The sequence below is a fragment of the Scyliorhinus canicula genome, chromosome 9 (assembly GCF_902713615.1).
Source record: "Scyliorhinus canicula chromosome 9, sScyCan1.1, whole genome shotgun sequence".
Lineage (NCBI taxonomy): Eukaryota > Metazoa > Chordata > Chondrichthyes > Carcharhiniformes > Scyliorhinidae > Scyliorhinus > Scyliorhinus canicula.
The window spans coordinates 123,847,348-123,991,526 of NC_052154.1; the positions used below are offsets into that span (position 1 = coordinate 123,847,348).

Here is a 144,179-nt window from a genome sequence, read left to right on the forward strand (position 1 = left end):
CGTGAACTATTTCTGATGCAGAAGTTATGCCAAACAGCATTCTCAGAAAGCAATACCGTCCAAATGGCATATTAGAAGTGCAGACCAGACCCTGCCATGAGGCAGAAGGTACAGAAGTCTGAAGACCCACAAATCCAGACATAGGAACAGCTTCTTCTCCACAGCTACAAGATTCCTCACCGACTCCCCCTCAGACTGATCTGTTCCCTGTAAGAACACTGTTCTCGATGCCCTATGCTGCTTTTGCTCATGTATTTGCTTTGTTTGGCCCCTTGTTCTGCACTGTAACCAATCACTGTTTGTTGATGTTCCATTTGTCAATGTTCTCTGTTGATTATTCTCTTTGTCTCCTATGTACGTACTGTGTATGGTCCCTTGGCAGCAGGAAAATACTTTTCGGTACATGTGACAATAAAGCAAATCAAGAATCAGCACTTTGTACTTTGTTCCTCTTCAGCTTTAGCTGCCAGAAACCTTGAGATGCATCAAGTTTTGTAACGAATTGTGCACCAGCCATCTCAGGTGAGATTTCTTCCCGCTTTGGTATTTGGTAATGCACTCTTTTGATATTCTCATCAAAATCTTTGCGATCCATACAGATGCGAGTATTGCCATTCTTTTTCTTTACACATAACATGGAATGTACCCAATCGGTAGGTTCTTCTATCTTTCTTTTAATTGTTTCGTTCTGGCTTGCTACTTTTTCAGGCGATCCTGACGAAGTGCAGGTACTCTTCTTGGTACATGTACCACAGGTTTTGCATCCTCTTTGAGTTGTATCTAGTAGGTGAACAGACACTACTATGTGGAAGGGGAGATAGGGGGGATATGGGGGAAGGGAGGATATGGGGGATATGGGGGAAGTGGGATATGGGGAAGGGAATATGGGGAAGGGAATATGGGGGAAGGGGGGCATGGGGGATATGGGGGAAGGGGGGATATGGGGATATGGGGAAGGGGATATGGGGAAGGGAATATGGGGGAAGGGGATATGGGGAAGTGGGGTATGGGGATATGGGGGAAGGGGGGATATGAGGGATATGCGGGAAGGAGGATATGGGGAAGGGAATATGGCGGAAGGGGGGATATGGGGGAGGGGAATATGGGGGAAGGAGGTCTATGGGGATATGGGGGAAGGGGGATATTAGGGAAGGGAATATGGGTGAAGGGTATATGGGGGAAGGGGGTATGGGGATATGGGGGAAGGGGGATATGGGGAAGGAGGTCTATGGGGGATATGGGGAAGGGGGATGTGGGGAAGGGGATATGGAGGAAGGGGGAATATGGGGGATATGGGGGAAGGGGATATGGAGAAGGGAATATGGGGAAGGCGATATGGGGGAAGGGGGATATGGGGGATATGGGGGAAGGGGGGATATGGGGGCTATGGGGAAGGAGATATGGGGAAGGGAATATGGGGGATGGGAGATATGGGGGAAGGAGGTCTATGGGGGATATGGGGAAGGGGATATGGGGAAGGGGGATATGGAGAAGGGGGATAAAGGGGAAGGGGATATGGAGGAAAGGGGATATGGGGAAGGGGATATGAGGAGAGGGGGGATTTGGGAGAGGGGAGATATGGGGGAAGGAGGGACAGACCCGGCCCATCAGGCATACGATGCCCCCAAGGCGGCCACGAGCCAGGGACAGACCCGGAGCACCAGGCGGACGCCGGCCACATCGAGTGTGAGCGCGGCGACGCCAGCGGGCCAAACCCAGCGACGCAGAGGGCAGCCACAGCAACAGGCCCTGATGCAGCTGACCCAGGACACTGACGCACAGGACACTGACGCACAGGACCCTAACACACAGGACACCGACGCCCAGGACGCTAACACGCAGGACCCTAACTCACAGGACCCTAACAGACAGGACACCGGTGCCCAGGACACTGACGCACAGGATACTGACACACAGGGGACGGATGGACAGGAATCACCACTCCAGGGGACCCCGGACTTCAGGTCGGATGTCATTATGCCACTGCTTTCTCCTACACCCTCCACCATCGCAGAGACACTCACCTCGGTTGGGCACTTTAGCGATGAGGCATCCGGGACACTAACTGGTGCGCACAACACAGCCGTCCCGGTACAGCAGGTGGAGGCACGAGCAGCCGAGGGGCCGGGCGGTCAGAGGGCAGCCCGGCGCAAGCAACCATCTGCCGCCCAGACGGGTCCCGGGTTCCTGGAGTTACCACACCCACCCATAGACCCGATGCAGGCACGGATCACGGGATGACCGAAGGGGGTGACGGCCGGCTTGCGGCAGCTGCAGGCGAAGGTGGAGGAGTCCACCCGTGTGCAGAAGCAGGGAGTAGTGCCAGTCACCCAGGCTGACACCGCACGGGTGGCGTCCGCGGTGGATGCAATGGGTGCGACGGTGTCAGACATGGGTCGCAGTATGCAAGGTGTTGCGCTTTCCGTGCAGGCGGCGTCCGTGGCCCAGGGCATGGCTGCTCTCTCACAGGCAGCCATGAGCCAGAGCCAGCAGTAGATCGCAGAGGCGCTCAACACCGTGGCCCAGGCTCAGCAGGCAATGGCCCTGTCCCTGCAGGCCATCGCTGAGGGCATCGTTGCCTTTGCCCAGGTGTTAGCCACCATCGCCCAGACACAGACAGGGGTGGTCAACTACCTGAGCTCCATGGCTGCAAACTTTCATACCCTTGTTGATACCAGGGCGGGACTCCAGGACTGGCAGTGCCAGGTGCTGGGGGGGGCATCCGGTGCTCTGTCCGTTTGCATCCCCGACCCATGTAGAGGCCCGGGGCCATCGGGCACCATGAGGGAGGCGGAGGTTCTGGGGCCCGTTCCCTGTAGGGGAGGTCCCAGAACACCGCGGCGCCTCGGACACCCCCCCCCCCACTTCCGTCCCAGGTGCATCTGGTGGGCAATGGGCAGGACAGGCTGGCAGCGCGCCATCCCAGTCGCCCGAGCCGCAGCCAGTCCCATCTAGGCCAGGCCTCCCCAGGAAACGCCCGCCAAAGGGGTCCCTTGTCACAGGGCAGGAATCACAGGAGTCGACCTCCAGTTCTGCTGCACCATCTGGGGAACCACCTGAACGTAGTCATAAGGCCCGTAAGGCCACAAAATTAGACACTGAGTAAGTTGGCACAGATTAGTTCTGGGGCTAGAGCATGAGTATGAACTGTTTGTTATTAAAATCACTTTCACACCCACAGAAGCTGCCTTTGTGCTCTGTCCGTTGCGTGCGGGGGTGTGGTGTGAGGTGAGCGCCAGTGGGTGTGTGAGGGGTGATAGTAGAACGTCTGCCTCAGGTGAGTATGCCCCTCCTCCCCCCGAGTCGCCCTCGCCAACCCCCTGGGCAGACGACGGGACCATGTAGTGTCACGGCCCCATGCAGGGACGGTCCAGGTGGAGGGTGGTACTGTGGCCATGGGTCAGATGTTGCCCAATGATGTAGAGCCCAGAGCTCATCGCAGGGCGGGTTGTTATCATCGTCCATGGCCTGCAATAGACACGCTTCCACCAGCGACCCTGTGAGCCCGGCCCGTTGTGCCGCAGGTGGATGTGCAATGGAGGGATGGTGTGCATGCGGGTGGGGTGCGAGTGGTTGGTGTTGGGTGGGCGGGGTGAGGGTGGTTGGTGTTGGATGGGTGGTGTAAGGGTAGTTGGTGTTGGGTCGGTGGGGTGAGGGCGGTTAGTGTTGGGTGGGTGGGGTGAGGGTGGTAGGCTGGTGCCATGGTGTGCAGTCTGTACCCATACTCAGCGATTCCCATACCCCCCTAGTCCGTGAACCAGGTGGCTATCAGTCTGTCCCTTGCCCGCTGGCCCAGGGGGTAATGGTAGGCAGCCTCCCGTCCATGTCCACCTCGTCTGTTCTGACCATTGTCCCCATCCTCCTCATCTGGGGCGGTCTGCGCCTCGTCTTGCTATTCCTCCCCTTCCCCCTCCACTGCCTGCAGCACATCGCCTCTCTGCTGGTCTATGTTGTGCAGGATGCAGCAGACCACAACAATGCAGCCGACCCTATCTGGTGGGTGCTGGAGGGCCCCTCCAGGGCGGTCCAGGCACCTGAAGCGCATCTTCAGCAGCCCAAAGCAGCTTTCTATCACACCCCTGGTCACACAATGGGCATCGTTGTAGTAGTTCTCCGCGTCAGTCTGTGGCCTCCATATAGGCGTCATCAGTCATAACCGCAACGGGTATCCCCTGTCGTCCAACAACCAGCATCTCAGCCGGGGGCGGGTGAGGGGCGGTGGGGTGTCCCTCGAACATGGTGGGGATGAAAGATTGTGCCAATACAAATGAGTCATGTATACTGCCCGGATACCAGGCGCAGACTTGAAGGATCCTCATGTGGTGGTCACAGACCACCTGCACGTTCATGGAATAGGTCCTCTTCCTATTCATGAACACAGCCCTGTTATCCGCATGTGGCCACACGGCGATGTGCATCCCATCGATCGTCCCCTGGACCATGGGCATCCTGGCCATGGCAGCGAAACCCGCTGCCCGGGCATCCTGGCTGGCCCAGTGTACAGGGAACTGGATGTAGCGGTCCGCAATGGCATATAGGGCGTCTGTCACTGCACGGATGCACCGGTGAAAATGAAATGAAAATGAAAATCGCTTATTGCCACAGGTAGGCTACAAATGAAGTTACTGTGAAAAGCTCCCAGTCGCCACATTCCGGTGCCTTTTCGGTGAGGCTGGTACGGGAGGCTGGTGCACCGATGCCTGCGAGATGCCAGACAGGTCCCCACTCGGCGCCTGGAATGGCCCCATGGCATAGAAGTTCAGAGCCACCATAACTTGGCGGCCATGGGGAGAGGGGGCGAAATTCTCCCAACGGGAGACAAAGTGCCGATGCCGGAGTGAAAACCGTAGTGTTTCACTCCGGCGTCGGAGGCCGCTCCTCGCCCCCTATTCTCCCACCCCCAGGGGGCTCGGTGCGGCGCCGCGTCAATTTTGCGCGCCGGGCCTTGGCGCCGCGTCGAAGCGGCACCATGTAAATGACGCGGCCGGCGGCGCTTAAATTACGTCACCCGCGCATGTGCGGTTTCCATCCTCCCCGCGGGCACCCCGCAAGACATGTCGGAGTGATCTTGCGGGACGGCGGAGGAAAAAGAGTGCGTCTTTTAGAGACGCCGGCCCGCCGATCAATGGGCACCGATCGCGGACCAGACCCCTACTGAGCACCCCCAGGTGCCCGATCCTCCCCCCCCCCCCCACAGGCCGCACACGCAGCGTTCGCGCGCTGTTTACGCCGGCAGCGACCAGGTGTGGTTGGCGCCGGCGTGAACCGGTCAGATTGGGCAGGCCGCTCGGCCCATCCGGGCTGGAGAATCGCCACTCGACTGTTAGAAATGGCGAGCGGTGATTCTCCGAGCGGCCTGCCGTAAAACCCGGCAGGCCGTTTTGGGGGGGTGGGAGAATCGCGTGCGGGTGCCAGAACGGCGTGGCGGGAATCGCCCGGCACTCCCGCAATTCTCTCACCCGGCGTGGGGGTTGGAGAATCGCGCCCAGGGTGTCCTCCCCCAGTGCCACGTGGTGCCAGGTGTGCCATCAGGTGGCAGATGTGTGCCACGGTTTCCTGGCTCATCGGGAGTCTCCTCCTGCATGCCTGGTCCGTGAGGTCCTGGTACGATGAGCGGGGCCGGTACACACGGGGCTTTATCGGGCGTCTCTGTCGCCGTGGCGCCACCACCACCTCCTCCTCCTCGTCCTGTCAACTGGGCGGCCCCCCAGCCTGGGCGGCTGCCACCTGCCTCCCTGCAGCACGCTCCTATGCGGCAGCCTCAGCCGCCTCCTTGGCACGCTCCTGCTCCAGCTCCCCCAGGGCAACATGTAGAAGTGCGGCTCCACCACGGGGCCCAACATCGCTGGGTGATGGCCAAACATTTTATTATTTAAAAAAAAAACTAGAGTACCCAATTATTTTTTCCAATTAAGGGGCAATTTAGCGTGGCCAATCCACCTATCCTGCAAATCTTTTGGGTTGTGGGGGTGAAACCCACACAGACACGGGGAGAATGTGCAAACTCCTCACGGACAGTGACCCAGAGCCGGGATTCGAACCCGGGTCCTCAGCGCCGTAGGCAGCAATGCTAACCACTGTGCCACCGTGCTGCCCTGTGATGGCCAAACATAACGGCCTGCAGGGCATGGGGGGTGGGGGTGGGGGATAGATGACATGTCACCATTGAACATAACCCCCCCCACCCCGCCCCACAGCCAGGTGCCATGGGCTGCATAGTCGCGACTGTTGCCAGCTGGCACATGGCCAGGCGGACAACTCCCCCCTCCCCATCACGCATCGTCCCCAAACCACCCCCCCCTGTCCACCCCGGCTTGCACCCTCCCCAACCCCCCCCCCTCTCCTCCCTGGCATGCACCTTATAAACCCCTCCTCTCCTCCCCTGTACGCACCCTCCCCAATGCCCCCCCTCCTCCCTGGCACGCACCCTCTCCATCACTCGCCATCCCCAACCCCCCTCCCCTGCCCGGCCGCACCCTTCCCAACGCCCGCCCCCCTCTCCTCCCCGGTACGCACCCTCCCCAACCCCCCCCCCCTCTCCTTCCCGGCACGCACCCTCCCCAAAGCCCCCCCTCCTCCCCGGCACACACCCTCTCCATCACTCGCCATCCCCAACCCCCCCTCCCCTGCCTGGCCGCACCCTTCCCAACCCCCCCCCTCTCCTCCCCAGTACGTACCCTCCCCAACCCCCCCCCCCCCCCCCCCCCTCCTTCCCGGCACGCACCCTCCCCAAAGCCCCCCCTCCTCCCCGGCACACACCCTCTCCATCACTCACCATCCCCAACCCCCCCTCCCCTGCCTGGCTGCACCCTTCCCGACCCCCCCCCCCCCCTCTCCTCCCCAGTACGCACCCTCCCCAACCCCCCCCCATCTCCTCCCCGGCATGCACCCCCCCCCCCCCCCCAATCACTCGCCCTCCCCCTTCTCCCCGGCATGCACCCTCTCCATCACTCGCCATCTCTGGCAATCCCCTCCTGCTCGACATGCATCCTCTCCATCACGCCCATGCGTCGCGCCGGTCCTCGACATTCTCCGAGGCACGTGGCACGAATCACATCAACGGGACTTCAGGGGGGGCTGGAGAAAATCGCGGGATGGCCGGGCAGGATTTACGTCGCCTCCCCCTGGCGATTCTCCAACCCGCCGGGAGTGTCAGAGAATCCTGCCCGTCATTTCGGAAACTGTACACAATTATTTCAGACTTTGCATGGGCGGGGAAGGTGCCAAGGGTTAGAAAACCCTGTTACAGAGACAGAGGCAGCAGGGTGGGTTGGCATTGCCGATCCTGCTTCATTACTGTTGGGCGACGAACGTGGATAAGATGAGGCGATGGTGGGAAGGAGAGGGGTAGAAAGGGTTAGGATGAAGGAGGAATCCTGTAAGGGGACCAGCTTAAGGGTTATGGGGATGGCTGCGTTGTCAACAGCACTGAGCAGGTACTCAGGGAGCCCGGTAGTGCAGTCCACGGTGAAGATCTGAAAACAGTTGAGGAGGCATTTTAGGATGGAGGGGTCGATGTTAACGCCGCTATGTGTGAATCATGGGTTTGAACCGGGGGGGGGGATGGATGGCACATATAGGAGGTGGAGAGAAGTTGGGCTGGTCAAGGTGAGGGATTTGTATCTGGAAGAAAGGTTTGCCTGTATGAATGAATTGAGGGAGAGGGTAGAGCTCCCGAGAGAGAGTGAGTTTAGATACCTGCAGGACTTTGCTCAGTTGCCGAGATACACCCAACTGGAGTAACTGTTGCTTCCGGATGTAGAAGGGGAGGGTAAAATTGGAGACAAATGCGATCTCCTCATGCGCAAGGATGAGTCTGATACAGTTCAAGGTCATACACAGGGTAAATATGATTTAGGAAAGAATGAGTGGGTTCTTCTAGCGGGTGGCAGATGAGTTTGAGGGGTGTGGGCAGGGACCAGCGAATCATGTGCACAATTTCTGGGTCTGCGAAACATTGGAGAGATTCTGGGTGGGAATGTTTGTGACCTTAGCAAGAATAGTGGGGGAGGAGGCAGAGCCGGATCCTTTGGTGGCGATATTTGGGGTTTCAGAGAAGCCAGAGCTGATGGAGGTGCGGAAGGCCAGTGTTGTGATCTTTGCATCTCTGATTGCCCGGCGACATATTTTATTGGAGTGGTGCTCAGCAACGCCACCGGGGGTAGCGGCCTGGCTGGGCGACCTGTATGACTTCCTTCAGCTGGAAAAGGTCATATATGAGTTAAGAGGTTCAGTGGAGGATATGAGGCAAGGTGGCGGATGTTCATGACCGTGTTTGAGGAGTTGCTTGTCGCAGGGTGTGGGGGGGGAGGGTGATAAAGGGGAAAAATTTGGACAAACTGTATAGTTGTTTGTTGGGAAGTCTGTTTCCCGAATTGTTTATGTGTTGTAACTTTTTATATATGTTTGTAATAAAATAGATTTAAAAAAACAATGAAAAAAACAACTGGGGGGATTCTCTGGTAGCAGACGCCGAAAACGTGTTCGGCGATCGGCCGGAGAATCAAAGCTTGCGACCAAATCGAGGGGGGGGGTACTGCTTTCGTGAAGCTCCACACCCTCCAAAGAGGCATATCAACGGCCTCAGGACATTGCCTGAGGCCCGCCCACCAATGCTCTGCCCTCAACCGGCTGAATTCCCGATGCTGTGGGTTTCTCATGGTCTCATACGTCGGGAACTTGGCGTGGCGGCTGCAGACTCAGTCCAGCACCACCACAGTCGGGGGTGGGCCGATCAGGGGCAGGGGGGACCTTGCCAGAGGCTGGGGTACTATGGGGGGGGGGGGGGGGGTGGTCCAGGGTGCACGAGCCAGCCAAAGGGGGGGAAACTATTTTGCAGGCCTGGTCCGCGAGCGGCCGCGCCATGTTGCACGGCGAGGTCGCTGCAGCCTGCCGCCGCCATGCACATGCGCGGCCACAGACCCGGCAATTCTCCGGGCCGTATTGGCAGCTCGAGCCAGGTGATCTACGCTGCCTTGATGCTAGTCCCCAGCCAACCAGAGGATCAGTGGCCGTTGTACACCATTTTTTCTGTCGTAAAATGGCACCGTTCTCACACCAACGTGAGGACATAGCCTCAAAATCGGAGAATCCAGCTCACTGTCTCGCTCCCAGCTTTCTAGTCAGTCTGAGGCCACCTGATTCCAACATTCACTTATATACTCTTGAGACACCTGGTGATCAGTCAGTGAATTACAAAACAACCAAGAAAGCACTGCATCCACCATGCATGCCAAGCATCTTTATCATCTCTCAAACTCTCAAAAACTAGCTCAAAAACTGTTGGGGCAGGTTGGCACAGCCAGCTCCAGTGATGCCAAGCTGAAGACCCTCACTCTGTTTCAGGAAAGAGCCATTGAGCTGGCCGGCGAGGATCAGGACCTCACTTGTACTGAAGACAAGCTGGAGGCAAGAAACAAAAGCGAGAGCCCTCAACACATCCAGCCATGGCACCAGCCATGAGTTCTGCAGCTGCTATCCTTATGATCCTGTCATGCACTAATACCATCTTGTTTTCCTTGCAGGCCAATGAGTTGACCAACCCAGCACGCAGAGGGATGCTGGACCTCAGGATTCTGCTTCTGATGACGTATTCTTGAGTTTGGTCAGCCCTTAGCAGCTGGAACTGCAAAGGCAGAGTCAAGAATATCAAGATGGGTGTCAGCATCCCTTCTCACACTGAAAGTCTGACTGGAGGAGTCCCAACTCATTCTGTCCGAGGAGATGGTGCTGCCATGGAGATCTTGGTGCAGGTCATGCACTCCATGGCTCAGTCTAACATTGGTGGTTCAGAAACTTTCAGGGACAAAAATACAAGACAAAGATAATTTGCGTTTGGAAAAGTTTGAGCAAATAAATGAAAGTCAAGACACATTTATTACTGGTAAACTGTGTTTGGCTGAATTGAGTTCTTTGATGAAGTAAAGAAGGACGATGTAGCTGGTGTTGCATACATGGACTTTCAAAAGGTGGTTAACAAAGTATCATATAATAGTATTGTTAGCAAAATTAATGACAATGGAATTAAAAGAACAGCAGCAGCTTGGCTACAACAGTGACACTGGGACAGAAAGCAGAGAGTAGTAGTGGATAGAAAGAGTGTACAGTGGTAATCTATGTATTAATGACCTAGACCTTTCTACAGCATCATAGGATGGAATTTCCTGTTCTGGGGGTTATGTCTTGTGATGAGTGGGAACGTTGGCATGATCCCAGTTGGATGGTGGGATGGGTGAACACATACGGCCTTCTGTTTTTCAGCTCATTAACTAGGCATCAGCAATGAACTCGGCAACTTTCAGAATGGGGCAGGCAAGAAGTTTCCCCCCACCCCCCACTGTTACCTCATGGGGTCCAAAGGTCCTGGTGTTATATTTGGCACCCAAACAAATATTCACTCACTGCAGGCCAGGAGCTCTGCATTATTCCTCCAGAGTACTTGTGACCACAGCTCATAATGTGAGAAATCTCGGCACATATGAGGGCTCCTCTGGCATTGATTTTTGCTTATCTTTAGATAAGTGCACTACCAGCGATACACCTAGGGACAGGCTATTGCAGTGGTCCATGTTTGCCAACCTCTTGACCCTATAGAAGACCCCAATGCCTTTTTGTGCTCAAGCCTTTACTCTTCCTGAGCCTGTGACAACCTGTGCTGCACCCTCCTTCTCCTCACCTGAATGAAAGCCTTTCACAAGGTAGGGTTACCTGCAGCCTGCATCATCGATGTTTCAGCAGATCTGCGAACTAACTGATGTGATAAATGTAGTGTGCATGCGCTTTACAGATTCCCTCCATCTATAAGTCAATAGGCTAGTGCTAAGCCCATGGCCTGGCCCCTGTCTAGACATGGGACCCCCACCCCACCCTTCCAGGTAATGGGCATTCTGCAGGATTCATTCTTACATGAATGCTTATGGAGACATTGCTCTTTGACCAGCGTGATGAATGGTATGTGCAAGAAGACACACGCAGGCAGTTTTCCATTTGTCTCCATTACCCTTAAGCCTCTATAGAGAGATCATTGCCTTAGCAGCATAGAAAGACTAATCGCTTAGTCCATTGTCAGTCATGACCATGCAATCGGGATGATGCAGATTTGGAGTCGTGAGTTGGCTCCCTCCACCAGCTGTACCCCTTGGAGACATCCACCTCCTTCCCTTCACCCTGCCTCTGACTGCAGCTGATAATCAATAGCATAGAATGAACAGCAGCCCCACACCTTGCTGGGATCTTGATGTTATGAGACCATGGGGCAGCATGTTGGCGCAGTGGTTAGCACTGCTGTCTCACCACACCAGGGACCAGGGTTCGATTCCGACTCAGGTGATTCTCTGTGTGGGGTTTGCATGTATTCCCTGTATCTGGGTGGGTTTCCTCCAGGTAGTCCGGTTTCTTCCCACAGTCCAAAAAATGTGCAGGATAGGTGGATTGGTCATGCTAAATTGCCCCTAAATGTCCAAAGGTTAGGTGGGGTTATGGGGATAGGGTGGGGGATTGGACTTAGATGAGGTGCTCTTTCGGAGGGTTGTGCAAACTCGATCGGCTGAATGGCCTCCTTCTACACTGTAAGGATTGTATTGTATTGTATTGTATAATGTGGGCTTCACCATAGAAAGGAGAACATATGTGAGCATCTTTGGCATTCAGTTACCACAGAATTATTCGGAACAACAGCCTTGAGAAAACGGTGTGGGCAACGTTTCAGACACGCTTCACCACCTTCTGCCCTCCCCCTGTTACCCACCAACTTCACACCATCACTTTAGATCCACTGAATATCATCATTCCTTTCCCTATTGTTGGTGAATATCCCCTTCCATTACTCAGTACCATATAACAATCCACTTCCACATGCCATTCTACCCTTAGAGAACCAACACCTGTTACCATCCCTAAACCCACCCTGACCTTCCACAGACATGCTTCCCTTGAATGACTAAAGATATAGAGAGGAAAATGAAGCAGAAAAAGGAGGCTTTTGACAATTGTAAGGTAAGGAATACAGTAACAAGCCAAGCCAAATGACATAGCAAGTAGAGAGATCTTAAAAATCAAAAAGGTGGGGCAAACAGAGAGTAAATCATGGAATCCCTACAGTGCAGAAAGAAGTCATTTGGCCCATCAGGTCTGCACTGACCCTCCGTAAGAGTACCCTAACCTAGGCCCACTCCCCTCATTCTATCCCCGTAACCCCACTTAACCTTTAGGAGGCGGAAGGCCAATTTAGCTTGGCCAATCCACCTAACCTGCACATCTTCGGACAGTGAGAGGAAACTAGAGCACCCGGAGGAAAGCCTCGCTGACACGTGGAGAACATGAAGACTCCCCACAGTCGCCCAAGACTGGAATTGAACCTGGGTTCCTGGCGCTGTGACGTAGCAGTGCTAACCACTATGCCACCGTGCCGCCCGGTTATGAGAGCAGATTCATTGCTGGAATAAATAGTAAAATGGTATGTAAGGGAAATGTGAAGGCAATTAGAAACTAAAAAAGATCTACTTGTTGAGGTAAAGGTACAAAATGAAAAGATGTATCAGTAAAGGAGGAGACAGTAACGATATTGAATATGATAAAAATTAGTGTATTGAAGAGGGTGGGGGATTGGTTTGCTCAGTTGGCTGATGTGTGGTACAGAATGATGTCAACAACGTGAGTTTAATCCCCATACCAGCTGTGGTAGTTCATGGAGACCTGCGGCTTTATCTAGGCAGTCGTTATTGACCGGATCGGCTTGTCTTCTTTAAAAAGCCCCAGCAATGGCTTGTGGTCCATCACAATGGTGAATTGACTGAATTGACGCCCATACACTTATTGATGAAATTTCTTCACTGCAAAACGACGGCCAGACCTTCTTTTTTGATTTGGGAATAATTGCTTTCCGCAGCAGCTAAAGTTAGCGATGTGTATGCTATTGGTCTCTCCCATCCATCATTCATGAGGTGTGAGAACACTTTCCAAAAGTCAAGGCATCGCATCTCACCTAAAGGGACTTGGAAGAGTTGTAATGGTCAACAACCCCAATGACTTTAGCTGCTGCTTTACCCTGGCAAAGGCTTCCTCCTCAGGTGATCTCAATGCCCATTATTGGTGCTTCTTCAGCAATGCGCGTACCGGTGCAAAGATGGTTGCTAGGCTAGGAATAAATTTCCTGTAGCCGTTTACGAGACCTAAGAATGACCACTCTGTCGTTTTCCAGAGTGCAGACTTGTTTTATCGTTCGCACCTTCTCCTCAGCCTAGGATGTCTCGATCAACTCGATTCCCCAAGTATGTGACTTCCTCGGCTTGGAAAACACACTCAATTTATAATCCCACATAGGCATACGGTTTTGTCAGGTTTTAGTACCAGGACTACTGCCGCTGCCCAATTTAGCAAATCAGATGATACCGAGGCCTTCCAATCGGATAAACCTGTCCATGATTTTCACCAGCAACGCACAGGGGACCAGGCAGGTGCTGAAGTATTTTGGTTGGGCCTGAGGGTCTCCATGTATCTTGGCCACAGCTCCCTAAATTTTGTACAGGCCCTGCTGGAAGACTTCCGGGTACTTTCCCTCGACTTCATAAAGTCCTCCAGTGCCCATCCAGAAGATCCGTTGCCAGTCCAGCTGTAGGTGTTGTAGCCAATCTTGGTCCAGCAGACTCAGTATGGGGCCCCAAATTATTATGAATGCCAGCCTAACGGACTGCTGTCCATAGGGAACTGGGGTCATCGCCATGCCTGCTATGCTTAAGGTTTCCCCCGTTTAGGTTGCTAGTCTTGCCTCGGTTTTGAGCAAACCCAGCTGTTGAATTCCAGTCCTAATTTTCTCGAATGCCTGTCTCCTTATTACTGAAACTGCACCTTCCTATGTCCAGCTCCATATCGGGTGGCCGTTTACCTGGACAGTAATTTGGATGGGGGCAACCTGTGGTGCGGCAATGCAATTTCATTTAATTGCATGTACTCATCTTCATCAGGCTGTTCTACATGGAGGGTCCTGGCTCGGGGCTGGTGTCTCCCTCAGGTAGGGTGATGGGTTTTCTGGGCCTTTTTCTTTACGGAATGTGGGCTTTGCTGGCTAGCCCATCATTTGCTGCCCATCCCTAATTGCCCATGAGAACAAAGAACAATACAGCACAGGAACAGGCCCTTTGGCATTCAAAGCCTGTACCAGTCCTGATGCCACCCTTGGCCAAAACCCTCAGCCCTTCATCGTGCCGTATCCCTCTATACCCATCCTATCCATGTATTTGTCGAGATACCTTTTGAATGCGGTTAATATATCTGCTGCCACAACCTCCCCTGGCAATGTGTTCTAGGCACTCGCCACCCTCTGTGTAAAAACCTGCCTCACACATCTCCTCTAAACCTTGCCGCACCGACCTTAAACCAATACCCCCTGGCCATGGGTATTCTGCGACACTGGCTCCTACCTGGACCGGGTTTTATCATGTGGAATTAATGAGGATTATGAAGGGCCTCCCTTTCTCAAGGGGAAGCTCATACTTCACAAGGCTCACGGACAGATTAATCAGGCCATCCCCGTGGGTCTCGTGGGGGTTAATAACAAAGGGCCAACATTCCATTCATCTTGCTGATGTGTGCACTCACTTTCTTTGCTTCTTGAACAAGTATCCCCAAGTCTTTTTGTGTTGCAGCTTTATTTAAGTAATACTCTGCTCTTTTATTCTCCCTTCCAACATGAACAACTTCCCATTTTCCCACATTATACTCTGTCGCTTTTTTTAACCTATTAATATTTGATTCCAATTGTCCACCTTGGCCAGATTACTTTTCAACTCACTCAGCTAACAGACTTCAAGGGGGATTTTTGATGATGCATTCAGATGCACAGCATTTCATGTTCATTTATTGCTAGAGCCTTGAGGACTTGGAAAACAATGGGGGATTTTCTGAGACACTTTATCAATAATTGGAGCACAGTGGTTACCACTCTTGCTTCACAGGTTTGATTCCCGGCTTAAGTCACTCTCCGTGCAGAGGCTGCATGTTCTCCCCGTGTCTGCGTGGGTTTCCTCCAGGTGCCCCGGTTTCCTCCCACAAGCCCCGAAAGACGTGCTGTTAGGTAATTTGGACATACTGAATTCTTCCTCAGTGTACCCGAACAGGCGCCAGAATGTGGCAATTCGGGCTTTTCACAGTAACTTCAGTGCAGTGTTAATGTCAGCCTAGTTGTGACAATAAAGATCATTATTATTATTACTTCACTGACACTTAAGCAACATTTATTCAGAAGATTCTTCAAAGACATCACCTAAAAAAGGGGTGATTGTTACTCCACCTGACAGGACTCACCTGCAGGAAAGGGGAGCTTGGTTTTGAGCACTATTCTAATACTCTCTTGGTCATGATGAGGAATGGGAGGAGGACATGTGTCCAGGCATGTTTCTGGTTTAACACTTCCAAACAAGTTTACTTTATGGTAATCAGCAATTAGGAACAAAATTGTGTGCTAAACCTTTCAAACAGGTGTGTCTTGTTAGCACAGTATCCATTTACGGCCTTTTTCATTCTTACGGTAAATTATCCCTCAATGTTTTCATTCTGTGTAGGAACACAGCCTTATTAGTTATGAGGTGTATTTTGGCCACTTGGTGATGACAGTGAGCAAGCTTCTGATTTGTGGCAATGTTAGTTGAGGAGCATTTAATAGACTCATACCTTACTGATCGATTCTCTATTTTAGCTGAAATGTTAGTTCATTTAAAATATACAGGTTGAGGGTAATGTTAAAATAGCAGTAAATGTTAAAGCAGAGGAATCTCATACAAATGCATTGACTTATTTGGATATGAATTGGCTGAACAAAATACTTGCTGTCAGCTCCCTCTACTGGCAAAAAGGTGAAAATGCGAAATCCTGAAGGAAAATTGGAAAATTCTGGAATTCTGCAATAGCTTCTTTAGCAACTGAAAGAGAAAAGCTAATTGTGGTGGAGACGTTTTGTCAAAACACACGAAAACTTTACTGTTTTTTGCAAACTATTTCATAATTCGTGGTGCATTGAACTTTATCCACCTGCGATGAGATCAGTCTGCTGCCTCTTGCAGCTGATAAGAGATTGTTGTGTGAATCAAGGAGAATGATTCCATTCTCCAAACTAACTGGCCATCATTCAAGGTACGCACTTCTAGAAAGAAGATAGTTTGGGCCATGTCTCCACTGGTTGCAACATGGCACTCCTAATATTGTAATCCTAATGTAAGCACATCTTTCTTTCAGTTTACAATATCAGCTAATCACTGAACACATCACACCTCCCCCTCCCCCCCCCTTCTCTGCTTATTCACTCCTCTGATTTTCAGCTGTTCTTCCCTGTGGACTTCCCTGTTCAGCCTCGGCAATGCAACAACAGTTAATTTATCTTTGCCCATACCTTTGTCCAGGGCACAAAATAATCCTTCCATGTGAGCTCACATTTAACATCTCTTTCTTCTACCATCAGTCTTGGCTCAGTGATACTGCTCTCACTCTGAGCTAACATGTCAAGATGCTTTACGTTTTGGATACTTGAGGCTGACACTTCAGTGTGGTACCGAGGGCATGCTACACGATCAGAGGTGTGTTGTTGAGAAGGGACATTAACCTAAAGCTCCATATCTCCCTGCTGAGGTGGGATGTAAAAGATCCCAAGCACAGGAAGAGTAGGGAGTTATGCTGATATCAAAGAACAAAGAACAATACAGCACAGGAACAGGCCTTCAGCCCTCCGAGCCTGTACCAGTCATGATACCACCCTTGGCCAAAACCCTCAGCACTTCCTAGTGCCATATTGCTCCATTTCCCATCCTATCCATGTATTTGTCAAGATGCCTTTTGAAAGCTGTTAATGCATCTGCAATCAATCTCTCAAATAACACCATCCAAAGCAGGTTATCTGGTTATTTATCTCATTGCTATGTGTGTGGGACTCAGCTGTATGAAAATCACAGCAATTGCTTGATTCTGGTCCTGATTCTGTGTGAACAACGGTCCCAGCTTCCTCAGCACTGCCCTGTATTTGAGCACCCGTCCTGCTTCCTGGGTTGCTTGCATCCTGGATGTTGTTCGTCCCATTAAATCTTCCTTAGATACCCTGTGATTATAAAACTGATTTAAAGTTGGTTATCAGTTACAAACAATTCACGATTGAAAGTACTGCTTTGGAATGTTCAAGAAAAATGAGGAGATGGCATGAGAGGAGGTAGCAGTCGAATTGACAAAAAACGGTCAACTCTGGCCGGCTGATTTCCTGGGCACAATGATCAGGGAACTTTGGATCACCTAGAATGTGCCCACACTTTGCATTTGTTATTAGATTTCCCTCATAAAACCTGTGTCCCTTCTATTTGAACCTCTGTGCTAAAGCTTAACAGCATTTTTCAGAAAAGAAAACAAGAATATTTAAAGCATTTTCATTTTGTGTAAAGATAAACTGTGAACACTGTCAGGTCTTCCTTTTCTTTTCAAAGGTACTCCTACTTATTCCTTTGAAAACTTCTTTTTAAATTTGAACAATTTTATGTACGTAGTGATGTTTATGGCTGTTTACAGATGTTTATTCAACAACAAAAAAAGTCTTGTGCCCACTTTGATTCATTTTTATGTATGTTGATATTTGCTATAGTTCTTAATATAGGATGATGTCAAATCACCTCCATGTTACTTCCAATTCAGCACATTCAGCATAAGGAATAGCTGCTGATGATTTCTAGCTTGGTTACATATTTTAAATAGGAATAATAGAGTAGGAAACAGAAAATGCTGAAAATGCAGAGCAGATCAGGCAGAATCTGCAGAGAGTTATTTAAAAATATTTTTCATTCTCCTCCTTTCTCACATTTTCTTCAAAATTCACACCCACCAACAAACAATCAACGGAAACAAATACAATGTCAATCCCCTTACCAACAACAACAATCCACCCACCAACCCCAAACAACAACCCACATGTCAATACAAACATCAAATAAAAAAGGAATCAGTAATCACCTATAGTCACCATCAACATAAACAGTACCCCCCAACCACCCAATCCCACACCTAATGTTCGATGTTCTCCAATTCTCGAAAATACATCATGAATAACGCCCATGAATTGTAGAACCCCTCCATCCTTCCCTTCAGTTCAAACTTCACCTTCTCAAGAGTCAGGAATTCCACCACGCCAGGACACAGGGTGGAGAGGTTGCTCTCCATCCCACCAGGATCCGCCTTTGGGCGATCAACGAAGCGAAGGTTACAATATCTGCCTCCATACCCGCTTCCAACCCCGGCTGGTTCGATACCCCGAATATGGCCTCCCGAGGGCCCGGGTCCAGTTTCATGTGCACCACTTTAGAGATTACCCTAAAAACCACCCTCCAGTAATCCTCCAGCTTTGGACAGGATGAAAACATATGAACATTGTTTGTGCCCCCCCCCCCCCCACCCCCCACCCCCCCCCCCCCCCCCCCACCCCCCCCCACCCCCCTGGCAACGTTCACACACATCCTCTACCCCCTCAAAGAGCGGGCTCATCCTCACCCTTGTGAGGTGTGCTCTAATACCACCTTCAGCTGTATTAGCCCCAATCTCGTGCATGAGGTGGAGGAATGCACTCTCCGGTGCACCTCACACCAGAGTCCCTCCTCCATACCCTCTGTAGCCATCTAAAGTGGCCACCTGCATAGGACCATGGGAATTGTGGTCAATTGGACACAGACAAGTACACAGGCTCTGTGTATTGTGCAAAGAAACCAAACCTGACCAAAACTTGCAACCATTAAAAGTCAATCACCATTTCCCCCCCCCACAATAGAGTTTGAATAAAGGAGTTACAGCAGTAGCAGACTAAGTGGCGCCACTTCCCCTTCTTTGGAAAAGCCTACATGCTGAGGACAATGATAGCTGGGAGCTGCCCAGCCACCGAGGTTTCCGCCCCCTAATTGGCCAGGATCAATGAAGGTGACGGAAACCTTATCTATCCATTGGAGCTAGAGATACGACTGCCCATAAGGGTGTGAAAGAGAAGAAGGATAAGAAGCCCTGTGCACTTGGGATTGGCCTCTTTTGGTCCAGCCTGTGTGCGACCAATTGCAGCATATCAACTAGCCATGTTCAAAGACCCGCGATCACTACCTGAAGGACGACCCCAGCCGAGACGAACCTGAAGAATTCCAACTGACCCACATGGACACAGATGAAGGCCTTAAACGGGATTCTCCCGAATCCCTGCGATCGCCCAATGCCAGCTTAAAAAGCGGCGCGAACCACTCAGGCATCTGGCCGACCGGACGTTGCGGAATCCTCTGCACTTCCGGGGGCCAGGCTGGCAGTGGAGGGGTTGGCGCCGCGCCAACTGGCACTAAAGGGCCGTCGCGAGTTAGCGCAGAAACGCCGGCGTGGTTCTGCGCATGCGCAGACTGGCCGGCGTATTGAAGTGCATGCACAGGGGGTGTCTCTGCACCGGCCCCTGTAGGGCTCCACAATGGCCGGCGCGGAGACACCCCCCTGCGCATGCGCTGGAATACGCCGGCCGGTTTGTGCATGCGCGGACTCACGCCAACGTTTCTGCGCATGCGCTAACTCGTGCCGGCCCTTTCGTGCCAGTTGGCACGGCGCCAGCCCTTCCACCGCCAACCCCTCCTTCCTTCCGCGCCGGCCCCTGTCGGGCTCCGCCATGGCTGGCGCGGAAGGAAGGAGTGCCCCCACGGCACAAGTCCACCGACAGATCGGGGCTGTATTCACGCCGTCCCCCCCCGGGGATTCTCCATCCTGGCGGGGGGTCGGAGAATCCCGCCCATTATCTCCCGCACAGAGCGGTCACCCCGAAGTTAAATGAAGGTCATCTTAGTTAATAGGTTTAGTTTAGTGCATAGCCGCATGAATCATTCCATATAAAACAAGTGTGTTTGTTAATAAACTGTCTTTAGAACTAATTTACTGGTTGTGTGGTCATTCGGTCAATGCAAGAAGCATATTCGCTGCTTGTGGATTTTAATAAAGTGGCAACATTCTTGGCAACTCTGACGGGATTCGTTTAGAAGGAAAGATAGGACAGACTTGGTGGAAGAATTTATGTGAAGTCTACAAGAAAAACACAGTAAAGTTCAGAAAGCCAACGGCAATAGTGTGCTGCTTGGCACAGTTACGAGGCACCGAGGAGGTCGCCGAGACGCTCCGCAGTCAGTCAGTAGAGAAGGAAGAGGAGAATGAGGGAAACAGTAAGGAAAGCAAGAACTTTATTGAGGAACTCCGGGAGTAGTTAGCCGCTAAAGACAGGGAAGTCGCCGATGTTAAATGCGTCCACCAGTCTTGCATAGTACACCTTAGCAGCTTCCAAACCCAGTACAACAAAGCCTATCAAGGCACACAGCGCGCAGTCTTGGTAAGAGAGGCGACTGAACACTAGGTGACTCAGTTAACAAGAAAATGCGCCGATTTACAGGCAGCTTTCCGAGCGCTCCACCAGTCCACTAAAGATCAAAGGCAGAGCACTGTTGACCACGCTAAATGCCAGCGAAAGATAAATAAGCTCCAGTTGTTACTTTCCGTTCAGAATGGTTTTATGTGTACCTATGGGACAGACGAGACAGATGAAGAAGAGATGGCAGATTGGGAAGAGTTAAAAGAAAGCGCAAACACGTATGCTGAGAGAATGGAGAGTCAAAAGCAACCGCCACGCATCCCAAAAAGAAAGGCAACAGCAGCACCGGCTGCACAGCTAGCACCAACCCCACAACTGCCCCGCAACCCATGAATCCGGTCACTACAGAAAGAAGGATAAGGGATCAGGCAGGTCCAGATGTCACCTACATCACCCCACTTTCGGTAACCCAGTTAAGGGACACTTGCAGTAAAATTACTCCATTTCACCACCGCAGACCCGCATGGCTTCTTTGAGGAGGTGTGTGGTGAATGTGATTCACACTATATATAGTTGCCAATATCACTCCATGTATATATGTTTGTTATCTACCCATTGTAAGATCAATACTGTATATAGTTGCCAATATAACTCCGTGTATATATGTTCACTATCCACCATTGTAAGTGCAGTTGCACTATCCGACCACCAGGGGGAGTCACTCTGGGAGTACGCGAGAGTTTGTACTGGGCTCCTCCCTTGGCTCCGCCCAGGACTCCTCCCCCTGGGACCGATGTATAAAGATCAGTGCCTTAGAGCCAGCCTGCAGTCATCTGGAGTTCAACGACGAATAGGCTGGCTCTGTTGTAAGTGTATTAAATCCTCTGTTCAGATCCAACGACACGTGTTTGCTGAATTAATGGTTCCATCAAGGTGCACCAACAAAAAGTTATGTACGGAAGATGAGAGAGAGGAAGTAAAATTGATAGTAATGAGCCTCAGCCAGCCGATACAATCAGCTTTGTCAGACCCCCAAAACATAGGAGGAGGAACCCTAGACAAAATGAAGGACGCCATACTAGCTGTTATCAGATACAATAAAGGGGATTCAGTGGAGGGCTTGAACAAATGTAGATAGAGGAAAGGGGAACATCCGACTGCCTTTGCCGGTCGTCTCTGGATATATTTTAAGGCAATATTTGGGGATTTAAACCATGCTAACCTAGATTGGATTGGATTGGATTGGATTTGTTTATTGTCACGTGTACCGAGGTACAGTGAAAAGTATTTTTCTGCAAGCAGCTCAACAGATCATTCAGTACATGGGAAGAAAAGGGAATAAAAGAAAATACATAATAGGGCAACACAAAATATACAATGTAACTACATAAGCACTGGCATCGGATGAAGCATACAGGGTGTAGTGTTAATGAGGTCAGTCCATAAGAGGGTCATTTAAGAGTTTGGTGACAGTGGGGAAGAAGCTGTTTTTGAGTCTGTTCGTGCGTGTTCTCAGACTTCTGTATCTCCTGCCTGATGGGAGAAGTTGGAAGAGTGAGTAAGCCGGGTGGGAGGGATCTGAAGACACGTCCAAATGGACTCGCACTTTAGTCTCCCACAAATCATGGTCCAATTCCAAACTGCTCCAAAACTACCATCAGGTACCCCCATTCTACCTGGTCAAATGCTTCCTTGGCGTCCAATGCCACAACCACCTCTGTTTCCCTCCCCTCCGCCGGTGCCACGACCACGTTCAATACCCCGAAATATTCGCAAAGTGCTGCCACCCTCTCACAAACCCTGTCTGATCCTCGCCTATCACCTTCGAGAGGCACTCCTGCAGACGACCTGCCAGTACCTTTGCCAACACCCTTGCCTCCACATTTAAAAGTGATATGATCCTATATGTCCCACACTTCGTCAGATCCTACCCTTCTTAAGCCACAAGGAAATCAATGCCTGCCACAAAGTTTGTGATAACATCCCCTCCTTATCGCCTCTTCAAACATCCCACCATCAACTGTGCCAGCTTATCCTTCAATTTTTTATACTATTCCATTGGAAACCCATCTGGCCCTGCCACCTTCCCTGACTGCATCCTCCCAATCGCATCTTTTATCTCCTGCTCCACTATCGCTCCTTCTAATGTAGCCCTGTAGCTCTCATCTAACCTCGGGTATTCCAGCCCATCTAGAAATTTCTGCATGTCCCGGTCTTCCCCAGGTGGTTCCAACCTGTACAACATCTCATAAAATTCCTCGAACACGTTATTAATCTGACCCGGAGCCACCACCAGTTTCCCTGCCCTGTCCCGCACAGAACAATTTCCTTTGCCGCCGCCTCCCTTCGGAGCTGACCTGCTAATATACGGCCCGCCTTCTCTCCATGCTCATAAACTGCACCCCTTGCTCGCCTCAGTTGGGGCACCGCCTTCCTGGTAGATAGCCTGTCAAATCTCGACTGTAGTTCCTTCCTCATTTCCAACTTTGCAGGATCCCCATCTTCTGCATAACTCCTATCTACCTCCAACATCACATCTATTATCGTCTGCTGCTCCAAACTCTCCTCTTTGTCCACCCTAGCCTGAAACAAGATCACCTCACCCCTCATCACCACCTTTCGAGCCTCCCAGACAACCACCTTCAATACCTCCCCCGTGCAGTTAAAACCTACATATTCCTCAATTACTTTCTCAATTTTATCACAATCGCAATCCCGAGCAACCTGCACCCCCAGATACCTAAAGTGAGTCCCTGCCTGACGGAAAGGCAGCCCTCCGGCCCCTGCCCCCACCGCCGGCCGAGACACCACAAAATACTCACACTTGTCTCGATTTAATTTGTACCCCGAGAAAGACCCAAACACCCGAAGCAGCTCCAATATTCCCCCTATTTATTTATTTATTTAAAAAAAATTTTTTTTAATAAATTTAGATTACCCAATTATTTTTTCCATTAAGGGGCAATTTAGCATGGCCAATCCACCTACTCTGCACATTTTTGGGTTGTGGGGGCGAAACCCACGCAGACACGGGGAGAATGTGCAAACTCCACACGGACAGTGACCCAGAGCCGGGATCGAACCTGGGACCTCAGCGCCGTGAGGCGGTTGTGCTAACCACTAGGCCACCGTGCTGCCCTAATATTCCCCCTATTGACACACTCGGTTCCGACACGTATAACAGAAATCATCCGCATATAAGGACACCCTGTACTCTATACCCCCCACTATCCCTTTCCATATCCCCAAATTTCTTAACGCCAATGGCTCAGTCGGTCCCCCAACAGTCCCACGTCTAATTTCCACCCCGGTCTCTGCGCTACCCCCTTCTCCAACACCATATTCACTCAATGCGGAGCATGATCTGATATTGCCATTGCCGAGTACTCCATCCCCTTAATCCCAGCCAGCAGCGCCTTCCCCACCATGAAAAAGTTGAACCGTGAGTACACCTTAATGACCAGAGAACAACAAGTACTCCCGTTCGCTCGGGTACAGAAACCTCCAAGGGTCCTTTCCCATTTCCACCATTAGCTCAGCCAACGCCTTCGCCCCTTGACAGGACCAGCGAGCGCGGCCGTGACCTGTCCAACCTTGGCTCCTGCACCAAGTTCCAGTCACCCCCCCCCCACTATTAGTTTGTGTGGATCCAAGTCAGGGATGACCCCACACACCTTCTTCATGAATCCTCCATTATCCCGATTGGGACCGTATACATTTGCCAGCGCCACTAACCTCCCCTCCAGCGCCCCTGTCACAATCACATACCTAACCCCCTGATCTGCAACCACTTTCTCCATCTGGAACCGTACCATTTTGCTAACCATCCAGAATGACTCAACTGGCTAACCTAGCCCTTTTTACGTCTCACCTTGTCCTTCACCCTCAAGTGAGTCTCCTGCAGCATTGTTACATCGGCCTTCAAGCTTTTAAGATACACAATCACCCTTGACCTCTTGACTGGACCTCCCAACCTCCTCACATTCCAAGTGACTATCCTAGCTGGGGATCTCTCACCCCTCCCTCCTTTCTCATACCACCGGACACTGCCCCAAGGGCCTGACCCATCCCTATCCATTGTTAACATCGAACCCCCTCCCCCAGTCCCAGAATGCCCCCTGTACTTCCTCTCGAAAAAACTCATCCAATACTGATCCCTCCCCTCCCATTTCACACCTTTTTAAAAATAAATTTAGTGTACCCAATTCATTTTTTTTCAATGAAGGGGCAATTTGGCGTGTTCAATCCACCTACTCTGCACATCTTTGGGTTGGAGGCACGAAACCCACGCAAACACACGGGCAATATGTGCAAACTCCACACAGACAGTGACCCAGAGCCGGGATTGAACCTGGGACCTCGGCGCCGTGAGGCAGCAGGGCTAACCCACTGCGCCACCGTGCTGGCCAACCATTACACTCCTCTTAGGCACATCGAAACCTGTTGACCAGACTCCAATGTCCACAGCCCCTCCCCCACCTCACCTCCGTTCACTAGCTGACTTCAGTTAGCTAGTGTGGGGACCACCCCCCCCCTCCCCCCTCGCCCCAAAGGCATTCCATCCCCTCCCCTCCCACCCAGTCCAAGAAAAAAACAATCCAACCCATACAATTCAATAAAATAACATATAACCGCCGAAACAAAGAATGCCAATCAAACAAACAAAAACTTAAGCTCGATAATAATGTGAAGTCAAGTAAGTTACAATACCGGTCAACAAACAGAAAGTTCTAACATTTATACATTCTCTGGCTCCCCAATCACAGTCCATGACCCTTTTCCAGTTCCACTCCTCACTTCTGTCCCAAGCCTTCTGCTTCACGAATGCCTCAGCCGCCTCCACCATCTCAATATAAAAATCTTTGGTGTTGCATGACACCCTCAGCTTTGCCAGATACACCATAACAAATCGCACCCCACTGTTGTGCAGTGCTGCCTTTACTCGCCACTCGTCCCTTTGCCATCTCCACCATGAAGTCCTGGTATATCTGAACTCCAGCAGCAGTCCACTGCACCTCCCGCTTCTGCTTTGCCCAGTTTAACACCCTCTCCTTCGTGTGGTAATTATGGAAGCAGATAATTACTGCTCTTGGTGGCTCATTTAATTTTGGCTTTGGCCTTAATGACCAATGAGCTCAGTCCAGTTCATACCGGGAGGGCTCCCCACCCTCCCCATCAACTCTGCCAACATCTTGGCGAAGTACCCGTTGGCCTTGGGCCCTCTACTCCTTTGGGCAAGTCCACAATCCTCAAGTTGTGCCACCTCGAGCAGTTCTCCAAATCTTCGAGCTTTTCTCGAAACCCTTTGTTCACCTCCACCACCCTCCGCGGGTGGTCGCAGTGCTGCAACATGACCTCCTCCATGTCCTTCATCTTCTCGCCCTGCTCTCTTACCTTGGCCGATGTCTTTGCCACAGCTACCCTCACCGGGCAATTGCCTCCTCCACTAATGATTTCAGTCCAACCGCATCTCCTTCCCCAACGCCTCCATGTGCCTCGCAAACTGCTTTTCCAGCTCCACAGCCATCACCTCAGTCATCGCTTCCACCGTAAGCAGTGGGGCCCCACCATGCGGTCCGGCACCCGCCATCTTGCCAGCACCTTTGCTGATCCTCTCACTCGACAAAGAACCCTCGTTTCCTCCCTTCTTCACAACCTTACAGTCCTTTTGGTATCTTTCAGCGACTTTTTATCTCCCTTTTTTCAATCCTCCAATAACTAACCTGGGACTGGACTTTAAACCTCCTAAAAATGTACTTCAAGCAAGAGCCACCCAACATACGGCTTCCCCTCTACATGCCGCCACTGGAAGTCCTGTAGAAAGAGAGTTAATGGACAGGATTCTCCGTTTCTGAGACTAAGTGTGAACACTGACACAGAATTTGTGCAGTTCCATGACAGCAAAACTGGTACCACATCTGGACCGATTCTGCTACTGTGGAACACAATCGATTCCAATGAGAAATGGTGTCAGATTTGCCGGTTTTGCGATTGATACTCAGGAGGCTGATAAGCTGCAGCCGCATATACACACTTCACTCCCACACTCACCACCCCAGCCAACAAGATAGCAGTGAGGAGAATGGGCCCAAGATTCACGGATGCCGAGTTGGAGACCCTCCTGGACACGGTGGAAGAGAGGAGATGACCCTGCACCCCAACCCAGGAAGGAGGCTGCCAGCCACCACCGTTCGCCGTGCCTGGGCCCAGTTGGCAGAGGCGGTCAGCGCCGTGGTCATGTTGTCCGGACCGGCCAGTAAAAAAGTACATAAGCTCAGGGCGGCCAGTGTGAGTAGGTAGCACTGTGCCCCTGGAAACAGCCCCCCTCTTTTACACCCGTGACACTACCCCCTCTCCACCCGGACGGCGGGCAAATTCTCATCTTGTACCACATGCCTGCACCTTTCTGGCCATCATGGATAGGTGCCCTGGCCACTGAGGCCACTAGCCACCCATCCCCTGGGCTTGTCGGACTGTCTAACACTGTCATTTTCTGTCCCCTCTCCTGCCCCCCTGGAGAAGGCTGCGCACAGCCGCTGGGTGTGGGAGAAGACAAAAATTGGTACCGCTGGACCTGCGGCTCCTCACTGTGGCAGGGCAAAGGGCTCTGGACGTGATCAGTGGCCCAGAGGAACGTGAGGCCATAGAGGCTGGAGTTCGGCCGTGGGCGAGGAAGTGGGTTAGTTGTGGTTCCTTGTGACACATGTGTCAACCCACACCAAAACCATCCACACCCCCCACACCACCCTATCCCCCACACCACCCCCACACAGTCTCACCCCCACACCACCCTCACTCCCACACCCATGCCCATCACCCACCCACCATCCCTACCCACACGCTCACCCCCACCATCCCCTTTCCCATCGTCCAGTCATGCATCTAGTCTTGTGTCTTGCAGGAGCTGCTGGAGATGGGGTGGGTCTATCTGGCACCCCCCGCCCCCAGTCAGTGCCACAACCAACCACCAACCCCCCCCCCCCCCCAGTGAGCCAGGCAGCGAAGAGAGCAGCTCCGACGGCAACCCTCTACCCGAGACTCAGAAGATCCCATCACAGCTGTCTCCAACACCCTCCATCGTCCCAGAGACGCTTACCTCGATTGAGGATCATGGGACACTCTCTGGTGCGCACCACATAGCTCATCCGGTACAGCAGATGGAGGCAGGAACACCCACGGGGGCGGATGGTCAGAGGGTAGACCGAGACGAGGAATTTGCTGCCGTCCAGATGGGTTTCGGGCTTCTGGAATGGATTGTTCCATCTATAGTGGAGAAGCAGTCGCAGAGCCAGGGACTACATGAGGGGTTGTCGGTGAGCATCCAGCATCTGCAGGTGCAATTGGACGAGTCCAACCATGTGCAGCAGCAGGAGGTGTTACTAACAATGCGTGCCAACCAGGCCAACACTGCATGGTCTGCGGTGGAGGCATTTGGGATGATGGTTTTGACTATAGATCAGCATATGAGAGATTCTGCGCAGGCACTGGCCGAGGCCCAGGTCACAGTTGCCGTCTCACAGGCAACCTTGTGCCAGATTCCCCTGGACATCACAGTGGCTCCACTGAGCATGGCCCAGTCACTGCAGGCCATAGCTGGGGACATCGGCGGCATTGCCAAGGTACTGGCCAGTGTGGCACAAACACAGAGGGAGGTGGCACAGTCCCTGAGGGAGATGGCGTAGTCACTGGCTGATGTGACACAAATCCAGAAGATAGTGGCACAGTCAATGAATGATATGGTGCAGTGTCAGATGATGATGGTCCACAACCTGTGCTCCATGGCCGCGAGCGTGCAGACCCTGGTCGAGACCAGAGCAGGCCTCAAGGAATTGCAGCACCAGGTAGTGGGGGTTCCTCAGAGCATAGCTCCACTCACACCCCCATCCCTTGGTGTAGCCCTGGGGCCATCGGGCACCCTAAGGGAGTAGGAGGTGATGGGGCCTGTTCCGGTGACTCCCACAGGGGAGATGGCGGAACACCGCAGCACTGCGGACTCCGCCCCCCCCCCCCCCCCCCAACTCTTTCAATGGGCAGCACCATACCACCTGAGACACCCGAGCAGCAGCCGGGCCCATTCAGCCCCGGTCACTCCAGAAGACGGCTGCTAATGGGGATCAGGTCACAGGGCGGGAATCACAGAAGGTTAACTCCGCTCCTACTGTACGCCTGGGAACCACCTAGACATAGTGTTAGGCCCGTACAGCCAGAAAGTTAGACACCAGTTAAGTAGGCAGGGCACAGTTTCGTGATTTTTGTCCATATGAAACACCTGTTACCAGCGTTACCTGTTTCGCTGCTCTGTTTTTTGTGTGTGAGGGATGGGTTTGTCTGGCTGGCCAGAGGAGGGGGGGAGGGAATGGGCGGACATTGTGGGTGTATCGGGCTCCCCAGCCCCCGCACCCCCTGACTGTCCTCACCACTGTCACCCAGCGATTTGGTATGTGACGGAGTGGCCAGCTCACATGCAGGATTCACCCAGGTGGACGGTGGAAAATGCAACCGTGGGCAAGAGTCAGACATTGGCATACGATGCGGAGCACCAGAGCTCATCACAGAGAAGGTTGTCATCATCCTCCATCCCATGGACCAGACCGCTGTTACTGCCAACACAGAGCCCACATCCCATAGTGCAGCTGGTATGTATCACGTAGGGGGTTACAGGCGGGGAGATGGCTTGAGGGGGGCAGTGAGGTGATGTGGGATGCGGTGTCCGTGCTACTGGCCAGTACCGGCCCTCTCCCCAGTTGGTGAACCTGGAGGTGATCAGAGTGTTCCGTGTCCATTGGCATTGTGTGGCCTCCCGTGCTTGCCTGGGCCCCATGCCCTGGCCATCCTTGCCCTCCCCCGCCTCCTCCTCATCGGACGAAGACTGGCATTCTTTCTTATCCTCCAGCACACCGCCCCTCGGCTGCACGGTGTTGTGGAGGACGCAGCAGGCTGCCACGATCTAGCGACCATCTCAGAATTATACTGGGGGTCTGCTCCAGAGCAGTCCAGGCACCTGAAATGCATCTTCAGGAGGCCGAAGCACTGGTTGATCACGCTTCCGGTGGCTGTATGGGCATCGTTGTAATAATAAATAATCTTTATCAGTGTCACAAGTAGACTTACATTAACACTGCAATGAAGTTACTGTGAAAATCCCCTCGTTGCCACATTCTGGAGCCTGTTCGGGTACACAGAGAGAGAATTCAGAATATCCAATTCACCTAACAGCATTTCTTTCAGGACTTGTGGGAGGAAACCGGAGCACCTGGAGGAAACCCAAGCATACATGGTGCGAACGAGCAGACTCCGCACAGACAGTTACTCAAGCCGGGATTTGAACCTCGGACCCCGGCGCTGTGCCGCTCAAGATTGTCTGCGCATCGGTCTGTGGCCTCTGGGTCGGTCTCATCAGCCACGATTGCAGCGGATAACCCCTGTCAGCAAGGAGCCAACCCTTCAGCCGGATAGGCATCCAGAACATTTCATGAATCGTTGTGTGTGCCATGATGAAGGCGTCGGGCACACTGTCTGGGTATCCAGCACAGAAGTGAATGATGCGCAGCTGATAGTCACATATCAGCTGCACATTGATCGAGTGGAAGCATTTTTGGTTTGTGTGGAGACACCTGTCATCTTCAGGTGCTCGTAGGGGGACATGAATCCAGTCAACCACTTCCTGGACCAGGGTCATACGGGTGATGGCAGCAACCCTGGTGGGCATGGTTCACATTGAAGGGGATGTATTGAGCCCCCTGGGCGTATTGGTCCTCTATAATATAATAATCTGCCCCGGAAGAGATCTCAGTGGTCCAGAAATCTGAAGCCCTCCCTCCTGCACACCAATTTAGCCACGTATTTGGCTGCACTATCCTCCTATTTACTCGCCTCACTGTCACATGGCACAGGGAGTAATCCTGAGATTACAACCCACAAGATCATGCCTTTTTAACTTATTGCCTAACTCCCTGAACTCCTTCTGCAGGACCTCATCACTCTTCCTGCCTATGTTGTTAGTACCTATGTGTACTACCATCTCTGGCTGTTCACCCTCCCCCTTCAGGATGTCCTATGTTCATTCAGAGATATCCTTGGCCCTGGCACCAGGGAGGCAACATACCATCCGGGAGTCTCTTTCCTGTCGACAGTAGCGCCTATCTGTGTCGAAGGTGGTGGGTGGTATGCCAATCAAGCAGGCTGTTTTGTCCTGGGTGGTGTCTTGCTTCTTGAGTGTTGTTGAAGCTGTACTAGGCAGTTGGAGATTATTCCATCATAGACCTGACTTGTTCCTTTCAGATGGTGAGCATGCTTTGGGGAGTCAGGACTTGAGTTATTCACTGCAAGACCCTTAGCCTCTGACCCATTCTTGTAGTTACATTATTTATGTGGCTGGTCCAGTTAAGTTTCTGATCAATGGTAGCCCCCAGGATGTTGATAGTGGGGGATTCAGTGATGATGATACCATTGAATGTCAAGGGGTGATGGTTACATTTTTTATGTTGGAGATGGTCATTGCCTGGCACTTGTGTGGCATGAACATTAGTTACCACTTGTCAGCCTAAGCCTAGATATTATCTTGGTATTGCTGTATTTGGGCATGGACTGCTTTGGTATTGGAGGGGTCGTGAATAGTGTTGAACATTATGTAATCATCAGCAAACATCTCCACTTCTGACCTTACGAGGAGTAAAGGCCATTGATAAAACAGCTGGTGATGGTTGGGCCTAGAACACTACCCTGAGTAACCCCTGCAGTGATGTCCTGGATCTGAGATGATTGATGGCCAACATCCACAACAATTTTCATTTGTGCTGGGCATGACTCCAATCAGTGGAGAGTTTTCCCTCTGATTCCCATTGCCTCCAGTTTAGCTCGGGCTCTTTGATGCCATACTCAGTCAAATGCTGCCCTGGTGTCAAGAGCAGTCACTTTCACCTCACCTGTCAAATTCATCTCTTTTGTCCATCATTGAACCAAGGCTGTAAAGTGGTCAGGAGCTGAGTGACCTTGACGGAACACAAATTGGGTGTCAGTGAGCAGGTTATTGCTTAGCAAATGTTGCTTGACAGTCCCCTTCCATCGCTTTGCTGATGATCAAGAGTAGACTGATGGGATGTTAATTAGCCAGGTTGGATTTGTCCTGCTTTCTGTGCCAGGACATAGCTGCACAACTTTCCACAAGGCCGTGTAGATGCCAGTGTTGGAGTTATACTGGAACAGCTTGGCTCAGGGCGTGGCAAGTTGTGGAGCACAAGTGTTCAGTACTAGTGCCGGAATATTGCCAGGGCCCACAGCCGTTGCAGCCTTCAGCCATTTCTTGATATCACGTGGAGTGAATCGTATTGGCTGAAGCCTGACATGTGTGATGGTGGGGACATTTGGAGACTCTCATGAAAAAGGAGAAAAATCTGTACAAACTGTATAGTTGATTGTTGGGAAGAATGTTTCCCGGGGTGTTTATTTGCAGTAACCTACTTTGATACAAGTTTGAATGAAATGCGTTTTTAAAAAAAATCCCCATCACCCATCCCCCACCCCACTGCGACAAACAGCTCCTCAAACACGGTCACAAGGAGACTGAGATGGATCATCCACTCGGCACCTCTGGCTGAATTTCATTGTGAATGCTTCAGCTTTATCTTTTCATAGAATCAACAGTGCAGAAGGAGGCCATTCGCACCATTAGATCTGCACCGGCCCTTGGAAAGAGCACCCTACTTAAGCCCATACCTCCACCCTACCCCTGTATCCCCATCGAACCTTTGTTTTGGATACTAAGGGACAATTTAGCATGGCCAATCCACCTGACCTGCACATCTCTGGACTGTGGGAGGAAACCAGAGCAGCCGGATGAAAGCCTAGCGGACGCAAGGAGAAAGTACAAACTCCAGACAGACGGTCACCCAAGGCCAGAATTGAAGCAGCAGTGCTAACCACTGTGCTACTGTGCCACCCTCTTTTGTACTAATGTGCTGGCCTCCATCATTATTGAGGATGGGGATATTTGTGGAGCCTCCGCCACCAGCAAATTGTCTAATTGTCCACCAGCATTCATAACTGGATGTGGCAAGATTGTAGAAAATAGATCTGATTGTTGGTTGTGGAATTGCTTAGCTCTGTCTATTATGCTGTTTGGCACACAAGTAGTCCTGTGTTGTAGCTTCACCAGGTTGACACTTCATTTTTAGGTATGCCTGGTATTGCTCCTGGCATGCCCTCTTTCACTTTCCATTGAACCAGGGTTGATCCCCTGGTTTGATGGTAATGGTAGAGTGGGGGGTATGCCGGGCCATGAGGTTACAGATTGTGGGCATCTTTTTCCCAGGCTGGATTTGCGATGCCAGGAAGTGTTACATCTCTGCCTCCAAACTTGGGAACAAAAATCCAGGCCTAAGTTTCCATTTCTAGCTTAACACCTCTTGTGACTCTATTTCCTCACCTGTCTAGTTTTTGGTGATCCAAACTTGGTGACCATACTCAGGGGAAAGAGTGCATCCCTTTGAGACGCCGGCCCGACGATCGGTGGGCACCGATCGCGGGCCAGTCCCCTCCCGAGCACGGCCGTGGTGCTCACTCCCCTCTCCGCCCCCCACAAGCTTCAAACCAGCTTTTGGCGCCATGTTCACGACGGCAGCGACCAGGTGTGGCTGCCGACGTCGTGAACCGGTCGCGAACGGCAGGCCGCTCGGCCCATCCGGGTCAGAGAATCGCTGATCGCTGTGAAAAACGGCGAGCGGCGATTCTTCCGAGCGGGGGGTGGGAGAATCGCAGGGGGCGTCAGGGGGGCATGTCGTGAGTTGCCCAGCCCTCCCGCGATTCACCCACCCGGCGTGGGGAGCGGAGAATTGCGGCCCACAGCTTTTAATTTTTTTTAAACGCATTTCATTCAAACTTGTATCAAAGTAGGTTACTGCAAATAAATACCCCGGGAAATATTCTTCCCAACTATCAACTAGACAGTTTGTACAGATTTTTCTCCTTTTCACCCCCCCCCCACCTCCCCATCACCCATCCCCCCACCCTCCAGCGACGAACAGTTCCTCAAACACGGTCACAAACATCCCCCACCTTTTCTCAAACTCCCCTGTTGAGCCCCTTAACTTATACTTTATCTTCTCTAACTGCAGGAAGTCATACAGGTCACCCAACCATGCTGCTACCCCCGGTGGCGATGCCGACCGCCACTCCAGCAAAATTTGTCGCTGTGCAATCAGAGAGGCGAAGGCCAAGACATCAGGCTTCCTCCTCTCCATGAGCTCCAGCTTCTCTGAAACCCCAAATATTGCCACCAAAAGGTCCCTCCTCCACCTTCCTGGCCAAGACTCCCGTCCAGAATCTTGTAAATTTTTCACAACCCCAAAACATGTGCGCATGATTTGCTGGCCCCCGCCCACCCCTCTCACACTCATCTGCTACCCGCTGAAAGAACCCACTCATTCTCGCCCGAGTCATATGCACCCTGTGTGTTGTGTTATGCTTCTTCGTGTAGCATCAGCTGCTTCCTTGATGTATGCTTTGACAAAGGAAGGTCCAGACTCTGTAATGAGTTCGACTTGTTTATTGAACTATTAACACAGTTCTTAAATGAGTTCGACTCTCCTGCTAATCTAACTGTAGTAACTCAGCCTAACTAAACCAGTCTGCTCTAAGCCACGTGCTGGGTGTGATGCTGCTGGTCAACCCTGATGTACTCTCTAGATGTCTGTCTGGAAAGAGGCGGAGTGTGAGTGCCTCGTGCCTTTTATAGTGAGATACCACCCCTGAGTGTCCTGCCTGCTCATTGGTCATGTCCTGTTCTCTGTGTTCATTAGCTACCTGTCTGTGCCTGTCTGTATATCATTACCTGCATGTCTGCATATCATAACACTATGCATCACCTTAAACTGTATCAGGCTCATCCTTGCACAAGAGGTCCCATTTACCCTTTGCAGTGCCTCACTCCCCAATTGATCTCCATTCCCAACTCCGCTTCCCATTTCTCCTTGATCTTCACCACCCACTCGCCTCCCTGCTCCCCCAGCCACTTATATATATCCCCAATTCTTCCCTCCCCTTCCACATCCGGAAGCAGCAGTCGCTCCAGCAGGGTGTATCCCGGCAATCTAGGGAACCCCTTCCAGACCTTTTGTGCAAAGTTCCTAACCTTTACCTGAACTCACTACCCCTTGGCAGCTCTATGACCACAGCTTTTCATACGTTCTGTGTGCATGGGAGTTAATGGAAGAGTTGACAGCAGAACATGAGGCTATCATGTCAGAAGTCCCAAATGTGCAAACCACTGATGTGACATGTAATGGCCTAAACCACAAACTATGGATGCTCCCCCAAAATCTCGAAGTTTCCTGCCGGCTCTGCCACTATTCAATGGTTACTTGTTTGGGCCCTGGGGAGTTTCTCACCAGTTTAGCCCACACTTAAGGCCGGATACTTCCACCCCACCTGCCGCAAGTTCACACTGGGGAGTAGAACGCAATATTCGGGCCGTCATTTTGAAAGGTTGTCCCGATCTCGAATTAAGTTTGGGGGCCCCCCACACATGGGCAATGGGACATCCCACACATGGACACTACCCCACACACCCCCAAGTGAGGATACCCCGCTACGGGGTCCCCCTCTTCAGGACCCCCATGTCCACTCACAAGCCACTCCCCTTCCAGCACCCCCACCCGTCACCCCAACCTCCCAGAGGCCTTTCCATACCTGCCCTGCACACGCCCACTCTTCAAAACCCTCCTCCACTCTCCTTTCATGGGCATTGCCCATGTCGCTCCTGGCCCTTGGCAGTGCACTCTGGCACCCTTGCACTGCCATCCGGGCAGTGCTCCTGCCAGCTTGGTAATGCCATCCAGGCTCCTTGGCAGTGCCTAAGTTGCCCGTGTGCTAGGGGGAGGGCTAAAGGACCACCTTGCACTGACCCTGGACACCCAGGGGTCTCCAATAGCACCCCAGGGTGCTGTTCCAGTGCTGCATTGCACCCAGCTGGGCTGTACTTTATCGGCTGGGAAGCCGATGGATCCCACAAGGCCGATTGTCTGTTGACTTGCTCACAATAAATCTTGGGAGATTAACTTTGCAATTCCCAGTGGATCCAGGAATATTAGCTAATTATTAACTATCTAGCTGCTAATGACTTGCTGCTTTTTATCCTCTCTCTGTTCTCCATTCCCTTTCATTTTTTTAAACTTGCAGACATTTGTGCTGTAAAAAGGAGCTTCAGTACGCTGACTGCCAGCTATGATGTAGAAAGAGTCAACCCATCTTCCTCTTTTGGATTCTAACTTGCTTGTGTAGCCTTTCAATCATTTTCTGTTTATTCTAATGACAAACCTCCGTTGTTTTGGATGTTGGTTTGCAAATGTTTTCTCACATGTTCACTTCAAGTCTTTGGAGAGGCAGTTCAATATAAAATTACAGAGGTTTTGCTTCCCAACCATTACACTGTTTATTCCATGAAGAGAGCAGAGACAACATTTTATTCCAAATGCTGAAGAACTTGACCTTGCCACATATTATGCGGAGGGAACAACAAAAATCAACACAACACCATCAGCTTCATGGTGAGAATGCACACACTAAATGAGGGTGGGCTGGGGAACAATTGGCTAACACAAGCAGTTCGATTTCCCCAGGCATCAAGCTTGTCCATTACGAAGAGCGTTTCAAGCAAAAAGTTGCGACATCATCAACAGAGACACCAAAGTCGTTTACAGGGCAAAATTAATTCTCATATAGAGAAGTATATGTTAATAAGGGACAGGCAGTACAGATTTGTTAAACGTAAATCATATCTAAGTAACCTAATTGAATTCTTTAAAGTATCAGACAGTTGGTGAATGCGGTGCAGTAGGTTTTGTACATATGAACTATCAAAAGGCATTTGTCCAAGTACCAGATAACAGACACCTTCACAAAATAGAAACACATGGCACTAAAGGGACAGAGGCAATGGGTACAACATTAGCTTCCAATCTCATGTCTGTTAAGTGATGGTGAAAGGACAATTTTCTGACTGGAGATAAATGTGCAGTCAGGCTCCCAGGGATCAATATTAGGATCATTGCTTTTCCTGTTACACCTAAATATCACATGGACTTAAACAAAAGGGGATATAATTCTGAAGTCTTTGGTTAATAGGAACTTGGCAAAATAGAAAATAATGTGTAGATAGCATAAAACGTCGGAAGGATGTGGACAGAAATAGGCAGACACAATTTAATGTGGATAATTTAAAAGTAATCATTTTGGGAGAAAATATATCCGCGATCCCCAGCCACATTGCGCAGCATGGCCAGTGAAAATCGGGAGACCCCGCTCCCAGGATCTACCTGGCTCGCAACGCCCCGCTCGATTCAATGCAATCTCGCGAGATGTTGCAAGGGGAATCCCGCCCACAATGGGCGGGATCACTTTTTAGCAAATCTGTATTTTAGTAAGCCTTACTCTAATGTGCAGGTTCCCGAGGTACCTGAGGCTTTGGGATTCAATCCCTGCTCCTCGGGGACATCGGGTGAGCATCGTTTGGTACTGGTCTCACAGAGACCAGATGGAACCGCATTTGCGGGGGTCCCTAAGGGAGGCCCTCAGCTGCATACCCTTTGGGCAGGGTGGTGCCCTGGCACTGCTGGTATCAGACTGGCAGCCTGGCAGTGCTACCTGGGTGCCACCTGGGCACTACCAAGGTCCCAAGCTGCCATTTTTTGTGCCCATCGTTTGGGTTGGGGTTGCCCGGTGTGGGGGTTGGGGGGTACTGGGGGAATCTTCACATGTTGCTTTCGGACTGTGGGGGGGATGTGGGAGATTCTTTTTGGGACCTTGCCACATCTGCGAGTGCAGGGAAACAAACGACTAAACACGCTCACGCGGAGACTTTGTTTCATTTTGGGACGGTCGCGCTCTTTTGAGGGGTGGGGTGTATGAGCAGGGGAACCCTTTCAAAACTACACAAGACCATTGTGGGTAAGGGGATTGGTGAGACAGCACAGCGGGTAGATCCCATTCATTCAAACAGGCCTGTTTACTTATATAATTTGGAACCTGTTGCAAAACAGGCTAATAGGAAATTGATTGACAATTTAACACCGCTCCCCATTTTCTTGGCTCATGTTAAACAGGCTGCCAACACTCTATGAGCTCACTTTGTGTTGTGGCAAAGACCATTTTCTCATATTCCACTATTCAGGAGGCAAACGAAAGGAAATCTGATTAGCAGAAGCAATGAAGCAGACCCTCTAATTGCTTGAACTTTACAATAGTGCCTGCAGACACAATGCTACATCAAAATGAAAGCAAGTCTGACTAATGAATGATGAAGCTATCAATGCAGCAGTAATATAGACAGAATACATCTGTATTATGTGACATGCGCAGAGCCAGAGGTTAGGAGAACACATCCAGTGCATCAGTCAGCATCTTCAACTCATCCTTCAGATTGTCCAGCAGCTTTTTGATTTTCTGAGGATTATCCAGTACTTCAATGGTCTTGGAAAATGGATCATATTTCACTGAAAATGGCCTCTTAATACTTGCTGCATACTTTCTACAAGTAAAAAAGCCAAACGTTCTGTCAGAAATGATCATCATCAAACAACTATTTGATTCAAATGATGAAATGCTGGATTCAGTGTATTGAGAATCTTTTAATAACACAACCTTTTGCTTTCCAAAATGATCTATCAATGAGCATAAAATTCACAAAGTTTGAACTCTGAAAATTTTAAGCTAAAATTAAGGAGCAAGTTGCTTTTGACAAATATAAGATTATTGATGAAGTAACAAATTTAACAGAAAGTGTCGTTCTCCTTTGTTTAGTCACCTTCCCATTGCAGAAAATTACTATCTTCTATAATAGTATATTACTGAAGTGAGTACTTTGAGAGTACTTTATTGGTATTTGATAATGTCCTGAGACTGTTATACAAGTGCTATTTTATATAAAAAGAAAGTTAGTTCTTTCTTTTAATTTTGATGTTCACCAATTCACCTGGCAAATGTTGCATATAGGGGCTGGTTTAGCACAGGACTAAATCGCTGGCTTTGAAAGCAGACCAAAGCAGGCCAGCTGGACGGTTCAATTCCTGTACCAGCCTCCCTGAACAGGTGCTGGAATGTGGCGACTAGGGGCTTTTCACAGTAACTTCATTTGAAGTCTACTTGTGACAATAAGTGATTTTAATTTCATATTGAGGGAGTATTGAAAAATCGATAATTTCTTCTGCTGACTGTTTGCTGATTTCATTCACCAGCCTAGGGTGCAAAGCATAAAGAACTGACTTTTCCTCCTAATTTTCCCTCTAATTGTCTCCTTTTAATGCTCCTCTCCTGAAGCCATTACCCATGCTAAGAAAATCAAGGCTGAGCCCAGCTTTGGCCCCACCCATTCCCTCTATACTCACATTTAAAAAAAATCAGAAATCACTGGATAGGGATGAGGAACAGGAGCCTGTCTAACTCGAGAGTGTTTTGGCCAATTGACCCCAGACATCTCCTTGTGTAATCCCAGAAGAGAGAAAAATGGATGGTAAATCTACTTACTGTTGTCACATAACCTCTTTATCACTGGTATAGATATAAAACAGTGCTAGGACTGGCACAGATATAAAATGGCTCCAGGAGAGATTGGAGAGCACATCTAATAACAAATGATGATTGCCAGTTGGCTTGGAATAATATATTATTTATTTTAGGAGGTCAGTATCACTGGAATTTAATGCCAATTCTTAATTACTCTGAAGAGATGGTGATAAGTCTTATTCATGAATCTTTGAACAGCTTGAAATAGAGTTCTAGACACTGAAGACATCAAGGGGTATGGGGAGTGAGCAGGAGATCTGGTGTCACAACAGAGGATCAGCCATGATCACATTGAATATCGGAGCAGGCTTGATGTGCCGAATGGACTACTCTTGCTCCTATTTGCATTGTGTGATACAATTGACTAGCTTGTTCAGCTGCTTCAGAGACCAGTTCCGACTCAACTATGTTGGTGCTCTGGATACTGACTCCTCATGTTTAGTTTGGTTACAGATTCATGAGTGGAAACACAGATATTTAGTATCTTATTAAACTCACGGTGAGGCCAGATGGGGGAAAGGTGACAGCTTTCCGTCCTCAAAGTATATCAGTAAAATGGTTGGTTTTTAAGCAAATCCATCAGTTCCTTGGCTACTTTGACCAGAAGCAGTTTTTTATTTGCAACATTTTTTAAATGATCATCGTGAGAATTGAATTTCTTTTCTCTGTATTATTAATCTCTGCCCCTGAATTACTGACCCAGTAACACAATCTGATCCACAACTGAGGTTAGTGAGTAGAAGAGGTGACTTTGGCAAATCAACTGGGTGATGAGCGCCCATGTTTTGGTTTAACTCGCTGGACAGGCATTGCACTGTTGTAGTTTGACAAAGTCACTTACCTCATTTTGTCTTTAGCATCACTAAAACTTTCAGATACAAAATACACCGGTTGGTATGTCTGATCCTGATAGGGCTGTATCGCAGTAGCATCGGGGTCAAACTCACGTACTTCGGGTTCACCAGACAAAGCATGCTGTGCACAAAACATTTGTGTCAGGTGAAAATCAGTCAACCCTAGCTCTTGGTTAAACTGTAATGCAAGCTTGATGTCTACTTCCATGCATTAAGGGACATGCAGAATTTTATTTTCAAAAAAATTCCAAAGCCATTTGGAATATTGCTTGTTGTACAAAAAAACAATACCTTGTTCCTCCTCTCTAAATCACCCAAACTGCTGCATTTTAAAACATGCTCTGGGTACTGACTTCTCACAGTTAGTTGGCTTACAGATTCATGAGCATCTTGCCACAGTCACACTATTATGTTTGAGCCCATATTAGCAAATTATTTGAATATTGGCAGATCAGACAAGCCCAAAACTTTCTTTACTTGATGCACATGGTGGGGCAAAACAGGGGAGGAGGACTGCCCTATGAAGAGGGCAATCGGATAAAAGCCCTAATGTTTGCAAGTAAGTGTGAAACTGAGGATCAACACAGAATAATAAATATTCTGAGTGACTACTATATTAAAAGGGAAGTCATGAACAAAATGCTCTCTCCAAAAAGAGATAATCAATTATTTTGATGATGAAGAGGTCATTCACCTGAGGAAGGAGCAGTGCTCCAAAATTATTTTGATGTCAGTGTGAGGCAAACTTAATCAAGAGTCCCCAGAAATCTTCAATACTTCTCCCATTGTGGTGTGAGGTCCATGGCAATTTGTGAGGTATTGACAATCATTGTGGAAGACTTACTGAGCTCTAGTGACGTTAGGAGATTGCAAACAAGCCAGATTATCAAGATCACCAACACAATAAGAACCTGGCTAACAGTCAACATTCGATCCTGAAGGGGACAGCCCTTCTTGACCAATCTCTTCAACCTCCTTAAGCTAGTAGCACCCTAGTGCATGGTGGAATCCCCTATAATGTGCTGTAAACTTGTAAAAGTCAAACTCAAAGCTATGGGAATTCAGGATAAATCTTTGATTTGAGTCAAGAGGAAACATTGCGAGAGAGTCAGAAAACAAAAACATCACTCTTAAAAACCTCTTTGAAGTTAAATTTACAAAAATTAAACATCATGCTGGGAAAGTTATTTTTGAAATTTATAAAAATGGACACATCACTCACAATTAGCTCACCGTAGGCTGACAGCAGGCCAGCTCCATACGCTCTAATTTCACCATTTTGCTTGCACAGTCCAAACTCCACAGTAAACCAATATAACTGCAACAGACAGGTTAGAAAGAACAATTGCCCAGCTTTATTCAGTGCAGTGTGAGGTTGTACATAGAAACATACATGGAAAATAGAAGCAGGAGGAGGCCATTCGGCCCTTCAAGCCTGCTCTGCCATTCATTATGATCATGGCTGATCATCAAGTTCAATACCCTGATCCCGCCTTCCCCCCATATCCCTTGATCCCCTTAGCCCCAAGAGCTATATCTAATTCCTTCTTGAAATGACACAATGTTTTGGCCTCAACTACTTCCTGTGGTAGTGAATTACACAGGGTCACCACTCTCTATGTGAACACATTTCCCTTCACCCCAGTTAAAAAGGTTTACCCCTTATCCTCAAACTATGACCCCTAGTTCTGGACTCCCCCTCCATTGAGAACATTCTTTCTGAATCTATCTGGTCTAATCCTGTTGGAATTTTATAAGTTTCTATGAGATCACCCCTCACTCTTCTAAACTCTAATGAATATAATCCTAACCGATTTAGTCTCTCCTCATATGACTGTCCCGCCATCCCAGGAATCAGCCTGGTAAACCTTTGCTGCACTCCCTTCATAGAAAGAACATCCTTCCTCAGATAAGGACACCAAAACTGCACACAATACTTCAGGTGTGGCCTCATCAATGCCCTATACAATTGTAGTAAAACATCCCTATTCCTATAAAGAAAGCCTCTTGCTATGAAGGCCAACATACCATTTGCCTTCTTTACTGCCTGCTGTACCTGAGCGCTTATTTTCAGCAACTGATGCACGAGGACACCAAGGTCTTGCTGAGTATCCACCTCTCTCAATTTACACCAAATAATAATCTTCATTCCTATTTTTACTACCAAAGTGGAAAACCTCACATTTAGCCACATTATACTGCATAAGCCATGCATACGCCCACTCACTCAGCCTGTCCAAATCCTGCTGAAGCATCTCTGCATCCTCCTCACAGTTCAACCTCCCACCCAACTTTGTATCATCTGGGGGGGGTCAGAGAATCCCGCCCCACCGCTGTGATGCCGGCTGCCGTATTCTCTGGCACGGTTTTCAGGCGGGGGTGGAGATCATGGCGCGGTCGGGGGCTGTTAGCGGCAGCCTCCCCGGCAATTCTCCGGGTCCCGATGGGCCGAGCAGTTGTCGGTTTCTGGCCAATCCTGTCGGTGTGGATTGGACATGGTCCCACACGGCGGGACCTGGCAGGTAAGTTGGCTGGTGCGGTCCTCGGTGGGGAACCGACCCCAGAGGGGGCTCCCACGGTGGCCTGGCCCGCTATCGGGCCCACCGATCTACGGGCGGCCATGTACTGTCGAGGCACTCCTTCCTTCCGCGCTGGCCTCTGTAGGGCTCCGCCCTAACTTGTGCAGTCCTTTCGGCGGCGCCTGGCGCGGCGCCAACCCCTCCAGCGCTAGCCTAGCCCCCGAATGTCCGGAGAATTCCGCAACATCCGGTCAGCCCGAATCCGTTTTTTATGCCGGCGTCGGGCCATCACGTGAATTTGGGAGAATCCCGCCTATTATGTTTAGTTCCCTCATCCAAATCATTAATATATAACGTGAACAGTTGGGGTCCTAGCACAGATCTCGGCGGTATCCCACTAGTCACTGCCTGCCAATCGGAAAAAGACCCATTTATTCCAACTGTCTGCTCCTTGTCTGCTGAGCAGCTTTCTATCGCTCTCAATACATTACCCACAGTGCCATGTGGTTTAACTTTACATAGTAATGTAATGAGGTCATTTTGATGGTGTCCGCTTTATGTTGCTTATTTGAGAAATTAAGTTAACAATCAACGTGAATTGCATGCAGATGTGAATATGCTGAAGCTCACCGTGGAAAGCTTTTCAATTTCCTCTTCAGTTGCTCCAAGGGAGGCGAGACCAATATTCTGAGGTGTCAGAAAGGATTAGAAGCTTTTTTTAATTACGGGAAAAGTTACTTAACCAGCAATAGAGACACTGATCATTCACTGATATTTTCCTTCTTTATTATTCAGGAGTCAAATTTCTCCTACATTTAGGCTCAAGAACACCCTGGACACCTGTTTCCCAGTGCAAAACCTGTGATTTCCACCACTTAGAAGGACGAAGGCAGCAGGTGCATGCGAACAAGTTCCCTTGGAAGTCACCATCCTGACGTGGACACTATTTACCAATCTTTTATCATTTCTGGGTCAAATTCCTGCAAATTCTCCAGCAAACCCCAAACCCCATTGCCTTTCAATCTTCCTATAATCCTGTATCTTCCTCTGCTTCATATATTTATCCCATTTTCCCTTACACAATTCAGAGTCCCTTGTTTGCTCAACATTTCTGAAGCATCCCCATTCTTTAGTAACCTTCTCTGTCTTTACTCTCACTTTTAAACTAATAAATTCATCACTGACTCCCAAATGGGAGAAAAACATTTTCTATTTGACCTATTAAAACTCTTCATGATTTAAAAATCTTTCATCGAATCTCACATCAGCTTTCTCTGCTCCAATAGTCTCTGCATCTCAAGGTTCTCCTCAATATGAGTACCCTCTCATCCTTGACTTCAGTCTGGCTTCAACCTCTATGTTGTAAATTCATTCTGGTTTTAATGTCCATTCTGCAATGGATACTCAACTTGTGTTCATTCCTCAAACTGTAGCTTCATCATCCCTGTCTCTGAAGGGTTATGGGGAAGGGAGAAGCAAGGGCATCAGATGATTAACAGTCTCTATGCGACGAGGAATTCCTTAGGCTCCTCATAGTGTTCAAAGATAATGATCAAGGGGACAAGGAAACGCGTAGAAGAGATGGTTGGAGGTCAAATAGCTCCAGTATTGAAATTGACTGCCCATTCCACCATACGGCGATGTTCAGTGTTTAACAGTTGGGCTGATTAACCGTAAATCTCCAGTTGTAAAGAAGGGTTTCTGTGTACGTTCTGAGTGTTATACCTGCTCTACAATTGAAATTATATTTCAATGTGAAGTGAATAGAATGCATTTGATATAACACAGGTTAAAATCTGACTTGCTTCCTTAGATCAGTAAACAGCTTCTAAGAATTCTAAGAATTCTAATTCTAAGAATTCTAAGAATTCTAATTCTAAGAATTCTAAGAAATTCAGCAATGTGCTGGGGCTATCAGTGTAATGGCATTTACCCCATTTCATTTTCAGGGTAGATATCCCGTGGTAATGGAAAAGTTATGACAAATACAGCTGCTCCATAATTCAAGATATGATCAAAATCACACAGATCACCATACAATTAGTCCCAATCCCCTGCTCATTCCCCATTGCCCTGTAAATATTTTCCCTTCAAATAATTATCCAATTCCCTGTTGTACATTATCTGCTTCCAATTTCCTTACAGACAGTGCATTTCAGGTCATAATAATTCACCGTGTAAAAACATATTCTCCTTATCTTGGCAAATTACTTTAAATCTTTGTTCTCTAGTTTCAGACCCTCTGTCAGTGACAACTCTTTCTTCTTTTTTAACCTCTCAAAATCCTTCCTTCTTCTGAACACCTCTGCTAAACCTCCCTTCTCTGATCTAAGTAAAGCTCCATTGTTTGTTCATGTACATGATAAATATTCACAACAAAGGAAGATAGAACTACCTGAGAAAATTGAGCAAATGTCTTGTCAGCCAGCATGGGCACATGTCCCAGCAGCTCATGGCAGCAATCCCTATGAAGAGTAAGAAGATCAATGTCACCCGATTTTGTAATTATTCCTCCATCTTAATCAATAAGTTCTACAATGAACAACTTTTCAGATGCTGTTTTTATATTTCTCTTCCTCTTGCAGGCTCAGAGCTTATGGGACAGACAATACTGCTGTCATCACAAGACCCTCACTCCCTTGCCCAAGTGCACATTCTTCACTTGAGGCTAGAAAGCAAAACAGACACAATGTCTGATTTCCACCTGGGGCAGCCAGGCGTTTGGAGTCGAACCCAGGATTCTGCCCTCTTAGCATCAACTCTTTTTCAGTAGGGACCTCGGGGTGAATCTGTTGCCTTCCTTCAGGAAGTCTGGAGGGGTGACTGAGAGAGTTTCTTGCTACCCAAGAAATCTCAGCTGGAACTGGAATGCATCCAACCTAAGGCATTAGGAGCTCTCAGGCTTTATTGGGAAGTGTGCTATAAATCACAGAGATAATCTTCTGCAGAGGACCTACTCATTCCGCTCGAAGCAGAAGGGATAAAGAAAAAAGTTTTGTTCATGCGTCACTACCTTCCCTCTGCTTGGTGGCATTTCAACTGAAGGTTGTCATTGCTGGCTGGCATTGCACAGATATCCTTGCAGACATGATGCACCAGCCCTGGCAATGCCAATAACCCAGTTCTGAAATTTGGGGTAATGACTCCAGCCAGTAGGGTGGCGAGGAAGGTGGTGGTATGGGAGCCATTTTTGGGGAGGGGTAGGTGCAGTGATGGTGGGTTGGTTTGCTGAGAGCTCTGCTCTGATGTTTTTGCACCAACAGAGTGCAACTGAAGTGCTACAATTGGCCTCATGAAACTCATTAACATGTTTCATGGAAGTCTCGGTTGGAAGCACCCCTGTAGTATCAAGTAATGACAAAGGCTGACTCTGATGCCCACTGCAGTAAAATAGACTACTGCCACAATATCAAGGCTTGCATGTGAATGATAGGCAGTTGGATGAGTTACTGGAGGGTGACTGGCACCTTCAGTAATGTGTCCTTGAAAGTGGAGTGGAGGGATGTTGGAGAACTGAAATTCCTTTAATCTCTCTCCCATTTTTTTTCCTATTAATACATATTATAAATAACTTCAGTTATGTTCAGAAAAAACACTTGCATAAATGTGGTAATATCATACAGCAAATACTTCCAAACCCCCTTTAGAAAGAAAATCAGAAGTAATACAAGTGCAAAGTGTGATTGCTTCAATGTGTTCAGTCTCATCAGATTGTGTCATCTCGTGTTCAATTAACAACATACAAGTCCCATCCATATGTTATAACCCAACTGTTGCTTCCCGTGATCGTGATGTGCTGAGCAGACGCACATCAGGTGGCTCTCCTCTACAACATAACCAAATAGGCATTTTAAGGCGAATTTTACCTGGAAATTCAACAGAAACACACCCTTAATCGAGAAAGGGAAGGAATAAAGCCAGCATGCCAGCACACAGGAGCTTGAGAGGCTGAAGGGATGGCAGGAGCTAAGGAAATGGACCCTAGCAATAGGCGGACGAGCCGGCAGACCCACGAGGTGAGGGCGCACGGCCACCAAAGAGAAAGGGAGACTGACAACCCGAGCATCAGCCCCTCCTGTATGATATGTAAATATATAGACAAGTAAAGGGTTAATCATTACAGCTCAGTGTAACACAACCACTAGAGGGCAACACTGGATCCCACTATAAATATGAGAACGCAAAGGATCTTGGGTCTCTTCCTATCAGGAGTGACTAGACAGTAGAGTGGTAGAGAGATCGATCATAGCATAGTTTAGCACGTGCAGTTTAAATTAGTTATTACTTTAATATAGATTACTTGATTACTAGTAATAGTTCTGTGGAGCGTGCAAACTCAAAATTAATCAATCATTATTCAATAAATCAGTTTTGCCTTAAGTTAAAGATTGGTGGTTTCTTCAGAATCACACCATCAGACCATTCTGGATTAAGAAGCAGAGTAACGATATATTACCAAAGAGTAATATAACATGCCCCACCACCTGGAGATGGATGGAAGGAATGCCTTATAAGGAGACCCAGCTGGCGGTCATGATGGCAATTACAGAGGCAATGGTCTCCATGCAAACAGCAATCGATGGATTGGGGAAGATGGTGAAGACTCTGGAAAAAATGATCCAGAAGCTGTGGAAGGCGTCGACAGACCAGAGTGACAGGTTCGTCACCCTGGAGGTGGAAGTCAAAAGGTGGTGGCGACCCAGGGGAGCTTGAAGGGGAAAGTCGTGAACCAAGAGAATAAGTCGCAACGGCAAAATATTCGAATTGTGCGCCTGCCAGAGGGAATCGAGGGCAGGGACTTGACGGCTACATCGCCCAAATGTTGGGCAACCTAGACTGGAGAGACAGCTTCCCAACCCTCCCGGAGATCGACAGAGCACACAGGTTGTTCCGGCCAAAACCCAAGGCGGGGAACAACCAAGGGTGATCATCATGAAACTACATTGATACGAGGATCGTGAGAGAATCCTGCGGTGGGCAAGACAGACCAAGGTGAGTACCTGGGAAGGACACAGAATTGGGTCTACCAGGACATTGAGGCAGACTTGGCAAAACGCAGGGCCAAATTCAATCAGGCGAAATCGACCCTGTACAAGAACACTGAAGATTCGGCATGCTGTTCCCATCCAGGCTCTGGGTCATGTGGCAGAATAGGGGCTGGTTTAACTCACTCAGCTAAATCACTGGCTTTTAAAGCAGACCAAGCAGGCCAGCAGCACGGTTCGATTCCCGTGTCAGCCTCCCCGGACAGGTGCCGGAATGTGGCGACTAGGGGCTTTTCACAGTAACTTCATTGAAGCCTACTCGTGACAATAAGCATTTTTCATTTCATTTCAGAATAAGGAACATTACTTTTTACACCCAGGTGGAGGCGGACGAGTTTGTTCGGTCAAACAGCCTGGACAAGGGGCAGCCGAGGCAGCGATGAATGCGAAGCAGAGGAGGAAAGATAGGGAGAAAAAAATCTAATGAACACAGGATATGTTAGCACTGGACTGTGCTGCCTCGTTTTGATCAGAAAGATCGGGTCACATGGAAAGGTGAGGGCAGCTTAACACAGGTGAGGCATAGGCAGAGGGAGCGGACAGACAACGGGCATAAGACAGAGGTAAGATCAGCCCCTGGAAGGGGGCCACCACACTAGCAAGGATAGCTAGCACAGGAAGTAAAAGTGCAAAGGGGGGCTGCAGCGCACCTCCCAGCAGCGAGGGAGTATCTGGCCTGGGGAAGGTGGGGGGGGGGGGGGAACAGGCTCAGAGAGGGAGAACACTAAGGGGGAGATGGGGAAGAGGTGACATGGGGGGGGGGGCAGTAGGGGGGAAGGAACACAAAGGGCACAAAGGCAAGAAAGGGTTGGCTTTCAGATTCACTTTGGGTGGTAAGGTGCAGGTTCAGGGAACAACATGGCCCGCAAGCAGCCACTTTGGAGGGTCCCTAAACAAAGGGAAACGCCGGAGTGCAGGGGCGGACCCGCGTGGCATACACACAAGTTGCAACCATGTTGGGTGCCCCTTGGACAAAGGGAAACCCCGGAGTGCAGGGGCTCAATCTCATGGTGAGAACGGTGACCATGGCCATTTTGGATGGACCCCTAACAAAGGCAAACCCTGGAGTGCAGGGACACGTCCACTGGGTAAGTATGGTTGATCCCGCAGGAAGGGGTAGAACAAAACTCCCCCACCAGGGTTATCAGCTGGAATGTCACGGGACTAAATGGCCCAGTGAAAAGATCCAGAATCTTCACCCAACAAGAAGTTTGAAAGCTGACAGAATCTTCCTGCAAGAGACACACCTGAGGGAGAAGGACCGACGGCAGGTAAGAAAGGGCTGGCAGACACATAACCCAACTGTTAAAATAGTGCTCAGTGTGGTGAAGGTGGATACCAGCTTGGAACCAGGATGGGTATGTTCAAGATTTTAGGGAAACCTCTCCCGCATGTAAGAAAAATTCTGTCATCTTGAACTGATTTTTCTTCTCCAGGCAGCAAGAGTTGGTCTCTCACCATATTGATTCTGGAGAGTCACATTTTTAATGTACAAAGTATAATCCCCATTGTTGATACATGACTGCCAATTCCAATGCTGTATAAAAGATGACAGGAGTCATCAGTTCATTTTTCTTAGTTCCACTATTGCTTCCTTCACTACATGGTATTGTCCGAATTTTCTCAGCTTCTGGGCCTGGTTATCAAGTTAAGTACAATGATTCTTCATCAGACCAATCTGTTGTTTTTACAACTGAAGATGAAGAAAACAGATGGAACAAAATCATGAAGAAAGTTCAAGAAGTCATGGAAATGACGATCATTCGAAATGACTGAATGTCTGCATTAAACCCTGTCAAAGGACTTAAACAGTGCTAAGTATCAAACTCACTCATTAGTAATGGACACGTATGAGTCTATCAAGTGCCTGTTTCAGATCACAATAATGTTAATAGTGTCAGTTCTGCCTTGGTTGAACAATGTGCTCTTCCACTCTTTGACCTTCAAAGGGAAAACCATGACAAAGTAAAAAAACGTAAAACCACATGGAATGTTTAGATTGTCTGAATTGGACTGTGTTCATTTCTATTGCTTTTCCCAGCTTAGTGATGTGTCCCCATCAGTGCTGACAAAAAAAGTCCAATGGGGTAAATAACACAATTCTCCCATTCCTCCAATTTCCTTATGCTAAAGGTTCCAAGCTGATGCTGATCTTCATCTCACTCAAGTCAGCTTTGTTCATTCGTGTGTCATTCTCAGACAGCCATTTCCAAACTCCAACTTCTCTTCAGCCGGGAACAGTATGAGACACACTACAAAGCTTCAGTCAACTGTTCTCACGTTATTCTGCTTTCAGGTAGCATTATAACTGCCACAGATTTCCTCAGACATCAGGGGCACGGTTCAGCCACCCTATTGCACAATTAATCCTGCTAGAGACCCAAACTGGACTCTATGCCTGGCGCCGGGCTGATCGGGAGTCACCCGACTCATGACGCCCGCTGTGATCTGGATCATGTTCAGCGAACATGTGAACCAGATTTCGCCAGGCATAGCGAGTCGGGTTACTTGCGAGCGGACTGGTGACCTGCGCTCAGCGAGGGCGTGATCCAGATGACACCAGCACCTGGGAGTGAATGGCTGCGCCTGCGAGACTTCAGCCGGGTGCCATTTAGCACTGGTTTCCACAAATGTGAAGCAGGCATGAAGGCACCCCGGGGGCCTCCAGGCCATTAGAGCTCCCCGGGTGGTGGGGCAGGGTAGGGTGCACTCCCCGAGCACCTTGGCAATGCCACCCAGACACTGCCAGGGAGCCAGGCTGGCAGTGCCCAGGTGCCAGGTTTGCATTGCCGGGGTCGGAGCCTCAAGGGGCTTGTGGTGACAGAAAAAGGTTGGGGGGTGAAGGGGGAAGGGGTTCTGAAAGTGTTGGGGCCTGAAAGATGAGGGAGCCGGGGGGGGGGGGGGGGGGGGGTGTAGAGATCGGGACAGCCGTTCAAAATGATGCTCTGATCTGCGAGGACCCAGTCTTGCTGGTGAGCGCAGGCAAAGTGTCTCAGTGTAGCCTCGACAGGGAGAAACTCCCCAGGCCCCAAAAAACGGCAAAGTGCTGGTACATAGGGGTATTATCGCTGCACTGCAGCTGTGAGATACACCCTGTAAATCATGCCCAAAAGCGGACTTTGAATTTTTCTGCTGAATCATGTCGATCTGTGCAAGTTGGTTCCAACAACTCTGCAGTTCCTGCATCTAGAATTGAACCAGCCTCTAAAGATCAATCCTTTTTAGGAGAATCACTGGCAGTAAGTATCCTTCCAATGACAATGCCCGTTTGGTATTTTGGGCAGAGTGTGATATCCCAAATGCCAAATACTAACTGCCATGGTCACCTGCCTGCCAGATCTTCCCACATTTTATAACTTTGGGATATTAAAGTCTGAAAATTCCATTCAATTCGTACTCAACCAGGGGAATGAGGAAACTGTCAATGGCCTTTTATCACCTATGAGATAACTTCATGCAGATCTTTCGTGACATTCATCATCTCTCAGTTCCTTATGTTAGCCTGAGTTGGGAGTGTTTTAAGACATGGTAGCTCTATATGTGGGGTACATTACATTCCCTTTGAGATCCTCTTCATCACAATGGCCAGTTCAGTCTATCAAACATCAACGGTGGGATTCTCCCTTCTGGGGACTAAGACCCCACGCCCGGGAAAGTCGGCGCCAACCATTCCTGCATCAACAGCCCCAGAAAGTGAAGAAAACTGCAAATTTTTGGGGGCTAGGTTGACGCTGGAGCAGTTGCCGCCGCTCCAGCTGGCGGCGAAGGACCGGCGCGAGTCCAAGCTTGCGCGGAATGGCCGGCGTGATCTTGCGCATGTGCGGACTGGCCGGCGTATTTCCGCGCATGTGCAGACCGGCCGACATATTTCCATGCATGCGCGGGGATCTCTTCTCCGCGCCGAACCCCGGGCAATATTGCGGAGCCCTACAGGGGCCCGGTGCAGAGGAAAGAAGGCCCCCGCGGAAACAGCCCCGCCGCAGTATCAGTAGGTCCCGATCGTGGGCCAGGCCACCGTTGGGGCCAAGGGGACAGATCCCCCCATGCCCCCCCCCCCCCCCCCCCCCCCCCAGGACGGGGTTCGTGAACTTCCACGACAGCAAAACTGGTGCTGCACCTGGAACGACTCAGCAACTGTCAAGGGGCCAGAACTTGCGCCACGTGAAACACAAATGATTCCAATGGGAAATGGTGCGGGATTCGCTGGATTCGCAAAAGACACTCAGGAGGGTAACAAGCTGCAGCCGTATATACACACTTCACTCCCCACACACACCACCCCAGCCAAGGGTCTGGTTTAGCAAAGTGGGCTAAACAGCTAGGTTGTAATACAGAACAAGGCAGCAGTGCGGGTTAAATTCCCATACCCGCCTCCCCGAACAGGCGCCGGAATGTGACGACTAGGGGCTTTTCACAGTAACTTCATTGAAGCCTACTTGTGACAATAAGCAATTATTATTATTATTAAGAAGATGGCAGCAAGACGCTTGGCCCCACACTTCACGGGTGGTGAGATGGAGACCCTCCTGGAAGTAGTGGAGGAGAGGCAGGCCATCCTGTACACTGGCCCTGGAAAGAGGCTGACAGCTGTCGCCATCTGCCATCCCTGGACACCTCCCCAACACCACCCCACTACCACCCTCACACCCACACCACCCTCACCCCCATCCACACACCACCCCCACCTCCACACCACCTCACCCTCACACCTTCCTCACCCCCACTACACCCACTCCCCCGGCCCGTGGACTAATCATGTGTCTTCTCTTGTGTCTTGCAGGACCTGCTGTTGATGGGGTGGGTCCATCTGGGCTCCCCAGTCCCCAACCACAGCCAGTGCCACAACCTGAGGTCAACTCTTCGACCAGCGACGAGGATACCAACATGAACGGGAGCAATATGCCTGTGATGCAAGACACCCCAGACCCCCAGTCCAGGGATGACACTGATTTCCTGTCACAGCTGTCCACCATCCCAGAGGCACTCAACCTGGTTGGGCACTTTAGTGAAGAGGTTCCTGGGACATACTCCGGTGCGTACTGACAGCTGCTCTGCTACATCAGGTGATGGTAGGAACTCTCGAGGGGGTGGACGGTCAGAGAGTGGGCCGACCCCCGGGACTAGCTACCATTCAGAAGAGTTTCAGGCTTCTGGAATGGACAGTCTAGAATGGAAATGTAGTTGCAGGGACAGAGACTACATGAGGGGTTGTCGGCGAGCATCCAGTTGGAGGAGTCCAACCGTGTGCAGGAGCAGGAGGTGGTGCTGACCATGCGTGCCACCCAGGCCAACACCACTTGGGTGGCATCCACGGTGGAGGCTTTGGGGGGGCGAAGGTTTTGGCTATGGATCAGCATGTCAAAGGCCTGGGACACTCTGTGCAGACGCTGGTCAAGGCCAAGGACAGGGCTGCCCTCTCACTGGCAGCGGCGCTCCTGAGCATGGCTCAGTCACAGCGAGCCATGGCTGAGAATGTTGGCAGCATTGCCCAGGTGCTGGCTGACATGGCGCAAATACAGAGGGAAGTGGCGCAGTCACTGGCTGATGTGGCACAGATCCAGAAGGTGGTGGCACAGTCACAGTGTGATGTGGCGCAGTCCCAGACGGAGATGGCCTTCTCCCTGTGCTCCATGGCCTCCAGGACTAGCAGCGCAAGGTGGTGGGAGTGCCTCAATAGCTCCGCTTGCATCCCCGTCCCATGGAGTATCCCGGGGGCCATCGGTCATCCCGAGGGAGGAGGATGTGATTGGGCGCGTGATGGTGACTCCCGCAGGGTGGTGCCGGAACACCACAGCACCTTAGACTTCCCTCTTCCTGTCCCCTCCACGGGAGAACAGGGTGGCACCGTGCCACCTGGGACACCCAAGCAGCAGCCAGGCCCGGTCGCCCCAGAAGATGATGGCCAAAGGGGATACAGGTCGCAGGGTGGGAATCGCAGCAGACCGCCTCCACTTCTGATATTCCATCTGGAGATCCACGTAGACGTAGTGTTAGGGTCCATAAGGCCAGAGAGTTAGACACCAGTTAAATCGGCACAGGTGCAGGGAACAGTATAGTGATGGGGGCTCGGGCACGTTTATGTTTTTCTTCGCTCACATTGAACACCTGTTCACACTGCTACAACCTGCCTCGGTGTTCTGTCGGATGGGTGTGAGGGGTGGGCTGGTCTGGACTGGACAGGGAGGGGGAGCAGGGGGAGGTGAGGCGAGTGGGTGGGTGTTGTGGGTGAGCTGGACTCCCCAACTTCCCCCCCCACTGACCGCCCCAACCACTGCCTACCCAGGGATTCGATGGTACCGTGTGATGGAACGACCAGCTCACATGCAGGGATCACCCAGGTGGATGATGGGAAGTGCAACGTGGGCAGGAGTCAAATGTTGTCCAACGATGCGGAGTACCAGAGTTCATCACAGAGCGGGTTGTCATCATCTTCCATCCCATGGACTAGACCTGCTGTTACTGCCACACCCCTGTAGTGCAGCAGGTATGTATCATTGAGGGGGTTGCAGGCAGTGGGGTGACTGGGGTGCAGGGGGTGGGATTCGGTGTCTGTTCTGCTGGCCAGTCCCCCCCAGTGAACGTGGAAGCGATCAGAGCGTCCTGTACATGTTGCACATCGTGCAACCTCCCATGCCTGCCTGGGCGCCATGCCCTGCCCACTCTCGCCCTCCCCCACACCCTCCTCATCAGACAAGGCCTGGCATTCCTAAACCTCCTCCAACACATCACCCCTCTGCTGTGCAATGTTGTGGAGGATGCAGCAGTGCACCACGATGCAGGCGACCCTCCCAGCGCTATACTTGAGGGCCCCTCCAAAGCAGTTCAGGCACCTGAACCGCATCTTCAGGATGCCGAAGCACTGCTTGATCACGCCCCTGATCGCTACATGGGTGTCGTTGTAGCGAGTCTCTACATCAGTCTGTGGCTTTCGGATAAGCATCATCAGCCACGTCCGCAGCGGATAACCCCTGTCACCCAGGAGCCAACCCGTAGCCAGGAGGGCGTCTCTAAGAGGCTGGGAATTGTTGAGTGTTCCAGGATGAAGGCCCACTGCCCGTGTATTGGGCGCAGACGTGCCCGATGCACAGCTGATGGTCACAGACCAGTTGCATGTTCATCGAGTGGAACCCCTTTCAGTTGGTGAAGGTGTTCATAAGGCAACATGCACCCTGGCGATCGCCCCCCTGGACCCGGGTATTCTCGCCGCTGGTGGAAAACCCTGCTGCCCGGGCATCCTGGTGTGCTTGGTCCACATTGAAATGGATGCATTGTGCCGACTGGGCATATAGGGCCTCCACGTTGGCGCAAATTTACATGCGCACTGAACTCTGAGAGATTCCAGAGAGGTCCCCATGGGGGACCAACACCTTGACGGCCACTGGGAGCGGGTGCCCTCCCCCATTCCACCGCGGTGCCAGGTGCGCCATGATCTGGAAGATAGGTCGCACTATGTCCCGGCTCAGCCGGAGTCTTCGACGACATGCCCGGTTCGGCAGATCCTTGAATGACAGGCGCTGCCGGACAGGCGAGGCCTCAAGCTCCACATTTGCACCTCCTCCCTCTTGGCCTGTTGGGTGGTCGGCTCTCCATCCTCAGTGGTTGTCTCCTGTTCCGCTGCTGCACACTCCACTGCTGCACGTTCCACTGCTGCATGCTCTGCTGCTGCAGCTTCCTCCTCCTCCTCGAGTAGCCCCCGCTCATACAGCCGCAGGGCATCCCCCAGGGCTGCGGCGTCTGGGAGGACGGCCATCATTGCTGGTTGAATTCCAATATCCATTGTCAGCAGGGGCTGAAAGGCCGGCATTTTAGCATGGTGCGTACCCCTGTGCCCAACCATGTCCAACGGGCTACATGGTGCCCCCGGGTGGCACTGCAGGCGCTGCCCTCACATCTCCCCCTCACTGGCCAACCCCGCGTCTTTACACAACCTCCCTTTGCTTTATATTCCAAATGTCTCCAAATTCCTAGAGGAAGAATTTAAACATCTCCCCAGCAAGTAAAGGTAAAGTTGCCATAGTCCCAGATGATCATAGGCTGCTTTCCCCTTTGAGGGGGAGAGCTCACTGGTGGTGATTTAACCTGAGGATCACTATACCTCAGGCTAGGGGCAAGGTTGAGAAGGCGGGGCCTTCATGAATAACCTCAGCTAGTACGGGAATTGAACCCATGCTCAGGCTTTGCTCTGCTTCACAAACCCGCTACAAGCAGTTATGAGGCCGAAGGGCCTGTCTCCGTGCCGTAGATTCTATGACTTCTTGTTGGGAACACTTTCTCTTTCACTTTTCCCCCCATTACTTTTGATGATGATGGAAAAAATGTGGGTTCCACATTGTCTTCTGATGCTTCAATCCAATGGCAGCTCATGAAAAGTCAGCTTGGACAGTAAGGGTATAATTTTGACTTTAGACAACTACAATAGTGGCTCGTCCTCCACCAAGCACTTCTTCCAATGTTCAGTCCCATTGATGTCAATCCAATATAATGTTTACTGCTTAAAGACGCGAGTACCCTAGGTCTGTCACAGAAAATGGCCCAACCAAGCCCCGTTGGCATCCTCCCCTCATTCAAAACAAAGCTGTTCACCTTTTTGTGAAGGATAGACATGAAGAGTGGGCTAATTTTCCCACTCCCTGTAGCCCAGGGGTACTGAAGCCATTTGTAGCTCCCTATCTACTGTGTTTACTTTTTACATGTGTTCATGTAAAACTCGGAAATTTCGATGTAAAGTTGCCAAAATAAACATTTTGCAAGAAATGTCAACTTTATGTTTTAAATCTATAATTTTTAAGTGTTGTTCATTACACATTAAGAAACAATCACAGCTCAGTCCACCTCACCCAGCAATTGCATGGATATTCATAACTAGAAATAAGAATGTAAAAATGCTGTCGACATCCATAAAGAAAATGAACAGGCTTCTGGCTAAATCATCAGGTGTTGACAGATCTGCTGTGTATTTCCAGCACTTTCCCATTGCATGACAAATTTTCAGTAATTCATTTCCAAAACTTGCTACCTGTGTTTATTTTATCCATCTACTTACGGTTCAGGAGTGTGCATTGGCGAAGAGGCATGTCTTACATACTGTGTACACTGGAAAACTCGAAAAGCGAGGCTCGCCAGGAAGTCCCGGGCTGAAAGTAACCCGGCAACAGGCCACAGCTGAAACCCTGAGTGTTCTGGCATAGACAAACATGGAACATCTGTTACACTAAATCACAATGCATAATAAAATTAGCAGCGGTTTTCTCTTTTGTCGCAGAAACATTAAACTTTTAATTTCATGAGTTTATGAGCAGATAAAATTGATACAGGGGATATAGAGGCCGAGAACTTCAATGGCATGTGCCTGTTTTCCTGGCACTAAATCATTGCCTGAGCCTCCAATATGGTGGGGAAGAAGCACACGCTCATTATATGGGCAAAAAATAGGAGACCTGGGCCCTCCGCTGAAACAAATGTGAATAAATTTGCATCCGAAACTAGATTATCATAGAATTTACAGTGCAGAAGGAGGCCATTCGGCCCATCGAGTCTGCACCGGCTCCTGGAAAGAGCACCCTACCCAAGGTCAACACCTCCACCCTATCCCCATAACCCAGTAACCCCACCCAACACTAAGGGCAATTTTGGACACTAAGGGCAATTTATCATGGCCAATCCACCTAACCTGCACATCTTTGGACTGTGGGAGTAAACCGGAGCACCCGGAGGAAACCCACGCACACACGGGGAGGATGTGCAGAGTCCGCACAGACAGTGACCCAAGCCAGAATCGAACCTGGGACCCTGGAGCTGTGAAGCAATTGTGCTATCCACAATGCTACCGTGCTGCCCTAAGAGGCCCCTGCCTGTTTGAGGACCAGTCTGCAATACTGGTTTGATTAATTGAACCAGCTAACTATGGCATGCAGCTCAACAAGCTTTCGTTAAAGAGGCCACAATGGGCCTCCAGTGGAAAAGTAAGCTTGCTTTTTAGAAATTCCTGCCATAATATGGAGCTCGGAGAGCTTCTCACATTCAAACTATACAGGCTGCTGATGGCTACGGTTTGCTCTCCACCACACCGACCCTGACCTCAATCATCATCAGTGCGAAATTCCTTCCCCTCTTTATCGTTCCCTCCCAATTTCACACCCCCCTCCACCCACCTGCCTACTCCCTGCCCCCTCTTAGAACATAGAACAGTACAGAACAGGCCCTTTGGCCCTCGATGCTGTGCCGAGTCATGATCACCCTACTCAAACCCACATATCCACTCTATACCCGTAACCCAACAACCCCCCCTTAACCTTAATTTTTAGGACACTACGGGCAATTTAGCATGGCCAATCCACCTAACCCGCACATCTTTGGACTGTGGGAGGAAACCGAGCACCCGGAGAAAACCCACGCACACACGGGGAGGACGTGCAGACTCCGCACAGACAGTGACCCAGCCGGGAATCGAACCTGGGACCCTGGAGCTGTGAAGCATTTATGCTAACTACCATGCTACCGTGCTCCCCCAATTGAAGAACCACTGCCAGTGCTGTAGCCTCCTGATGATCGAATCCTCTTTTCCGATGAGCTGCCTGGGGATGTCCAGAAGGTGACGCCAATCACTAGTTCAGTGACAATGAAGTCAAAGGAACAACATAAGATGAGTACTGGGCCTCTCCAAGGAAGGTTTCATGCACTCATCTTTTTGGCCATAAAATGTTGTCCTCCAGCAACTTTAGGATGACTCTCCTGATGCCTCAGGTACAATTCCTGAGCAGTATGGAACTGAACCCTTTTGCCCAAAGTGTTCACTGGATTTATTCCTGGGCTGAGAGGCTGAGTAAATTTGGGCTGATACTCTCCAGAGTATAGAAAAATGAGAGGTGATTTCATAAACGATCCTGAAGGGATTTGACAAGGTAGCGACTGAAAGATTGTTTCCCCTGTCTGGGAATCTAGAAGAAATGGGTATAGCTCTGGAATAAGGGGTCAATCATTTAGAACTGATCTGAGGTGAAATGTCTTCACCAGAGGTCTGTGAACCTTTGGACTTCTTTACTGCAGAGAATTGTGGATTCTACATTGTTGGGTTATATTCAAGACTGAGATCGATAGATTTTTGATCTCTCAGGGGATCAAGGGATAGGGAGCATGGGCACGAAAGTGGAGTTGAGGTGGAAGGTCAGCCATTAAGGTACTCATTGGAAAGCAGGTTCAAGGGCCCGATTGGTTGACTCTTGCTCTTCTTCCTTATGTTCATATGTTCTATCCTTAACAATCAGGAGTGTAAAAAACTGGCAGATCTTTGCCTTCCAAAGGCCAGGGTTGGTGGTCGCAGCTTTAACATCACCTTGGCTGAGATCATTAGAAGTGTTGTTATACTGGCATGAGGTTTCTGGCACGCACTGATGTGAAAGACTTCTGGGAACTTTTAAAACTTTTCTTGTTTTTTGTTCTCCGTTAATTTATGAGAAAACTGACAATCGTCTTCTAAATTCCAGCTCGCGGCTTCCAAAACCATACAGGCTTGGGGCAGATGTTTGACCGATGTCCAAGTGTGTACACACAAAACTCTTTTGTGGCTCCCGCAGTGTGCACCAAGTAGAACTCCAGTCTGATAACTTTGTTTCTTATAACCAGTGAAATATCTGGGCTGGGGTTATAACCCCGAATTAGACCCAACCCCACCCCATATCCTGTGTTTACATAAAATACTGTGCGATGTCAGATTGGCAATCTTATGTCATCCTGCCAGTCTCTGATATTACGGAAGGCAAGACGGCGCAGAAACCGGAAGCCTGCTTGCCATTTGGAAAAAAAGCAATCAATCCGCTATTGAGCCTGTTATTGACTATAATCTTATATTGCCCAGTCCATTTTTCAGTAGGCGCACCAGAAAACATTTGTCTTGATTTCTTCCAGGTAAGGGAGGGTGGGACAAGGGCGAATGAAAGGGGCTGCAAGCGGGACCATGGCTGCATATAAGCAGCAGAGGTTACTGGTGAAGGAGCTTTTGAATTTTATTAAAATGTATTCATTCACTGTTTCCAAGCTACCAGAACAAATAAGGAGACAGTGAGAGGGAAGTGGCCAAGAGATAGGGATATCCTCGAGAGTGAGGACTCCAGTAGAGGAACCAGAGCTTTCTTTCTCCATGGCGATTGTGCAAGTGGTTTAGCTCAGTTGGCTGGACAGCAGCTTCATGATTCAGAGTGAGGCCAACAGCGCGGGTTCAATTCCAGCACTGACTGAGGTTATTCCCAACTTTGCCCCTTGCCTGAGCTGTGGTGATCCTCAGGCTAAATCACCACCAGTCATCTGGGACTGTAGCAACTTTAATTTAACAAGCTGGAGGAGATTCCTCCAATGAGGTGGAAAGGAGGAGTTGGAAACAACAGAATATTTCGCTCTTTAAAAGACTGAAGACAAATTGATGTGTTTTATTATGTCCAGGACTGCACAATGCGCATAAATTCAAACGGTGAGTTTCAATTGATGAGTGAAGCACTTATCAACCATCATCCCAAATTACTTTGGTCCACCATTGGCACCCATTGTCTTCAACTCTCTATGCTCTTAAGTTCCTCAATTTCCTCCCCAAACCTCTTTACCTCCCCACATCCACGAAGACCCAGCTTAAAATATACTTCTTTGACCATCATATTGCCTTCTCTGCAGTGTCAACGTGTTGTTTGATAATGCTCCTACAAGCTGCCTGAGAATCGTTTTGTTAAAGGTGGCATACAAATATAAGCTGTCTTTTTAATCAAAATGTTTCAAATGTTAAATCTCTTTGATTAGATATTAAAATTTAACCAAGTGTAAACCTTGCAGGAAGCAGGAGACATCCTCAAGTTGAGGGATGTTGTCCTTGTTGTATTGGCATTGTTTCTCCAGCAGTCTGAAGGCCTCCAGGTGTTCAAGACAAGCATGTGTTGGGTACAGAGTCTTCAGGTTCACGTACACCTCTCTCCTGAACAACACGTCAAAAAAATTAATGAAGAATGCAGTTAACTCAACAAACATCACCTTTCCAAGGCCTTTAGTTATGCTTCTGGTCTAATAAGTCACTGTTTGGTGTTGATCTCTTCCTCCTTGTCAAGCTACATTTATAATTAAGATAATGTTAAATATAACAATATAACTGACACGAGGATTATGTAACACCAGAGTTCTGTGATTCCATGTTGTGTTTTTTTCCATTGCTTCTCATGTAAACAAAACCTCTCAATATTCAAAGATGGCCAATCATAGCTGACAAATGTGGGTCTCCAGTGTCACTGGGCCTGTGGAGTTCAGTAGCTATACACAAGGCACTGCCATAAACTGAACAATGATGTGGAGATCCCGGCATTGGAGTGGGGTGGACACAGTAAGAAGTCTTACAACACCAGGATAAAGTCCAACAGGTTTGTTTCGAATCACTAGCTTTCGGAACACTGCTCCTTCCTCAGGTGAATCCTCAGGTCATTCACTCGAGGAAGGAGCTGCGCTCCGAAAGCTAGTGATTCAAAACAAACTTGTTGGACTTTAAACTGGATATGACTTATTTTATGGTAATTAGAACATAAAGACCTCTACCTCTTTACACTGAGGTCAATGTGGCACTTCCACCACCGCACAGGCTAAGCTTAATTGACATAATACAGGCCTACAGCTAGGCTGGAACTTACTTAACCGGGAGTGTATTTGACCAGTGACTCACTGGCAGAGCGGTCCTGGTGTAGTTTTTAATCTGTGGCCAACAAACGTTGAAGTGCACCCTTAATGTAGAGAAACAGACACAGCAAGACCCCACAAAAAATACAATAAGATAAATGAATAGAGATTACGTTTTTGTGACATTGTTTGTTGGCTAACTATTGGTCAGAACACTGGTGAAATCCCCAATGCTTCTTCAGATGGGAGTTTTAAGTTCACTGTGAGGGTGGACAGGGTATCAATTTAACGTCTGATCTGAAAGATGACACCTGGATTTTGTATTAAAGTCACCGGAGCAAGACTTGGGGCGGGAATCTCCCCTGCCTGGCGGGGCAGGCGGTCCCAGCGCCGAATGGCGTGACCCACTCCGGCGCGGGCCACACGGAAGATGTGGAATCCTCCGCACCTTCAGGGGCTAGGCCGGCGTTGGCGAGGTTGGCGCTGCGCCAGCCGGCGTCAAAGGGCCTCCTCTGGCCGGCACGAGTTGGCGCATGCGTGGGAGCACCAGCGCTGGCGTCATCCCAGCGCATGCACAGGGGGGGTTCGCCTCCACACCGGCCATGGCGGAGGACCACAGTGGCCGATGCGGAGGGAAAGAGTGCCCCCACGGCACAGGCCCACCCGTGGATCGGTGGGCCCTGATTGCGTGCCAGGCCACCGTAAGGGCAGCTCCCGGGGCCAGAATCCCCCGCGCCCCCCACCCCCGAGGACCCCGGAGGCAGCCCGCAGAGCCGGGTCCCACCGGTAAGTATCTGGTCTAATTTATGCTGGCGGGACAGGTCTAAAATGGGCGGCCGCTCGGCCCATCGCGGGCCGGAGAATCGCCAGGGGTGGGGGCCACTACCAGCAGCCGCCGACCGGCGTGGTGCGATTCCCGCCCCCACCAAAACCCCGGCGCCAGAGAATTCAGCAGCAGGCGGGAGCAGAACTCACGCCGCCCCCTGACGATTCTCCGGCCAGGCGTGGGTTCGGAGAATCCCGCCCTTGAAATCTCAACCTTCTAACTCAGAGGCAATTGAGAATGCACAGACTAATAATAATAATAATAATCTTTAATGTCACAAGTAGGCTTACATTAACACTGCAATGAGATTTCTGTGAAAATCCCCTAGTCTTCACATTGTGCCGCCTGTTCGGGTACACTGAGGGAGAATTCAGAATGTCCAAGTTACCTAACAACACATCTTTCGGGGCTTGTGGGAGGAAACTGAAGCACCCGGAGGAAACCCACGCAGACACAGGGAGAACGTGCAGACTCCGCAAAGTCAGTGACCCAAGCCGAGAATCAAACCTGGGACCCTGGCGCTGTGAAGCAACAGTGCTAACCACTGTGTGCTACCGTGCACCATGGTTATATACATAAGGGGTATCAGGCAGAGAATTAGCATGATATTTGATCTGGTGGCTTGCAAACAGATGTCGCGCTTTCTTAACCCCAAACCAGATCCTGATTTAACACAAAGTTGGGAATCTCAAGTAAGGAGGATCCAAGGGTAGCCTGAGTGAAAAGTGAAAAGGCTCCCATAGGAGATGGCTTTGAGCTTGAAAGACTACCTTTTGAGTTGAAGTAGCAGGGTCTGGTTGAATGCCAGCTAAACTGGAAGAGTTTGAATCTGACATGCCTGCTTGAAGTGAGAGGCCGATTCATTCTTCAGTACTAACATTCCACACCCTGACGACAATTTACCAAAGAGAAGTTGCAACATGGATAATGACAGAACTGCTTTATTACTATCGAGTCCTTCCAGGTCTCATACAAATACAAAATCAGGTGCAAAGGGAGTGAAATCCCTCCTCTAGATAATTTAACCCAAGATGTGGAACAATCTGCAGGAAGGGGATTAGAGAGGAAACATCATTGACATTCAAAACAAGCTGAACTGTAGAAGAGAAGAGATGGGATACTGGAGTGTTAAGCTCTGTTACGCTCAATGATCTTTTATTGATGTTGATGTTTCCTATGACTATTTCCATTTTGTATTCAGATTTCTTTTTGATTTGACAATTCCTTTTCATTGACAGGAAGAATTTTCCAGTATAAAAGAATAAAAAAGTTGACTAACCATGTTGCAATTTCCTCAGGGGTGTATTCTACTCTGGGAATTGGCTCGCCGCTGTGGAGACAAGCAACAATTAATACCGATGGTTTTACATCACTATAGTAAGCAAAGCAAGTCAATGAAAGAGATGTTACAATTCTAACGAAATAGGGAGTAGGATCACACACATTTGGGCTGGATTTTTCAGCTTGCCAGTGATGGGTTACAGGTAGTAGAGGGCCTGGAAAATGCCATCAGCACTGTACCCACTGCCTACCCTGCCACAATTTTAGCTGTAGTGGAGAAGGTTAATGCTAAACGTCCAACTTGATAGCTTTTACTGGCCAGGCTGGTGGCAGGCAAAGAATGGGGGCCTACTTAACGGGCCACCCCAGGTCATTCTCTCCCCCCCCCCCCCCCCACCCCACCCCCTCCACATCCAGGTTCCGTTTTCACCCAACCTGACTACACTGGGGTGCCCCACACCTTGTACCCTCACTGGGGTCTTTTTGCTTAATGTGGCAAGCCCCCGTGTACCATTCAGTGTACCTTCCACTTTGGTTCTGGCTCCTCAACGTTGGGCACTGTTGTAGGTCCAGCATTGACCACTGCTCCCAATGGTGCTGTTGGGACCAGAGAGTGGTGGGACTTCCTGCCGAGGTGGGGGTGGAAGTCGCACATTTAATCAATTGATGCCCCTCCAAACATTATGGGCGGGATTCTCCAAGTGGCGCGGGGGCGGAGAGTGGGCATTGATGCTGAAATCCAGCGCGACGCTGCTCCCGCAATTCTCCGGTCCCCGGAAGCAAATCGCATGCGTGCAGTCTACGCGGTGCGGGTAGGGGGCCATTGACAGAGGCCTCCCCACGATTCTCCAATGAAAACTGGCCGAGTTCCCGACGGCGTGGTTCTAGCCATGTTTTGCCTGTCCGGAATGGCCAGTGGCAGATGTGGAGTCAGCCTGTGGCCGCCCTAGTGGGGGGGCGGGGTGAGCCTTCACTAGGGGGGGGCCTCAGGGATGGCCAGGCTAGTGATCGAGGGCCACTGATCTGTAGGCGCGTGCGATCTCGGGAGGCCTATATTTTCGGGGCCGGTGCGTGGTGTGAGTCCGCCATGTCGCATAGGGCGGCCGCCGCCGTGCGCATACGCAGACTCCCGACTGGAAGTGCAGGGTCCTGTATCGGCAGCTAGAGCTGCGAGGAGTACTCCACGGCCCCGCTAGCCTCCTTCAGGTAGGAGAATCACTCTGGACTTTCTTCAGAAAGTATTGATGCTGGAGTGGGGACATAGCCCCATTATTGGAGAATCCCACACTAGATTCCTGAGAACCAAACTGCTGGAATGGGGGAGGGGGATCCTTTTTGCCGGAAGGGTTGAGGCCTCAATGCTCCATTAGACCCAGCCCTTAGAGTGCACAAAGAACTTACTATTTATAATTTATTGCAATTTCTGCGATCTGCTTCCGTCGTTCCCTGTATTTAACATCCGCGTATCCCTGTAGTAAGTCAGAAAAAAATAAAAATTACATGAATCAAATTGTTATCCACAATCTAGCAAGATGGCAGAATTTACGCAAATCCTCTCCCCAAATTGAATAAAGTATCAGTATACTGCGGGTCGTGTCTGAACCTGTTGATAGAGGGTGATTGCACAGAATTGACAATAACTCCATTATAATTATATAATGTTACTAACGGGACCATCTGCACTGTAGAAATTCTATGGATGGTAAAAGGCAAACTAGATGGACCACTTTGCTTTGAGATTGGGTAACATTATGGGTGATGAAAATCAGGTGAAGTGCCCAACACAAGCTCTTAAATGACAGAAGTGCAGTCCTATAACGCAAAAGCCACATTCTCCAATCTACACTCCTTGTTGTGAAGCAGCAGTGCTAACCACTGTGCCGCCATGCCTCCTGCAGGCTTTACCCTGGGAGAGGATCTTTGCTAAACATTTAAAAAAAAATTTAGAGTGCCCAATTCATTTTTTCCAATTAAGGGGCAATTTAGCATAGCCAATCCACCTACCCTGCACATCTTTGGGTTGTGCGTGGCCAATCCACCTTCCCTGCACATCTTTGGGTTGTGGGGAAGAATGTGCAAATTCCACACGGACAGTGACCCAGAGCCGGGATCAAACCTGGGACCTTGGCGCCATGAGGCAGCAATGCGAACCACTGCGCCACCATGCTGCCCTTACTAAACCTAATAATTGGAGTTAATTTTGGCTTTTACTCCTGCTGAAGCACATAAGCTCTAAATGTGACAAAAGGTTGACAGAGTTCTCTTTAGATAGTACAAAAGATATGAGATTAAAGCCTAGAAATGAAAGTTAGCAATTAGTGGACAAATGATGAAAATGTTGATCAGAATTTAATGCATCTAACATTTTAATGCAGGTCTTACCCATTTTAAAATAGATGTAACGCTTTGGATACTGTTGAAGAGAATGACCTCTCAGGGGAAAAACAATAATAGCCAAATTTGTTGCATCACAGTTGGTTCTTGGTTGAAGAGGGGAGGAGTAAAATATTTTGGGAATGCAATTGTTACCGGGAATTCAGTTGTAAGGGGAATAGATAGGTATTTCTGTGGACACAAACGAGACTCCAAGATGGTATGTTGCTTCCCTGGTGCAAGGGTCTAGGATGTATTGAAATAGTTACAGGACATTCTGGAGGGGGGTGGTGAACAGCTAGGTGTTGTGGTTCACATTGGTGCAAATGAAATAGGTTAAAAAAAGGAATGAGGTCCTGAAAGCAGAATATACAGAGTTAGGAATAAAATTGAGAAGTCGGACCACAAAGGTGATTATCTCAGGATTACTAGTAGTGCCACATGCTAGTCAGAGTAGAAATAGCAGGATATATTCGATGAATATGCAGCTGAAGAGTTGGTGTGAGGGGGAGGAGATTTCATATTCCTGGGGCATTGGGACCGGTTCTGGGAGAGATGGGACCTGTACAAACTGGACATGACCCGGACTGCCAGAGCAGTTGGGGAGAGTTTAAACTACATGGCAGAGGATGGGAACCTATGTAAGGATTCAGGGCAGGGGGAATCAAGAACAAGAGAAAAATACAGCAGGGAGAATAAGAAAAGTGATAGGCAGAGAAACAAAGGACCTGTATCAGATAATGACACTGTAAAAGATAATAGGGACAGGTTAAGGAACGTTAAAAGGACAAGCCTTAAGGTTTTGAACCTGAATGCTCGGAGCATTCAAAATAAAATGGATGAATTTCTTGTGCAGATAGATGTAAAGCGGTATGATATAGTTGGGATTATGAGGACATGGCTCCAAGGTGACCAAGGATGGGAACTAAATATTGAGGGCTATTCAATTTTTAGGAAGGACAGATAGAAAGTAAAAGGTGGTGGAGTTGCATTGTTGATTAAAGAAAATATGAATCCAATATTGGGGAAAGATGTTGGCACAGACAATGTGGAATCTGTATGGGTTGAGTTAAGACACACCATGGGGTAAAAAACCATAGGGATGGTTTACAGACCACAAAACTGCAGTGGTAATGTTGGGAATAGAATTAGACAGGAAAGCAGAAATGCATGTATTAAAGGATACTTTTTGATTATGGGTGATTTTAATCTGCATATAGATTGGGTGAATCAAATTAATTACAATGCAATAGAGGAGGAATTTCTGAAGTGTGTATGGGATGGTTTTCTGGACCAATACATTGAGGAACCAACAAGGGAACAGGCCATCTTGAAGTGGGTATTGTGCAATGAGATAGGATTAGTTTGCAATCTAGTTGTGAGAGAACCTTGGGGATGAATGACCATAAGATGATAGAATTCTTTTTCATGTTGGATAGTAAAGGAGTTGATTTTAAGACTGAGGTCCTGACTTCCGGTTGCGGCTATGACCAGCTAAGTCGCACATTTGGCAGCTCCTGCGACAAAGGTGTTTAAGGGCCGATTGGAGGGCCCCGACGGTACTGGAAAGACGAATCCCGGTGGGGGAAGGCTCCCTGAGGAGAGTGAGACCAACTTTATGGTCGGTACTCGGAGTGGGGCGACAAAAAAAGCGGCAGCAGCTCCCCGAAAAAAGCGGGGGAAGAGGACCAAAATGGCGGCCGGTGGCGCACTAGAAGATTGGAGAAAATGGGCGGAGGAGCAGCAGGCCGCTCTCCTCCGGTGTTTTACGGAGCTGAAAGTGGAACTCTTAGAGTCTATGAACGCGACGACCACAAGGCTGATGGGGGCCCAGGCGACCCAAGAGGCGTCGATAAGAGAGCTGCAGCAGGAGATGACTGCAAGGGAGGAGGAGGCCACGGTCCTCGTGGGAAAGGTGGAGGTGCACGAGGCACTCCACCTGAAATGGCAGAGCTGCTTTGAGGAGCTGGACACTCGAATGAGGCGGAAGAACTTGAGGATCCTGGGCCTAGCAGAAGGCCTGGAGGGGCCTGATCTCCCGAAATATGTAGCGGAGATGCTGAGCTCCCTGATGGGAGAGGGGGCCGGTCCATCGCCCCTGGAGCTGGAAGAAGCATATCGGGTCATGGCTAGGCGGCCTAGGGCGAACGAGCCCCCGAGGGCGGTGCTGGTGCGATTCCAGCGTTTCTGTGATCGGGAGAAAGTGCTGAGGTGGGCCAAGAGGGAGAAAAGCAGCAAATGGGAGAATTCGACGGTGCGGATATATCAGGACTGGAGTGCGGAGGTGGCAAAGCGGCGGGCCCGGTTTAACCGGACGAAGGCGGTGCTGCACGCAAAGAGGATCAAGTTCGGAATGCTGCAGCCAGCGCGCTTGTGGGTCACCTACAAGGACCAGCACCATTACTTTGAGACCCCAGAGGAGGCATGGACTTTTGTTCGGGAGGAAAAGCTGGACCTGAACTAGAACTTGGGAACGCCGGCGGTCGAGGCCGCCCGAGTACCCTTGACTGATCAAGTGGCCCATGTCTTTCTTAGGCCAGGTCGGAACTTGGTTAAAGTTGATGGATCGTTTGGTTTCTTTGAAACTTGTGTTATGGGGGGTTTCTTTGTTCCTTTTTGTGTGTCTCTTCCCGTTGCCAACTTCCCTTAATTATTGTTGTTGTAGGGGGGGCTTTTTTACTGTTTTTTGATCTGTTCTTTAAGGGTTATGGTTACTGTTCTGTTCGATGGAGGGTGATGGTTAAATACGTTATTATTGGGTAGTTATTTAGTTATGCAGGCATAGTTATGTATTTATGTATTTATTTGAGAGTTGTTATTTAAATTGTTATATTGTTAAGTTGGGGAGGCGGGACGGGGGGGGTGCAAGTTGGTTATGCGTGTTTTCTTTTTCTCTTTTTTCTTCCTCTCGTTTTAAGGGGGCTTTTTTTATGGGCTTGGATGGGGACGGGGGTGGAATTGAAGATGGCGGGGTAGGGTGTGGCCGGGCGAAAGCGCGGGCTTTCCCCTGTTTCCCGCGCGCGGGACGGAGGAAGGGGGAGGAGAGAAGAGTGGGGTGTGGCCAGCAATGGCGGCTTTTCCCGCGCTGAAGCGGGGTCAGAGAGGGATGGCAAGGGGGGGGAGGCCCCTCCCCCCCCCACATCGGGAGGAGTCGGAGTGTGGCAGGGGCAGCCGGGTCAGCGAAAACCAGCTGACTCTCGGGAGTACGATGGTGGATACACCGCGGCTAGGAGGGGTCCTAGCCAGGGGGGGGGGGGGGAAGGGGGGTTAGGGGGGGATACCGGGTTGCTGCTGGAAAGGCCGAGGACGGGAAGGGAAGAACGGGAGGAGAGAGGGGGGGGGGCCATCGCCATGGGGAACGGGTCAGAAGGGGAGGGTCGACCCGGGGCGAACAGGGGACAGGACATGGCTAATAGACAGGGGAAAGGGACGGGTCGCTCCGCGACCCGGTTGATTACTTGGAACGTGAGGGGGCTGAATGGGCCGGTCAAGAGATCAAGGGTTTTTTCACACCTAAAGGGACTGCAGGCGGATGTGGCAATGTTGCAGGAGACTCACTTGAGAGTAGTAGACCAGGTACGCCTGAGAAGGGGGTGGGTGGGACAGGTGTTCCACTCAGGCTTGGACGCAAAGAACCAGGGGGTGGCGATTTTGGTGGGAAAGAGGGTGTCGTTCGTGGCGGCGCAGGTGGTAGCAGATAAGGAGGGTAGGTACGTGATGGTGAAGGGTAGGCTGCAGGGAGAGAATGTGGTGCTGGTGAATGTGTATGCCCCGAATTGGGATGACGCGGGTTTTATGAGGCGCCTGTTGGGCCTCATTCCGGGTCTGGAGGCAGGGGGCCTGATCATGGGGGGGGACTTCAATACAGTGCTCGACCCTGGGCTGGACAGATCGAGTTCCAGGACGAATAGGAGGCCGGCAGCGGCAGAGGTGCTAAGGGGGTTCATGGAGCAGATGGGGGGGGTAGACCCTTGGAGATTTGGCAGGCCAAGGGCGAGGGAGTATTCTTTTTTCTCCCACGTCCACAGGGTGTACTCCAGAATAGACTTTTTTGTACTGAGCAGGGGGCTGATTTCGAGAGTGCAGGACACGGAGTACTCGGCCATTGCGATTTCGGACCATGCACCACACTGGGTAGAGGTAGAACTGGGGGAAGCACGGGACCAGCGCCCGTTGTGGCACCTGGATGTGGGGCTGCTGGTGGACGATGAGGTGTGCGGAAGGGTCCGGAAGGGCATTGAGAGATATCTGGGCACGAACGACACGGGCGAGGTGAAGGTGGGGGTAGTCTGGGAGGCCCTGAAAGCAGTGATCAGAGGAGAGCTGATCTCCATAAGGGCACACAGAGAAAGGAAGGAGAGGCAGGAGAGGGAGAGACTGGTGGGGGAACTTATAGAAGTGAACAGGAGATATGCGGAGACACCAGAGGAGGGGCTGTTGAGGGAGCGGCGCAGTTTACAGGCCCAGTTTGACCTACTGACCACTAGGAAGGCGGAGACGCAATGGAGAAGGGCACAGGGCACGGTCTATGAGTACGGGGAAAAGGCGAGCAGGATGCTAGCACACCAGCTGCGCAAGCGAGATGCAGCCAGAGAGATTGGGGGAGTAAGAGAGAAGGGAGGGAACGTAGTGCAGAAGGGGCAAGAGGTGAACGGGGTCTTCAGGGATTTCTACAGGGAATTGTACCGGTCTGAGCCGCCCAGGAGGAGGGGGGGAATGGAGAACTTCCTCGATAGATTGAGGTTCCCAAAGGTCCAGGAGGAACGGGTGGAGGGGCTGGGGGCGCCGATAGAGCTGCAGGAGCTAGTTAAAGGGATAGGCCAGATGCAGGCGGGGAAGGCGCCGGGGCCGGATGGGTTCCCGGTGGAATTTTATAAGAAGTATGTGGACTTGGTGGGTCCAGTGCTGGTGCGAGCCTTCAATGAGGCGCGAGAGGGGGGGGTTCTGCCCCCGACAATGTCACAGGCCCTGATCTCCTTGATCCTGAAGCGGGACAAAGACCCTGTACAGTGCGGGTCGTACAGGCCTATCTCCCTCTTGAATGTAGATGCCAAACTGTTGGCAAAGGTCCTGGCAACCAGAATAGAGGATTGTGTGCCAGGGGTAATCCATGAGGACCAGACGGGGTTCGTAAAGGGACGACAACTTAACACAAATGTCCGGAGACTGTTGAATGTGATTATGATGCCAGCAGTGGAGGGGGAGGCTGAGATAGTGGTAGCACTGGATGCGGAGAAGGCATTTGATAGGGTGGAGTGGGAATACCTGTGGGAGACGCTGGAACGGTTTGGGTTTGGGGAGGGATTTATCAAGTGGGTGAAGCTGCTGTATTCGGCCCCGATGGCGAGTGTGGTTACAAACGGGAGGAGGTCAGAGTATTTTGGGCTCCATCGAGGTACCAGGCAGGGATGCCCCCTATCCCCCTTACTATTTGCATTAGCGATCGAACCGTTGGCGATGGCACTGAGGGGTTCAGGGGGGTGGAGAGGACTGACAAGGGGAGGGGAGGAACATCGGGTATCACTCTATGCGGATGATTTGTTGTTATATGTGGCGGACCCGGAAGGGGGAATGCCGGAGGTAATGGAAATACTTGCGGAGTTTGGGGACTTTTCGGGATATAAATACAGGGCGAAATTCTCCCAAAACGGGAGAAATCGTCAAACTGCCGTAAAACCCGGGCGGGTTTTACGGCATCGCGCCCCTTCCCGACGGGGGACCGATTCTGGTCCCCCGTCGGGGCTAGCAGCCCGACGTCGGAGGCTCCGACAAGTCGGGCTTAACGAAAATCGTTAAGCCCGCTTGTCGGACTTAGCGCCGGCTGACGCGTCATATGACGTCAGCCGCGCATGCGCAGGTGGGAAGACTCCACCCGCGCATGCGCGGGTGACGTCATCGCGTTTTTTGCGCGAAACCCGCGCATGCGCGGTCCGGGTTGCCCCTCAGCCGCCCCGCGTATTGATACTGCGGGGCGGCGGAAGGACAAATAGTGCGCGGGCATCGGGCCCGCTGCCCGCGATCGGTGGGCACCGATCGCGGGCCCATGGCACCCTTGGCACGGCCGTGGTACTGCCGTGCCAATCGGTGCCATGGTTATTTTTTTCCAGGTGGTCACGACGTTTTTACGAACGGCAGGACCAGGTGTGTTTGCCGTTCGTAAAAAGGTCGTAAAGGGCTGGGACTTCGGCCCTTCTAACAGCTGAGAATCGCTGCCGGCCGTAAAAAAACGGCGGCAGCGATTCGTGTCGGGATTTCGGCGGGGGGGGGGGGGGGGGGGGGAGAATAGCGGGAGGGCGTCAAAAAAGTCGGGAAGGCCCTCCCGCTATTCTCCCACCCGTCGTGGGGGGGGGAGAATTTCGCCCTAAATGTGGGTAAAAGTGAGGTCTTTGTGATACACCCGGGAGATCAGGGGGAGGGAATTGGGCGGCTCCCCTTTAAGAGAGCAGTAAAGAGCTTCAGGTACTTGGGGGTGCAGGTGGCAAGGAACTGGGGGACCCTCCACAAGCTGAACTTTTCAAGGCTGGTGGAGCAGATGGAGGAGGAGTTCAAGAGGTGGGGCATGGTACCGCTGTCGCTAGCAGGGAGGGTGCAGTCAGTCAAAATGACGGTCCTCCCGAGGTTCTTGTTTCTGTTCCAGTGCTTGCCCATCTTTCTCCCCAGGGCCTTCTTCAAGAAGGTAACTAGCAGCATTATGGGCTATGTGTGGGCACATGGCACCCCTAGAGTGAGAAGGATTTTCTTGGAACGGAGTAGGGACAGTGGAGGATTAGCGCTACCCAATCTTTCCGGATACTACTGGGCGGCGAACGCATCGATGGTGCGCAAGTGGGTGATGGAGGGGGAGGGGGCAGCTTGGAAACGTATGGAGAGGGCGTCCTGCGGCAATACAAGCCTGGGGGCGCTAGTAACGGCACCATGGCCGCTCCCCCCCACAAGGTATACCACGAGTCCGGTAGTGGCGGCCACCCTTAAAATCTGGGGGCAGTGGAGGCGACACAGGGGGGAAGTGGGGGGTCTGATGGCGGCGCCACTGAGAGGGAACCACAGATTTGTCCCGGGGAACACTGGCGGGGGATTCCAGAGCTGGCACAGGGCGGGCATCAGGCAACTGAGGGACATGTTCATAGAGGGGAGGTTTGCGAGCCTGGGAGAGCTGGAGGAGAAATTTGAGCTCCCCCCGGGGAACACGTTTAGATACCTGCAGGTGAAGGCATTTGCCAGACGACAGGTGGAAGGATTTCCCTTGCTTCCCGATAGAGGGGTGAGTGATAGGGTGCTGTCAGGGGTCTGGGTCGGAGAAGGGAAGGTCTCGGACATCTACAAAATAATGCAGGAGGTGGAGGAGGTATCGATAGAGGAGCTGAAAGACAAGTGGGAAGCGGAGCTGGGAGAGCAGATAGAAGATGGGACATGGGCGGATGCCTTAGAGAGGGTCAATTCGTCGTCGTCGTGCGCAAGGTTGGGCCTCATCCAATTTAAGGTGCTGCACAGAGCCCATATGACGGGGACTAGGATGAGTCGGTTCTTCTGGGGTGAGGACAGGTGTGTTAGGTGTTCGGGAAGCCCTGCGAACCATGTACATATGTTCTGGATGTGCCCGGCACTGGAAGAGTTCTGGGAGGGGGTGGCGGGGACGGTATCGAGAGTGGTGGGAACCAGGGTCAAACCAGGGTGGGGGCTAGCGATTTTTGGGGTTGGGGTGGAGCCAGGAGTACAGGAGGCAGGGGAGGCCGGAATATTGGCCTTTGCGTCCTTGGTAGCTCGGAGAAGGATCTTGATTCAGTGGAGGGACACAAGGCCACCAAGTGTTAACACCTGGTTAAACGACATGGCAAGCTTCATCCAATTGGAAAGAATCAAATTCGCCCTGAGAGGGTCGGTACAGGGGTTCTTCCGGCGGTGGCAGCCCTTCCTTGACTTTCTGGATCAGAGATAGGAACTGGAGGCCGAAACAGCAGCAACCCGGGGAGAAAGGGGGGGGGGAAGGGAGGGGGGGGGGATAGCAACGAAGGGAGCACGTCAGCGGGGGGTCGCGGGCAATGACTGCCCGAGGCCATCGGCAGAAAGGGAGAAACGGTTTGGTTGCTAGACTGGTAGCGCGGGGGGGGGGGGGGGGGGGGGGGGGGGGAGGAGGAGGGTGGGGGGGTGCGCGCGGGGGAGGGCGTGGGGAGGATTTTCCAGGGGGGATTTGTTGTGTTATAATTTAAAATGTAGTAGGGGTAAATGTTTGTATCGAAAAATTTCAATAAAAATTATTTAAAAAAAAAAAGACTGAGGTCCTGAATCTTAATAAAGGTAACTACGTCAGTATGAGGCATGAGTTGGCTATGATGGACTGGGAAACATTACTGAAAGGAAGAACAGCGGACAGGCAATGACAGGCATTCAAGGAATTAATGGGTGAACTCCAAAAGTTGTTTATTCCTCTTTTGCGCAAGAGTAGAAGGGGAACTGTAGCAAAACCATGGCTTACAAGGGAAATCAGAGATAGTATTGGATTCAAAGGACAATCATACAAGTTAGTAAGAAAAAGCAATAGACCAGAGGATTGGGAACAATTTAAAATTCAACAACGGCAGACCAAGGGATTCATTAAGAAGGGGAAAATACAATACGAAAGTAAGCTAGCGGGGAACATAAAAACTGACTGTAAAAGTTTTTATAGATATGTAAAGAGAAAAAGATTGATAAAAATGAATGTAGGCTGCTTGTATCAGCAATGGGAGAATTCATAACGGGGAACAAAGAAGTGTCAAAGGAAATAAATTTGTACTTTGCTTCTGTCTTCACAAAGGAAGACATGAAAAATGTACCGGAAGTTCTGAGAAACACAGGTTTTAGCGAGGAGCTGAAGGAAATTTGTTTTGATAGAGAAATTGAGTTTTAGGGAAATTAATGAGATTGAAGGCTGAAAAATGTCCGGGGCCTGATAATCCCAGAATACTTAAGGAAGTAGCCCTTGAAATAGTAGATCCATTGGATGTCATTTTCCAAAATTCTTTGGACTCTGGAATGGTTCTTACAGATTGGAGGGTAGCTAATATAATCCGCTATTCAAAAAGGTCGAGAGAAAAAAGGGAACAGTTGACCAGTGAACTTAATGTCAGTTATAGGGAAGTTGGTAAAGTCCATCAGCAAGGATTTCATAGCACAGCATTTGGAAAGTAGTGCCATAATCAGACAAAGTCAGCATGGATTTATGAGAGGGAAATCATGCTTGACAAATCTACTGGAATTCTTTGAAGATGTAACTAATAGAATTGACCAAGGAGAACCGGTGGATGTGGGTTATTTAGACTTTCATGAGGCTTTCAGTAAGGTCGCACATAGCAGATTACTATGTAAAGTTAAAGCGCATGGGATGTGGGTAGTGTCTTGAGATGGATAGAAAGCTGCTTAGCAGGCAGGAAGCAAAATGTTGGAATAAATGGGCCTTTTTCTCAATGGCAGGCAGTGACTAATGGCAGACTGCAGGGATCTGTGCTAGGACTCCAACTGTTCACATTATATATCAATGATTTGGATGAGGGAACTGAATATAGTATTTCCAAATTTGCAGATGATACAAAGTTGGATGGAAGGGTGAACTGTGAGGAGGATGCAGAGATGCTTCAGCGGGATTTGGACAAGTTAAATGAATGGTCATATGCATGGCAGATGCAGTATAATAAATGTGAGGTTATCCGCTTCGGGAGCAAAAATAGGAAGGCACATAATTTTTGAATGGGTGCAAATTGAAAGAGGTGAATACACAGCAAGACCTTGGTGCGCTTGGTGCATCAGTCACTGAAAGTAAGTGCGCACCAATAGCAGGCAGTAAAGAAGACAAATGGTATGTTGGCCTTCATTGCGAGAAGATTTGAATACAGGAATAGGGATGATTTACGACAATTATATAGTGCATTTGTGAGGCCACACCTGAAGTATTGTGTGCAGTTTTGGTGGCCTTATCTGAGGAAGGATGTTCTTACCATGGAGGGAGTGCAGCGAAGGTTTACCAGGCTGATTCCTGGGAATGTGGGACTGTCAAATGAGGAGGGACTAAATCGGTTGGGATTATATTCACTGGAATTTAGAAGAGTGAGGGGGGATCTCAAAGAAACTTGTAGAACTCAAACAGGATTAGACCAGGTAGGTTCAGAAAGAATGTTCTCAATGGTGGGGACATCCAGAACTAGGTGTGATAGCTTGGGGATAAGGGGAAAACCTTTTTGGACTGAGGTGAGGAGAGATTTCATCACCCAGAGAGTGGTAAATCTCTGGAATTCACTGCCATTAAAGGCAGCTGATGCCAAAAAGTTGTGTAATTCCAAGAAGGAATTAGATATAGCTCTTGGGCTAAAGGGATCAAGAGATATGGGAGGAAGGCAGGATTAGGATATTGAACTTGTTGATCAGCCATGATCATAATGAATGGCAGAACAGGCTTGAGGGGTGGAATGGCCACCTCCTGCTTCTATTTTCTGTGTATCTTAAATCATGGTAATTTCAGACAAATATGACAAGCACTTGACATTTAATTATCTGCAATAATTTGAAGATATATACTGTTAAACCTGCAGGTATAATAATTAAGTTGCATAAACACACAACCTCACTGAAGGAGAAAATCATTAAACAGAATGATAAAACGTTGCTGCATGAAAAGTGGCAATTTGATCGATGTGTTTTTATTCATGAGTCATACATTCTAACTCCTCTCTCCTGCTCACTTACTTTTTATTCAAACAACCATCAGATTGCTTTTGGAAAAGAAGAATTGGCAATGGTTTGCATTGTCGAGAATAACACTTCTTTACTGCTGACTAGAAAGTTTGTTCTCCAAATCTTTTATCGGACGGGATTATCCTATCCCACGGCAGACTGTCCACGCCGTCGTAAATGCCGTTGCGTTTTACGACGGCGTGAACGGGCCACTGCCAAGAGTAATTCTGGCCCCTACAGGGGGCCAGCACGGCGCTGGAGCCGTTCAAGCCGCTCCAGCTGCCGATCCAGGCACAAACTGGGCACCGTGGGATCCGCACATGGACAGTGGTGCCGGCGCCAACACGCGCATGCGCGGTGGCCTCCTTCAATGCGCCGGCCCCGACGCAACATGGCGTAGGAGTACAGGGGCCGGTGCGTAGGAAAGGAGGCCGGGGTCAGAGAGGCCGGCCCGCCGATCAGTGGGCCCCGAACACGGGCCAGGCCGCATTGGAGGGCTCCCCGGGTCGAAGTCCCCCTCCCCACCCACAGGCCGCCACCCGACCCTTGCATGCAGAGTTCTCACCGGCTGTGAGCAGGTGTGGACGGCGCCAGCGGGACTCGGTTTTTTGCACGGCCACACGGTCCATCCGGGCCGGAGAATCGGCGGGACGGCCGCGTAGAGCGGCCCGCGACCGGCGCCACGCCAACCACGCCGGTGCCAATGGATTCTCTGCAGAGAATTGCGTGCTGGCGCTGGGGCGGCGTGGCCCGATCGCGGGGATTCTCAGGCCTGGCCCCGGGTTGGGAGAATCCCATCCACTATATTTTCCATTAACCCAGGTCTAATTTTTTGTTACTGTCTTGCCAATCAGTAGAAAGTCAAGTTACTCATTAATCTTCCAAATACTGGTCCAGAATAACTTAACTTCTTCCGAACTGTAACACCTGGGCCGGAATTCTCTGCCCCATCGCACCTGTTTTCTGGTGTGACACGCCTCCACTGGCAGCGGGATTCTCCGTCCTGGCAGCCTGCCAATGGGGTTTCCCATTGGGAAATCCACAGGCGTAAGTGGCTGAAACGGAGGATCTCAACGATGGAGAATCCAGCCCCTCATCTCTTCATGTTATCATTGCTTTTACACCTTCCTACAATGAGATGGCCAAACTGCACACAAGCTTAAGTGCAGGCTGACTGTGACCTTTCAAAAGTTAAATATTTTCTGTTTGCTTTCTATGCATCCAGGTGCAAAACCAAAGGTCACCTCGAATAGCTTTTATACGTGCATACCAGATATTTCTCCTCATTGAACCTTTTCATGTTACCATCTTCGGTGTGTTTTCTTTATCTATTTTAAAATGTATGGCAACATTTTTCTATATTGAGTTGCATCTCGCGGTCTACCTAACTCTTGCAATCTTCCACAGACCTCAAGACAGTTTGTGATACACTCCGAAATTGGTGTCATCAACAAGTTTCAATGTTGCTCTCTCAGTTCCCAAGGTCCATTCAGTTATGTGCAGGGTAAATCAGAGGGACCCACGCAATTGATGCCTGTGGCACACCATTCATCTCATTTCTCCTCTCCTTTTACCCTCCCCTCCATCTTGCGACATTTCCTTTGAATTCTAAATTCCACTCTATTACTCATTTGTCTCTTTGGCGATACCAAATCAAATGCTGTTTGAAAATCTGCATGCACACGCACATGCTGCATTCCCTGAATCTGAAGGATGTACCATTTTCTGGGATGCATTCTGTGATATCCTGACCAAGTTGATTAACGAATGAGGGATGATCAATTACAGTCTACTTGCCAAAACCCCTCTACCCAATATAAAGGGGTTTAAGGAGCAGATAGATTCTTACCCCGTCTATCCAAATCATGTTTTTCAACAAACTCTGAGTTTGAGATGTTAATTTATAAACCAAAACTTCAGACATTGCCTCTCACTAAATATAAACACAGTTAAAACAGTATCATTTGCAACATTGTCCTCTGAATACAGTTAAGTAGCAATTCACTCCTCTTACCCCGACCCCCTCCATTTCCCCCTGCTTCTACCTTTTCCTTCTTTTCTTCCTAATTTTCCTTTTCTTACTTCCTCTCATTCTTTTTCTCCTGTACTGTTTTCTATTTCCTACTCCACCTGTAGTGATTTCTGTATGTGCATACTGTACATAAGGGGTTAATGTGTAATCAGTAGCACCAAATGATCACTAGAGGGCTGGTACGGCCCTCTAGTGATCATCTGGTGCTACTGTTTACACATTAACACCTTATGTACATGCACATACATAAATCACTAAACCATCATTTTTTGGATTTTGGAATTTGTTGGTGTTTTCTCTTGATTGGGAATATTAGAGAGCAGGGGAATATTTTGAAATGATGGCTATCTGGATTGGAACTGGGAGTATTAAAATCCCATGGATGGGTGCTGGGAGGCGACTGCCCTCAAAACTTGCTCTTACTTTTCTTGATGGAGAGAAATGCTGGGAATTACTGGCATTGTCAATGCAAATGGAAAGGCCACATTGCGATTGCATACATCAGTCTTGTACTAAATTGGAACCTTGAAAGGCAGAGCAGATTAAGAAATCTTCCAAATCCACCCTTGATCCATTAACTCAAGCATCCAGTCAAACACACAGAGAAATAGCACCACAGAATATTTTTGTGCATTAATAAGGCAAATCAAGCAGCAATATGACATAAATGAAACTGATTCTGCAATTGTTTGTAGTTGTTCTGCATTATGATGCATTTTACAAAAGGGCTTCATATTTAGCTGTGGCTCCTTCATACAGACCTGTAAGTGCTAAGTTAATCCACCCACTTTGATGTGTCTGTTTTTGGCTTTAAATGAAAATAGTTCAGGAAACTTGAAAATTGGGAAGGGGAAATGGCGGAAGGTCAGGTACACTCGTTCAATCATTGTTTTGTTGCAATAGTTTATGTATTTATTTATTAAAAATTTAGAGTATCCAATTCATTTTTTCCAATTAAAGGGCAATTTAGCGTGTCCAATCCACCTAGCCTGCACATTTCTTTGGGTTGTGGGGGCGAAACCCACGCAAACGCGGGGAGAATGTGCAAATTCCACACGGATAATGACTCAGAGTCGGGGTCGAACCTGGGACCTCAGCGCTGTAAGGCAGCTGTGCTAACCACTAGGCCACTGTGCTGCCCTATTGTTATAATATTTTATGATTTTCATTTTGGTGTCTACACAATGACAAATGAAGGAGCTGGAGAGTGGCAAAGGGCCATCATCCCCATTTAAAGTAGTCATGCTTTTTGTCAATTAATGAACAGGCGCAATGGCCTCAGTTGGACCACAAAGATGCTGTAAAATACCTGCTGACTGAATCCGCATCACCTCCCTGCGGTTTGATTACTAAACTATCGCTATCTGAAACGGCATCCCTTCACTCATCTGGTGAATTTCCTGATTTCACAGTGTGTACTTTGTTGCCCTCTGTTGGCGATCTAGAGAATTGGCTGAACATGTCGCTGCAAGTGTGCAACGTCGCAGGAGAGCCAACTTTCACAATGTGATTTTATCAAAAAGATTTACTTTTTGTGATATGGCATTATTGTTATACATTATTACAATTTTTACCTTGATGGTGTGGCTATCTCTCGGGTATAATTTAATATTCCGAAATACCGAGAGTCAGAAGGCAGGTATATAAAGATAAATTGTCACCATCAGGAACAGAAAGGAATTGCTTTCTCAGTCTGGAATGTACAAGTGAGGGCTGGATCCCTGAACTGGAAGATGGACTCAGGGAAGAATCTTTAGACTGGCTAACACAAAATGTATTTTTATGCATTCAGCTCCCCTGCATTTTTAAAAAATGTAATTTTTTTCCCCAATTAAGGGACAATTTATAGTGGCCAATCCACCAAACCTGCACATCTTTGGGTTGTGGGGGTGGGACCCACGCAGAGAGAATGTGCAAACTCCACACGGACAGTGACCCAGGGCCGGGATCGAACCCGGGTCCTCGCCACCATCAGGCAGCAGTGCTAACCATTGCGCCACCATGCCACCCACCTTGCTCGCATTTAAAAGGCAATAAGGATCAGGCAGGAAGTGCTGTCACTCTTATGATCAAAGGTCATTGATCTGAAGCACTGGGCGCGATTCAGCAGACAAATGTTCAAGTGCGCTTTTGGGCGCGTTTGACAGGGTGTTTCTAAGCAGTTGCAGTTCCACGATTCATCCCACTATTCAACAGCACTTGCCTTTTTATTGGCTTTGGGGAGACTCCCCCCGAGGTCACACTTTAGTCGATTGTGCTGGTACTGACATTAATAATAATAATCGCTTATTGTCACAAGTAGGCTTCAATGAAGTTACTGTGAAAAGCCCCTAGTCACCACATTCCGGCGCCTGTTCAGGGAGGCCGGTCCGGGAATTGAACTTGCGTTGCTGGCCGTGTTCTCCATCACCAGCCAGCTGTTTAGCCCACTGTGCTAGACAGAGGGATGCAGCGTGGTGTGCGTTCCTGGCTACATCTTGGCCATAAATGCTTCTGGCAGACCATACCTCAAGGCCTTAAATGAGAGCCAAAGAACCAATGCTTCAACACTTGCTCTTGTCCAGGCTTTTCCACTTTAAGAATGTGATGTATCTATTTCCGTGACTTCCACCAGTGGAAACAGCACACTATGGTTCTGTCACTTCATTGGCAGCAATGTAGAATTTACCCTTTTATATAGAGATCCTCAGAAGTGTCTGCTGCAGAGATGTCATAATGCAAGGGAGGGAGCATCAGAAAGAATTTGGTATTCACGTTTGAGCAGAACTGAACTGCATTCTGCTGAGAAGTTTTACACAAAATGCATAGAATTCTATCTGGAAGCAACAAGGCAAAAGTATACCACGTGACAGCAAGGTGAGAGGTGGCCACTAAGGAAGACAGCTATCGCTTTTTATAATACGGTTTTTTAGGGGCAGCACGGTAGCATGGTGGTTAGCATAAATGCTTCACAGCTCCAGGGTCCCAGGTTCGATTCCCGGCTGGGTCACTGTCTGTGCGGAGTCTCCACGTCCTCCCCGTGTGTGCGTGGGTTTCCTACGGGTGCTCCGGTTTCCTCCCACAGTCCAAAGATGTGTGGGTTAGGTGGATTGGCCATGCTAAATTGCCCGTAGTGTCCTAAAAAGTAAGGTTAAGGGAGGGGGGGGGGGTTGTTGGGTTACGGGTATAGGGTGGATACGTGGGTTTGAGTAGGGTGATCATTGCTCGGCACAACATCGAGGGCCTGTTCTGTGCTGTACTGTTCTATGTTCATTTGTTTTTAATTGTGGCAGAGATCATAGAAGAAAAACATTTTACGTGAAATTTACAGCACAGAAGCAGGCCATTTGGCCCAAAGAGTCTATACTGATGTGTGTGCTCCACACAAACCTCCACTCACTCTATTTATCTATCCCTTTGCATTGAAAGTATATGGTTGACCATCCTATCATCTCCCCAGCAAAGATCCCTTCAAATAAACTCTCACAACTTACCGGGTGATCAAAATCCAGATCTGGGTCATAATTTGTAACTAATTGATGGCATCTTTCCAAATCCGATAGCTTTTTTGGAAACCAATGAACTAGAGGCAAAAATAGAGATAAAAGGCAAAAAATTGGATAAATATCTGCAACATCGCAGCGCATCAAGAAGTCCTGTGTTGTAGGAACCTGAACATTATTAAAAGTAATCACTTTATGTAGTGCCAGTAATAGAGAGAACAGCTCTGCAGTATTTTTAAATGAAATCCCAGCATGGTAAATAGAAACACTGAGCAAGGGAGCGGTAATGTAGCTTTTCACCAGTGTATACCTGCAGCAAAACTGTTTGTCGCAATGAATGTCCCATAAGGAATGCAGCGGATAATGAGTCATTGAATGAATGGAATTATCAGCAACATCAGAGGCACAGCAGTTATATAATGTTCGATCCTTTGCTTGATGCAGTTTCAGAATGCATTCTAAGCATAAACTCTGCTTTGGTGCATGAGGATAGATAGGAAGGATTACTGCCAGGGCCGGTGCTAGGAATTGCGGGCCCAATTAGAAAAGTGATGGCGGGGCCCCTACTCTACAAAAGTAAAAATTTATGTATGTTTATATTTCGTGTAGTATGCTCGTCTTTAACCAAAAAAAAACATTAAATGCTTGATATACTAAAATTTTGAAACTTACTTACCCGGACGGAAGGATTTGGGGGTGCAGGGCTGAAGGATTTGTCGACGGTAATGCGGTGCGTTCCCCAAAAGTAAAAACTACCCTGTAGTTCCTCTTAGAATACAGAAAAGGCTTCAAACGGTAACTCTGTCGCCGCTGGTGCGGGGCCCCCTTAAGGTGCGGGGCCCAATTTGATGGAATTAGTCAAATAGGCTTAAAACCGACCCTGATTACTGCCTAGTTGTTTTTCAGCCGCTCCGTTTTCCAGTATGTTACATAAACACTTAGAAATGTGAGGGTTTGGAGCTTAATGGATAATGCATATTGACTGGAGTTGGTATATTATTTAGTATAGTGTAGAGCTTGTATTCCAAATAGTATAATTTAAAGAATATCTATATTAAGCACATACAGAATCTATGTATAATGCTCCTTAAAATCTTTAAAAAAATAAACAGATGAAATAAACTATTACATGACATAAAGGATAAGAAAGGCCTGTCAGTGTCAGATTAGCTCAATTAGTAGCATCCTCTAAGTTAAATGTGATCACGCATCAGTCCAGGATTTAAATACATAAACTATGCTGACATTTCAGTGCAGTACTGAGGGAGTGCAGCAGTGTCAATGGATACAGTCCTAATATGTCTGTTTCAAGTGAGGAATTGAAGATCCCATGTTGTTTGAAGAAGAATAAGGCTCACTTCAGATCACCTGGATAACATTCTTCCTTCAACTAACAGCAAAAACAGATTAACCTGGAATTTACTTCATCATTTCTTGTGGGCTATTGATCAGCTCACTGACCAGAACACTGTACTACAATTCATGTGAAGCATGTGAGTGAAGCACACTATCATATTCTTGAGAATTACAGTGAAGCATTGGATCATTACAATGCCTTTGAAGACATAATTTAACATTGTAGTTCTCAGTAACCCAGTTTATGATCAAGCCATCAGATCAATTCCTGCCTGCATTTCACTGACTGCCATAATGACCTACTATCTAATTTAAACACCATATTCTATAAGTGCAGTTGTCTGAGGTTGTTTCTTCAAGTGCTCCAAATTTCTTTCTGATTTTCCCATGTTGTCCCTCCTCTCCTGAAGGTGGTGATTCCAGCTGGGATGCAGTTCCACGGGTGCATTTGAATTTTTTTTCAAACAGATGTGGGAGTTTGACCAATGGCTTGAGAAATAAATAAAGCATCTGATGTGATAGGACTTGGCATCCTCTTTGATACTGAAATGACCTTCCGGTCACATATCCATCACCAAAGCCACCTGCATGCACCTCTGTGAAATTACCCATCTCTGTCTTTGCTTCAGCTCATCCATTACTGAAACCCTTAGTCATGTACTTGTTATCTCCAGACTTGACTCTTTCAATGCATTCTAGGCTGGCCTGCCATTATCTACCCTCTGTAAACTTGACCTCCTTCAAAGTGCTGAAGTTCGTATTTTAACTAGCACCTCGTCCTGTTCAACCATCAGCTCTGTCCTCGCTGACCAGATTTGCTTCTTGACCAGCATTACCTTCATTTTAAAATTCTCCTCCTTGTTTCCAAATCCCGCGCTCTCCCTGTCACTGGAATTTCCTCTGGCTGTGCATCCCTCCAAAATATCCGAGTTCCTTCTATTCCGACCCCACGTGCTTTTCCGATTTTAATTGCTCCACCATTGCTTTTAGCTTAAGCTCTGGAATTTCCTCTCTAAACATCTCTACCCCTCATTTCTCCTTTGTGACAGTCATTAAAATCCTACTTCTGTGACCAGGTCACCCGTCCTGATATTTCTTCATGAACGTCAATGTGAAATTTGGATGGATAACTCTCCTGTGAGATGATGTGAGACATTTTACAATATTAAAGGTAGTATAAAAATGCATGTTGTTGTCACTGTTGGTACTGTGTCGTGCAGTTCATAAGGACCCAGATTAATTCCTGGCCTCTACTAAGTTTGCTGTTCTGAACCGAGACAAAAATCAAGGTACACAGTCACTTTCAGTTATGAAGGGTAAAAAAAAATCCAGGGTTCTGCTGATGATTGATGGGGTGCCATACTCACCCCGTCTCCCTGTAACATTCTGCTGGATCTGATTGGACTCGGCCATGATACAAACGGTAATGACTCACGATAGGCAGTTGGGCATGTGTCCTGGGGTAGACAGTAACCATGGAACTGTATTCCAGCAAGAAACAATGGGTGGGGTTCGCCGATCGCCGACACCAAAATCGTGCTCAGCGATTGGCCGGAGAATCCCCGTTTACGCCGGAATCGGGGCATCGCCGTTTTTGCAATTCTCCGGATGTCACCTGAGGCCCTCCCCTGATGCCCGGCCCCCGATGGGCTGAGTCCCCGATGGCGTTGCTCGCATGTGCTTACACTGTTCGGGACCTTGCGTTGTGGATGTGGACTGAGTCCAGCGCCGTCACAGTCGGTGGAGGAGTTAGGCGGGGGCTGGGGAGACTTATGGGGGTAGTCCGGGAGTGGCGAAACTGGTTACGGGGCGTTATTTTTGGCAGGCCGGGTCCACGCTTGGCCGGCGCCATGTTGTACGGCATGGCCACCGCAGGCCACCGGCGTGTGCATGCGCGGCCACAGACCCGCCCATCTGTGACCATATTGCAGGTAAAGCCCCGCGGGCTTTACGCTGCGCAGCTGCTAGCCCCCAACCAGATGGAGGATCAGTGCGGGGGCGGCGCCAACTTTCTGGTCGTAAGACCAGACAAATCCTGCGAACATAGCCGCAGGATCGGAGAATCCAGCCCGATTTCTTTAACAGAGGAGAAAATTGTGAAGGGTATCGGAAAATTGAATGAAAAGCAAAAAAGGGCTCAGTATATGGAGCACGACGAGCAATGATCAGTGCTTTCACTAAAGGGCAAGAGGTGTGGATTTGTGCAGCTTTAGAAAAGACACACAATGGTCAGATAAAGGAAAAACTTATCATTCTTACATTTCTCTTCTTTTGTTGTTTTTACATCTTCAGCAACTCTTTTCAAGGAACTGACCAAGGTGCTGATATCGGAACTGTTTGTTTCGCAACGGATGAAAAATTCCAACACTTCTTTATCTTTAAGTTTTCTAGATGGTCTTGTTTCAATGTGGTGTATCTTAGCTTCAAAAGTCTATGTAAATTTGAAAGGGAAAAAAATCATATTTAAACACACAGAACAGTATCCCATAATTACATTAGAAATCTAGAAGAAGAAAAAGTCACTTTACGTATTGAACCCAATCTATCCAGATCCTGTGTAAGATTGTTCACTACTCTCCCACCTTAAATAACACGAGTTCCTTCCAAAATTACTCTGAAAGTAAACAGTGAGAATATCTCTATAACCATTGACCCCATACTCTGCATATGGCAGTCCAGCTGCTCCAGATTAACCCTATTCAGCAACACTCTCTAGGAACTTGGTCCACACACCCAATAGCAAAGGTTATTTTTAACCTCCAACCCTACCTGAGATTTGTGAGTTTTATACTGCTATCCTCTGGTAAAGGTTTACTGCCCTAGGTAAATAGATTTGTTTAACTCCATCCTGAAACCGTTCATTCAATTGAAGACCTGTAGAATATCTTTCAGTCTTTTCCACTGTCACATAGCATTTCTTCATGTATTAGTCCCCAAAGCCTGGGTTATGCTGGTCATTCTTCTCTGAACCTTACTGATGGATCCTGATCTTTTCTGGGGGGTGGGGTGAACAAAACTTTGCAGGGCACTCCATAACTGGTCTCATCGATGGCAAAGTCTAAAGTGATCTGAACAGTAACAAGAAACATTCTTGTGAAAGTATGCAAACCTTTTTTCATATATAGTTTTAAAAAACTATTCTGATGGATTTTCAATTTGTATCGCTGTGGATTATCTCTTTTTTTTTTCAAATTAGCGACTCTCCTATGATATTTCTCTTGAGCAAATAACCTGCTATTTTATAAATATAGGAGTGCAGTTTAAGAGGTTTCAATCTTGTGGTCAGCATGAACTAAAGGCTTTTGTAAAGCCCCATCTGGCTGACGAATGTCATTCAGAGAAGAAAACCTGTCTTCTTTACCTGGTCTAGTTTATAAGTGACTCCAGGCATGCAGCAATATGCCAGACATTAAAATAGCCTGGTAAACTACTCCAGTGCAGTTAGCAATGGACAATAAAGATTGGCCTTGTAATTGACACCCAGATCCTGTGAATAGCCAACCTAATGCACAATGTATTATTCTTCTACTAGTATAGTTTTGCATAATGTTTCGACTACAAAGCATATTGTTGTTAAGTAGATTAACTAGATTATTTTATTCAGCCATCAATTACTTTGCAGATGGAGTCGAGAGACAGGTTTTAAAATTACAATGCAGTAATTTACATTCGACAACATGTGAGGAACATCGGTAAGGTTGTTACGCTATGTGTGGTAGACATTCCTTCCTCAGGATCTTGTCTATGGCTGGGGTTGTGTGGGTACAACAAAATACTTTGAAGCACACAAGAGGTACCAGAAACAGCAACGAGATTCTGTCTCGATAATCTACTTTTTAGTGACAATAATTGAAGGCACTGTGAGAACTCCTCTCCTCTTTGAATAGAGTCCTGAGATCTTTTACATCTGCCTGAAAGACAAATTAATTCCCTTAACATCTAATCCAAAAGTTAGTGTAAATGTAAATGTTGCAACAGACCAAGGGGACCAGAGGCTACTCTCTCCTTTGAGAGGTGACAGGTAGTGGTTTAACCTTGAGGGTCACCACACCTCAGGCGAGGTTGAGAAAGCAGGGCCTTCATGAATAACCTCAGGTAGCCTCGGGTACAGGAATTGAACCCACGCTGTTAGCATCGCTCTGCCATCCAGCCAACTGAGCTAACCAAACCCCAAAAGTTAGTGTAGATCTTTTGCTTAAGTGGAAATTAATTCCATGACCCCATGACTCAAAGATATCAGTGCTATTCCTCAGCCACATCTGACAGCGGCAATTTGCTCCAATCCATTGATTGTGACGTTACAGCAAGTGCAGATTGGCAGTAATAATCTGACAGCCGAAGCATAAACTAGGTAAACTGTTTTGATGGATGAATGGATGGACACTAAATATGGTTCTTTAAAAGGGTTTTTAAAAAGTCCTCAGATTTAACATCGCATTGTAATTTATTTTATATACTAACAGGTGATGTATAATAGACAGAAGTCAATACTCTCAGTGAGACTTTGGAGGACATCAGAAAGCACTCCACCAAAGTTTAATAATTTTATAACCAGCGCCTTAATCCTGAAACGTGATTGTAACTTCAAAGTCAGTATGGGACATTCATGTTTTTTTTCTTTACAGTTTTGATCTACCAGCTGAGTACTGCTGGAACCAGGGGCGACGTGGCCGGCAGATCCTGGGAGAAGGCACCCCCGGGATTCCCGAAGGCCATTCCATCTCATGAGATCTAAGCAGATCTTGCGGGACGTCATGATCTGGGTCTCATCCCCAATGGGTGGGACCCAGCCTTGCAAGGCTACGTGAGTTTAAGACCCCACTTAGCTGTGCTCACGCCGGATCTAATGGGCACCGGCATCTACCGGACCTGCCGTGGAGACCCCTACCAGCGCTGTTCAATACTCGTCCCCACAAATGGGGACCAAGTGAAACGGTACCTGGAGGGGGATATCCCAGTGATTGGAGATTGGAGGCCCCAGGGTGGTCAGCCTCCAGGCAGGGTGGTACTCTGAAACTGTTGGTACCACATGGACACCTTGGCACTGCGATTCTGGCAGTGCCACCTGTGTGCCAGCCTGGCAATGCTGGGGTGCCCAGGTGGCACTGTCAGGCTGGCTGGGGCACTGTCAGGGTGCCAATCTGGTAAGGTCAAGGTGCCATGCTGGATTCTGCCCACACTGGGATCAGGCCCGGGGGTGCCTTGCCCGTTTGAGGTGGGGTGCGGGGGGGGGGGCTTGAAGACCCTATTATAGATGTGATGGGCTTTGGCAGGGTCCAAGGGTCGCTTTGGGGTGTCAAAAGATCAGAAATATATCGCCATGCCTTCACTGTCACTGGGTCAAAATCCTGGAACTCCCTCCGTTATGACACTGCTGGGGCACCTGCACCACATGGATTCAGCAGTTCAAGAAAGCAACTCACCACCACCTTCTCAAGGGCAATGAGGAATGGCCAATAAACATTGGCCCAGCCAACACATTCCATGAGTACATTTTTAAAAACTGTGGTGTGCTGGTCACCTACTGGTGTTTTATCATAGAGTTGTTTTTTTTGGTGAAAATAATTTAATCCCAAGGAGCATCGTGACTGGTCCCATCCTGTCTTCACCTGCCATCCAGCCCACTGGGAATTATTCAATCATGGTGAAGAGTTGGACTTCCCCCCTTCCCTCAGGCTGCTGAGGCCAATTGTCCGTTTTGTATTAGGTGCTGTCCTGGCTGAGATTATCCAGTGCTGCAAATATCAAGGGGTTTACTGAGGTCTGAAGCAGCATGTAATGTGCTTAGACACCACAACATCAACCAGCAAAATCTTACAAAGTACTTAGATGTATTCTTATAAGGTTTTTAGAAAACTTTCAGACACCAATTACCAACTAGATAATAATGTACATTGTATTTGCCCAATAAACTATAGTTGAAAAGTTTACACTTCTTCAGCAGATTTTTCTTGGAGAACACGTTCTTCATAGGAATCATAGACACAATAGAGGAACTTCAAGCAACGATCGAAGTTCCTGAACAAATAAATAACATAGACACTAACAGTGAATGGACCTTGACCGTGCAAGTCAATAACTTCCCAATCCTATTCAAACTGACACTGGGGCTTCAGCAAACTTAATGACAAGCAAAGATCTTGCATCAATTCCAGGGGAACATGAGATGATACCTGTTGCATGTAAGTTGAAAGACTGCAATGGCAACCAGATTGCTTCAAGAGGATTGTGCCATTTGAAAGTAGTTAATAAGAAAGACAATAAAGTACTACATTTCAGATCATGGACGACCAGAAATCTTCACTATTAGGTGCCCAAGCCCGCAAGGACTTGCGGCTTGTCCAAAGAATTTTCATGAATACCAAAGACACATAAAGACTGGACAATGACATCCAGAAACTGCTTAGTGAATACCCTGACGTATTTTGAGGTATGGATACATTACCGTAGCAATACAAAATTTTGCTCAAAAAGGATGCAAAACCCATCATTCATCGGCCAAGGAGGGTACCAGCTTCTTTGTGTGAAAGGCTGAAAGAAGAATTTCAAAGATTACAGTCTCAAGGAATCATCTCAAGAGACACGCAGCTGACTGGCTGGGTCAGCTCGTTGGTCTGCTTCAAGAAACCATCAGGTGATTTCAGAATCTGTATCGATCCCAAGGATCTGAACAAGAATATCCGCAGGGAACACTATCCTATCCCTAAGCAAAAGGAGATAACTTGTGAGATGGCAAACGCTCGCATTTTTACCAAATTCGACGCTTCACAAGGTTTCTGGCAGATGCAGCTCGATGATTCAAGTAAATTGCTTTGTACGATCAACGCTCCATTTGGATGTTTCTGTTTTAACCGCATGCCTTTCGGGATTATCTCAGCCTCCAAAATATTTCACAGATTCATGGAGCAGATGACGGAGGATATTGAAGGTGTCAGAGTATATGTAGATAACATTATCATATGTCAACTACGGAAGAAGATCATATTGCTAGATTAAGAAAAGTGTTTCACGGGATCCACCAATATGGATTGAAACTCAACCAATCAAAGTGTACGCTTGCACATTTATCTTTAAATTTCTTGGATGATACGATATCAGCTCAAGGTGTCAGGCCAGATAATGATTAACATTTCTGCGATCCAGGACATGCAGCAGCCGAAAGATGAAAAAACTGTGCTTTGATTTCTAGGATTCATTAACTTCTTGGGCTAGTTTGTATCGAACTTGTCAGCGAGGACGTCAACTCGACAAAACTTAAATCAGGATGACCACAGAGTTTGAATGAACTCCACGCCATCAAGAAGAATGGGTGGATCTCAAGCATCAACTGATGACAGCTTCAATTCTGACTTTTTTTGACCCAACCAGACCCACAAATATTTCCACCGATGCCAGTCAAGATGGAATCGGTGTGGTGCTTCTTCAACAAGACAACCAGCAGACTGGTTGGTTCCAGTAGCATACGCATCCAGAGCGATGGCCGCCATGGAGTGCAGGTATGCACAAATTGAAAAAGAGTGTTTTGGGCTGCTCATAGGCATCACGAAAGTTCACGACTATGTGTGCGGGTTTCCTAAGTTTATCGCAGAAACGGATCACAGACCAATAGTCAACATAATTGAAAAAAAACCTAAATGAAATGACTCCTCGCCTACAACGCATGATGATGAAGTTGAGGAGGCATGTTTTCACACTAGTCTACACACCAAGAAAGGGCCTCATCATTACTGACACATTGTCTAGATCCATCAGTACTGAAAGCTCACCTCCTGAGTCCATTGGTGATATTGAAGCTCAACTGCAGTTGTGCAAGGAAATTCTTCCAGCATCTGATGCGACGTTGCAGCAAATTCGTCCAGAGACACAAAAAGATGCGACCTTGCTCCGAGTGATACATCATCTCCACTATGGTTGGCCAAAGGGACGGTATCCACAGTTCCAGAACATACAGACAGAACTGACTGTCGTGGATGGGCTGTTACTCAGAAATGACCAGATTGTCATTCCGCTAACTGTCAGGTCAGAGATGCTCAGCAAGATTCACAAGGGACACCTCAGAATCAAGAAATGCAAGAGAAGAGCATGGCAGGCTGTTTATTGGCCTGGGATAAATAAAGAGAGCACCAAAATGATAATGACGTGTGCTATGTGTCAAAAACATCAACCGGCACAATGTAAGGAGACACTCCAGCAGCATGAGTTAACTACATCACCATGGACAAAAGTAGGTATCTATTTGTTCCATGCTATAGGTTGGGACTAGGTTCTCATCATAGACTACTGCTCCAATTTTCCTGAAGTAATGAAACTTCCGGATCTCACTTCCTGGTCAGTAATTAAGGCTTGTAAGGAGGCAGTTTTGAGACATGGGATTCCACAAATGGTTATGTCCGATAGCGATCCTTGCTTCGCGAGCTGGGAGTGGACAGAATTCTCCAAACAGTACAATTTTAAGCATGTCACCTTGAGTTCATTCTTTCCTCAGTCAAATGGCAAAGTTGAAAAAGGTGTGCACATTATCAAGCAACTCATAAGCAAGGCGAATGACTCGCAATCCGACATTCACTTGGCTTTGCTTTCCTATAGAGCCTCACCATTAAGCTCAGGGCTGTCACCAGCTCAAATGCTTTTCAACCGTGATGCGAGAACAACATTACCCACACTTCAAATCAGCAATCAGATCAATCGTGTATACTGAGCAAGATCAAACAACAAAGCAACAAACAAAAGTATTATAATTTACATGCGATTCCACTGAAACCACTAATGAAGGATGATATTGTTCGACTGCGACATCCAGCAGGAGGATAGTCTAATACTGCCACAGTAATAAGGCAAGCAACACCATGTTCATATATTGTCAAGTCAGCAGAGGGTGTACTATTTCGATGAAATTGGCGAGACCTATTAAAGATACAACTTCCTAAACCTGTATTTCCCACGTTGAATTTACAAGAATCACTTATACAATAGCACTTAAATATCAATTAACCCACTGACATTGATCAGGACATTAAAACCTCAACTACTCCATGTCAACTGAGAAAATCAAGCAGAACAAGACGTATACCCAATCCTGCAGTTGGTTTAAATTTGTAAACATTTAGCTGATTGATTCATTGGCTCTGTATAATGCATTACATACTGCATCATTTCTTTATGTACAATTTTCTTTACAGACTATAGAAAATATGTAACACAAAAAAAGGGGGATGTAGTGATCTCTGTATATGTATATTCATGAGGGTTAATGTGCAGTCAGTACAGTCAGAAGATCACTAGAGGGCAACACTAACAGGGGGTATAAATAAAAGCTCAATCTGTTTTCCTGCTCTCTTCAGCTGTGTTGTGGCGAGAGAACAGAAGTATATAGTTAGCTCAGAGTGCAAGTATAATATTCATAGTTAATCAAATTCTATCTTGTTTAATTTAACTACTGGTAAAAGTATTGAAGAATCGAACTCACAAGTTAATTGATTAGTTACTCAATAAATTATTTGTTATCACGACTTTGAGTATTCATCATCATCAAAGTTAAGACATCTCGGCATAAACAAATGAGTAACATATATTACTTAAAGTAATATAACAATGTGCTGTTGAAAGCTTTGACTGAAATGTAGTCTTCAAATCACTCTGAGCTGTCTCAGATTTTATATTTTATTCTGAAGTATTTGTACCCATATGCTAAAATTACACTATTGTAGAGTGTGCTAGCCAGATGGTGACTAATTCGCTTCCTATTTTTTTCCAGTATTCCCAGTACCTCATTTTTATTGCAGATGTAAAGATGGGTTGACAGCTCCTTCACTTTATTGAACAGGTACTCTATTTTATGAATAGATATACAGGGCAGAGGATTCCCTTGTTGATTTTGGATGGTTTGAAATTTATAACATTCCCTCTACTATTTTTCCTTGACACCTATACCTAAAACCTGCTGAGCATCGGGCCCAATGGGCGTAAACAATATTGTGATACTTTAGCCATTCTCTATATATAGGGCTGGACAATGACGTCTAGATTTTCCAGTACCCTTCTGCTGATTAGTGGGGGTGGACCTGGGGCAAGGGTGGGCAGTACTGAGGTATGTACTGTGCGATGTCTCTGCTTCTGTGCATAGCCCTCACCCTACCCCTCATTTTCTGCTGACTAGGAAGGTGGCACAGAAAGTGCCCACTCGTACATTGGTATTGAGCTGGATTCTTCAGTTCCCCAGCTGTGTGTTTCTCAGCGGCACGCCATTCACTGGTGACAGGATTCTGTCTTTCCGCCCCTTGTCAATGTGATTTCCCATTGAAGCCGCCCAACACCGCCGGGGAACCTACAGGCAGAGGTGTACTGCCGGCAGGAAAAGTGAATCACAGTGGCCGGAGAATTCCAGCCACTATCTTTCAGATCCAGCAATCCGAGTTCGGCAGGGGGTTTGACAAACATTTTGGGGGCAATCAAAGCCTCTGAAAGAGGTCTCAGTGTGCTGCCTTGTCCAGATTGAAAATGAAACAGCAAATTGTTCTGAAAATTAATGATTTGAAACAACTACAGTACTCTGAAAGACCCCCTCATCTGCCTTCCCTTGCCCACACAGCCTCCCCACTCTGCCCACACTCCTGCAATATTCCAAGTGTTTCTTGCTGATTTTCAGTAACCCCCTTGCTGCATTCCTTCTTTTTAATAAACATTTTATTGAGGTATTTTTGGTATTATAACGACAACACAATAAACAATGTACATGAAACTATAAGCGTAGTGCAAAATCCGTCTCCCTCCCTTACAGGTCCCACCTTTATTAACCCCCTACTCTAAACTAAACTAACCACTGCCACCCCCCCCCCCCCTCCCCCCTTCTCCTGGCGATTAATTTTCCGCGAAGAAGTCGACGAACGGTTGCCACCTCCGGGCGAGCCCTATCACCCTCTCAAGGTGAACTTGATTTTCTCCAAACAGAGAAAGGTAGCCATGTCCGATAGCCACGTCTCCGTCATTGGGGGCTTTGGGTCCCTCCAAGCTAATAGTGTCCGTCTCCGGGCTACCAGGGAGGCAAAGGCTAGAACGTCTGCCTCTTTCTCCTCCTGGATTCACGGGTATACGGACACCCCAAAAATCACCACCTCTGGACTCAGCGCCACCCTTGTGGACACGACATCTGCAAACCCCTGCCAAAATCCCCTAAGCTTCGGACATGCCCAAAACATGTGGACACGATTCGCTGGTCCTTCCGTATATTTTGCACACCTGTCTTCCACCCCAAAGAATCTGCTCATCTGGGCCACTGTCATGTGAGCCCGGTGAACAACCTTAAATTGTATCAGGCTGAGCCTGGCACATGTTGCGGATGCATTGACTCTACTCAATGCGTCCGCCCATAGACCACCCTCTATCTCTCCTCCCAGCTCCTCCTCCCACTAACACTTCAGCTCCTCGGTCTGCATCTCCTCTGACCCCATAAGTTCCTTGTCAATGTCAGAGACACTCCCTTCTCCTATCCACCCTCTGGAAACTACCCTGTCCTGAATCCCCCTTAGCGGTAGGAGCAGGAAGGTTGACACCTGTTTACGTAGGAAGTCCCGCACCTGCAGATACCTGAATTTTTTTCCCCTCGCCAACCCAGCGCCCTCATACTCAGAAAGCTCCCCTCGATAAACATATCCCCCATCCTCTCAATCCCTGCTCTCCGCCATATCTGAAACCCCCCATCCATACTTCCCGGGGAAAACTGGTGACTATTACAGATTGGGGACCAGACCGATGCTCCCTCTGCTCCCACACATCTCCTCCATTGCCCCCAGACTCTCAGGGCTGCCACCACCACGGGGCTGGTGGAGTACCATGCCGGCGGGAACGGCAGAGGCGCAGTTACCAATACCCCCAAACTGGTGCCCTTGCATGAAGCCACCTCCATACGCTCCCATGTCAACCCCTCCCCCACCACCCACTTCCTGATCATGGCTATATTCACCGCCCAGCAATAGTTCCTAAAATCTGGCAGCACCAGCCCGCCCTCTCTCCGGCTCCGCCAAGCATTACCTTCCTAACCCGTGAGGTCTTGCCCGCCCAAACAAAGCCAGAGATCACTTTGTTAACCCGTTTAAAACCCCCTGCTGCATTCCTGAGAACACATTTCAATACTATGGTAGCCTCTGAGGACTAAACTTCAGCTGGAGTCAGCTGGGGTCAAAGACACATTTTCATGCTGAGTGGAGTCCCTTCAGAAATGCACCTGAATCAAAGGTGACAACATACCCCTGACCCGTGTGCCAATAGATTATTTATGCATGTGAGGACATCATGGCCAAATACCTGTCCTCACCTGCAGTTGGTTTTAAAACAGGGATTACTGCAGAGCAAGCAGGATCATAAACTATGGCTGAATTTTCTCTTCCCTAACCCAGAGGCTGATTGCGGTACCCACTATTGTCACCTTCACTAAGAACAACCAACTGAGCGCAGTCAGTGAATCAGAGGAGAATGCACTGAATGAATAAATGACTTCAATTCTTTGAATCCCCTCAATTCATCTCCAAAACAGGAAAAATACGTTGCAAATTCACATGATTGATATAATCGACAAAATATGATGCAATATCTCAATTCAATTTCTGTATGTTTGGCATTCAGTCTCCCACCCTTGTTAAAGTCGCTTGTTCAATCAATTTAGATGGGGAAAAAAACCTGACATTGAATATTAAATTACCCTTCTGTGTGACCACAATAATGTAAGTCTGGTTTCTGGCTCTTGCCCCAGGGGCTGTACTTTAGCATACAAATACTATTATTCCTGAATCTCTTTTAACAATTTATTTGTTTTGCCAGAAGGGTCCTCGAAATGAATGCTGCAATCTCACATATCACTCATGTGGAGCTGCAGTTCTCGGATCCTTTCTTAACTTAATTACTCCAATCTGAAACGGTGTGTCACCATCAGTGCCTCTGCTCACAGGTCTGACCTTCTACAACTTTTCTTTTTTTAGAAATGTACACCCTTCCTCCTCCCTGCATCCTCATGATGTCTAAATGAAGACTCACTGTAGTGATTCCTACTCCAATCAATCCCGCCCCGGGACTACTAAACTATCGGAGCCTCTGTCTGCCCTTCCCTTTAAAGTCATTTGTCGACTTTAAAAGGCAGTTTTAATTCATTTCCACGTTTTACAGCCTTGGCTGTGTTATGGAGCATGATGACCCAACATGACAACACCCCCAAAGCGAACTTTCGGATCAACGCCGCCAGCTCTGAATACTTCCATCTGCGCAGAGGCTCTCGGCAGGGATACCCACTGTCCCCGCTCTTGTTCGCCCTGGAAATCGAAACCCTGGCGATCGCTCTGCGAGACTCAAAAGGCTGGAAAGGTATCCGAAGAGGAGGCAGAGAGCACAGAGTCTCACTCTGTGTGGATGACCTGCTCCTCTACGTCTCAGGCCCACAGAATGGCCTGAAAGTAATTATGAAGCTCCTGGAAGAGTTTGGGGTCTTCTCAGGCTACAAACCCAACCTGGGAAAGAGTGAAGCATTTCCGGTGAACCTGAGCCGGGGAGGGACAGATCTACAGTTCAAACTAGCCCAAAGCAAATTCCGCTACCTGGGGATCCAGATAGCCCATGACTGGACACGGTTCTACACGCGGAATCTGACCAGTCTGGCGGAGGAAAAATGACCTCCAGACATGGGACGCATACCCGCTTTCCCTGGTGGGGAGGGTGCAGGCGATCAAGATGAACGTGCTGCCGAGGTTCCTCTTCTTGTTCAGATCCATATCAATCTTCACCCACAAGACCTTTTTCCAGGGGATAGACAAAATGATCATGGCTTTTGTGTGATGGTAAGAACCCAAGGATCCCTAAGCGACACTGCAAAGGTGGAAAAAGAAGGGCAGCTTGGCCCTCCCGAACCTGCAATACTACCACTGGGCGGGCACAGCTGAGAGAGTGAAAGGATGGATACAAGAACTAAACGTGGAATGGGTGAGGTTGGAAGAGTCCTTGTGCAAGGGAACGACACTCCACCCTCACTGCGGCAGCGTTCCCATTCCCCTCCACCCTGGCAAAATATACATGCTGCGCAGTGGTGGTAGCCACATTGAGGACATGGAACCAAATGAGGCAGCATTTGGTTTAACTGGGATGTCCTCAATGGCTCCCATCTGCAGTAACCACAAATTCCAGCCAGCCACGCCGGACGCCCCCTGAAAAATATGGAGACAGGACGGGGTGGGGAGAGGGGGGCGGGAATGCTATCAGTCAGGGAATTTTAAAGAGGGGGCAGTCTCGCGACCTAGATGAACTAACAGAGGAACTGAGATCCATCGACAGGATAGGACCTCCGGCACCTTCAAATCAAAAACTTTTTTCCACAAGGAGATAACGAGGTACCCGAGGGTCCTGAGAGACACTCCACTGGAGCAGCTAATAAAACATAGACAGCAAGAAGAGGGGGAACCATGGGGACATCATTGGACAATTTCTGGAAAGGGCAAGGATACAATTGGACGGAGCTTGGCAGAAATGGGAGGATGAACTCGGGACAGATTTGGGTTGGGGAATCTGGAGTGAAGCACTAAGTAGGGCACTAAGAATGGCCTGAAAGTAATTATGAAGCTCCTGGAAGAGTTTGGGGTCTTCTCAGGCAACAAACTCAACCTGGGAAAGAGTGAAGCATTCCCGGTGCTTCTGCGCAAGGCTAAGTCTCATGTAGTTTAACGTGGTGCATAGAGATTACCTAACTAGAACCCAAATGAACAGGATTTTCCTGGAGGTGGTAGGTAGTGCAGAATGGATCGGTGCAGACTCGATGGTCCGTGTGGCCTCCTTCTGCACTGTATGTTCTATGAGAGTGGAGTCATGCCCGAGAGTGGCAGTCTTCGGGGTTTCAGACCAGCTACAACTACACATGGGGAAGAGGGCCGACGCTCTAGCTTTTGCTTCCTTAATCTCCCGCCAGAGAATCCTGCACGGCTGGCGATCAGTAGCTGCAGACTGGCTGGCAGACCTATCGGAATTTCTCCATTGGAGAAGATCATGTTCACCGTCCAAGGATTGGACGAGGGCTTCCACAAAGCATGGGGGCTATTCATCAGCCTGTTCCAAGATCTGTTCGAGGTAAACAGGGATTAGGAAGCAAGGGGGAGGGGAGAGGGGACCAAGGAGGGAAGTCAGGAGCACACAAAGCGGAGAGGAGGCGGAAGGCTGGAGGGAAGGGAACGCAAGAAGAGAACCCAGAGGGGTAGCAGAGAAAGACATGGGGGAAAAAGGGAGGAGGGGAAGGGGGCAGGGAGCCCCACTCCATCCCCCCATTGAACCCACAGGAACCGCATAAGACAGGAGCGAAGTTCACAACACGATACATGGGGCGAGAGCTGGTGCCAGGAAAGAACCTCTCAATGGGGGGAGGGGGGGGGGAGCAGGGAAGGAGGAGGCCAGCAAAAGGGATGTGTGTAAAATTTGTGAATAAGAAATGTCATACTGTGTAAATATCAGGTGCATTATGCGTTATACTGTTTTCCTGTAAAAATTCGAAAATGCCAATAAAAACATTTTTAAAATTAGGAAAGCAACTCAAACCACCAGGTAAGATGTTCGGAAGCAATTTTGAAGAAATTATACTATAAAAATAATACTATAATCAGTTAGCTTAGATGGTGAGAGCATTGTGCAGAATAATGACAATAGTACAGTAAACCCTCAGCCCAGCTGTGAAAGTTCTTTGGGCTTGCCTCATTGCCTTGTGCCCTTGTGATATTATGGCTTCAACAATGATTAGTAACCCTCAGGCAATGAGGACAATATATAGAGAGAGATAGTGATAAATAGACAACATCAATTCAACCTCTTCTATTACATCTCTTCCAATTCATACTTCATGTCTCCTTTTGTTTATTTATGGGATGTGGGTGACAATGGCTTGGCCAATATTAATTTCCTATCCTTAATTGCCCTTGAGCAGGTAGTGCTGAACTACTTTATTGAACAGTCCATCTGGTGTAGGTACAAACACAGAGCTCGTGGGAGAAAGATCCAGAATTTTGTCCTAGTGACAGTGAAGGAATGATGACATAGTTAAATGTCATGAGGAGATGTAAGATTCTATCTTATTGGAGATGGTCATTGCCTGGCTCTTTTGTTGAGCAAATGGTACTTGCCACATTCCAGCCCAAGGTTTAATGTTAGCGTGGTTCTGTTGCGTATTGGCATCGACTGCTTCAGTAGCTGTGAAGTTGCGAATGGTACTGAACACAGTGCAAGTGTCAATGAACATCCCGATTTCTCACTTTACGATGGAGAGAAGATCAATGATGAAGCAGCTTAAGAAGTTGGGATGGGAACAATGATGTCCTAGGGTGAGGTGATTGGCTTCCAAACACCACATTCATCTTCTTTTGTTTCAGGTATGACTCCAACCAATGGACAATTGCCCCTCTGATTTTCATTGAGTTCAACATTGCCGGTGTTCCTGATGCAGCACTCAGTCAAATGTTGCCTTGATGCCAAAGGCAGTGACTCACACCTCACCTCTGGAGTTCAGCTCTTTTGTCCATGTTTGGACTAAGGCTGTAAAGAGGTAAGGAGTTGGGTGGCCCTGATGGAACCCAAACTGAGTGTCAATGAGTAGGTGAGTAATGAACAAAACTTGACGGCACTTTCAACAATACCTTCAATCATTTTGCTGATGATTGAGAGTAGACTGAGGGGATGGTTATTGGCCGGGTTGAATTTGTCCTGGTTTTGTGGACAGGACACACTTGGGTGATTTTCCACATTGTTGGTTAGATGCCAGTGTTGGAGCTGTACTGGAACAGCTTGGCTAGGGGCACAGCTAGTTCTGGAGCACAAGTCTTTAATATTACGCCCGGGATTTTCTTAAGGCCCTTAGCGTTTTCTTTTTCGAATCCTTCAGCTGTTTCTTCACATGTAATCAAGTGAATTGAATTGTCTGAAGACTGACAACTGTGATGTTGGGGGCATAAGCAGGAGGCCGAGATGCAGCATCTACCTGTCTAAAGACGTTTGCAAATGCTTCAGCCTTGCCTTTTGCACTGATGTGCTGGGCTTCCCCATCATTGAAGACGGGGATATTTTTGAATCCAGTTAATCATTTAATTATCCATCACCATTCATGACTGGATGTAGAAAGACTGTGGAGCTTTTATGTGGCTTGCTAGTTGAGTAATTATTTGGCTCTCGTACTACTCATTTTACACTATTGTCCAAAGTTAAATGTTCTCCAAATGACTGTTACTGTGGTACACTTCCATTATTACTGGATACACTTCTGTACATCATTCAAGTAGACACTACTCATGCTTCACCCTAAGGAAGTGTGTGATAACAAGTTCTTCTGTTGGCAGGAGCACTTCAGTGCAGCCTCAACTTATATTCTTGCACATTCCAGCAGTAATTGCTGCATAAGGAGCAGGAGCTGGAACAATGAATGGCATTTCACTTTGCAGTCCCACAGTCTCTGAGACCAACCATAATCTCTCAAAAACTGTCCCAGCTGAAATCAATTCTCTCAGCACGGACTGGCAAAATCATGTACTGATGCTCTTCTCTGCTGTACTGTAGAGTAATACACCCATACTTTTCACACAACTAATTGATGTGCTTAAGACTGAGGTCAAGGTAAATCCTAGCATGTTAGTAAGAATTTAGGTTAATAAGGATCTAATTGCTCACATCACCCAGTCACCGAAAGATCATAGAATCCTTATCGAATCATAGAATCCCTACTTTGCACAAGGAGGCCATTCGGCCTACCGAATCTGCACCGACCCTGTGAAAGAGCACCCTACTTAATCCCAATCCCCCGCCCTTTCCCCGTAACCTTTTGGACACTTGGGGGCAATTTAACCTGGCCAATTCACCTAACCTGCACATCGTTGGAATGTGGGAGGAAACCGGAGCACCCGGAGGAAACCCACGAAGATGTGGAGAGAATTAGCAAATTCCACACAGTCACCCGAGGTCGGAATGCTAACAGACTGTACATTTTCAGAAAATCAAATATGTCATGAATATGTCAAAAATAAGGATATTGCCTCCTCACAAGTAGTGAAGGTTGTCCCATTGTCGTTCCTGGATGAGACCAAGGCCTTCTGTAAATATCCATTGAGACCAAAATGTAGGGAGATGAAACCGCTGCACGAGCTACTCTTTTCACTAATTTAGTGCAGAACTACTCTTGGAGTACATGCAAGTGGTAACAACACAGAGGAAGATCTCATGAGGTTTTCCACCATGCACCATCTAATACCAGTAACACACAGCAGGTAAGGAAAAAGGGATGAGTGGTGATCCTTGTGGGCATTAAGAGAGTGGTGAGTGTCGCGTTATGTACTCTGGGATAACACAGGCTGCAACTAGATGCAGCTTTAACCAAAAGATACTCCAGACCTTGAAGTTAGTTCAATCTGATTTATTGAACCAGTCGCACAGTTAGCACAGTTCTCTGTGAGTTCAAGTCTCTGCTAACCTAAGTGTGGTTACTCTGCCTGACTGAACCAGACTAGCTTTTAGCCACTTGCTGGAGGTGTGATACTGTACATACACTCTGACTAACTCTGTAGAAGTTCATCAGTGAAAAGAGGCGGAGTGTGAGTGCCTCGTGCCTTTTATAGTGAGATACCACCCCGAGTGTCCTGCCTGCTCATTGGTCATGTTCTGTTCTCTGTGATCATTAGCTGCTTGTCTGTGCCTGTCTGTATATCATTATCTGCATGTCATGACAGTGAGTTGGACAGATCAGACAATGAGGTGGTGGTAGGTCTCATTGCCTTCATTGCCCACCATATTTAATATTGATCAGGATTGTGGTGCCGAATGCGGACCAGCATCTCACACAAACTGCTTATTCACAGACTGACACTATTTATTCTGTAGCCGCATGTATAATAATGAATCCTGACCACTGTAATATGTAAATTGAATGGATTGTAGGGTTCTCAATTATACCTCCTGGGAATCTGACCAGCAGAAACATTCATGCCACTAGTCCACTAAGTACTGGACAAACAACTGAGCAAATACTGTATATATGTAATTATAAAATCATTCCGTGGAGCAGAAATATGGTAAAAACTGAACTGATATTTCACAATGCATAAACTAGCAAGTATTTGCTTAGATGTTATCACCAATTTAAAGGCAGCTGGGGTAGGAATTATACTGCTCACAGTGTGTCGATGTAATGGGACATCATTTTCAGACCAATGTTCTGTGCCCCAAAAATGCATGGAAAACATATGAGCCAAAATCAGTGCCAAACTCATAAGAAGATGCAGGGGAGAAATGCATCTGGATCTCTTGTCAGCCCAGATGCAATGCTGCACTTTGGTCTGAAAATTGAGCTCCATTATTTCCAGACAACGGGACATCATCCAATTTCTAACACTCCTCCCCTTCTCCCATCCCCAGCATTGATTGTAACACCGAAGCAACTAGTTGTTACATATAGCAATGCAATGAACATAACTAAGGATAGGCCACCCATCTTACAAGTGCAGAGATGAATTAGATATCTCTTATACACATTGCAATTTTAAAGCTGAGGCTGCAAAGAACAATTTAGAACAAGCACACCTCATTTGATACAGCAGCTGCCTCCAGCTAAGAAACCCATTGCAATTGTCACAAGAAAACTCCCAGCAGGTAAAGTTGGAATTTCCTGAAACCATAGATAGGAATCGATATAGATTCTGTGAAATAAGTAGGACCAACATTATTGGAACTTGATCACTTTGTAAATCGAGCTTGACACAGTGTTGGAGTTAGACTGCACGGTATGCCAAGTTCAAGTGTGAAGTCCTCCCTACTACTGCTGCACTCCAGAGTCACATTGTGATCTGATTCAGAAGTTAGACTCTGCTAGTGTGGTATTATGCGGCAACTAAATGCTACACTTAACATCTTAATATGGGAAGCATAAGGCCAACTTTAGACTGTAAATCATTGGCCCATAACTTCCTGCTTCCTCAGTGTCGCATTTAGGGGGTACCCTGTTGATGCGGTGGGGAGTCCCTCTAGGAATTCCCAGGGGTGGCACGGTCGCCGGCCACCCGGCTTGGGTCACTGTCTGTGTGGAGTCTGCATGTTTTCCCTGTGTCTGCAAGGGTTTCCTTCGGGTGCTCCGGTTTCGTCCCACATGTCCCAAAAGACGTGCTGTTAGGTAATTTGGACATTCTGAATGTGGCCGGAATCAGGCGACGAGGGGATTTTCACAGTAACTTCATTGCAGTGTTAATGTAAGCTTACTTGTGACAATAAAGATTATTACTTGAGGGCTTACCCAGCAAGTGCCCCGAAATGTTAACTTCCTCTGGACGATTGTGCTGGGCTGAGAACCATCAGAAGCGATTTAAATCATTAACTTCGGAAGCTTCTGTTAATTTTAGCCTCTTATTTATGCTGAAAGAGCTGGACGAAAAAAAGTCACTTCTAACTCCAGAGTAATTATTCTTAAAAACCCAGCCTCACGCAGGAAACCCCCACACACACACAACCCCAGGGGACCCACCACACCACTCCCGGTCCGACTCCCCATCCCCCTCTCCTTCACCCGCTCCCCAGTCTTCCCCGATTGTCTAAACCACTTACCTCTCAATCATAGTCGTGCTACCTACTATTGTGCTGCCAAGGGTACACTTCACTGCTCCTGTTTCACACAGCCTGAGTGAAGAAGGTTGGGCAAAACTGAGGCTGCAGAATCCCATCGGAGGTGGTCTGGTGAGAGTGGCAATCCAATGGAGATTGTCATTCTGAGGACATTCCGGGCTACTATCTGAGTTTGTTGTTACTGTTTACCTCAGGACCATCTCTCAAACTAATCCCGTGGCTGAACTCTTTGTCAGTTTGTTCCCATAAAACATAAGGGTTCACATATGTTGGGCTAGGTCTTATATCCAACTTTTACCAGACAAAAAGAAAATGACCACTTACCGTCCTCCAATTTTTCTGTCCAATCTCCAATGAAGGATCCTGCAGAGCTGATTCACTGCTGCAAACCTCAGAGAGAATCCACACAGAAGCCGCACCCTCTTTTTTATGGCACTAGCTGTCATATTCCAGTACATATAGAGTTTAAATGTTCCAAGGCCCCATTAGCTACACAGAGAAAATAAGTGCACAGGGGGTAAGGTGGGTACGCTAAGAGGGTATGGGATGAGGTAAGGGTGTAGGGTAAGCAAGCTAAGGGGGTATGGTGGGTGAGGTAAGGGGTCAAGGAGTAGGGTGGATAAGATAAAGGGTTACAATGGGTGAGATAAGTGGGTGATTGAGCAAGGTGGGTATGGTAATGTAATATATGGTAGGGGAGTAAGGTAATGGGTTAAGGGGTAGCATTGCTGAGGTAAGGGGTAGGGTGGATAAGGTATTGGAGATGGGTGGATGAGGTAAGTGGGTAATGGGGTAGAGTGAGTAAGATAAGAGGGTTGGGTGGGTAAGGTGAGAAGGCATCGGATGAGTAAGTTAAGATAATATGGGTTAGAGTAAGGTAAGGAGTTATGGGGTAGTGTTGGTGAGGCAAAGGGGTAGTGTGGATATGATAAGTGGGAAGGGTGGGTGATGTATGTGGGTAATAGGGTGGAGTGGGTAAGGGGGTAAGCTGAGTAAGGTAAGGAAGGGGGTTACGGGATAGGGTGGGTAAGGTAAGGAGGTAGGGTGGACAAAGTAAGGGACAAGGGGGTAGGGTGGGTCAGGTAAGTGGGTAACTTGGATGACATCACTTGGTAAGAGGGTAGAGTGGGTAAGGCAAGGTGACAAGGGGTAAGGTGGATAAGGGGATTGGGTGGGTAAGGCAAGGTGACATGTGGTAAGGGGGTAGGGTGGGTAAGGCAAGGTGACATGTGGTAAGGGGGTAGGGTGGGTAAAGCAAGGTGACAAGGGGTAAGGTGGATAAGGGGATAGGGTGGGTGGGGCAAGGTGACATGTGGTAAGGGGGTAGGGTGGGTAAGGCAAGGTGACAAGGGGTAAGGTGGGTAAGGGGATAGGGTGGGTAAGGCAAGGTGACATGGGGTAACGTGGGGAAGAGGGTAGGGTGGGTAAGGCAAGGTGTCAAGGTGGTAAGTGGGTAAAAGGCTAGGGTGGGTAAGGTAAGGGATAAGAGAGAGCATGGGGGAGGGATATGGTGGATATGATAAGTGGGTAAAGGGGTAGGGTGGCAGCAGTTGAGGTGCCAAGGAGGTGTGGTGGATAGAGTAGGAGTCAGTAAGTAGGTGGGTCGGGGTAGTAAAGTTGGGCGAGTCAGATGGGGTAGGCAGATCAAAGGGCTGTGTTGATGGATTGGGAGCAGCTGGGAAGTCGGGGGGAGGTTAGGCTGGTAGCTGAGGCTCAGAGGGGTCGTCGGGGTAGTTAGTGTGTGATGGGCGAGGGGTGTGTGTGTTTCAGTTCTGTAGTTTTCCAGGAATTAGGCTAGGATTTTTGTTTCCAACATTTCCAGGGTAACTATCCAGGTAAGTAAACAGAACAGTCCAGAGTCTCAGACTCTAACTCCAATTTGGAGATTTATTATGACCATCCGGGGAACAGGGGAATTGCCCAATGGAAATTCAAATTTCCCACTCAGTCATTTGTATTGGGGCTTTCAAAGGTCTGGCCGTGCAACTTGAGGGGTATGGCTGGCCTTCAACCATCCGGAGACTGGAAGATCTGGTAAATTGAGTGAAAAACAGCAGGCGGGAGATGTGAGCGAAGCAAGTGTGGAAGACTAACTCCTAACCAATCAAATATTTTTGCCACGATTTCTGTTCCTGTTCCAGTGTTTGCCAGAATTCCATTTTGGGGGGAGTCGAGAAATTGATTTTTGTCCTGTATTTGGGTGGGCAAAGTGTCAAGGTTACAAACAACAGTCCTTCAGAGGAACCTGATATAATACTATTGGGCTGCGAATGCGGAAAAGGTGTTGGATTAATGTGGGTACGGATCATGGAGGGGGTCTGGGTTCCGGGCATTAGCAACGACCTCACTCCTGTTCTCACAAGGGAAATATTCGGCAAATCCAGTGGGTGTCTCGAATTTGAAGATATGAAGACAATTTCAGAAGCATTTTAAATTGAGGGGGTCTTACGGCTAGCTCCGACCTGCGTAAATCATATGTTTCAACTTGTGAGGTTCAATGCCACGTTGGGGGGGGTGGAAAGGGAAGTGGTTGGAAGGAATGGGGGATCTGTTCTTGAACGGTCGGTTTGCGAGCCTGGATGATATGTCGGAGAAATTTAGGCTCTCGTTGTCTGACTCATTCAGATACCTGCAAGTTTGTAATTTTGCAAAACAGATCTTTCCGACATTCTCTGTAGCACCGCCAAATTTGTTGATGGAGAGGATTATTTCGCTCACATGGTCGGGGGAGGAGTATACCTCAGGTATCTATTGAAGGATTGTGTCCAAAGGCGCAGTATCGGTTGAGGGGGTTAAGGCCAAGTGGGAGGAGGAGTTGGGGCTGGTCTTGGAGGATGGGGTGTGGAGTGAGGTCTGCAGAGGATGAATCTCATGTCCTTATGTGCGAGGCTTGGCTTAATACAGCTCAGTGGGCTAGACAGCTGGTTTGTGATGCAAAACAAGGTCAACAAGAAAGGATCAATTCACGTCCAGCTTACCTGAATAGGTACCAGAATGTGGCGACTCGGGGCTTTTCACAGTAACTTCATACTTGTGGCAATAAAAGGTTATTATTATTATTAGGGCTCATCTGACAAAGTCCATGATAAGTCTTTTTTTTGCGGGAGTGGAGGACAAGTTTGAGCGCTGTGGAGGGGGTCCAGCCAACCATGTGTACATGTTCCGATCGTGGTCTAAGATCATGGGGTTCTTGGTCACCTTGGTGCCTTGTCTCCGTAATCCCACCTACATCATACCCCTTTACATCTATCTGCACAACTAATTCATCTATTTTATTTTGGATGCTCCAAGCATTCAGGTACAAAACATTAAGGCCTGTCCTTAGATTTCTTTTAAGTGTTGGTATCTGAATCTGACCCTTGATTTCTCTGCCTATCACGTTTCTTATTCTCCTTGCTGTCTTTTTCAGTTGTTCTTCATTCACCCTGCTCTGAATCCTTACATAGGTTCGCACCGCCCTGTCATATTCGTTTGAACCCTCCCCAAACGCTCTACCAAGTCGACTCAATTACTGCAAGAACCCACAGTACAGGTCCCAAAACCTCCCTCAGTCCCAACTGGCTCATCATTTCAAAGCTTTTCCCGCTCTTTCCAAGTCTGGCTTTGCCGGAAATCACTACCCAGGGCAGTGCCTTTAACTATTGACCTCAGGCTGACCAATAACCGGGCGGGACTGGAAGATGTGAGTGAGTTTGCCACTGAAGGAGCTGATCGTGGCGCGGCAGCCAGGACAGATTTAAGAGCTACAACCAAAGTCATGCCTATCTTTCACTTCCCCATCTAGCCTCTCAGTCAGTGTCAAAGAGTTGAAAATACTGCGATCGCTCCCCGCGCAATTTACACATTTTATACAACAATATTTTTCTCACTGCCCACACTGGGGCGGTGCTAGTTACCTCAAACACTTTGAGGGTGCGGGATAGTGAAGAGTTCTTGGCATAGTGGAGGGTGAAGAACAGGTTCACTATGGCCCTGCCGTCCTTCTCCTCAAAGACCAGCTGCTCCCCGGGATCTGCCGACTCGGCGGCGGCGGCGGCGGCTGCCGCTTCCCGCTCCTTTCGAGCATCTTCAATCAGCGACTGTCTGCGCCCGAAGAAACGAGGGGACTGACAAACGGGAAAGAAAGATAGAGACAGGGTCAGATTGAAGCCAGCACATGTCCCAGGATACTGGGGTCAGTCTGAAGACAATCAAATCAATTCGACAAGGGGTGGGGGGGGGGGGGGGGGGATCAGGTTGAGAGAGCGAGAGGCAGGCGTGAGACGACCGGTTAAAAGAATGAATGAGAGGGGAATCAGAAAGAAAACCAGTGACAAGAACTAAGAGTGAGAATGAACTGGAGATAAATAAAAGTGGGCGCGGGAGGGAAATTACAGAGAGAAGAAAGGGTGAGTACCAGCGAGAGAGAGAGAAATAAATAACTTATGAAATCAGAGAGACAAGAGATTGTCAAGTTAAAGGCAAACATAAATTAAAGAGACAGCAGACGGAAAGGAAGCGAGAGGAATTAAGGAAAAAGAGACAAAGTCAAGGAATGGCAATCAGTGAATTAGAGAGAGAGGGGACCAGAGAGATTTCAGAGTAAGAAAGTGGTCGGTGGGGAAAACACTGATGGCACAGACACAAACACAAAATCAATCTGGGTATCAGTGAAAGACAGAAAGGAACGATTATGTGAGCCAACTGAGAGAGCAGTAGTTGGATGAACAGAGATGGATCAGATATACCGACCGATGTGAAATTGAACGGTGTTTCTCTCTCCACGCCTACTGCCCGACCCGCGGAGTCTTTCCAACAATTGCCCTTTGGTTTCAGATTGAGAATCATGCTGTACCTACTAATGCCAGCCCTGTGCAATGAAGGAAAGGTGTCGGTTCAAGATAAACTGGGTGACGGATAGTGATGTATAGGCACAGGAGGAGAGGCGGACAGGGTTTTCTTGCATTTTTGCTTGTGACTGAAATAAAATGACGGAATGATTTTATACGAACTGGAATAAGATTTTACACCGGCGTTTACAGTCTGTTCCCGGAACACTGAGTGTAGGAATAGGATTAAGAAGCTTTTCCCATCCTCTTGTGTTTTGGTGAAGACCGCATTCAGTCGGCACTACCCAACACATCGCACTGGAACTGAGCAACAGGCAAAAGGTTGATGCGGTGGTTTAGCAGCATATCCTGAAAAGCTGAGAGAAGGGTGGGGCGGGATGCATTGGAAGCAAAACTGGTTGATTTTTACCTGTCAGCTCCACAGAAACTTCGATGCTAAATTTAAAGCGTTAGGCTATCCATTTCCTATTTGGGATTTGTTTTACTTTTGGTCTGACCTGAACTGGATCTGCTGCCAGCGGGCAGCCCGAGTTCATCAATTAAATAAATGTCTGAGAAATGTGCTCGGTGTCTCTGGGGGTGGGGGAGGCTGTGTCCCCGGAAACAAAGACGCTACTCCATTACCCAAAGAGAAAGCACCCGTCTATCTCCCCAAAACGGTGTTAAGAAGCAAAACATCATCCCAAAGACAAAACGTTTCTCATTCAGTTGGCTCAGTAACTGCCCGGCCACTTAAACCAAAATTACTCCAAATGTTTGTAACTTGAAATCAACTCCATTTAAAAAAACGCACAGTTCGATTCTGAAAGTTCAAACTTCAGAGCGAGCTCAGCTATGCAGTCATCCTAATTAAACCCCAACCTATAATAAAGTGGGAAAATACAGGAAACTCTCAGAGTGCACCTGTGGAGAGACAAACAGAATTAACCTGTCAGCTCGTTTAGAAACTGTTATTTCCATCTGGGTTTTGTGGAGAATAGCACAGGCTGCGCCTTTCCATGTCTCTAATCAGAAGGTTCAAAGCAATGTGAACATATTCTGTCCTTGAGGTGTCCCCACACCCCGTGTGATTCTGTCCTGCTGCTGATTCAGACAGCTCGCTATCCAGATCACACCCATTTCTCCAGCTCATTCCGTCCACTCTTTTGTCCCTGACCCCTTTTGGCGCGGGTTTATTTTCAGGGCTGGTGATTGCTGTTCAGTGAAAATAACATGTCAACTTTTAAGAGAAAGAATTGTGTGAGAATCGGGTCCTGGCGACTCAAGGTGAGATTTGCTGGCGATTCTCTCCAATTCGAATTTAATACGAAGAACTACAGGATTTTTAAAAATGGAAAGCGGCGATATATTTTAGCGAATTCCCGAGAATATATTTATTTTTAATAGTTAAACCTTGTGGATAAAATATTTCATCTGTCAATGCAGTGAGTCCACACACAGACACACACACACTCTGCAATATAAACAATGTACACAGACTGGTCTCAGGATGATAATAAAAGTGATCAGTATCAAGTAAGAGAGTAAGGAAGCGGGAAGAAGAGGAGGAATAGGAATCTCACCGTCACCGCCTCGGCTTGTTTCGAATCCAGTTCGGAAACTGTCCGGCGGAACTCTTTGGCTGACGAGGAACTGGAAGTGGGCATCATTGAACTTCTCCAACTTGTGCCCAGCCGCCTCCCCTCCGCTCCTGTTTATAAAGCAGTTACGTCCTGGCGTCAAGCTCCCTCATTGACTTCTCTGACACCCGGCCGCGCCCAGCTATTGGGTTTCTTGAACGCCAGCCAGCCCAACCCTTTCGAAACATAAGCCAATCGGAAGAGTTTCTGGCTGAGGTTTCTCCTTGTTGACGAGGTAGAATCTACAGCCATGGGCCAATCGGGGGTCTTCACATCGAATCTTCCTGCTTCCCAGCCTCCACACTTTATCTAATCCTACCCTTCCAGCCATTATTCCAGCGCGTTATTAGAATTCTGGAGGCGTAGAGCACAGAGGCAGACCATTTGCCCTGTGATTTTCAGCAGAGCTCTCCAATGAACCTCATTTCCTTTGCTCTTTTCACGAGAGCCCCGGAGGATTTTTCCTTCAAAAAGGAATCCAATTCTCCTCAGAGCTTTATGATTGGATCTTTTCCCATCTCCCTTTCAGGCAGTGCGGCCCAAAGCAGGAGAACACTCTTTGTGTTTCCTCAAGTTCTTGTACCAGTCAGCTTCAATCCATGTGGTCCAGTTCCAGTTTCTCCCCTGCCTTCATCAAAACTGTAAGAAGTCTTACAGCACCAGGTTAAAGTCCAACAGGAATGTTTCAAACACTAGGGGCGCAATTCTCCGCACTCACGACGGTGCGGAGAATAGCGGGGGTCGTAAATTTTTACGGCCACGCTAGTCTGACGCCCTCCTGCTATTCTCCCCCCCACCCCCACGCCCGACTCCCGACACGAATCGCTGCCGCCGTTTTTTTACAGCGAGCAGCGATTCTCAGCTGGCCGATGGGCCGAAGTCCAAGCCCTTTACGGCCATTTTTACGAACGGCAAACACACCTGGTCTGGCCGTTCGTAAAAACGGCCGTAAAGTTCGGATTTTGGGAACCATGGCACCGATTGGCACGGCAGTACCACGGCCGTGCCAAGGGTGCCATGGGCCTGCGATCGGTGGGCACCGATCGCGGGCAGCGGGTCCGATTCCCGCGCACTCTTTGTCCTTCCACCGCCCCGCTGTATCAATTCACGGGGCGGCTGAGGGGCATCCCGGCCCGCGCATGCGCGGGTTTGGCGCAAATGCGCGATGATGTCATCCGCGCATGCGCGGGTTGGAGTCTTCCAATCCGCGCATGCGCGGCTCACGTCATGTGATGCGTCAGCCGTCGCAAACTCTGGCAAGCGGGCTTAACGAAATTCGTTAAGCCCGCGATGCCGGAGTTCACGGCCGCGGCATGCTAGCCCCGACCGGGGACCAGAATCGGGGGGAGGCTGGCGTCAAACCCGCCCATTTTTGACGCCAGCCTTACGATTTCTCCCTGTCTGGGAGAATCGCGCCCTAGCTTTCTGAAAACTGCTCCTTCCTCAGGCGAAGTCCTACTGGACTTTAGCCTGGTGTTGTAAGACTTCTTACTGTGCTCACCCCAGTCCAAGGCCAGCATCTCCACATGATGTTTATCAAAACCATTCAGGATCCAAATTCCTCCGGAACTATCTCTTCCCCAACGGAAAACAATCTGCCCTAATTCCCAGCGTTTGCCCCGCAGGAGATGCTATTCCCGCGCCACGTCAGTGCCTTTGACTGGGGATCATTTGCCCCATCATTTCACTTGAGGCTTTGGGCTTTGACAAAGAGTCATCGGACTCGAAACGTTAGCTCTTTTCTCTCCCGACAGATGCTGCCAGACATGCTGAGATTTTCCAGCATTTTCTGTTTTGTTTCACTTGAGGCATTGCCTGCAGACGGGTGAGATGGTTGCGGAGCTGGGCAGAGATCAGTCTGTTCTTGCAAAAGAAAGCCGGAGTTTCAAATGCGAGGCACCCAGGAAAGCCCGAGCCTCGAATTTCATTGCCTCGCTCCTGGACAAGGCAGAGGAGGAATCGCTGTATTTTGTGCGGGGCTGGGGGGAGCCAATGACATCCACCATTTGCTGCAGCGTATTACTGCCCACTTCAGTGTGAGCTGTCACTCACCAGTTTAAGGACTTTCATACTTGGTTGAAAAAAATACCTTAATCCCAAACCAAACATAAAAGAAGACACAATTTAGACCGTGGAACCTTACAGAATAGGGTGTAAATTGTTAACATGGACTTGGAACCATTAACCACCAAGGTACTCTGAAGCACCTCCTAAATTAACATTTCTACTGATCAGAAACACTGAATTAACTATCAAATTTTGCAGTTGTTTGTGAAGTCCCAACACTAACACACTCTGGGAAATGCTCTTCTAATTTGAGCAAGATGTTTGGATGAGTTCTCACTGCAGAAACCCCTCTTCTGTTTGTGGTACATCAGAAATGAGAACCACTGAAAAACACAGACGTCTGTCAACAGGGGGAGAAAGAAACCGAGGAGCAGAGCTCAGTGAAAAGCCTTTAAAACACCAGATTTCCTCGATTGAGCTTTCAAAATGAAACCTTTTTGAATGTCATATAGTATGAAGGAGCGGCAAGGATTAACTAACACTTTAGATTGTAAAGAGGTCGTTCTGGTAACTGACCCACCCACCCACACACTGGAGTGTGTTTAATAACTGGAAGTTTAATAACACACTCGAGCTAAAGTAACATTAATAGGCTGGATTCTCCTATTTTGAGGCTATGTCTGAAGGATCCGTGGCATTTTACGTGCGAAAAATCGGTGGCGCCCCTCCGACTTTACGTGCCATGTAAAACATCTTGCCTCCACAAAATAAATGGCCAGAGAATTGCTGGGTCCATGGCCGCGCATGCACACGGCGACAACCTGCAGCGGTTGTGCTGCACAACATGGCGCCGGCCGTGCGCTGACCCGACCTGTCAGATAGTGCCCCCTGGACAGCCTCTGGCCACCCCCCACCAGTCCCCCTAGCCCTCCCCGAAGGCTCCCGGCCAGCAGGCATGGCTCCCACCTGACTATGACGGCGCTGGACACAGTTCACAGCCGCCATGTCGGGTTCCGTGTGGAACACACATCCACACGTCACATGTGCCATCGGGAACTTGGTCCATTGGGGGTAGAGGATCGGGGAGCCCATTAGATGATGTCCTGGGGTATCCCAATGGTGTGCAGAACATGCCGCGATGACGCTGTTTTAGAGGGCGGAGCTTGCGCAGCCTGCGTAAAAATTGATTCTCCGCCCGATCACTGATTGCAAAATCGGCCTCGGGAAATGGAGAATCTCACCCTTTGTCTCTCTCTCTCCTAACGGTGAAAAATGGATTCTGGCCAGAAGCACAGAAACCGATTGTTAAGCTGCAATTAACCCATTAATATGTCATGGCACATGACCCAAGCCCCTGGCCTTTTGGAATGTTTAATCATCTATTTTAGCCTCACAGACAGTCTGCTGTTTAACATCCAACTAGTGGACACCAAGAAGCAGAGCTCGAGGCTGAACACTTGCTTTCTCCTAAAAGCCTGTCTCTGCTGCAAGATTTCTTACAATTACACAAGGAACTGATCCAATCTTTATGTACCAACTTCATCTCATAGTATCAGTGCCAACTGTAAAGAAACTCTATAATTCCGATCTTCCACCAGTTTAGCTCAAGCTCCTACATGAAGGAACACTTCAGTGGATTCTGATAATCACATGAACTAATATTCATTTTTGTCATTACTATCCATAGCTGTAAAACTTTCCTTTCTTCTATCTCCCTTGCTGTGTGCATGTGGAGTTGAATGTTGCGAATACTACTCCCCCATGTTTGAATGTAAATAAAGTAACTTTCTGAGTTACTCATAATAGACGTTTGCTGCAAGTTACTGGTAAATTGGATCACACAAACTGAGGGTTTGGGAAACACACCACATCCTACTTCAAAAATAATTAGAAAACATCTTCTGCGTAAAGCCAGTTGGTGAGACAAAAAACACGTTTTTTGGCAAGGGAGTAATGTTTTCTAATCTCCAGTCCTCTGGCACCAACCTTGAGTCGAAACAAAACTGAAAAAATATGGTGCATGCCTCCACAATTTCCACTCTCACTCCCTCAGTATTCCTGGAGGCATTTTATCTGGTCCTGGTTCCTTATCTGGTCCTGGTTCCTTAACCACTTTAAATACAGACCGTCTATTCAATATCTCCTTATTATCAATTTAAAGTCCATCTAGTATCTGAATTACCTTGTCTTACACTATGGTATGGGTTGCATCTTCTTCCCTGATAAAGCCAGATGTAAAATATGCATCTATTACCTCAGCTATTCCTCCTGCCTCCAAGTGTAAATCTCCACTTTTCTCTCGAAGCAACCCCACTTCTCCTTTTACCATCCTTTTACTATTTATATGCGTTTGGAAGGCATTGGGATTCCCTTCTATGTTGGCTGTCAATCCCTTTTCATACTCCCTCTTTGCATTTCTCATTTGCTTCCTCCCCATTCAACCTGGTTCTCAATTATATCTCCTGCCTGACATTGGTGATAAGCACACATTCTTTGTCCCAATCTTTATCTCTTTTGTCATCCAGGGAACTCTCAATTTGTTTGCCTTACCTTTCCCTTTTGATGGGTGTTATGGGCCAGCGTTTAGAAAACACCAAAATATATCATGGAGTTCACCTGACCTACAACTGTTTATTGATTTTGGTTATGAGGAGCACAAGTGCCTATCTTTCAGGTGTTATTCAACAGAGGCCTTAAGCACTTTAAATCAACAACAAACTTTATTCTACAAATTTAGTTAACATTTTTATAAACACATTTTTATCAGTAAGCATTTTTATCAACTACCAACATAAATACCCCTCACAGCTTCAGTAATCTACGTATAACCCTTAATAAATTCCCCCTTTACTGTTCCAACTTAATAACAAGATCCAAGTAGAAACCAGAAACCCATTTTCCAAGGTGTGGCCCAGCATACAGCACTGTATTTAAGACTTGGTATTGATACTCTGTTTGTCCCTTTTCAAAAGGCAGGTTTGAATTCCTTCCGGAAAGCAGTTATCTCTTTTCAAGTTATCATACAGTCTGTAAGCAGCTTTTAAAAATAAATATAGAGAGACACTTCTTTAAAAAGTGTGCAGAGCAAAACCAGTTCAAACTCAAAGCGAAAGTAAAATCAACTCCCAGAACCACAGACAGCTCCCAACTGAAAAACAAAAGTAAAAACCCAGAGCCACAGCCCAGCTCCACCCACACAATTACATCACTGAAGCCATGTGATCAGATAGAAACATTTCTTACAGGGACACTGGCGTGACACCTCCCCCCAAGAAGAAAAAATAAACCATCAACTTCAAAGATCGTTTCATTTTTCACCTTTTCACTTTTCCATTAAGAACAATTGACAATAAATATACATTTTTTAAACATAAACAAAACAGGCAAACATTGATAATAATACAGTCCATTTTAGTTCTTCGACTTCCACCATCAAACCTGCTTCTCTGCATCACATTTGTGACAAAGCATCAGCTATCACATTTTCTCATCCTGCCACGTGTATAATTTTCAAATGAAATGGCTGTAACAATAAGCTCCATCGAAACAGTCTGGTATATTTATTTCTGAATCGCCCCAAAGACGTCAATGGATTATGATCAGTATACATAATTGTTTCAGGCGAATTGCTGGGAACATAAATGTGAAAATGTTTCAAAGCCAGCACCAAGCTCGAAGTCTCATTTTCTTTTTTTTGGAAAATCTTTTTATCGGCTTTTCTCTTATTTATAAACAGTTGTGTGCATACATTACATTTTTCTTGCCTGTGCTTTATTGTACAGAGAGGTTTATTTTGTCCTTTATTTAACTAACTCTGTGTACATTTCGTTGCCCTCTGGATCAGTCTATAATTCCCTCCCCCTTCCCCGTCGTGACCCCCCCTTTCCTCCGCCGCCCCCCCCCCCCCCCCCCCGTCCTTTGGCTTCACCATCCTTCCCCTTCTCGTGTGGTTCTCCCCCCCCCCCCCCCCCCCCCCCCCGCCCGTGTTGTGCAGTCCTTTGGTTCCTCATCTATCTTGTTTTTATATTTATTCTTAGCTTACTCCTCGTTGCTGGCCTCGAACAGGTTTTGGAACAGGCCAACAAACTGCCCCAAGTATCCAGGAAGCCTTTCTCTGACCCTCGGATGGTGTACTTAATCTTCTCCAGGTGGAGAAATTCCGAGAGGTCAGCGAGACAGTCTGCAGCTTTGGGCGGTGCTGCTGATCGTCAGCCGAGCAGGATTCTCCGGCGTGCGATTAGGGAAGCGAAAGCAAGGGCGTTGGCCCCCTTCCTCATGTGTAGCTCTGGCTGCTCCGATACCCCGAACATTGCCACTATTGGGCATGGCTTCACCCTCATCCCCACAACCTTGGACATTGCTTCGGCGAAAGCAGTCCAGAACCAGCAAGCTTGGGACAAGCCCAGAACATGTGGGTATGGTTGGCCGGCCCCTCTGGCAGCGTTCACATTTGTCCTCCACCTCCAGGAAGAATCTGCTCATTCGGGTTCTGGTCAGGTGCGCTCTGTGCACCACTTTGATCTGCATTAGGCTGAGCCTTGCGCAGGAGGAGGTGGAGTTAGCCCTGCTCAGTGCTTTGCTCCAGAGTCCCCACCCTATCTCTGTCTCCAGTTTGTCCTCCCATTTTAGTCTGATCTCATTCAATGGTGTTCGAGATCTGCCCAGCAACTATCCGTATGTTTTCCCACATAACCCCCCCTTCTTGCTGCTTGTGCCTATCAGGTCCTCTAGTAGTGTGTTTTCTGGGGCCCCGAGGTACCCTATTGTCTCTTTGCGAAGAAAGTGTTTTATTTGGATGTGGCACATTTCCTGTCCTTTTGCTAGTTTCCACTTCCTCGTCAGTTCGTCCAGTGTCGCCAATCTGTGCCCTATGTAAAAGTCTCCGACCATCGGTGTGCCCCCGTCCCACCTCCATCGTTTGAAGGTGGTATCTAGCATGGCTGGGGGGAATCTGTGATTGCCGCAGATGGGGGCCATGCGGGACATTTTAGTTAGCCCAAAGTGTTTTCTCAGCTGGGTTGACATTCTCAGCTGGCCACTATCACTGGGCTCGTTGTGTATCTTGTTGAGGGGGATGGGGTGCCGGGTTCTTGTACCCATCCCCTCACTCTTTCTGCCGTTGCTGCCCAGTGGTAGTATTGTAGGTGTGGTCAGGCCAAGCCCCCTTTGAATTTCCTTCTTTGCAGTGTTGGTTTGGGAATTCTCGGGTTCTTACCCATCTCCCCCATAATTAGACTGTCTACGTTTTGGAAAAAGGCCTTGGGGTGAAGATCGGTATGGATCTGAACAGGAAGAGGAATCTTGGCAGTACGTTCATCCTGCCAGGGAGAGTGGGAGTGAGCCCACCTTTGAAGTCCTTTTTTACTTCCTCCACCAGGCTGGTCAGGTTCCATTTGTGGATCTGTGTCCAGTCTCTGGCTATCTGGATTCCCAGGTAACGGAATCTGTTCTGGGCCGTTTTGAACGGGAGCCCCTCCAGCTCTCTCCCTCACCCGTTTGGGTTCACTGGGAATGCCTCGCTTTTGCTCAGGATAAGTTTGAAGCCCGAAAAGGTTCCAAACTCTTTCAGTATTTGCAGTATTGCCTTCAGTCCCTCCTGTGGCTTTGAGACATAGAGGAGCAGGTCATCTGCATAGGGTGAGACTCTGTGCTCTCTGTCTCCTCTCCGGACGTTCCCTTCCAGCTTTTCGCATCCCGCAGGGCTATCGCCAGGGGTTCGATCGCTAGCGCAAACAAGAGTGGGGACAGGGGGCAGCCCTGTCTTGTTCCTCTCTGCAGCTGGATGTATTCAGAGCTGGTGGTGTTAGTTTCGACACTTGCTTTGAGAGCGTTGTACAGGAGCCTCACGCAGGCGGTGAATCCCGCTCCTAGCCCAAACCGTTCCAGTACCTCGAGGAGGTAGCTCCATTCGACTCAGTCGAAGGCCTTTTCTGCATCCAGGGAGACGTTCACTTCTGGCATTCTCTCCCGGGGTGGTTGGTCATTATTATTTTCAGCAGCCCCCTGATGTTCGCTGTGAGCTGCCTAACCTTGACAAAGCCCGTTTGGTCCTCGGCGACCACCTCCAGTACGCAGTCCTCCAGCCTTTTGACCAGGACCTTTGCGAGTATTTTTGCGTCCACATTCAGCAGTGAAATGGAATGATCCACATTCCATCGGGTCTTTATCTTTTTTGGTTATCAGTGAAACTGTGGCCTGACATGGGGGGGGTCAGAGTGTGATTTGCCAGTGAGTCCGCAAACATGCCCCTTAGGTGTGGGGCCAGGACTGGCGCAAACTTTTTGTAGAGGTCCGCCGGGAACCCATCGGATCCCGGTGCCTTCCCCGCCTGCATGGAGCTGATGCTCCCCATGATTTCTCCCAGATCTATTGGGGCTTCCAGCTCCCCCCATCTGTCTTTCTGTCTTCCCCCACAACTGGTAGTTCCAGTCTGTTGAGGAACTGTTTCATCCCTGTGTCCCTGTCGTGGGGCTCGGAGGTGTACAGTCCCCGGTAGAAGATCTCACATGTCTGATTGACCTACTTTGGTTCTGTTATCAGTCTGCCTCTGCTATCCTTTACCTGCGCTATTTCCCTCGTGGCTGCCTGCTTTCTCAACTGGTGAGCCAATATGGGGCCAGCCTTGTCTCCCTCTTCATAGAACGTCCCCCGTGTCCGGCGGAGTTGGTACACTGCTTTCTTAGTGGACAGCAGGTTAAAGTCCATTTGCAGCTTTTTCTTCTCCGCCAGCAACTCTACAGTCGGGGCCTGGTAGAGTTTTCTTTTCAACTTCCAGAATGGAGTCCATCATTGTTGCTTGGCCACTCTCTCTTCCCTGTCTCTGCTTTCCTTGTAGGCTATGATCTCTCCTCTAATTGGCCTTCAGTGCCTCCCAAAACGTAGATGGTAAAACCTCCCCATTTTGGTTGTTACCAACGTGGTCGCCTATGGCCCACGATATTCTCTTGTCGGCCAGGAGGTCCCTGTCCAGCCTCCATGTGGGGCGCTGGGCACGTCCTGTCTCCAACCTCACATCCATGTAGTGTGTAGCGTAGTCGGAGATAACGATCGCCGAGTATTCCGCTCCCTTGATCCCTGAAAGCACCAATTTCCCCATTGCAAAGAAGTCGATATGGGTGTATAGCTTGTGCCTTTGTGAAAAAAATATGAGAATTCCCTTTCTCCTGGTTGCAGGAACCTCCATGGGTCCTCCGCACACATCTACTCTATAAATGCTCCTAGTTCCCTCACCATGTCAGTATTTTTCCCTGTCTGGGGTTTGATCGGTCGGTCAGTGGGTCCAGCACGCAGTTAAAATTGCCCGCCATAATCAGTCGGTGCGTATCAATGGCGGGGATTTCCGCCATGGTCTTCTTCATGAATTCTGTGTCATCCCAGTTGGGAGTGTACATATTTATCAGGACGACCAGTGCCCCTTCTGGGACACCGCTGACCATGACGTACCGTCCCCCTGGGTTGGTAACTGTCTTGGTTTCTGTTAACCTCATCCTCTTGTTAATTAGCATTGCTACCCCCCTAGCTCTCGTCCCACAACATGAGTGGTATGTCTGTCCCACCCAGCCCTTCCTTACCAGAAGTCGGTCCTTCTTCCTCAGGTGTGTCTCCTGTAAGTAGAATATGTCTGCTGTTGGCTTCTTAGGTTGGCGAAGATTCTGGATCTTTTCACTGGGCCGTTGAGTCCCCTTACATTCCAGGTAACAATCCTGGTGGGGGGTTTCTGCCCCCACCGGTCCTGCAGGGTCACCCATACTTAACTGGTGGACGTGCCCCTGCACTCCAGGGTTTCCCTCGTTAGGGGGCTATCCAAAATAGCCGTAGTCGCCACTCTCACCATGAAGTCGGGCTCCAGTGCTCCGTGGTTCCCTCTTGTCCAGCGGACACCCAACATGGCCGTCAGCTTTGTGTATGCCATGTGGATGCGCCCCTGCACTCCCGGGTCTCCCTTCTCCCCGATGCCCTCCTGAGTGGCTGTTTCTGGCACCATCTTGGTTCCTCGCCCTGCCCCCTGCCTGCCGAGGCCTGTGTCCATTCTGCTTCTCTGCCTCAAACTTCTCTTTGCTTCTTTTTTGTTCTGCGCTCCTCCCTTGTCACCCCCAGTCCCTGTCCCTCTGTCTCCCCCCCCCCATGTTCTTCCCCCCCCTACCTCGTCCCCCCGCTCTTTGTGCCAGGAGCTCCCTCTCCCCTGAGAGTCGCACCGTGGCCCTCCTTTCTTTCTGCCCTCCTGTGTTGGCCCTCCTCACTAGTACGGAGTCTCTCCTCCCAGTACTTGCCCAGCTCTGGCTCTGTTTTACCTTTCTCCTTCCACTCCTTGTCTTACCCTCCTATCTGCTTACCTCGCTCCCCTTGCTCATCACATCACATTGAGGGACGAGACGAGCCCAGAAAACGAGGCAGCACAGTACTGCAGAAAACAAATGTGTACAGATCATGATCTTATTGTCTCTTTTGTGGTCTGTCTTATGCTCTTTGTTCTGATTCTTTTATTTTTCCTGCCCCTGTGGCTATTCCTCCCTCAATTTGTTCCATTTAACAAACTCGTCAGCCTCCGCTGGGGTGTTGAAATACAGTTCCTTTCCCTTGAACGTTACCCAGAGTCTGGCCGGGAATAACATTCCAAATCGCACCCCACTTTTGTAGAGTGTTGATTTTGCTCTGTTGAACTTGGCCCTCTTTTTTGCCAGGTCTGCCACAATGTCTTGATACACCCTTATATTCGCCGCCCCCCCCAATTTATTATTATTTGCAGGCATATTCCTTTGATGTGTCTTTTGCTGGATTTTGGTGGAAGAAAATCCTCTTTGTGCGCTTTAAGCCCTCCGACTTTAAAGTTGTTTCTTTCTTCTCTTAGTGTTCGGCCCAACACCTATTCAGCATCTCTGTAGCCTGGGGTGTTTAAATAACCAAGTCTATTTATAGCTCTTGAATGCAAATTGAAAGTAAGATAAAAGGAACAAAGTTGCGATCTCCGATGGGAGCTCCTCAATGAGCAGCAGCTCCGCATGAACACACCGGGACCAATTTTTTCACTTGATGAACTTCTGCCCATTTTCGTCTGCCTACATAAGTAAAGGGCTCCATTTTCTCATGAAGACATCATTTTTAAAGTAATAAATTCTACAAGGAAGCCCTGCAGGCAACCACCCAGGAAGGTCTCTGGGTAAAGGGAGATCCTGGAGTACAGGGGTCCACCTCTGTGACGGATGCACTATTGGCAGTCGAGTTGGGTACCCCCTGGACAAAGGGAAACACCGCGCACAGGGGCCCGACCACATGGGGAGAGCAGTGATAACGGCAATCTTGGACGGCCCCCTAACAAAGGGAAACCCTGGAGTGCGGGGGGGGGCGTCCATCAGGTAAGTATGGTTAATCCCACAGGAGCAGGGGGGCAAAAAAAAAACCCCACCAGCATTGTCACCTGGAATGCCAGGGGACTTAACAGCCACCTAAGAAACATGAGAGCCGATATAGTCTTCCTCCAAGAGACACACCTGAGAGAGCAGGACTGACTGCGGGTAAGAAAGGGCTGGGTGGGATTGACTTACCATTCCTGCTGTGGGACGAGGGCCAGGGGGGGTAGCGATTCTGTTAAATAAGAGGACGATGTTTAGGCAGAAAAGACGGTAACGGACCCAGGGGGACTGTACATCATGGTCTGCGAGGCCCTGACAGATGCCGGGAGTACTCGTCAACGTGTACACTCCCAACTGGGACGACACAAAATTCATTAAAAAGACCATGGTGGAATTCCTGACATAGGCACAGACTGACTGATCATGTGAGGGGGGGGTGTGATCTTTAACTGTCTACAGGTCCCAATGATTGACAGGTCGAACCCCAGAACGGGGGAGACCTCGAACATGGCAAAGGAACTCGGTCGCTTCATGGGGCAGATGGGGGCGGTGGACCCATGAGGTTCACCCACCCAGGGGAGAAGGAGTTCTCCTTCTTTTCACAGTCCACAATGTAGTCGGTCACTTTAGGAACTTTCAAGCGGTTATTGGATAGGCACGTGGGGCACACCAGAATGACAGGGAGTGGGATAGCTTGATCATGGTTTCGGACAATGCTCGGCACATCGAGTGCCGAAGGGCCTGTTCTGTGCTGCACTGTTCTATGTATACTCGAGGATTGACTTCTTTGTGGTCAGAAAATCAGTGCTCCCAGGGCTGGTCAAGGCGGATTACTCAGTAATTGTAATCTCTGACCACACTTCACATTACATGGATGTTAGGTTGGAGGCAGGCAGTACCCAACATCCCACATAGAGATTGGAAACTGCCCTACTGCCCGACAAGGCTTTCAGCGAGAGGGTATCCCCTGCCATAGCGGAGTACACACCAAACAACCAAAATGGGGAGGTCTAACCCTCCACGTTCTAGGAGACGCTAAAGGCCATGATCAGAGGGGAAATTATCGCCTTTAAAGCGGAAAGGATGAGAGCGGAGAGAGTGGTTCGGCAGCAGCTGGTCGACTCCATACTGGAGGTAGAAGTAAATATTCTGAGGCCCCGACTGCAGAGCTCTTGGTGGAGAGGAAAAAGTTACAAATCAACTTTGACCTGTTCTACGCGAGGAAAGCAGTGCACCAACTCCACCAGGCACGGGGGACCCTATACGAACACGGGAACAAAGCCAGCCGCCTGTTGGCGCACCAGCTGAGAATGCAGGCAGGTACCAGAGAGATTGCGCAAATTAGGGACAACAGAGGCACGCTAGAAGCAGACCCAGACAAGGTTATCAAGACCTTCAAAGACTTTTACCAGGGACTGTACACCTCAGAGCCCCCACCAGAGGATTTGTGGATGAAACAGTTCCTCGATGGACTGGACATGCCAGTCATGGGGGAGGACAGAAAACGAGGCCTGGGAGCACCACTAGAACTGGGAGAGATCATGGAGAGAATAAACTCCACGCCGGCGCGGAAGGCGTCGGGATCAGATGGGTTCCCAGCGGACTTCTACAAAACATTCGCGACAGCACTGGCCCCGCACCTGCGGGAGATGTTCACAGACTCGCTGGCTAGGGACCCGCTCCCATCTATGCTAGCACTAGCCTCAATCCCGCTAATATCTGAGGAAGACAAAGACATGACTGAATCTGGCAGGGAGAATACAGAAGATCAAAATCAATGTACTGTCCAGATACCTCTTCCTACTAAGATCAATCCCGATCTATATCCCCGAGGTTTTTTTCAACGCACTGGACAAATTCATCATGGCATTTGTATGGAGGGGAAAGAATGCTAGAATCACAAAGAAGGTCCAACAGAAAACAAAATCCAGGGGAGGGCTAGCGCTCCCAAACCTACAATTCTACCACTGGGTAGTGACTGCAGGAAGAATGATGGGATGGACAAAGGAGCTAGAGGGCGAGTGGGTGCGTGTGGAGGAGGCCTCCTGCAAGGGGACCTCCCTCCGGGCCCTCTCCATGATAGCACTCCTATCTCCGCCCAAGAAACACACCAGCAGCCCAGTGGTGACTGCCACCCTCTAATCCTGGAACCAACTACAGCAGTTTGGATTGACCGAAATGTCCGACAAAGCCCCCATCGGCAATAACCACAGATTTGCACCAGCACTCACCGACACCATCTTCAAAAGGTGGAGACAGGACGGAGGGGGGGGGGGGGGGGGCATTGACAGTCAGGCATCTATACAGTAGGGTCACAACACTGGAAGAACTGACGCAGAGATTCCAACCAGCGAAAGGCAACAAACTCAGATACCTGCAGCTTAAAAAGTTCCTACGGAAGGAGACAAGGACATACCCGATACTGTCACAACAGACACTATTAGAAGAGCTACTGGACGCAGACATTCTAGGCAGAGGGAACTGTAGTGACATGTACGAATGACTGCTAGAAAGGGCCGACACCAATCTGGACACGACAAGGAGGAAATGGGAGGAAGACTTGGGGTTCGAAATAGGGTGGAACTCTGGAGCGAAGCACTGCACAGGGTCAACTCTACATTCACATGTGTGAGGCTCAGCCTAACACAGCTAAAAGTGGTATATAGAACCCACTTGACCAGAACCCGAATGAGCAGGTTCTTCCCAGAGGTGGAGGATAGATGGGAACGGTGGCAAGGAGGCCTGGCCAACCATGCCCACATGTTCTGGTCTTCCCTCAGATTTGCTGGGACTGGACTGGACAGCCTTCTTCAGGGCAATGTCCAAAGTGGTGGGATGAGGGTGGAGCCAAGCCCAAAAATGGCGGTCTTCGGGGTCGCTCCAACAGGGTGTACCTCAGCAAGCTGGGGAACTCTTTCCAAATCTTCCACACAAAGTTCCTTCCCTGCAGGTACCAAAATCACTCCATCTTGGGAGCTCTCCCCTCTCCTTCAATTCCTTTAAACTGGCAAACCCTTCTTCCAGATACAGATCCCCCACCTTAACCAACCCCACTTCACCCCACTTCCTATCCATACGATCTAACCACCCACCCCCCTCCCCCGGCTCAAAACCGTGGTTCTCGCACAACGGCGTTAACACTGACATCCCCTTTATCCCAAAGTGCCTCCGCAGCTGGTTCCAGACCTTTACTGTGGACTGCACCACAAGGTTCTCCTTGGTGCCATTGGCAATGCCGGCGTCACCATAGCCCTCACGCTGGTCCCCCGACAAGATTCTTCCTCTATCCCAATCCATTCTTTTAAAAAATAAATTTAGAGTACCCAATAATTTTTTTTACCCAATTGAGGTGTAATTTAGCGTGGCCAATCCACCTAACCTGCGCATATTTGGGCTGTGGGGGTGAAACCTACGCAGACATGGGGAGAGTTTGCAAACTCTACACGGACAGTGACCAGGGCTGGGATTTGAACCAGATCCTCAGCACCGCAGTCCCAGTGCTACCCACTGCGCCAAGTGCTGCCCTCATCCTAACCCATTCTAACCCTTCTCCTTCCCATCACCGCCTCACCTTCTCTACGTTCGCCACCCAGTAATAATGTAGCAGTTTTGGAAATTCCAACCCTCCCTACTGCCTCTGTCTCTGTAACAGGGTCCTCTTAACCCTTGACACCTTCCCAGCCCATACATGTCTAAAATAATCATATTGAGTTTTCGAAAGAAGGCCTTCGGGACAAAGATCGGGTGTGCCTGGAATATGAACAAGAACCTCGGCAGAATGTTCATCTTCACCACTTGGACCATTCCTGCCAAAGTCAAAGTGCAACGTAACCCACCCCATCAGATGGGTGGCACCGCAGCACAGTGGTTAGCACATGGGTGGCACGGTAGCGCAGTGGTTAGCACAGTTGCTTCACAGTTCCAGGGTGCCAGGTTCGAATCCCGGCTTGGGTCACTGTCTGTGCGGAGTCTGCACGTTCTCCCCGTATCTGCGTGAATTTCCTCCGCCTGTCCGGTTTCCTCCCACAGTCCAAAGATGTGCAGGTTAGGTGGATTGGCCGTGATCAATTGCCCTTAGTGTCCAAAAAGGTTACTGTGTTGCAGTTGAATGTGTGGGCTTATGTAGGGTGCTCTTTCCAAGAGCCGGTGCTGACTCGATGGGCCGAATTATTCCATCTTCCTAACCTCCTCTATTAGTTTTGTCAATTTCCATTTGTGTAGCATCGCCCATTCCCTCGCTATCTGAATCCCCAGCTATCTAAACCTGTCTCTGGCCACCTGAAATGGCATCCCCCCTAGATTGGCTCGCCGTCCCAACTTGTTCACCAGGAATATTTTGCTTTTCCCTACATTTAGCTTGTGTCCCGAGAATGCCTCAAACTTCCCCAACAGGCCCATAATCCTCTCCATGCTCTCCAGCGGGTCCAAAACATGCAATCGTAGGTCGTCCACGTATAGCGACACCCGATGCTCCCTTCGTCTCTCATAATTCCTCGCCACTCTGCCGACCCCTTAGCGCCATTGCCAGAGGCTCTATCGCCAGCGCAAACCCTATCCCCTGTGCAGTTCAAAGTTTCATGAACCCATGACATTAGTCCTCACAGTCGCCCTCGGTGCCACATATAACAAACGCTTCCATGCCACAAACATCGGCCCAAACCCAAACCGTTGACCTCAAACAAGTACCACCACTTCACCCAGTCAAATGCCTTCTCTGCGTCCATGTTCATCCTTAGCTCCAGCACCTGGGCTCTCGACAGGGTTAGGATCATGTTTAACATCCTCCTCATATTACTAGAAAGCTGCTTGCTCTTTATGAAGCCTGTTTGGTCCTCCGCAACCACCCCCGGGACACAACCTTCCATCCTTCCCACCACCAACTTAGGCTGTACTTTCACATCCATATTTAACAATGACATGGGATGAATTTTTAATGATCTTATTGTCACAAGTAGACTTACATTAACACTGCAATGAAGTTACTGCGAAAAGCTCCTAGTCGCCTCATTCCGGCGCATGTTCGGGTACACGGAGGGAGAATTCAGAATGTCCAATTGACCTAGCAGCACGTCTTTCGGGACTTGTGGGAGGAAACCAGAGCACCTGGAAGAAACCCACACAGCCATGGGAAAAAGGTGCAGACTCCGCACACACAGTGACCCAAGCCGGGAATCGAACTTGGGACCCTGGCATTGTGAAGCAACAGTGCTAACCACTGTGCTACCATGCTGGCCACCTATACAACCCATATTCCAATGGATCCTTTCCCTTTTTTGGTATTAATATGATCATTGCCTGTGTCGTTGTCTCCGGCAGCTCCCCCTTCTCCAACGTCTCATTAAATGCCCCCAATTCATACCCGTTATACTGTCCAATATCTCCCTCAGCCTCAAGGGTTCCTCTTGCGCCTGCCTCGTCTCTTCCTCTAACTGTGGAAACTCCAGTTTTTCTAAGCACCGTCCCATGTCCCCCTCGACGCAGCTGTCCTACTGCCCTCCCCATTGTCAACCTATCAAATTGCCCCTGAAAATGTTTTACTTCTTACCAGTCCCTCCGTGGTGGTCGTTCTCGGGTACTCCCTATCTACCTCCACTATCTTGTTCATTAGCCATTCATATTCCTCCCTCCTTTCCCTATCTGCATGTGCCTTGAACGAGGGGCTGGTTTAGCACAGTGGGCTAAATAGCGGGCTTGTAAAGCAGACCAAGGCCAGCAGTGTGGGTTCAATTCCCCGAGCAGGTGCCAGAATGTGGCAACTAGGGGCTTTTCACAGTAACTTCATTTGAAGCCTACTTGTGACAATAAGCGATGTTCATTTCATTTCATAATCTCCCCTCGGACCACCGCTTTTAGCACTTCCCAAAACTGGGCCGTCGACCCGTCCCTGTTTGGTTCAATTCTACATAATCTTTAATCGCAGCCCGCATTTTATCACAAAACCTTCTATCTGCCAACAACCCTGAATCGGGCCTACACCCCGGCCTCTGCTCCCGCCCCGATCTGAGCTCAATCTCCAGCCAGTGGGGCGCATGGTCCGAGATTACTATCCCTACGTATTCTGCCCTCTCAACCCCAGCCAAAATCTCCCAGCTCACTAAAAAAGTCAATTCTTGAATATATGGTATACACATGCAAAGCAAATGGAATACTCCCTTCCCCCATGATTCTTGAAGTGCCACGGGTCCACCATACCATAAACCCACCCAGCTCTTTCACTACTCATCTCCTACCCATTAACCTGGGGCTTGATCTTTCTACTTCCGGCTCCAGGACATAATTAAAATCTCCTCCCATAATCAACCGGCGCGTGGCCATGTCCAGGATTGCTGCCAGCATCCTCCTCTTAAAAGCGACATTTTCCCAATCCGATGCATACACGTTCACCAATACCACTGCATCCCTTCTTTTTTTAAATAAATTTAGAGTACCCAATTATTTTTTCCAATTAAGGGGCAATTTAGCGTGGCCAATCCACCTAACCTGCACATCTTTTGGGTTGTGGGGGGCGAAACCCACGCAGACACGGGGAGAATGTACAAACTCTACACGGACAGTGACCCAGGGCCGGGATTCAAACCCGGATCCTCAGCGCCATAGGCAGCAATGCTAACCACTGTGCCACCGTGCTGCCCATCACTGCGTCCCTTCTAATACCGCACTCACAATCACATATCTCCCACCCATGCCCCTCACTTCCTTCGTGCTCACAAACCCCGTTTAATTACTCATTGTGGTCATATGGGCAGCACGGTAGCATGGTGGTTAGCATCAATGCTTCACAGCTCCAGGGTCCCAGGTTCGGTTCCAGGCTGGGTCACTGTCTGTGCGGAGTCTGCACGTCCTCCCCATGTGTGCGTGGGTTTCCTCCGGGTGCTCCGGTTTCCTCCCACAGTCCAAAGATGTGCAGGTTAGGTGGATTGGCCATGCTAAATTGCCCGTAGTGTCCTAAAAAGTAAGGTTAAGGGGGAGTTGTTGGGTTACGGGTATAGGGTGGATATGTGAGTTTGAGTAGGGTGATCATTGCTCGGCACAACATCGAGGGCCGAAGGGCCTGTTCTGTGCTGTACTGTTCTATGTTCTATGTTCTATGTATGACCAGGGGTATTACGGTAACTAGCAATGCTGAGACACCATTGGTGGAGAAGGCTCGCTGCTCATTGGCCCAATGGTATGTAACACAAGTCACCCATTGGCTAGAGCTGTAGGTAGCTCCGCCCTGCAAGGCGGGGTATAAGAGCCTTCAGTTTTCAGCCTTCAGACTACAACTTCGCTTGTGTGGTCAATTGATCGCGCATCAATGTAATAGACAAGTTTTAAAGGATGGAGCTCCGCATCGAGCCGGAATGTCTACAACTCTGCCCCCACGCGGCTAACGCAGCAGCAACCTTTAAGCACTGGTTAGCATGTTTCAACGGCTACCTTGGCACGGCAGAAAGCACACCCATGAGGGAGCAGAAACTACAGATCTTGCACTCGAGAGTGGGCCCGGACATCTACACGCTCATCGAGGACACTACAGATTACGATTCCCAATGGAACTACTGAAAGGACATTTTAACCGCCCAGTAAACCAAATCTCTACGCCCGGCACCTACTGGCAACGGGACGGCAGACCCCTGGTGAGTCACTAGACGAATTCCATCGTGCGCTCCTCGTGCTAGGGAGAAACTGCAGCTGCCCACAAGTGTTGGCTAACGAACATACTGAACTATTTATCCGGGACGCTTTTGTGGCAGGAGTGCAGTCCCCGCAAATCCACCAGAGACTGCCTGAAAAAGACACTCTGGGCCTCAAGGAGGCACGGGCTCTCGCCAATCGCCTGGACGTGGCCTCCCGGAATGCCCGCGCCTACCCCCCCGACCGCATGGTGACCCCCGGAGCAGCGTGGAATCCCCCACCCCCCAGTGGACTCGGAATCGCCCCAGGCCTGCGCTGCGAGACGCCCCGGCAACCCCGCTGGGCCCTGTTGCTATTTCTGCGGGCAGGCGAAACACCCCTAACAGCGCTGCCCGGCCCGTTCGGCAATGTGTAAGGGGTGCGGCAAGAAGGGCCATTTCATGGTGGTCTGCCAGACCCCGGGCGGTTGATGCGGTTCCAGGCGGTGAGTGCGGATCGCCGCTCCAACGCTCTCCGCGGGTCCCGAGCGGCCCACGAACATCATCAGCTTCTTCCCCCAGTGCCATGTGGGGCTCCCGGGTGCCGCCATCTTGCTCTGCCGCGCCACGTGCGGGGGATGGGTGCCGCCATTTTGTTCACCCCCAGCCATGTGCGACCAGTGGGCGCCGCCATCTTGGACCGGCCCCAAGGACCCCAGCATGGGTGACTACACACCAACCGAAGACGATTCCAAACTTCTGCCACGTTTGGTATCGGTGACCTTGGACCAGTCACGACCCCGCACCTTCTCCACAGCAACGACGACGATATTCATCAACGGGCACGAGACGTCCTGTCAACTTGACTCTGGGAGCACGGAGAGCTTTATACATCCTGACACGTTAAGGCGCTGTTCTCTTCCTGTCCACCCCTTCATTAAAAAATCGCCCTAGCCTCTGGCTCCCATTCAGTTGCAATCAAAGGATATTGTGTAGCGAACCTCACGGTCCAAGGGAGGGAGTTCAAGAACTACAGGCTCTACGTCCTCCCCCACCTCTGGGCAGCCACTCTCCTAGGGTTAGATTTCCAGTGTAATCTCCAAAGTCTAACTTTCAAATTCGGCGGCCCTATACCCCCTTCACTGTCTGCAGCCTCGCGACCCTCAAAGTCGATCCCCCCTCCCTGTTTGCAAACCTCACCCCGGATTGCAAACCCGTCGACACTAGGAGCAGACGGTACAGTGCCCAGGATCGGATGTTCATCAGGTCCGAGGTCCAACGGCTCCTGAGGGAAGGGGTCATCGAGGCAAGCAACAGTCTCTGGAGAGCCCAAGTTGTGGTGGTAAAGACCGGGAAGAAGAATAGGATAGTCATAGACTACAGTCAGACCATCAACAGGTTTACGCAGCTGGACGCGTACCCTCTCCCCCACATATCCGACCTGGTAAACAGGATTGCGCAATACAAGGTCTTCTCCACGGTGGACCTCAAGTCCGCCTACCACCAGCTCCCCATCCGCGCGAGTGATCGCAAGTACACTGCCTTCGAGGCAGATGGGTGGCTCTACCACTTTTTAAGGGTTCCTTTCGGTGTCACTAATGGGGTCTCGGTCTTCCAGCGAGAGATGGACTGAATGGTTGACCGATACGGTTTACGGGCAACATTCCCGTATCTCGATAATGTCACCATCTGCGGTCACGACCAGCAGGACCACGACACCAACCTCTGAAAATTCCCCCAGACCGCGAAAATCTTTAACCTTACGTATAACAAGGATAAATGCGTGTTTAGCACCGACCGCCTAGCCATCCTCAGCTACGTAGTGCGAAATGGAGTGATAGGCCCCGACCCAGAACGCATGCGTCCCCTTATGGAGTTCCCCTTCCCCTACTGTTCCAAGGCCCTGAAGTTCTTCTCTTATTACACTCAGTGGGTCCCCAACTACGGCGAAAAAGCACGTCCTCTCATCCAAACTACTACTTTCCCCCTGTCGACGGAGGCCCGCCAGGCCTCCAGCCGCATCAAAGCAGATATTGCAAAGGCCACGATGTGCGCCATCGACGAATCTCTCTCCTTCCAAGTCGAAAGCGACGCGTCCGATGTAGCTCTGGCGGTCACCCTCAACCAAGCGGGCAGACCCGTGGCCTTCTTCTTGCGTACCCTCCACGCTTCAGAAATCCGCCACTCTTCGGTCGAGAAGGAAGCACAGGCCATAGTAGAAGCTGTACGACATTGGAGGCATTACCTGGCTGGCAGGAGGTTTACCCTCCTCATGGACCAACGATCGGTAGCTTTCATGTTCGGCAATGCACAGCAGGGCAAGATAAAGAACAATAAGATCTTGCGGTGGAGGATCGAATTATCCACCTATAACTACGAGATCCTGTATCGCCCCGGGAAGCGAAACGAGCCTCCTGATGCCCTGTCACAAGTGGACCGCCTCCGAACCCTTCACGAGGACCTCTGCCACCCGGGGGTCACTCATTTCTTCCATTTCATAAAGACCCGCAATCTGCCCTACTCCATCGAGGAGGTCAGGACAGTCACTAGGAACTGCCACATCCGCGCGGAGTGCAAGCTGCACTTCTACTGTCCGGAGAAAGCGCATCTGATAAAGGCTTCCCGTCCCTTTCCACACCTCAGCATGGACTTCAAAAGTCCCCTCCCCTCTACCAACCGCAACACGTACTTCCTCAACGTGATTGACGAGTACTCCCGCTTCCCGTTTGCCATCCCCTGCCCCGACATGACCACAACCACCATCACCAAAGCACTCCACAGCATTTTTTCCCTGTTCGGATACCCCGCGTACATACACAGTGATAGGGGGTCCTCTTTTATGAGTGACGAACTGCATCAATTTCTGCTTAGCAAAGGCATTGCCTCGAGCAGGACAACCAGTTACAACCCCCGGGGTAACAGACAGGTCGAGAGGGAGAACGGGACGGTCTGGAAGACCGTCATACTGACCCTACGGTCCAGGAATCTCCCAGTCCTCTGCTGGCAGGAGGTCCTCCCAGATGTCCTCCACACCATCCGGTCTCTGCCCTGCACTGCAACTAACCAAACGCCCCATGAACGTCTTCTTGTCTTCCCTAGAAAGTCCTCCTCAGGGACCTCGCTCCCGACCTGGCTGGCAGCCCCCGGCCCCATCCTGCTCCTGAAACACGTGCGGGCGGACAAGTCGAACCCGTTGGTGAAGAGGGTCCAGTTACTCCACGCTAACCACCAGTACGTGTACGTGGAGTACCCCGACGGCCGACAAGACACGGTCTCTCTACGGGACCTGGCGCCCGCCGGATCCCCACCCTCGCCACCAACCCCACCCTCCCCCCCCAACGGCGCACCTCACTGTCGCCCCCTGCCCTGGACAACCATTTTTCCCGCCGGCCTGGTCTGGACTCCCCCCCCCCCCCCCCCCCCCCACCCCCCACCCCCCCCCCCCGCCCACCTCAGCACTCTACAGACACTCCTTTCGCTGGCCAGTCAACCCCCCCACTAGCGCCAGCTAGAAGTCTGGATGCCAACTCCCCGGGTCAGCCACCCTCGCCAGCGCCATCTAGGGGTGTTGAAGCCGCTGCGGGGAATGGATCCACGCTCCCGGAGTCACAAATGCCTGCACCTCCACCGAAGTCTCCGCCGAAGCTCCGTCGATCACAAACTACGACCAAGGCCCCCGACCGTCTGATTGTTTCACTATGAACTGTATATAGACCTATTAATGCCATGTACATGGCCAATTATCTAATTGTGAAACTGTGTTATGTTTTGTAAATAGTTTTGGGCCAGTGGGCAGACGCAATACGAAAGTACTGCAGTACCTCAACAGCCATACTACCAGTACGCTGTTCAACCCGGACAGACCACCAGTTATGGTCGGGCCACCCCCCCCCCCCCCCCCCCCCCCCCCGCCGGATTCTTTCTCAACAGGGGGTCAATGTGGTAGTATGACTAGAGGTATTATGGTAACTAGCAATGCCGAGACACCATTGGTGGAGAAGCCTCGCTGCTCATTGGCCCAATGGTATGTAACACTAGTCACCCATTGGCTAGAGCTGTAAGGTAGCTCCGCCCTGTAAGGCGGGGGTATAAGAGCCTTCAGTTCGGACTACAACTTCGCTTCTGTGGTCAATTGATAGTGCATCACTCATCAAAATTGCCACTCCCCCATGACCTGACCACCAACCCCTTCCTCAGTCCAACCTGGTCCTTCACGTGGAGGTTCGTCTCCTGCAGAAAGACCACCTCCGCTTTTAAACTCTTTTGGTGCGCAAAGACCTGAGATCACTTATGCGGTCCATTGAGCCCTCACGGTTATCAGCCGTACCAGGGGCTTACGCCTCCATTCCCCTCTACCGTCTGCCATCCTCACCTTTCAGCTCCACCCCTGTTAACTTCACCCTGTACCTGGCCCATCCAAGATGGCCCCTTTCTCTGCCCCTGACCATGTTTCTACTCCAACCTCTCCTCGTCGAATCACTCTCCCTACCCCCACCACCCTCCGTCTCCCCCCTCCTCCTTCCCATCCATGGCCACCTCACTCGGCCTCCCTCACCTCACTTCCGTTCACCAGCATTATCTGCCAGCGCGGCAACTCCTGCCCAAAGGCCCCTCCTACTGACCCCTCCCCACCTTCCCCCGCCCTCACCTCTCTGTTCTGTGAAGAAGCTCCCCTCTGGCCTCCCCCTCCCCCACCCAAGCAAAGACGCATCTCAAACCACAGGTCACCGTCCCCAAAGAAAACAAAAAGAAAAACACAGCCCCAGGCAACAGGAGGGGGAAATGGGGACAGCCGTCCCCTGACAAACCTTTCACCCCTGCTACTTTGTCGACCTAACAGTAAAAAGAAGAAAAAACCCTCCACATCGGAGGTAAAGGAAACCCCCCTCCCCTCCCCCCCCAACCCCTACTCTACCCGTGTTCTCAATTACTTCAAAGTGCCAGCACCTCCGTCTCCCAAATTGTTCAGTTCAATTGTCCCCCAGTTTATGCTCCTTAATAAAGTCATTGGCCGCTTCTGGGGTCTCAAAATGGTGTCCCCGGCCTTCATAGGTCACCCATAGTTTCATTATGTAGAGCACCCAAATCCTGATCTGCTGTCGATACAGTACTGCCTGTTGAACCCCGCACGCCGTTTTACCAGCTCAACTCCATGTCCTGGTATATTCGGATCTTGCTCCCCTCCCATTCGCAGTTGTGCTTTTCCCTGGCCCACAGCAAAATCTTTGCCTTCTCCACGGACTTGTGGAGCCATACGATACCGCCTGCAGCGACTTCCCTGCTCTAGGTTTCTGCCTCAGGGACCAACACATTGAACTCCCCACACCACCCTCATCCCCACACCCTCTTCACCCCCACACCATCTTCACGCCAACACCACAACTCCCCACCCCCACCCACACACCCATCCTAACTTACACCCTCCCCCCCACCCGAGGGTCTAATCATACTTCTTGTCTTGAATCTAACAGGGCCTGCTGGAGATTGGGCGGGTCCATCAGGCGTTCCCTGCCCCAGTGCCTCAGCCGCAGTCCCCTCCGTGAGCAGAGCAGTGATGGGAGCAGCTCGGACACCAGCCCTTCACCCGAGACTCAGGACACTCCGGAGATCGGGTCGGGGGAAGACGCAGATTTTCCATCACAGCTATATTCAACACTCTCCGCCATCCCAGAGACACTCACCACGGATGAGCACTTTAGTGAAGAGGCAGCTGGGACGCTATCTGGTGCTCACTACACAATTGACCGAGTACAACAGGGGGAGGAAGGAGCACCCGAGGGAATGGACAGTTGGAGTGCAGTCCGAGCCCAGGGACTAGCTGCCGCCCAGATGGGTCTCGAGCTTCTGGAACAAACAATCCCATCCAGAGAGGAGATGTAGTCACAGAACCAGGGTCTACATGAGGGGTTGTCGGTGATCATCCAGTACCTGAAGGTGCAGTTGGAGGAGTCCAATCGCCTGCAGCAGCAGGAAGTGGTGCCGGCCATGCGTGTCACCCATGCCAACACTGCACGGGTGGCATCCACGGTGGAGGCATTTGGGGTGAGGGTTTCAGCTATTGGTCAGCAAGTCCAAGGCCTGGGGTATTCTGTGCAGGTGCTGGCCAAGGCCCAGGACAGGGCTGCCCTATCACAGGTGACCATGTCCCAGAGCCACCTGGAAATTACAGCAACGCTCCTGAGCATGGCCCAGTCACAGCAGGCCATGGCAGGGAATGTCGGCAGCATTTCCCAGGCAGTGGCCGACGTGGCGCAGAAACAGAGGAGGTGGCCAAGTCCCAGAGGGAGATGGCGCAGTCACTGGCTGATGTGGCCCAACCCAGGGGTGGTAGCACAGTCGCAGCATTATGTGGCGCAGTCCCAGACGGAGATGGTGCACTCCCTGTGCTCCATAGCCGCGGGCATGTGGACCCCGGTTGATATCAGAGTAGCCTCCAGGATTGGCAGTACCAGGTCGAGGGGGAGCATGAGGATAGCTCCCCTCGCACCCCTGCCCCATGGGGCGCCCCGAGGGAGGAGGAGATGATGGGGCCCGTGCCAGTGAATTCTGCAGGGGAGGAGCCAGAACATCGTAGTCCTCGGACTCCCCCCCTCTTGTGCCTCGTGAAAATGGTGGCCAGTGGGCAGAACTGGGCAGCACCACGTCACCCGGGACACCTGAGCAGTAGCTGGGTCCATCCAGGCCCAGTGGCCCCAGACGATGGCGTCAACGGGGACCTAGGTCACAGGGAGGGAATCGTAGCAGGCCATCTCCCCTCCTGCTGTACCGTCTGGGGATCCACATAGACACCAGTTACTTTGGCACGGTTGCAGGGCACAATTTAGTTATAGGGGCGGGAGGGAGGGATGATTGGCAGACACTGAGGGGGGGAACAGACGGATCCTGTGGGTGGCTCAGGCTCCCCATGCCCCAGCACCGCCCCCTCCCCTGACTGTTCCCCCCACCGCCTCCCCAGGAATCCGATGGGACCGTGCGATGGAATGGCCAGCTCGCATGCAGATGGATGGTGGAAAGTGCTGCCATGGCAGGATGTCAGACATTGACATTGTCAAACAATACGGAGCACCAGTGCTCATCAGAAAGCGAGTTGTCATCACCCTCCCTCCCATGGGCCCCCACCGCACTGCAGTAGTCCCAGTAATGTATCACGGAGGTAGTTGTTGGCAGGGGGCGGAGTGAAGGACTGTGGGATTGGGATGCAGTGTCCCTGCCCCTTGCCAGCCCCCCCTTCTTCCACCCCACCCCCTAGTCGGTGAACCTGGAGGGGATCAGAGCGTTCCATGCGCGTTGGCCCTGGCGCACACATCGTACAGCCTCCCGTGCCTGTCTGGGCCTCATGTCCTCCCCATCCTCCTCTCCCCCGCATCCTCCTCGTCAGACGAGGCCTGGTGTTCCTCCTCCTCCTCTAACACATCGCCCCTCTGCTGTGTGCTGTTGTGGAGGACGCAGCAGACCGCCACATTGCGGGCAACCATCTCAGCATCATACTGGAGGGCCCCACCAGAGTGGTCCAGAGGTTTTTCAGCATTTTCTGTTTCTATCACCCACCGTTCATCCACCCTCGGCTTACCGTCATCTCACCCAGCTCCTCTCAGCGTCATCTAGGAGGGCTCCTCCAGATCGGTCCAGCTACCTGAACCGCATCTTCAGGAGGCCGAAGCACTGCTCGCTCACGCACCTGGTCGCTGCAAGTGCATTATTATAGTGGGTCTTGACATCTGTCTGTGGCCTCCGGATAGGCATCAGTTGCCATGACAGCTGTGGATAACCCCTGTCGCCCAGGAGTCACCTCCCTAGCCGGGGGGGCATTTCAAATCAGGAATCATCATGTGTGCCAAGATTAAGGATTTGTAAGTAGTTCCCGGGTACCGGGCACAGACATGTATGATGCGCACCTGATGGTCACATATCTGCTGCACGTTTATCAAATGGAACCCATTTCGGTTTGTTTAGAGCGGCCTGTTATCCACACCTGAGGAAGGAGCAGTGCTCCGAAAGCTCGTGTTTTAAACAAACCTGTTGGACTTTAACCTGGTGTTGTAAGACTTCTTACTGTGCTCACCCCAGTCCACGCCGGCATCTCCACATCATGGCTCTATACAATGGCACTGCTCAGGCATCCTGGTGGGCTCGATCCACATTGAAATGGATGTCTTGTGCCGACAAGGCATATAGGGCCTCTGTGACAGCACGGATGCACCTGTGCACCGAGTCCTGTGAGGTCACGGACAAGTCCCCACTCGGCGCCTGGAAGGGCCCTGTGGCATATACGTTCAGGGCAACCGTCACCTTGACGGCCACCGGGAGCAAGTTTCCTTTCCCCTGCAGTACCAGGTGTGCCATGATCTGGCAGATATGTCGCACTGTCCCCCTGCTCAGCTGGAATCGTCGACGGCATGCTCAGTCCGGCAGGTCCTTGAATGACAGGCGTTGCTGGTACACACGAGGCCTCATGCGATGCCCCCTTGGCAACTCCTCCTCCTCGGCCTATTGAGCAGCTGGCTCTCCATCCTGGGCGGCTGCCTCCTGCCCCTCTATTGCTCCGCTGCTGCCTGCTGGGCTGCCCGCAGCTTCCTCCACCTAGAGCAGCGGCCGCTCGTACAGCCGCAGGACATCCTCCAGGGGTGTGGCGACCAGCAGGAAGGCCGCCATTGCTGACTGAATTCCAATATACATTGTCTGCAGGGCGTGAAAGGTCAACATGTTAGCATGGTGCTTACCCCTGTGCCCAACCAGGTCCACAGGGCTACATGGCGGCCCTGGTTGGCACTGTGAAATCCACCCTTGCATGCCCCCCCATACCCGCACCCCTGGTCCCGTTGGTGGCATGCACCATGGGGGCCTCTAGCCTTGGCGCCTGTCCCTGATGCCAGGGTTACTGTTGGCAGGCACTGCCAACAGGGCTAGGCACCACATCCCTTGCGGGGGCTTCTGTGGGCGTTACCCTGGGTGGGCTGCAGGCGGGTGGTGGCCAGGTGTGGGGGGGAGGGTGGAGGGGTGTGAGGGCGCCCATACGCTCGGTGTCATTCTGCAGAACCAGGGGCCAGGGTGGGTGATCAGTTGGTATCCAGCAAGATGGCTGCCTTGAAGGCTGCAGTAATGCCGGCCCATGACTGGACACTGCCCCAGTCCCATGGGGAGTCATCCCCACTCCCATGGGGAGTCATCCCCACTCCCGTGGGGAGTTCTCCCCATTTCCCCCCTCCCCTGGTCCTGGCAGGGCCCCCCACCCCAGCCAGCCCGGCAGCCCATGGCCACTCCTCCCCATGTCCTACCTCCTCTCTCTCTCTCCCTCAGCAGCCACCATGCCGGTTTCACGATTTTTGAAAGCACATGTCCTGTTGGGAACTTGGCCCATCGGAGGTGGAGAATCCCGGAGGCCCCAGAGAATACCGGGTCAGGCCCGCTAATGACATGCAAATGGTGTTTACTGTACGTGTGTTCCGGAACGCTTTGGCGCTGCTGCCAAGGGGACGGGGAATCGTGATTTGGGTTCAAATCGGCGCCTGCCGCAATTTTGGCATCGGAATCAATTCTCCACCCAATCGCGTTTTGCAATTTCGGCGTCGGCCAATGGAGAATCGCGCCCAGAATGTTTTAATGCTTCTGCTGAAAATTCTTAGACACTGATTGAAAACTAGAGGACTCCAAATGCCGACTGTCATTCCTGTTTTTTTTCACATATTTGAAAAAGTACAGTCATTCAGATTTACACAACACCCTATTGACCCCTTCACAGGGGCTGGTTTAGCTCATCAGGCTAAATCGCTGGCTTTTAAAGCAGACCAAGCAGGCCAGCAGTACGGTTCGATTCCCGTACCAGCCTCCCCGGACAGGTGCCGGAATGTGGTGACTAGGAGCTTTTCACAGTAACTTCATTGAAGCCTACTCGTGACAATAAGCGATTTTCACATATGTACATGTACATGTTCCTGGGCAGAGATCCACATTTATCCCTCTTTATTGAACTTAATTGGCTTTGCAGGAATGTAAATTTCAAAATTAAATGCTTTAATTCTAATACTTATGGCCTTGCGCTTTTCAGTGCCACCCTTAACTCACTGTGACAAGTGTAATGAATAATTGGTTTTAAAAGGACAGTGTTTTCATGGCAAAGCATCAAGCAACTTAATATAGGGCAAGATGGTATTCCTCCCTCACCAAATAAAAAGTCAGAATGGATGTGATACATACGTTTCAATCTGACTTAAAGAAATGCATCAGATAGAGTGATAGAAGGGCTGGATTATTAATGTCACAAAGGTTGACAGATTAAATGTACCTGCTATGTGAAAGAAGAGAAATTTTGATATATTATCCGGTTCCAAAGGAAGTTAAAGTATATCTTGTAATACAGAAATAAATGAGCCTGGTTTATTTTTAACAAGACCAATTACTTTTTCATTAAGACCAGTTTAAGATGTCAGTTCTCTGATGGGATATTGCTCTCGGAGTTAAAAGTTTCTGGGTTTCATTCTCTGTCCCGAGCTCAGAAGTAAATAGTCTAGTCTGATAGCCCAGTGCAGTATTGAAGGAGGTTAGAGGTGCCACCTTTCAAATGATTCATTAAACTGATGTCCTACTTGCTCTTTCATGTTGAATAGATCTCTGGATGCCAAAGAAGATGAGGGAGTTATCCCTGTACTAACCAACACTTATGCCTCGTGCAAAAACAAAATCTGGTCATTTATTTCTTCTGTTTGGCTGCCATGTTTCATATTTTACAGCAGCAATTGCATTTCAAAAATAATTCATTGGTTTTTGAAATAATTTAGGTCCTGGCTTCATGGAAGGTGCTATATAAATTCAAGCTCTTTTGCTTTTTGCTGCCTTTAAACTGGTTCAGCTTCACCAAAGCAGGTGTGGTTTAGAAAGCAAAACAATTGATTGAAAGTGGTGAGCTATCAGAGCACCTTTTGCCAAACACACAACTTGTAGTTTACTAAACACACCAATGTCAATGTGAACAGTTGAAACACTTAAAGTAATTTGTGAAACAAATATAATAAGGAACTACTGTTACTATTATGAGGGATTGCCGGCTAGTGATCGTCTGATGAAGCAAATCTCCACTCCCTCCGCCACTGACACACAGCGGCAGCCATGTGTACCATCTACAAGAGGCACTGAAGAAATTCAACAAGCCTCCTCTTACAGCACTTTCCAAACCAATGACAATGGCCATCTAGCAAGATAAGGGCAGCACGGTAGCATAGTGGTTAGCATAAATGCTTCACAGCTCCAGGGTCCCAGGTTCGATTCCCGGCTGGGTCACTGTCTGTGCGGAGTCTGCACGTCCTCCCCGTGTGTGCGTGGGTTTCCTCCGGGTGCTCCGGTTTCCTCCCACAGTCGAAAGATGTGCGGGCTAGGTGGATTGGCCATGCTAAATTGCCCGTAGTGTCCTAAAAAGTAAGGTTAGGGGGAGGGGGGGGGGGGGGGGGTTGTTGGGTTATGGGTATAGGGTGGATACGTGGGTTTGAGTAGGGTGATCATTGCTCGGCACAACATCGAGGGCCGAAGGGCCTGTTCTGTGCTGTACTGTTCTATGTTCTATGTTCTAGAAACATGGGAACACCATCGACTGGAAGTTCCCCTCTAAGCCACTTAGCATCCTGACTTGGAACTACATCATTGTTCCTTCACTGTCAAGGAGTCAGAATCTTGGAACTCCCACCTTAACAGCTCTGTGGATGTACCTACACTGCAGCGGTTCAGGAAGGCAGCTCACCAGCAGCTTCTCAAGGGCAATTTGGGATGGGCAATACATCCTGGTCCAGCCAGCAATGGTCACATCCCCAGAGTGGCAAAAAAATGTTTTACTACTGTACCAATAGTGTAAGAAATAAATCATTATTTATTGAACTGGCTCGCTCATTGTGAATTATTACTGTTACAGACCTTTCACTCTTCATCTGGGTGTAGGCATTTAACTTGGAAAATTGCATGGTATTGGTATGATTATTCCATGGTATCGCAAAATGTACAGATTATCCATTGAATGTACTATGTAAATGTTTTCCCTTTACTGAGGTGTTATGGCTGATCACACACACACACAAACTTAAGTGCTGCACTCTTAAAACAAGGTTTCAGCAAAAAGGGCCTAATTTGTCCTCTGATGTAGAATTTTGATTTCTTTAGTTGTAATTGCTTGATTTCAGCATTGCTAATTATAGTATGTCACATTTTGCAGTTAAGCGGTGTTTTCTCTGTTGCTGGATATTTCCCTTCCTCCCCATCCCCAAAATCTCCATCACAAATAGCCATGTTTTAATAACAGGTAATTATACCTCCGATGATAGACCATGCTTTCAATTAGCTATTGCTACCCATCCTCCAGCATAATGCACACTCACATTAAACGGTAGTTATGTTTGGGTTCTTCTGACCAGAAACCTTCAATATGTCACATTCAGCTAGAGATCAAACTTGCAAGAGACCCTAAAAGAATAGTGCCTGGGCAGGAAGTAAAGTAACATGTTCATTCAGATCATTATATAACCCCAAAGTCATGTTTTATCTGATTTAACTAATCTCCCAAGGTACTGTTTTCCTGATATTTCTTGGTGAAGACCATTAATGTAGTTTAAGACCATAAGACACAGGAGCAGAATTAGGCCACTCGGCCCATCAAGTCTGCTCTGCCATTCAATCATGGCTGATATTTTTCTCATCACCATTCTCTTGCCTTCTCCCCATTACCCTGATCCCCATATTGATCAAAAACCTAACTTGACTTAAAGACACTCAGTGATTTGGCCTCCACAGCCTTCTGCAGCAAATAGTTTCAAAGATTCACCACCCTCTGGCTGAAGAAATTCTTCCTCCTCTCTGTTTTAAAGGAATGTCCCTTTAGTCTGAGATTATGTCCTCTGCTTCTCGTTTTTCCTACACGTGGAAACATCCTCTCTACATCCACTCTATCAGGCCTCCCAGTATCCTGTAACTTTCAACAAGATCCCTCCTCATCCTTCTAGACTCCAAAGAGTACAGACCCAGAGTCCTCAGCCATTCCTCATACGACAAGCTCTTCATTCCAGGGATTATTCTTGTGAACCTCCTCTGGACCCTTTCCAAGGCCAGCACATCCTTCCTTAGATACGGGGCCCAAAACTGCTCACAATACTCCAAATGGGGTCTGGCCAGAGCCTTATATAGCTTCAGAAGTACATCCCTGCTCTTGTATTCTAGCCCTCTCGACATGAATGCTAATATTGCATTTGCCTTCCTAACTGCCGACTGAACCTGCACGTTAACCTTAAGAGAATCATGAACAAGGACTCCCAAGTCCCTTTGTGCTTCTGATTTCCTAAGCATCTTCCCATTTAGAAAATAGTCTATTCCTCTATTTCTCCTTTCAAAGTGCATAACCTCACACTTTTCCACATTGTATTCCATCTGCCACTTCTTTGCCCACTCTCCTAGCCTGGCCAAGTCCTTCTGCATCCTGAGAAAGACCCCTTTATCCCCACTCTGCCTTCTGCCAGTCAGCCAATCCTCTATCCATGCCAGGATCTTACCCTTAACACCATGGGCTCTTAACTTATTTAACAGTCTCCTGTGCGCACCTTGTCAAAGGCCTTCTGGAAATCTAAATAAATTACGTCCACTGGTTCTCCTTCGTCTAACTTTCTTGTGACCTCCTCAAAGAACTTAAACAGATTTATCAGACATGACCTCCACTTGACGAAGCCGTGCTGACTCAGTCCTATTTTATCATGCACTTACTTGGTGTCACTTTGAGTCACCTAGCCCTGAGCACACAACCTAGGATGACACTGAGTGCAGTACTTGGGGGAACGCTGTTCTGTTTGAGGTGCGATTAAACCAAGGCCTGTCAACATCTCAGCTGTGTTTAAAGGATCCAATTTTCCCTGACATTTTTTTCAATATTTGGCCCTCACCAACATTGGCCAAGTAATCCAGGGTAATGCTCAGGATTAGAATCCCACCATGGCAGATAGTGAACTTGAATTCAATGAAAAATCTTGAATTCAAAATTTAACGATGACCACAAACCATTTCCATTGGCGATTGTTGTACCCATCAGGATCGCTAATGTTCTTCAGGGATTGGGGCAGCACGGTGGTGCAGTGGGTAGCACTGCTGCCTCACGGCGCCGAGGTCCCATGTTTGATCCCGGCTCTGGGTCACTGTCCGTGTGGAGTTTACACATACGTTTGTGTGGGTTTCGCCCCCACAACCCAAAGATGTGCAGGGTAGGTGGATTGGCTGTGCTAAATTGCCCCTTAATTGGAAAAAATGAATTGGGTACTCTAAAAAAAATGTTTAAACTTTTTTAAAAATGTTCTTCAGGGAAAGAACTCTGCCATTCTTACCTGGCCTGGCCTACATGTGTCTCCAGATCCACAACAATGAACTCGGAAATGGTCCAGCAAACTACTCATAGAATCCCTACAGTGCAGACGAAGGCCATTTGGCCCATCATGTCTGCACTGACCTCTGAAAGAGCACTCTACCTCAGCCCATTCCCCTACCTCATCCCTGTAACCCTGTGCATTGATCCTGGCCAATCTACCTCACCTGCACATCTTTGTGCACTAAGGATCAATTTAGCATGGCTAACCTACCTAACCTGCACATTTTTGGACTGTGGGAGGAAACCCGAGCAGCCGGAGGAAACCCACGCAGACATAGGAAGAATGTGCAGACTCCACACAGACAGTCACCCGAGGCTGGAAACGAACCCGGGCCCCTGGCGCTGTGAGGCAGCAGTGCTAACCACTGTGCCATCATGCCATCACTCAGTTCAAAGGCAATTAGGGATGGGCAATAAATGTAAGCCCAGCCAATGATGATTACATCCAATAAATAAATAAAAAATCTGGTGATTGGCACACTGTTATTTGGAGGAGCTAGCTACATTGCAACCTGTCATTGGATTTGAAGCACTTCTCATGAAGTTTTGCTTTCCGGCTCACCTCTTAGCAGAAATGAATTCCAACTCCACAGCAGCCACATTCAACAGCCAGTAAGCATGGACACTGTTTCCGAGATTGGGGTCAAGGCTGACCTGGCCTTCATAACTGTTTCCAACTTTCTGTTCTCATGTCGTGCACTTTCCCTCCATCAAAAAATTGTTCAATATTTTTAATATTCAGGATTAGGAGTGTTTGTCCTGGATTATATTTTCCATCGGCTGTTCTGCTGAACG

At 49.2% G+C, this 144,179-nt stretch overlaps 1 protein-coding gene across 1 annotated transcript; it reads right to left on the reverse strand.

Annotated features, from left to right (window-relative positions):
- Positions 1–35,734: 35,734 nt before the first annotated feature.
- On the reverse strand, positions 35,735–110,095 carry th (tyrosine hydroxylase). The gene is made up of 13 exons (XM_038807500.1): positions 109,996–110,095; positions 107,501–107,710; positions 85,260–85,431; positions 81,636–81,724; positions 64,455–64,522; positions 63,052–63,102; positions 60,115–60,260; positions 56,349–56,484; positions 44,656–44,725; positions 42,891–42,947; positions 40,964–41,059; positions 39,729–39,862; positions 35,735–37,853 (listed from the first exon to the last, which is right to left on the reverse strand). The coding sequence occupies exons 1-13, from the start codon at positions 110,080–110,082 to the stop codon at positions 37,694–37,696; spliced, it is 1,476 nt and encodes a 491-aa protein (XP_038663428.1). The 5' UTR covers positions 110,083–110,095; the 3' UTR covers positions 35,735–37,693.
- Between the last annotated feature and the right edge of the window lie 34,084 nt (positions 110,096–144,179).

Coding starts and splice junctions, on each gene's coding strand:
- th (XM_038807500.1), bottom strand. CDS start 110,082: ATGATGCCCACTTCCAGTTCCTCGTCAGCCAAAGAGTTCCGCCGGACA. Junction 44,726..56,348: donor CCAATGCACACTCCTGAACC/GTAAGTAGATGG, acceptor TACTCTTCATAG/GGATTGCTGCCATGAGCTGC. Junction 37,854..39,728: donor GATGCTAAAGACAAAATGAG/GTAAGTGACTTT, acceptor TTTTACTTGTAG/AAAGTATGCAGCAAGTATTA.